Here is a 144,179-nt window from a genome sequence, read left to right on the forward strand (position 1 = left end):
AATTAATATTAATTAAAAGATTATTAAGCCGTTTAAAAGGTTTAATATAAGGTTATATTTATTAATGCTAAGCAACTTATATAATCTTTGCTAATTATGCTTTTTTCGCTATACTTGCATATTATTTTATAATAAAAGATTTAATACTTTTATAATATTTAAGCCATTATAAGTATTTAAAGCTATATTAATTTATTATTTAGCATAAACCTTATATAACTCCCTTATAACTTTTTAAATAACCGCTATTTTCTTAAGAATTAAGGGAGTTAATATAAAGTCTTTTATAAGTCTTAAATATGCATTAAAAATAAGGAATATTAAAATAATGCTATTAAAGCTAACTATATTATTTATTGCTTTAATAGTTATTTATAAAATGGCTTTTTTAATATAAGTCTTTAAGAGTTTAATATAAAGGATATTAAAAGCTTATTAAAGCAAAGTATAATACCTTTTAATTTTATTAATAAATTAATATGCCTTTATTAATACTTACTTATAAGTAATGCTTATAATGCATATAATGCTTTAAAATTTTATTAAGGTAAAGTTAATTTTAGCGTTATAAATGATATAATTAAGAGGTTTTAAATAAGTATTTATTTAGCATTGCTAAATAGCCTTTTATATATCCTTTATAAAAAGAAAAATAAGAAAATGCTTAATTTAAAAAGAGGTTATTAAATTAATAATTTATAAAATGGGTAAATTAAGTAAATATATAATATTTATAATAATCTTATAATTAAAGTTAACATTATTTTAAAGGTTAAACTTAAAACGTTATAATATTATAAAATAAAGTTAATAATAATAATAAAACTTGGAAATTGCTTTTAAAATAAAAGAATTAATATTATTATAATTAATATTAATAAAGAAGCGTAAAAGATAATTAATTAAAGGGTATTTAAACTTATAATAAAGTTATTAAAGCTTTATTTTTATTAAGAATATTACTAGCATATTATTATTACTTATATTAAGGAAAATTTATAAGCATTTTTACTTTTCAGTAATTAAAAAGGTTTTCTTTAAGTATTTATTTTTTTATTAAATTACTTTATTAATAATATTTTAAAGAAAGAAAAAGTTTTTATTTATATCTTAAATATAAAAAAGAAAGGGAATAAGCTTATTTATAATATAAAATATTAATAACTTTATTAAAGTATTAACTTATATTATATTAAGTAACTTAATAAGTAAGCTTAAGTTAAATTATATTTATGCTTTATTAGCTTATATAATATTTAAGTATATAAAAGATACTTAATATTATAAAGCTTAAAATTACTTATATTTAATTATTAAAAATGTTATTATACTTATATTTAACATAATGCCTTAATATTATTAATAAAAATATTAATTTTAAATAATAAATATCTTTATTATTAAGTAATTTTTAAAGTTAGCATAAATATTAAAGCTGCTTATATTATTAAAAAAGTTATAAAGAAAGGCTTAGTTTATTAAAAAGGTATAATAAGTATATTTCTTTTTATTATTATTAATAGCTAAAGTTATTATAATATTAATAGCTTTAAAGTTAAAACCTTTAAAGCTAATAAGGAATATATTAAACTTATTATTATTAACTTATTATTTAATATCCTTATATATATAAATATATATAGCTTTAATATATTATTAATTTTTATGTAAATAATTTGTTAATTAATATCCCTTTTTATAGCATATAAAATACTTCTTCTTTTTGCATTATATATTGCTATTAATGCTTTCGTTAAGCTAATATCCGCCATTATAACTACCTTTATAAAGTTTTCCACCATAGCTACTGCCTTTAAATTAATAAGGCTGGCTTAGGCGGAAGTTTAATTAAAAGCCATTACTTTTAAAAAAAAGTTAAAAATACCTTAAGCGTTAATTATTATTATTATATTGCTTATTAAAATAATATTGCTTTTTAATATTTATGATAATTAAATTATTATTATCTTAATTATTATAATTATTAGCATAGCCTTATTTATAAGCTTATTAATTATTTCTTATAATTATATATTATAATATAAGGTTTTAAGCTTTTAATGCTTTAATATATTATTATAAAATAAAGTAAAGTTGCTTAATATTTATTAATATTATTAAAATAATATAATAAAATTTAAAAATGCCTTATATTACTTATAAAATTATATTTTGCAAAGAGCTATTTTTATAAATAATATACTTAAGTGCTTTATAATAAAGCTATATCTTATTAATAAGTATTTAAAGAATATTTATATAGCTTTTATTTAAGTTTTTTTATTAAAGAATAAAGAAAGTTAAAGTATTTTAATTTATAAAATAATTATAATAATTATTATTTATATTAAAGCAGTTTTTAAGTTTCTTATATACTTAAGTAAATAAATTCTTTTAATTAATAATTTAAATATAATATATCTTTGCTAATTCCTTAAGTATGTAATCGGCTTGGGCTGGAAGCCCAAGCCTTATGTAGTGTGGCTAGATAATTTAAGGGAGCTTGGATTATTACGTACCTTTTAGCTTAATTGGTTGCTACTTTTGCAGGTTATAAAAGAAAGCATTAGCTAGTTTGCAGCCCCTTTAAGGCCAGCCTATAATAAATAATTTAAGCTTTAAAGTTAAGGGTTTAAATTATGTTTGCCGTAAATATAGGCACCCCTTTTATAAAGAAGATCCCTGGCTTAAAAGGCAATATTATGGGTAAGCCTTAAAGGTAATTATATTATTATATAAGCTAGAGAAGGGGGCTATGTAATGGGCTTAGGCTGGAAGCCTAAGCCTTATATAATATAGCTAAATAATCTAAGGGAGCTTAGATTATTACGTACCTTTTGGCTTAATTAATTGCTGCTTTTACAGCTTATAAAAGAAGGCGCTAGCCAGCTTGCAGCCCCTTTAAGGCCAGCCCATAACAAAGTATATATAAAAAAGCTGCCTTAAATTATTAAAGCTAAATTTATAAGTTGCTATAAGCCTTATAAAAAAAGGATTTTATTATTAAGAATATTATATAGTTTTTTAATAAATATTTCATTCTTATAATAATATTTACTTAAGTTAGTTATTATATTTAGGTTAAGTAGAAAGTTCTTTATTTTTATTAAAGGCAAAAGGGTATAATAATTATATATTGCATAAAAGTTATTAATTAAAAGAAGGTTGCTGCTTCTTCTTAATAAATTAAGAAATTCCAAAGGGTTATTATTATTTTTACCGTTATTATTAAGTAAGCTAAGGAGTTTAAATAATTTAAAATTAAGAAAATCATTATTATTAAGAAGTTTCTTAGCTTTTATTAAAGCATAATTAAAGTTAAAGATAATATAAATATTTAAATTATGGCTTTAAATTTAATTAATTTCAAATATAATATAATATTCTTACTTTTAATTTATTAGCTATTTAAAATAGTTTAATACTTTAAAAATATATATAAGTTTCCTTAGGGTATTTACTTTTTAAGTATAAATGCCCTTAATTTAAAAAGTTTTCTTAATAATGCGCAGTAAGTCTTTATTAACTTATATAAATATTAGCTTAATTTAGCCATAAAAGTCCTTAATAAATGCTTTATATACCTTATTACTTAATATATATATTATAGCTTAAATTTAGCCTTAAATATAGGTATTTAAGTATTGTTTGCTATTAAGGAATCCTAAGGGATTTATTTATATTAAAGGATTAAGTATCTTAATAATGCTTTTAAGTATAAGAATATAATTTATTATAGTTAATATTAATAAACTATTTTAGCTAATAATATTGCTTACTATATTTATTATATTATTATTATTTCTTATCGTTTTAATAAAATAATAATAAGAATATATTTAATTTAAAAAAGGTAATAGTAAGAAGGGGAAATAAATAGTATTAAGGGAAAATAAAGAAGTTAAGGATTACTTTTATAATTTAGCTATTAAAAGGTAAATTAATTCCTTTCTTTAAGTTTATTTATATAATAAGATATAAGTAAATATATTATTAATAAGAATAAATATTAATTTAATTCTTTTAATTATAATTATTAAATTTAAAAGTTATTATTAAGGTTATTTAAGGCGTAATAAATATATATATATTAAGGGTAAGGGAGTTTGCCATAGTTTCTTGCCGTAATAATTACCTTTTTATATATTAGGTATTATTATTATTATAAATTACGCTATATAAATTTATAATATTAATAATGCTAATTAGCATAACTAAAAGGTTATTTCTTTAAGCCTTGCTAATTTATAATTACCCTTGCAATTATTAATTAATATTAGCTAGGTTATATATTATAATATAATATTTAGTTGGTATAATGGTTAATTATTATTAATTATAAAAGGGAGGAAGGTAAAAGGCCTAATTATATTAGCTATTTTATATGCAACGTTAAGGCTGCTGCCTACCAGGCATTTTAATGGGTTAAAGCTGCTTAGTCTTAAACAGTCCTGCATATAAACAACACCCATTATTCCCACATTTATATTATTAAATTAATATTAATAAAATTAATATATATATTATTCCTTATAATATAATATTATTATTATAAAAAGTTTTTCTTATTATAATAATAATAATTAATTTTATAATAAATATTTTTAAAACATTATTATATTTTTTTAATTATTTTTTTTAAAGAAAAGTATTATTATTATTTATTTTTATTAATATTTAAATAATAATTAACTTAAGTTAAAAGCTTAATAATAATAATAATTATTTTATTAATAAATTATTTTATAATTATTTAATAATTAATAAAATAATTATTAAATTTAATTCTAATTTTCTTAATATAAATAATTAAATTATATTTAATTAAATAAAAAGTTATTTTAATAATAATTAATAACTTAATTTTAATTTATTTTTAATTTTTTTTTAAAATATTATTTAATAATATAAAAATATTTAAATCTTTATAATTATTATTATTAAACTTAAAGTTATATTATTTAGTAAATAAGGCATAAAAAGCTTATATATTAATAAATTTTATATATAATATTAAATATATTCTTTTTAATAATTTTTTTTATAAAAAATAACTTTTTAACTTTTTAATTATTAATTTAACTTTTATATAATTAATAATAAATAAATAAAATATATAATTAATTTAATTATAATATAAAAAATAAGTTATAATAAAGTTATAACCTTTTTTTATTTAATTATAAGCTAGCTATAATGATTTATACGCAGGGTACGTAACTACTAGCTAGCAATTAATTAGCGCCAGCTAATAATTATTATTAATAAAATTAATTTAAATTTTATACCTTTAAATTTATATATTACTTATAATATATTTATTATATAAATATATTATATATAATATTTATATATTATTGATTGAGTTAACGTATGTTGGTTAATAGCAAACTGGTTGTATTTGAATTGGTTATATAGAAGGAAGGAGGGTTGCAGCCGTAAGTTGCAAAACCTCCCTCTGGCTATAAACTATCTAAAGGTAGTTACGTGCTGCCATATGTAATCCTTGCCTGTTAATGCTTTAATGCTAATTACCCATAGTGCCTATTATACTTAGTGCTGCTATCCCCTTATAATATATTTATAATTATATTAGCAATTTTTAATTAAGTAGTTAATGCATATTTTTAAAAAGTATATAAGAAAAAAAAGTTATATTAAACTTAAAGCCATTAAATTTAAATTTATTAATTAATTAAATTAATTAAAGATATATACTTATTTAATTATATTAAGTATTTATAAAAGGCAAGTATATAAAAAGGCTTAAGTTATTATTAAGGAATTAAAGGTTAATTATTATATTAAAGTATATAATTAATAAATAAAGATTATTTTAATAATTATATATAGTAAATTATCTTAATTATATTAATTAATAAAGCATAAATTATTGCTTTTATTATATAAATATTTTATTTATAATGCATTTTATAAACTTATGCTTTTATTGCTTATAGCGCTTAAGTTAAATAAGGATTAAACTAAACCCTTGAATTAATATTATTATTATTTAATTTCTAGCTTATAATATATCTTAATTTAGTTTAGCTTAAGCTTAATTATGCTTAATCCTTATAATTAAATAAAGATTAATTAATTATAAAGAAAGGATAAGTAGGATAAGTTATAAGGGTTGGTAAATAAGGTATTTAAATAAAGGAGAAAAGTTAAGTATTAAGAGATTATTTAATATTAATTAAGTTAATAAATAAAAACATATATAAAATTAATATATAAGTATTAAACTATGAAATTTAACTAAGGATACTTATTAAATATAAGCTAGCAACTTAAATACTTATGAAATAATAATAACCCTTATTATTTAAACTTTTAATGCATAGGCATTATTATAAAAATCTTAGCTATAAGGTTTGCCCTTAAAAGAAAAGTAATTTTAAATATAGGCTATATTATATTATTCCTTAAGATAATTTATAATTAATTAATAAAAGGAAGATTTAAACTTTTACTAATTTTATATATTTTTATTAAATAAAAGCAAAGATTAAGTTGCTTTAATAATCTTTTCTTTATAACTTTATTTATAATTAATTTAACTTATTAACTTTTATTAACTTTTATTTAAATATATTCCTTAATAATAAGCAATGCATTAAGCTTTAATATATCTTTTCCTCTTGCTTAAATAAATAACTATCCTTAATTAATATATCTTTATACCTTAATTATAATCTTATTAATATTTATAAGTTGCTTAAAAGTTTTATTTAGCATACCCTTTATAAAGATATTTATTAAGTTATAATTATTAACAATTTATTAAATCTTAAAGATTTTACATTTTTTATATAATTATTAAAGTATTATTAAGTTAATTATAAGGCGTTTTTCTTTAATTATGCTAAGCTTAATTAAGTACTTATATAAAGAATATAAATTTATATAAACTATAAAAAGAATAATATTAATGTTAAAATAAATAATAATTTAATATAAAGTAGCTATTAAAATAATACTTATATTAAATCTATAAACTATATTATAAATCTTAAAAGTTAAAACGCTTTTAATAACTTTCTTATATTTAATAAAGAATTAATAAATAATATTATTATAAATATTTAATTTTATAAAACTATTGCTTTAAGTTTTATTAATAAGAGTAATAATAAAGCTTATTTAAAAGCTAAGATCTTAATTATTAATAAAAGAACTATTAATAAAAATAAGTAATTTAGCTATAATTAAATTAAATAGCATATATTATATATTATATTTAAGATAATTAGCTTATTATTAAAGCCTTTTATTAAGCTAGGTATAATTTTCTTTACTTAAATTAATAATTTAAGCAGCTATAAATAAATTAAATATAACTTTTAATTAATAAATAAAAGCTAAGTAAGCATTATAAATTTATTGCTTAGCATATTATTATTCTTAATTAAGAAAGGTAATTTAAATAAGGGTAATCTTTATACCTTAGCCCTTTTAATGCATATTAATAATATTATTCTTTATAATAATAATCTTAATACCATTAAAATTAAGTATTATTTTAAGAGTAAATATTATCTTTAGCTTATATTAAATATTTACTTTCTTAATCTTTTCTTTCTTTATTATTAAAAATATTAAAGTAATAATAAAGAAAGTATTATTTATTTATATAGCTATAATGCTAAAGTTATTTATATTACTATTTAAAATAAGAAAGTATAAATTATAAGCAAAGATAATTATACTTAATTCCTTATAATAATATTTATAATATATTATTTATTAATATATATTAAACTTAATAATATTATATAAACATTTAATAATATATATAATAATATTAAAAAAATACTTATTATAAATTTTTAATAATAACCTTATAAGTATTATATATTTAAGCTTTAACTTTAATTATAAATAAGCTTAAGTAATATCTTAAAGCTTAATATATATTTCTTATTAAAAAAGAAATAATGCTAAAGCAATTAAAAGTTATTAGCTTAACTGCTAAATAATAAGGAATTAAGTAAAAATTTCTTTTTTATTATAATTATTATAATTAGCTATTATAAGGCATAACTTTTTATAAAGCTTTTTAATTTTACTTTTAATTTTATATATTATTTAAAACTTAAAGAATTATATATTGCTATATATTTTCTTATTATAAAGTATAAACTTAAAGATATTATATTTAATTAAGTTTAATACTTTCTTATAATTAAATTCCTTAAATAAGTTTTTAAATATAATAATTATACTATCTTATTAAAGCTTTAATATAAGTTTATAATTATCTTTTTTATATTAAATAATAAATATTTAGCTAAGAAATGCTTAAATAATAAATATTTATATTAAAAATACCTTAGCAAAAATCTTTAGCTTATTCTTTACTTTTAAAGATTATCCTTATTACCTTAATCTTAAAGGATTTAAGTATATATTTAAAGAATTTAGCTTAAAATATATAATATATTATAAATTATTATTTACTTATAAAGTTTAAACCATAGCATTCTTTATTTTATTATAATAATATAGCTATATTACTATAAATTAAAAGATTATTAAGCTATTTAAAAAATTTAAAGTAAGGTTATAATTATTAATAATAAAAAGTTTATATAAGCCTTGCTATTTATTCTTTTCTTATTATACTTTTATATTACTTTATAATAATAAATTAAGAATTTTTATAATATTAAGTTTATTATAAGTATTAAAAGCTATATTTACTTATTATTTAATATTTATTTTCCTTAAAAACTTTATAGCTATTTTAATAGCTTTAGCTTGCTTTTATATTAAAAAAGTTAAAGCTAAATCTTTTATAAGATATAAATAAGCCTTAAAAATAAGCAATATAAGTATAATATTTTAAGGGCTATAAATATTATTAATAGCCTTTACTGCTATTTAAAAAATAACCTTTTTTGCATAAATAATAATTAATTTAATATATAAAATATTAAATGCTTATTAAAAAAAAGTATAATAATATTTAACCTTGCTAATAAATTAATAAGCTTTTATAAAAACTTATTTATAAGCAATTCTTATTACTTATATTATCCTTTAAAACTTAATAAATATAAAGTTTATATTAATATTATAAAAGATTTAATTAAGGAGGCTAAGATAAGTATTGATTAATACTTATATAATGCCTTTTATATATCTTTATTAAAAATAACTTTTAATAAATTAAGCTATTATAACTTATAATTAAATTAAGCTATTTAAATATATTATTTATTAAATTAATAATATAAAGGATAAGGAATTTTTAAGAAAATATATAATATAATATAAATCTTATAATTAAAATTATAATATATTTTAAAATAACTATAAATCTTTATAAAGCAAAACTATAAAAGCTTAAATAATAATAAAACTTTATATAATCTTCAAAATTTTTATCTTTATATTATATTTAGCATTCTTTAGCAAGTAATTAAGATATTTAATTAATAAGTATTTAAAATATTAATATAATTAACGTAAGTAATTCTTTTTTATAAAGAATATAATAAGATATATAAAAAGTATTATAAATATTTTATTTTTAAGTTTTTTAAAATATTTTTTTAAAGCTATTTAATTATTATAAATAATTTATTTATTAAAATTTTTATTAATATATTTTATATTTTATTATATAAACTTATATTATTTTATTAATTATTTATATTATTATAAAAATTAATATATATATAAATAAAAAAGAAGTATAATAATATAAAAGGTAATTAAATTATTATAGCTTTTATTATTATTATTTTTAAAAATAAAGCTTATAATTCTTATTTAATTTAATAAGCGCTTTTTTATTTATAAGGTTAAGTTAAATAAAAAAGTTTTTTATATTAAAAGCAAAGTATTATTATTTATATTTTACTAAAAAAAAATTATAGTACTTATATTAAGAATAATACCTTAAAATTAAATATAAGCATATCTTTAATTAAGGTAAATAAAAAGTAAAAGTAAATATTATATTTTTTCTTATTTTTTATTATATTATTATTCTTAATAATTATATTTTTTTAAAAAGAAATTATAAAAAAAGGCATTATTTATATATAATTAATAATATATTATATCCTTATAATTATTATCTTTTTTATCCTTATTTTTATTTTTTCTTTTTTTATTAAAGATAATTTTTTATTTATAAGTTTTCTATATTTAATAAGAAATATAATATAATTATTATAGCCTTATAGCTAGCATACTTTACTTATATAAGGTATTAATTATAATATTATTAATATTTTATTAATAAGTAATTTAAAGATTAATAACTAATCTTGCCGTAAATATAATACTTCTTATTTCTTAAGGTATTTTATTAATTACTATAATAAAAGTTATATTAAGAATAAAAGCCATTATTATTAAAATTACCTTAATTAAAATTACCTTGATTAAAATTACTTTAATTAAAGTTGCCATAGCTAAAGCCTCCTTAACTATATTTACCATAGCTTAATAGCTTATTATCTTAATATTAGCAGTTAATATAATATACTTTATTTTCCTTATTATTAACATTTTAATTATTTTCATTATAATATTAATTAGCATTATATTAAAGATTAAGTTTAAGAAAAGATTTTAATTTTAAGAATAAGTTTAAGAAAGTACTTAAAATAATTTTAATGCTATAATTTTAATATAATATTAAAATTAAAAAATTTTTAATGCATAAATAACTATAATTTTGCTATAATTTTAATATATTTATATAAGCATAAATAACTATTATTTGTAAAAAGTTATTCCCTTAATAAAGTATGCTAAGTACTTATTAATATAATTATAATTTATTAAATATTATAATAAAAACTTTTTAAAAATGCTTGCTAATATTTTCTAAGTTAATATGCATTTCATTAAATATAATTAAAGTTTAATTATAAAAGTACTATTAATAATTAACCTTTATATTAAAGTAAGCTTTAAGCTTTAAGTATATATTATAAATAAAGAATCTTATATTAATATAATAAATATAGTAAATCTTAATATAGTTTTTAAAAATTAAGAAAAATACTATATAAAATTATTTAAGTTTAATATCTATTATTTAATAAACATTAAGAAAGATTCTTATCTTATTATTTAGTAAATTATATAATTTACTACCCTAGTTTTTATTTTTATCCTATATTTTATTAAATTATATACTACCATTAACACTAAAAAGATTATTTATTATCTCTTAAAAAAGTAAGTCTTAATATAAATTATATGCTTATAAAGGTTTTAATGCTATAATAAATAATAATATTAAGTATAAAGTCTTTATTAACTCCTTAAGAAAAATGCTTATAAATTATTTCCTAAATTATAAAGTTTTTAAATATTTTAATAAACTTAATTTCCATTAAGATAATATCTCTTAATATCCTAAAAAAGCCTTTATATTTAATTAATTAAGAGTTTCCTTTTTATAAGATAATAATTATAATACTTATTATAAAGAAGTTAATTAAATAAAGTTTTATCCTAATTCTATAAATAATTAAGAATAAGAAAGTTATAGCCTTTAAAATTCTTTATTATCTTTAATAAAGGGAATTAATTACTTTAAATTTTAATAAAAAGAAGTAAAAGCTATAAATAACAAAATTATATTAAAAGCTAAGGTCTTTTAAATTTCTTAAATAATAGGTATTTCTTAAATATTTATTATTTTTAGCTTTTAAGATTAAAGCTATTAAATATAAAACTTAAAGAGTTTATATATATTAGCTGCCTTATATAATTTCTTTTCTTATTATAAAGGATACTTATTATATATAAGCAATACTTTTAAGTTAATATATTGCTTATTAGCGCTTTCTTTAATGTTAACTTCTTTCTTTTAAAGGAATTTCTTAAAATTTTAAATAATAATTAACTTTTTAAATATTATTATATTTTAAAAAGCAAAGTCTTTTATAAAGCATTAAAATAAATTATTATTTATATTTTAGCATTTTATTATTTCCTTTATAAACTTAAGAATAATAATATTTATTTAATTACTTATGCTATTTATTTTTATTATTAATTTATCTTAATAGCTAAAATTAACTTATTAACTTTAAAACTTTTCATTAAGGTTAAAGAGTAATTAAAGTTCTTATATAAAAGCATTATTAATATTTAAGGGTATTTCCTTAATATTACTTTTAAATTTAGCTATCTTGCTAAGCTATTAAAATATTTAGGTAATTTATATATAAGGGAAAAGAAAAAGAGTAATTAAGGAGATATAATAAGGTTATTTTAAAGCATAAAAAGAAAGTATTAATTATATAATAAAAGAATGTTTATTAAAGAATGTTTATTAACTTAAGTAAATATAAGTTATTATTTATATTAAAATAAAGTAACTATAAGTACTTTTAGCATTAATTATATAATAAAACGCGTTATATAGTTAATAAATCTAAGGTATTACTAAAAACTTATTAATTAATAAGTTAAATCTTTATAATAGGAAGGTTAAGGCATTATTAATCTCTTTTTATTAATTTTAATTATAACATAATTATTAGCACTTAATTAAGTAAGGTTTTATTATTAATAATTACTTATATTTATAATATTAATATTAATTATTTAGCATAAATATCGCAATTTAATTATAATAATTCCCATTACTAATAATTACTGCTTAATTAATAGCAATATAAATTTATTGCTTATTTACTTTACTATTTATAATTACCTATAAGTAATTATTAATTAATATTAATTAAGTTAATATATATTAGTTAATAGCAAATTAGTTATATTTAAATTAGCTATATAAAAGGAAAAAGGGTTGCAGCCATAAACTATAAAACCTTCCTTTAGCTATAAACTATCTAAGGGTGGTTACATGTTACTATACATAACCCTTGCCTGCCGGTACTTTAATGCTAATTACCCATAATGCCTATTATGCCCAATGCTGCTATCCCCCTATAGCACGTCCATAACTACATATATATTATTTTTATATTAATAATTTTATATATATATATATATATATATAAATATTTTAAACTTATATTTTTCTTTAAATTATTATTTAATTAATATAAATATTTTATTTTTTAAGAAGTTATAATAAGTTAAGTATTTTATAATTATTATTTTAATAAATTAAATATAAATATTTAAATATAAGTATATTTAAGTAATTTAAATATTTAAATAACTTAAATTACTTAATTAAATTATTTAATTATTAATATTTTAAAATATTTAATTATTATTATTATTTTAATAGCTTTTTCTTTTTATTATAAAGTTAATTAAGGCATTTAAGGTATAAATTAAGCTTAAATTAATAATAATTATTATTATTATATTTCTTAGCAAGAAAAAATTATTATTATAAAAAAGGTTATTATTATAAGGCTTATATTAAGGGCATTATTAATTAAAAAGGTTATAATTAATAAAAAAAAAGGTTGTTTTATAATAATTAACTTTATTTTAATTAATTTAAGCTTTTTCTTTTTAAAAAGCTTTTATTAATATTTATATGCTTTTAATTATAAATAAAAAGTTATTTTTATAAATTTCTCTTAAAATTATTTAAATATATATAATTAATTATTTTTATTATTAATTAATAAAATAATTAATGTTTTAATTATTAATATATAATTATACTTTATATAAACTTTATAATAATAAAATATTTATTTAAACTTATAAAAAAGTTATTAATTAATTTTTTAAAAGCATTTCTTTATTTATTTATAAAACTTATATTAAAAGGTTTAAAAAAAATTAATTATAAGCTAAATATTCCTTATAAATATTTAATATATTAATAACTTTTTTTTATTAAAGAAAAAGGTTATTATTTATATAAAAATTATTATTATTAAGGTAAATTTTATAATAATTAATTATAAAATAAATAAAAAAGAAAAAAATATTTTTATATTATATTTATAAATTAATAATTAGCTTTTAAATTATATATATATAAATAATAATGCTTAAATATTATTATTATTTAATAAATTAATTTTTATTAGCTTTAAAATAATTTATATTTAAGATTTTATTTTTAAAAAGCATTAATAAAAAAAATAAGGAAAGTATTATAAAAAGGAAAGTTATGCTTATTAAATAAATAAATTAACTTTTATAAAAAAAATAAATGTTTTAAAAGTTAAATTAAGTTATTTATATAATTAAATTAATAATAACTTTTAATTAATTTCTTTAATAATTTTAAGTTAATTAAGTAAATAAAAAGGTTATATTAATTATTTATTTATTAATACTTTAAAGCCTTTTATTATAAGTTAACCTTAAGTTATTTATTATAAGGTGCTTAAATAAAGTTTATATTTAAAGTATAAAAGAAGAAATCCGCTTTTTATTTATATTTATATTAAAGCTTATTTTTATAAAGCTAAAGCCCGTTAATTAACTATAATAAGCAAAGCTTAAATTATAATATATCCTTTTTTTTAAATCTTTATAATAAGCCTTAAAGGGTAGCTATATAATAAAAAGTAAAGAATATTATAATTTAATTATAAATTAAATATTACTTTTTATTTAGCTATTTAATTATACCTTAGCGCTTTTTAAATATATTAAAAGCTTAACTTATTTTTTATAGTTAATATAATTTTATTCTTTATAATTTAATATATTAATTAAAGCAAGTTAATAAAAGATAATTATTTAAATATAAGTTAATAGCTAAATTAATAATATTCTTATAATCTTTTAATTTAAGCCTTTTATATAAGCTTCCTTACTTAAAACCTTAAAACTATATATTTATTATATAATTCGCAATTAATTAACGCTTAATTATAAGTAATTTACTTTATTAATAAGAAATTTTTAAATTTTAAGCATTTTATAATGCTAAATTAGCTAATATATAGCTAGCTTGTTTTAAGCTTAAGTTAGCATTAAATTAACAAGCTTTAAGCCTTACCTTATAAAAAGATTTTATACCCTTTTAAATAAACTTCTTTCTTTTATTAACCTTAATTAATAAAAGCTATACCCTTATCTTTTTATAATAATTAAGATAATTATGCTTATGATAATTAAGTTAATTATATATAAAATACTTAACTTTACTTATTAAAATTATTATAATATTAATATTTATTATTTTATTATTTTAAGGTTAAGTATTATTCTTTTTTATTATAATATTAAAAATACTTTTATATTATTATAAAGTAAAGTAAAAAGCTTTAAATATATTTAGCTACTTTTTATAATTAAGCTAAGCTTTTATTATAAAGGTTAAGTTATTAATTATTAATAATATTTTATATTTATTTAATTAATTTTAAACCTTTATTATATAAGCTAATTAATTAAATTAAATAAGAAATTTTATTATCTTTTTTTTATAATATTATTATAATGCAATTAATTTAAGCTTAGCATACCTTTATTTAAAAGGGTTTTTAAATATAAAGTAAACTTTTTTTAAAAAGCTTTTTAGCTATCCCTTAAATATTTTTATAAAATTAATATAAGGTAAAAATTAATTATAAAAAGTTTTTAATTAATTAAATATATATAAAAATTAAGCCCATTTAATATTAATTACCTTTTTATTTATTATAAACTTAATTCTTATTTTTATTAATTAAATTGCTAAGTATTCTTAAAATAAAAGGTTTTTAAAATAAAAAAGGGCTTAATAAATTATTATTATTCTTTTTAAATTTCTTTATATTAAGTTTTATATAATTATATTATAAGTTTATAATATAAGAAAACTTTAAATATATATTATAAGCTAACCTTGGGTTATTTATTATAAGGTGCTTAAATAAGGTTTATATTTAAAGTGCAAAGGAAAAGATTCGCTCCCCATTTATACTTGCGCTAAAGCTTATTCTTATAAGGATAAAGCTTATTAATTAATTATTATAAGTATAAGCTTAAACTATAATATAAATAATTTAATATTATAAATAAATATATAATTATAATAAATAAGCTTTTGCTTATTAAAAATTATTAAAATAAGCTTTTTATTAATTTAAGTAAAATATAATTATTTTAAGCTAAGGTTAATAATATATATATTTTTTTATATAATAAGCTTAAATTAACTTTATTATTTTTAATTATTTTAAAAGTATATATAAAATAAAAATATAATAACCTTTCTTTTATTAAATTAAATATATGGTGATATTAATAAGGTTGTCCTTAAGAATTAAGGTGCGTAATCCGCGTTGCCAGCCAAATTTTGGTCCGGGAGGGGAGAGCTAACCTAACCAACAGGGGGGGGGGACCAGCTCGTTTGCCACACACAGGAGCGTCCGTCTACGCAGCAGACTAGCCCCCAACCACGCACAGGGCAAACGGCTCGTGGCTTCCTGGCACACATGCACTGGATGACATGGGTAGAAAGAGACGGGGAAGACCAGCACATCAAAGCAGGCATCAGAATATCAAGTTTCGCTCACTGTCCTGACTCATAAGGAACCATGCCACTGCAGGTGATCCCACCGTAGAATATCTCATCCAAGGCCATGTCATGCATGCTGCTTGAAAAGGGGTGATACCGGCGGCAACTCCAACACACACCAGAGGCCATTTACACGTACTTGCAGGTGCCGACCTCATTGCACGGCACGCACGGGCTGTATACACACCAGCACGCCGGGCTTCGAGTCGGCCCTCTGAATTGGGAGCTGCACAGGTATGCGCAGGGCGGCGGGTGGGCAACGCGCGGCACATTGGGCACCCGGGGTCCCTTTGAAGCAATCATCAAAGCGCCTCTCATCCCACGCCTTGGTTCCAAGACGGCTTGGCTCAGCTGCTGCTCCTCCATCCCGCGTCTAAGCCCCCTCCACCGGCTGGTCTTGATCTCGGTCCACCTGGGCAAGCGGCCAGACCATGAAGTGCTGCCAGTCAGGGCCGAGATATCGCGCAATGGTCCGCACCAGTATCTGGCCTACATTCGCATAGGTCCAGAAATGCCTGTGTTGGTGCATGAGAACGCCGTAGTATGCCAGCATCAACAGCGCCTCGGTGGTCTTGTTGCACAGCAGGTCCAGCACCGCCTCGTGTGCGAGACACGGCCACGCGTGCACCAGTGTCAAGCTGTGCATCCCGCGGCCCTCGTCCTCCCCGGGGCTGTGGCCCTTGCGCGAGTCCGGGCCCGAAGGGCTGAAGATCCACTGCAGCCTGTCGGTGGCCTCGAGACAGAGCTGCTTCTGCTCCCGGTCCAATGCCCGGCTGATGGAGATGACGGATCGCAGCTCCGACGTCTGCGAGCCCCCGCTCGACCTGTGATCCGCAATGCCGGCGCTGGCAGTGAAGATGCTTCTCAGCTTGGACTGGAGGAGGGCCTGCCACGCCTCCTTGGCGATCAACACAACGCCGCGGTAGACTTTGATGTATTCCAGGAAGCGGTTGAGCGGCTCAAACTTGGACTTGTCCTCGTCGCAGTTCAGCGTGGTCTCGTAGAGGACCTGGAGACTTGTGAGCTGGCCGAAGACGAGCAGGCTCACGCAGTTCTCGGGGGTGACCCGGGGCCGCTGCTGGTTGAATATGCTCAGGGCGTGGGTGTGGAAGTGCACGGCCTGGTGATGGTAGTATGCACTCTGCGCCGGGCGGATGTGCGACAGGTGGAGGGCGGCGACGGCCAGCAGGGCGTTCATGAGGCAGGGCGAGGAGAAGGCAGCCTCCAGCACACCCGAGAGGATCTTGCCGTCGTTGCTGGGCAGGGGCAGCGGGAGCTGCTGGCTGCACACGTGGTGGAAGAGCTCCAGCTGCGCCATGTTGGCGCACGGCACGCTGAGCACCGGCGACGCCGGCGAAGGTGACGGGGTGCGCCGCTGTGCCTGTCCCGGCCCCAGCAGGTGTGGCGAGGGCGTGAGTGAAGCCGAGCTCAGCGGCAGCGGCGAGCGTGATGCAGACGCGCGAGCCGAGCCCGTCCTGGAACCGGCACCGGCGCCGGCACCGGACGCGTCGTCATCTCCGGCGGCCCCCAGGTGTCCCGCACGGTCTGCTTGACCAGGTAACGAGGCCGGGCCCAGCGCGTAGACACAGGATAGCTTCTTCACAGAACATCCCGCACACACCGGCCTCGTTTCGTCACACCGAGGGGCCAGGTCAGCACCGCCCCCGAAACTCTCACTCGATCAAATGGCCCGGCCCGAGCACGTGGACAGACATACCTTTATGTGACGGCGCTTACACTCTCGACAGCCACCCCGGGATTTCCTATGAGTCCTTCGTGAAGCCATCAAGCGAGAGTCAGTGGCATGAGTGTGGGTCAACATGGCTCAGTATGAATACCGTAACATGGGGAAGCCCCTGGTCTAGGCACTAATGCATACTTGGTTTAATTCAAAAACAATTTCGCTTAAATAGATAACCGTACAACTAAACAGTTAAATAACTACCTTTTGAGAAACTAATACAGATACACCAAAAGTTAATCAAGGATTAATCTTATTTTGTAATCTTTTTCTTTACATAAAAGAAACCCTTGTTTAATTACATAATTTGGGATGTACAATTTATAATTACTTCTCAAGTACCAGCCCCAGGAACTGTTTTCATGTTGCAATTATGATAAATTAATAACCTATTTACAGGGCTATTCCTTGCGTATGAATGAATCAGATGCGCGGACTCGTTGAGCCCATTCCCTGGCGGAATCATTAGCAGGGCTTGACCAGAGCATTGCGGCAGGAATCAACTTACGTCCAACTGCCATCGTAGACCTTGCGCGTTTCAGGGCTCCCGTAGCCGGCCTCGTCCAGGGCCGTCTCGATTATCACGGCGGTGACACCAGTCCCGCAACTAGAGATGATGGGCTTGCCCGGGTCAACACCCTTGGCGCCGAACAGGTGCTGTAGCTGCTCCTTGGGCAGGAAGGCCTTGGTCTTGGGGTCGAGGACGTCGTTGAAGGGGATGTTGACGGAGCCGGGGATGTGTCCGGACGACAGACCGGGTCTTGGCTCCGGGTCCCTCCCAGTCCAGCGTCCGCTGCTCCTGGCGTCGATGATCTGCACGCCCTCTGCACCCTCCTTGTTGTAGTCCAGGGCCACCTCCCTGACGTCCTCATAGCTGGCAACCTTGTCCGAGTCGACCTCGGGGATGGGGTAGGGGTGACACTCGACATTGTACAGCTCGCCGCTCTCGGTGGGAAGTCCCTCGTCTACCCAGAGGCGGAAGTTGTTCAGGAGGTGGACCTTGGGGTGGCCAAAGACCTTCAGGGTCCAGCCGACCCTTGGGGCGCTGAATATGCCCAGCTCCTTGGTGTCGTAGACGACGACGGTGTCCTCGCGGCGGATGCCCAGCTCGCTCATTGCTGCGGCAAAAGTCTTGGGTGCGGGAAGCATGTGGGGGTACTCGGAGTGCTTGTCGATGACCTTGTCGAGGTCAAAGAAGCGAGCCTTTGGGATGCGCTGCTGGCGGAAGGCCTGGATACCGGTGCGGCGGTCGGGGTCGTTTGGCATGAACCATGCTGCGCAGAGGGGGATGATGCGTGGGTCGGTACTGATCGGGGAGGGAGGGTTCTTCTTGAGGGCCTCGCTGAGCTCGCCGGGGGTCACGAGATACGAGGACAGGGAGCGGCGGGGAGCAAAAGCTGCGGCAATGCTGGTGAAGGCGGACGGTCGGGAAGGCGATCGGGCGGCGGCTCTGGGGAAGGGCCGGAGGACGGCGATGATGGCCATTTTTGGTTTCGCTAGGTGCAAAGCCCCACGGGGAGGATTGAAGCGTCTCGTCGGACCAGGCGAGTTGGGGCAATGAGTGCCGGGGTCAAGGTTGAGGTTGAGGTCAAGGTTGAGAGCAGTTCGGGACCGAGGACGGAAGGCGGAGTTGAGTACGGAGGAAGAGCCGGGTTGATGTCGTGATTTGACACCGGCACCCAGGGACCGTACGTACCAGTTTTTGGCAATAGGGATTGGTTGGTGGGCAAGCCTCAGAGAAGCACGGGGTGTGACGGGGACGGGGACGGAGGAGATGAAAGGAAGAAGAAAAGAGGGCAGCTGCCCGTCGTCTCCACCGGCAGCCACCTCCAACTTCAAGGCGACCCGGCGCTTCCCTTGGCGTTTGCGGAGGAGGACGGGGATGCTACCACGAAACCTACGAGGCAGATGGTGTCATTGGGCTGCGTGCTAGAGCTGTCTTTGTGAAGCTTCCAGGACAGGGCGGATGGAGCTGGGGACTGGGACTGGGGGACAGCCCTCAGACCATCATCACGAGGAACCCGAGGACCAAGGGGAAAAGGAAGCAAGGAGCGAGGTTGACGAGTGATTGTGGTTGGTGGTTGGTGGTAGTCTGGTAGGTAGAAATCTCCCGCCACAGGCCAGCAACAAACAGCACTCACCTACTGGGAGCTTGGGCCATCTTGCAATTTGTATATGCACCCACGGCTGCATCAACAAACAAGAGACCAATTCATGTGATTGTGGATATCACCACTACCAATACCAACCAGCAAACCCTTTGATGCCCACATTACCAGCACCAGCCGGACCCTGATCTGTACTCGGCCGTACACACCTACCAGCTTTGAGTCTAGTCCTTGGCCGTTTCTCTGCTTGTGTCTTTGCAAGCATTGGCTCACCTGTGCCCCCTCATGAGACCGCCGCCATCAACATCATGAAGGTCAAGATCAAGAAGTGGGCAGGTGTGGCAACATGGCGCTGGGACATCCCAGAAGACGATGTTTGTGGCATCTGTCAGATCCATTTTGACGGCTCCTGCCCATCGTGTCGATTTCCTGGGGATGACTGCGAGCTCTGTCAGCCTGCCTGCCTCCAATGCATCTCCCGCCGGACAGCATGCTAAACATCTCTGCAGTATCTGGCAAATGTGGCCACAACTTCCACAAACACTGCATTTCCCAGTGGATCAGGCAGGATTCAGCCAGGGGACAGTGCCCCATGTGCCGTCAAAGTGAGTCTCGCCCGGTCTCGCCTCTCCCTGCCCCAAGAATCGTGCTGCAAGATCCTGCTCTTGTCGGCCCTGCTGACCTACCTCCTCCTTAAGGGTTCGAGATAAAAGAGCCCGCCGAAAGTAGGGGAACCCCAGGGCCATAGGGAAACCATTCCTCTGGTTCACCGTCGCCATACACACCTTGGCCTCGGGCTGCCCGCCAATGACAACGGGTAGACAGATGTTGTCTGACAGTCACGGCAAGGGGCAAGGAGATGCGTCGATTTGTTCACAGAGATGCAACCACTGACATTGCCGCCATGATGCGCCTGCGACACTACATTTACTACAACTAGCCATATCTGTGGGAAGCAGACTGCACCCAGGTGGACGGTTCAAGTCCCAGAAGTTGTCTGATTGGTGGCGCGGCTGCAAGACACAGATGAATTCCATCACTTCTGAGATGTAACAGAGTGCATGCAGCTTTGTTGTGGACAGCCGGGGACAGCAGCACAATTCCTCTCATCACACTCCAGGCCTACTCTCTCTATCCCATCCTGGCAACTGCAAATTGGCTTGTACATAGGGAGCGGGAGAACAGGGCCCAGTCTACCACACTGCCGCCTGTCACATGCCACCCCAACTATACAAAGAATTCGGAGATTCGCCCATAATCCTAACTGACATGCCTTAATTTTATGCCTAGGGCTAATTAGGTGTGTGGGTATTAGGTATGGGTGCTGGGTCTGGGTGCTGGGTGTGGGTGCTGGGTGATGTGCTCTGATGTACCAGTGTACCCTCAGTTTTTGCAGGTGCGAGTCTCCGTAGTCATACATGTAAGATCAATGGTATGATGCCTTTATTACTGATAACCGGGAGCAGCCTGTCAGGCCCCCCCTGGGAGAGAGCCCCCCAGAAACCCCAACCCAGCCCAACCCACACCATCTCCAAAGCCATGCGGGACCACTGTGACGTCGTCTACCTACCTAGCCACGGTTGTGCCTAGGACTGTTCCGTGTCTATACGCTCCAGACAGGCCGCCTGTGGCAGCTTGCTCGTCTACTTCCCGCTGACACACTAACACACAACCCGTAGGGCCGGCCGGCTTCTTAATCTGTCCTGATTTCTTGTCGACATGTTGTAGGGTCGATGCTGCCTATTAGCACGGCTCCAACATGCAAACACACCCTGCTTCAGCAGCCTCTCCTCCGTGCCAGCGCCAGTGCCAGTTCATCAACGAAACCAGCCGCCCCCACTCGTCACCGAAATCGTCACCGTCGCCGTCGCTACATCGGACCGACCTCGACCACGACATCGGCCCATCATGACCGGCCCCGATCCACTACCCGACCAACATCCTCCTCCCAGTTCTATCACCGAACACCACGTCTCTGGCGGCGGACAAGCCCAACAGCTGCCTCCCCTCCGAGAGCAACCACTGCAGCATCAGCTTCCATTCCAACCCCTTTTCACCCTTGTCACCGACAGCACAACCCACGCCACGCATCATCCGCAAGTACACTATGTCTTCTCCGACGATGACCCTGAAATCCTCACTGAGGCCCTCGCGCGGCACGGTCACCAATCTTCCCCCGACGCATCTTCCAATAGGGCTGCGCTGCCTCAGGCCCCCCCCAATGAGCGTGCTATAGTACTGGACCTCGTGCCAAAGTCCGCCGACAACAGCCACTCCACATCATCGACCATGGGCTACGACGTCGCTTGGGCGTCATCTTTGTCGTCCAACTGGGCTGTTGTCACCGCCAAAACCAGCGCCATGACGGAGGAGAACAACAACAACGCCACCAGCCTGGATGACGAGACCGGGGCCGGGCAGCGCCTGGTACTCCGCATCGAAGGTGTCGGCGACAATGCTGTTCCAGCCACATCCACAACATCGCAAATACCCGGCACACGTGCGAGAGGCCCCTCTCTCCACGAGCGAGATCTGCGCATGTCGGCCTCCTCGCCTTCGGTGGCCGCTCAGGACAAGGCCCGGGAGGACTACGGAGCCATTGTCGACGAGTTCGACAAGAGGATGGGCATCCTGCGGAAGGTGGTGGACGCCGGGCTCGAGAGGCAACAGAGTGCGCCGGGACCTCGTGCCCCTGACGACGAGTTGCCTGCTGGTGCGCTACCACCGAATTATGGGCAGGAACAGTGAGCTTCGCAGCAAGGCGACCAGAGGCGATCCGCCAATTGAGACGGGGGGGAATATCTCCCCGAGCTCTTCTCGAGAGCTCCCAGCTCGCATCGGTCGACTTTCACCTGATCTTGAGGATGCGCTTCAGGCGCTCTACGTGTGTACCGGCTGTCCTTAGTGGCAGGTCTGACACGAAAAGCCCCGGTAGAAATACACCACCTTTATGGCATGTATGTGTGAGGGCAGCGGCAACCCGGCCACGAGCCGTGTTGGGAGAGGCGGAGAGGTCGCGTCGCAGCAGTCGGGGCGGGCGCGTGTAATCGGGAGTTGACTTCCACGGGCAGAGCACGACAACCCGATCGCTCCGCAATACCATCTCCAGCGCCACATTTTTGATGCTACTCGAGTGCATTCTCATAAAGGTAGTATCAAGAAAGGTCAATTAAACGCCAGTATTGTAATGCGAAAAAGGTTAAGTCCAGGCCCCAAGAACGGATCTCCATCCCCCACCCCAAGAGTGTATCATCTAATAAGTGCAGCTTGTCCCAGCAGTAATTCGAAGCGACCGACTTTGGTATATAAACAACTCTGTTTTGAGTGCCAACAAACATGCAATTCCCAGGGTCTTCTGCCAGCATCAAGCCATATGGCATCAACCCGTATTCTCGTAAGGCTGGAATAGAACTCGCGCATTCCATGCGGGTGTAGTGTGTATTCACAGGCTTAGGGTCCTCGCAGTCATGGCCCAATTCCATTTCTGCCACCAGTACTACTCCCCAGGTACTGCTTCAATACTGCGTCAGCGTTTTTCCGGCGATGAACGCGCAGACTGTAGCTCCGCACGCGTCTCAGTTGCGACGTAACCTCGGTTGCGAGTCCTCTTCAATGTATCCGATTGGGACTAGTCGACCTCGTTGTAGTTGGTACGCTTGAAGTCCATGCTGCCCATCGAAGGTACGGGAAGCGTCATGTCTGACCGGCGTCGATCGACTCGGCCAACCTTCCAGTTATCTGGCATCGCTATCCTACCAGCAAGGCTCTTGCCGCTCATCACACCAGAAAATTTCTCCAGCGGAGCTGAGGTCTCGTCGTAGTCTTGCCCAACGTTCACAATTTTAGACTGGGCATAGATGGTGGTGACAGGTCTCTCGCCATCGAACTCAACAGCGCTGCGCTTGGCATTGGCGTTGCCATTGTTGTTGTTGTTGTTGTTGTTGGAGAATTTTCCAGTGACCGCCATGTACACGACAACGATGATCACGATTACAACCACAATAAGGACTTGAAGGGGCTGTCAGCAGGGGGTCTTCGGGGAGTCGGGATAGGGGGCTTGGGGCAGCCGGGTATGTATGCGTACCACTGATACCAACACAGTACCACTTCTTCCTGCGCGTCTTCCTCGCCGTGTCGACAGCGACCTCGATCTCCTGGTTGCCCTTGTCAAGGTTCTCAACAACCTCCTCGCCCTTTTGTTCGATCTGTACAACGGCCGCTTCTTGTTGGACGATCAGGGTGTCCATGTCCTGGAAGAGCTGGGCCAGCTCGATCATTTGCTGCTCGATCTTCTGCAGTGCCTTGTGGCGATCCTGCACGGCGTTCAGGACAGCTCTGGCCTGGCCCTGTCGGTTGCTCTGCATCATGGCCTGCTGGAACACCTGTTGGCCGCCGGCAGACATATCCTCCACGGCGGCCCGGACCTCGGTGTCGTCGGCGTCCGGTCGGACGATGCGGTATTGCCGCTCCATCTGAGACTGCATCTTCTTCCGGAAAGCGGCCTCGACCTCCTGGTATTGTTGGATGGCGTTCTTCAGACGACGGTCGATGCGGCCGACCTGGGGGGCGTTCTTCGGGGTCTTGGCGTCTGGCATAGACTTCATCTTGCGGACGCGGTCGGTAAGCTCCCGGTACATGGACATGGTGTCGGCAGAGAGACTATCAAGCTCGCGGGTCGTTCCTGAGCTGCTGGAGTCGGTCTCGTTGAGGGATCGATCTTGAAGCATGCGGAGCTGGTTGAGGTTGGTGTCGATCCCGTCGATGCCCTGACCAATTTCACGGCACTCGTTCAGGATGGCATTGGGGTCGCTGGCGGCAAAGCTTGCCCCATTCTGCGAGAGGGGTGCCATTTCGACGTTGTTCCCTGGCAATTGTCAGACGATCGTGCGCGCAGGGGTGATTCTTCGGCCCTGGGACACTCGCCCCGGGTCTGGCCTGAGCAGCACTCACCATATGCCCCGTCGTAAGCACCATTGTCGTACTGGTTGTAGCCTCCGCCGCCTGGGCGGGGAGACTGACCGAAGCTAGCCTGAGGTGGCGATGTCATCTGTGAAGAGCCATACTGGCCAGCGGGAGAGTCTTGTTGGGCGTAAGGGTTGGCCCTGCCACCGTATCTGGACTGCGGTCAGCTTTGGTTTTGATTCAAACCACGGGAGCAGGTAGCTTCGGCCAATTGGTTTGTCCGTGCTTCGCGGTCAATGGCAAGGAGCCATGAGAGGCATCATCCAGGTGGGTAATGGAAAGCTCACCCGTACTGTGAGGCACAAAGTCAGCAAGTCGGGTCTGGCACTGAGTCTCGAGGATCACACGATTTGCTGGTGAGAATGATGGTGGAGATGGGGTAAATTGGCAGTAGAGGAAATGCGTGGAAGAATCATGATGGAAGGGGACGGCGCATACACTCATGATGAGGATGGATTAGATTGAATTAGTGAGGCGTCGGAACGACCCCTTGATAGGCACAGAGAGCTGGCGATCGGCGACAAGCGGCAGCGAAGTCGTCGGTGCCGAGACGAGAGGTAGACGGGAATGCGATGCGGTGGTTGTGATGCGTGGGTGCGTCGAGGTCGTCAGGATCGATGTTGAGGGCGGAAGGGCAGGCGAAGGCAGGCAGAGGAGGACAGGAGCCCCCGTGTTGTTGCGTTGTGCCGAGATGTGTCGTGCAATCAAAGTGAGGTAGAGTAATGTAATGTAATGGATAGGAAACGGAAAGTAAAACGACTGGGCTGAAAGAAAAGGGGAGTGTGTAGGGAAAAAGGGAAGTCGATGCTTGGTAGGTCGAATTCAGGTGGGCCGGGTGCGAGTTGGGCGACGGGAGAGGCAAGCTGAAGAGAAGAGGCAGGAGGACATGGCCAGGAGGGGCGCAGGGGTCTGGCGCCTGGGAGCGGGTCTGGGTCGGTCTGGCAGGGTGGCAGTCTGGCCCCAGGTTGGGCAAGTCTGGGACTGGCTGCCAGGGTCTGGGGCCTGCGAGATTGGCTGCGACAGGCTTTGGAACAAACACAGACTCGCACCTCGGATTCTAATCACTACCACCAGCATCGCATTACGCGCGCACTAGTCGCCCAACACCACAGGCGACCGGGCTGCAGGCAGTCTGGCGTACGCAGGCAGTCCGGTGGTGGTGGGCGAGGATATAGATACTGCGTGTGTGTATTGTCTGCCTGTCCGCCAGTCTGCCTTTTAGCTGTTAGGCACAGGCACAAATCCAAATACCGAGTTCCATTGCAATCTCCATCGGCTTATTACTACCACCTCCAGTCATCCATCCAACCCACCAATACGAGCCGAGCAAATGACACTTGGGGGCCTGGGTCCTTTTACAGTATTAGTCGTCCCCTTTCCCTCGCACTGCCCGTCCGAAAGATGGCATTTGACGATGATCATCTATACACTGCTGCTGCTGCTGCGGCGGCGGCGGCGGCGGCGGGTGGCGAGGCAGAGGACGAGCAACCCAGCACGAGGAAGCAGGCGGCGGAGTGGCCATGACTGGGTGCGAGTGGCGTACGGAGGCTCAGCGACAATGCAGTCTGGTCTTGCAGTTGCAGTGTTGCAGTCGGAAGCAACCAACCAGTCGATCCAGTCCATGCAGTGCCCTCGACGAAGAAGCAGCGGAGCATTGCGAGACGGGGGTGAGGCAGGCTCGAGGCAGGGACCAGGGCCGTCCACGGTGCCCAGTTTCATCGTGTCGATCGGCGCCAGACTTGTTTGGCCGAAAGATGAACCACACCACGGCGCACCCACTCCCGCTGCCACCGTGCCATTCCATTCCCCACCCTCTCTTCCTGTTCCTGTGAAATGTTCCAGACGAGCAGTGATAATCTGCGGACCGGCTTGTTGATGGACTGAATTACTTGGACTACATAGACTCCTGTCAGTCTCTGTCGTGTGCTCGGAAGCCTGCCAAGTCGATCAGACCTAGGTGGGGACTATGTGGTTTGCCAGTTGCACCGCGGCACCTGTCTCACCGTCGACCGCCGGCCGTCCACCACCACGGCGCCATGAGCGAGTGCATGTGTGCAGGCGACCCAGGCGACAGGCACAGCTGCTTTTCGGCTGGCAACGTCCCAATGCACACAGCCTCGACCCAACATGGTTCTGCCTGCCACTGCCGACCGCCACTGGCACTGTCGAGGCATCACCAAGCGAGCCCACCGCACCCGGCGGTTTTCGACTTGGGACGAAGCAGCGGCCACCAAGCCACATGCGGCTGCAGGCTACCACTACACTACTGCGCACGGCACTGTCCTGCGTGCCTGCATCAGGGACCACGCCGCGCCGCACCCGCCTCCGCGTCCGGGTCGCCTCCTGGCCTCGGTCCCGGTCCCGGTCCTGTTGCAAGTCGCCCTGAGACACTGTCGAATCACTCCGCGCAACACCATGACCCATCTGCCCAGCCAGCTCGGATACTGCCCATTCTGCACTAATCCACTCCTGCACATGCCTACAAGTAGTCTACTTGAAATATGAGCACACTACCTAGGTAAACCTAGGTAAACCATGCTGCGTCGCGCAGTACGTATCCGACTTCCACGTGATCCCATGCGTCCCGTCCCCCCCCCCCCAAAAAAAAACCCCATCCATCACCTTCCTGACAATACCTAACTAGGTAGGTACCTACCAGCACTTTGGGAAAGCCGCCCTCTGCCGGTCCGCATCGGACTCCTTTGTGTGGTAAACCACACTACAATAGCCACGTGTTGCTCACTTTTTCTTTTGAGAACGGATATTCGCACAGAAAGAAACGAATGGTATACAGATACATTATACGCCTAGTGCACGTACACCCAACACACCCACAACCAAGATACCTACACCCAATTTATATATATATTGAGCGTAGGTGTATAAATCAGGTGTGGGTTTGGGACTTGGGTGTGGGTGTTAAGCTCTGATCAGCTGCGGGAATATTATTTAAGAGGTATCCAGTGTACCATCCGTTTTCTTGTGTGCGAGTATCTGTTTTTCTTTCTTTTTGATTGACCTCCCAACACAGGATTCCAAGCGGCCGGTAAAGGACGCATAATGCAGAGCGGCCAAACCTGCACTTCTGTCACCAGCCCCTCCCCTTCAATCAAAAAAAAGGGGGGGGGGGGAGAGACCAACAACAACGTCGGTGTCACCCGTCAGGCTTGTTTCCACAGGTCAATGAGGTCGGGATCGTGGAAGGGCATGAAGGAGCACCCGAAAGCAGTACAATGACATACGTGTAAATTCGATACGATACCATCTCGTGCCAGCCGTATGCTCTGAACCTGGCCACATCTCTTGTCCTGAAGTAGCATGCTTGACAAGGTTCTACACGCGAACTCGGCGGTCAAGTGCCGGGCATTGACTAGAGGACTTCTAAGCCGTTTCTCACTTGCACACGGGAGGTAGGGCATCGGGATGCTCGCTTGATTCCACGGCAGTCGATTACTATGTCTTGAGAGTGCATTCCTCCATGAACACATCTCTCCCCCGGCGGCAGCCGCGGCTGTCTGACAATATCATAAGTTCTGATACCTTCCAGATGGCAGAACGGTCTGCCGATAGGCTTCCCTCAGGCGACGGCGTAGAACGATGCATAACTGACACTGGAGTCATCGAGCCTCTCCACCAGGCTGCTCCTCTCGTATCGCAGGAGCTGGAAAGGCCCTGCGCCAACGGCTTCCATGGCTGCCATTGTCACACCGATAGGATGACGCCCGCATACTGTGTTCCTAGTCACCTTCAGGTTATCAACGAACCTGTCATGGTCCCCCGAAGCAACCGCTTCCATGGCCAGCTCATCCAAGACCCTGATTCCCTCGTGTATGGGCGTCTCCGTATCTGCTGCCCTTCGCGAAAGCATTCTCAGTTGATCTAGCTTGTCCGCGGACGGCACGTAGGCCGTGTACGAGAAGCGCGATCCCCAGTGGCAGAAGTCGGAGGACACCACAAACGCGTTGTCCGGATCCTCGAGGTACTTGGCCAGCAACTGGCCGAATTCCTTCTCCTTTGCACCGTTGTTGTCGCCGACTAGGATTGGCACGATAGGTGGATACGCTGCCGGGCTGCTCTCGGCATGCGTCTGTTCCAACCTCTTCCATACGTACGGCAAATGCATCTCCAGGCTGTGCTCATCCTCGTCACTCGACGCAGGGATGTCGCTGAACTTGCCCGTCTCCCGCAACGCCTCGACCGTCTGGGCGTCCACCGTCAGCTTGCCAAAGGGTGTCTCGTAGCTCGCGAAGGTGCTTAGTGCACATCCCTTCAGGTAGTAGGTGTGGGAAGGCCCCAGGACAAAAATTCGCTTGGCAGCGGACAGGTCGAGAGACTTGTAGGCCCAGGCGGCGCAGGGGCCAGAGTAGGAGTAGCCTGCATGTCTAGACACATATGATCAGCTTGGACGGGGTGGAAGGGGACCACGATAAGACGCCGAGGCGGGCGTGCCTGGGGCGAGCAAGAAGGCACCAACGCATGGAGGGAAGGCACTTACGGGGCTATGATGACTCTGGACTTGGGGACGGGTAGCTGTTTGCCGTCTATCGTCGAGGGCACCTTTTCGAGGAATCCATCAAGTTGGCGTGACAAGATCTCGGGCCTGCTCTCGTACCAGCTGCCGGCATGGGTAGCATTGCGAGAACCCCGTTGCGGCATGATGAGGAGGCGTACTGTCGTGTACTTCTCTCTCTCCCCCTGTGAGTACGCGCGCGTGTATGTGCGTCTGCCTGCGAAAGGATGACAGGCTGTGCTCGAGAAGCGTTGGATCGGCGGTTGGTCCAGCTCAGGGAGGGGGAGATGAAGTTGAACCTGAGTCGCAAGGGTGAAGGGGGGCAGGAACACAAGATGATGGTGCGTCTTTGAGCTGTTTGGTGACCTCTTTCAGAGCCCGGGGAAGCGAGGGGCAGCGTTGGGCCGCCCTGGCAATGACATCAAGCTGTCCCCTCTATTTAGACCCTGGGTGGGTTGCACTAACTGCGCTAGGTATGTAGGTACGTACCGTAGTGCGTCTGACTGCTTTAGATACCTTGGTACCACACATGGTAGGTACCTGGGTAGATGCGTGGAGCATTGAAGTCCATATGCCAGATCCCATAAGTTTAGAGCAGCTTGATTCCGAAGCAGAAGCAGATGCAGTATACCTCTAGTATTCAAATGCTGATGCAATAATCGCTATGCTCGTTCGGCACCCAAACAGCCTTACCGTACGAGGCAGCGTTGGTCTATAGCCCTATGCCGAGCAAACCGATTCACTTCGTTCTACCAAGCAGTCACATCGCATATAGGAAGGGTCGATATTCAGAGAAAGTAACCATCGGGCCGTCAAAGGTTCACGCCATCAACCGACATGTGTGGCGTCAAGTGACATTTGTCCAAGTCACTGGCAAAAGATGCCATTCGTACGCTGCCGTAATGCCCCATAATATACAGGGCCAACACGATCGTAAGCCAAAGCAAATTCCGAGAACGCCGCACTTGTTCCCTTGACTAATTTTGAACTCCCTTCTCCAAATAAACGCCGGGCCCCTTCCGTGGTTGTCCACCACAATGGCTCCCATGGGACGTGTCTGCGCTTGACTAATAAACCGACATAGGCTCCGAGGTCCATCCGGCAGTGCCGACCCACGTCTTCCGCGTGTCTTCCTTGCCGGCGCAGACCAGACACCGTCGCTGTTCGCCGAGGTTACTAACAGAGCACGAGAAGCACACAGCCTTGCAGCACAGGCTGCAGGAACTGATGTATGTCTCAAAGCCGTATCCGTCATCTACTGCTGCGTCTTCGCCGCCCAGCTCAACGCCGCAGTCATCACAGGTCGTGGGGTGATCGACGATGGCGTCGACAGAGGGGCCCGGGGCAGACGACAGGGCCGGAACGGGCGGCGACTGCTGACTGGAAGGGATGTCCCAGAAGCTGTGCAAGGAGCGCTGGCTCTGCGCGGGCGCGGGCGCGGGTGCGGCGGGTGGGCGAGGCTGAACAGACGAGACTGGCGACGGCGCGATAGAGGGGCTGGCGGCGGGCGGCGGGGAGAAGACATGCTGGGGCTGCTGGGGCCGTTGCTGAGCGCGGTACAGCATTTGCAGGGTGTTCTCTGTAGACGCCCGAACGTGACGCAAGAGTGAGTCTGGGAACATACCCCAAGACAGGAATGGGCCCCCGTCGCCTGACTTACGGTGAACCTCGTGGTCCGAGGGGCGTCCGTTGCGCAGGCGCTTGAAGGTTCGGCTGGGCAGGTGGGACGGCGTGCACGAGCGGCTCGGGGAGCGGATGGTCATGGCGGAGAGTGGGCTGTCGATGCCCATGTCGAGATGCGTATCCGAGTTCATGTCCATGTCGACGTCCATGTCCAGCGTGGCGACGTCGCCGGCGGTGGTGACCCTAAGCGGAGACGAGCTGCCAAAGGGCGAGAGCTGGTCGTCGGACCGCTTGCGTTTGAGCAGCATCGTGACGGATTTGTGTGTGACTGGGGTGGATTGGTTGATGGTCGCGATCAGCCGGTCACTCAGTGACTCGGCCACAGGCGTTTGGCGATAGAGACCGATGGATTGTTTGAAGCAGGCGGCACTTGAGATGGATGGCCCCAGCCTTGCTCGTGTGCATTTGCGCAGGTGGGAGCAGACGGGTGGGAGAGGGTGGTGGCTGGGGCTGAGAAGACGCGACCGTGCGGCAGCGAGCAGTTGGAAGGGCAGGTCGCGATTTCAATTTAGGTAGCGCGCCCACGGGCCACCAGCAGCAGCCAGCAGCAGCCAGCAGCAGCCAGGGCAGGGTCGGAGCGCGTCGGGCAGGGGTTTGCGAACGGGACGGGAGCTAGGTACCTATACCCACCTAGGTGGGTAGGTACTTGTTCAAGGTCGGAATACTACCTACAAGCACATGAAGGAAGGTCCAGTACGCAGGCACCCAGAGTCAACACACCACAACCCCACAAACACTCTGCACTTATTAGTCCACTACACCAGCTTGATCACCAGCTTCCCCACCCCGCCCTTCAGAGTCCGGACCTCTTCGCACCTGTTCTTGACGTTGTCCAGGTCGTCCAAGGCCACCACCGTCGTGACGGCCCTGACCTTCCGCGTGGAGATCACCTCCCCGGCCCTCTCCCCGGCCTCTCGCACGCCAGGGTTGCCCGAGAGAAACGTGAGCCTCACCCCGGTCCGCCACAGCTTCCACCAGTACCACACCTGGGCCATGTCCAGTATCCAGCAAATCCACAGCGGCACAAATTCACGTCCCATCGACGCCCTCAGCTCCTGCGACGGCGGGACCGCTAGGATGGCAGCAATCACCCCCTGCCCTGGCTTCATCAGCGGCAGGTAGCCCGCCAGATCCGGCCGCGAGTTATACAGGAGATCTACCCTGCCCTTGCCAACCTCGTCGACGACATGCTGCCTCTGGTAATCCACCACCCTGTCCACCACGCCCGGCATCAGCTCCGCCACAAGCCCCACCTTGGCCGTCGATACCGTTGTGATCACCTCCCCGGCCCCGTAGACATTCTTGAGCACCTGGCACGCTATACTCGTCGCCGCCCCGAGCCCCGCCGTCACCAACGCCGTCTTGCCCTCGAGACTCCGGCGCGGGAACGCGGCTGGGTTGAGCGCCACCGCCGCCCGCGTGATCTGTATTGCCGTCAACGTGCTGCCCAGCAACGAGGCCGCTTCTTCAAACGACAGGTGCGCCGGCTTAGGGAGCAGCAGGTCTTCAGTAGCCACGGCATAGTCGGCACACCACCCGCTCTGCTCAGTCCAAAAGCGCCCCATGGGTCGTTTGAGTGCAATCCCATACACTGCATCGCCCACCCTGACGGATCTGACCTCGGCACCCACCGCGGCCACAACGCCCGCACCCTCGTGCGCGAGGATCATGGGAAACCTGCAAGACGCGTCGGCGGCATCAGTGGCGCTGCCCGCACGCGGTACTTGCGCATGCACATGTGCAAAGCTGTGTGTCTGTAGATAGCGTGGGGACTGACCGGATAGAGAAGAACCTCCTGGCGCTGCTGCTGGCGAACTGGCAGTCGCCTGTCTGCATGGCTGCTGAGTAGATTCGAATAAGGACCTGATTGGGCTCCGTGAGCTCCGGAAGCGGCAGCTGCGCGATCTCGTATCCGTCCGGCCTGCAATATTTCGGCGCCACGAGGGCACGCATTGTTTGAGGCACTTGTTCCATATCTGGCGTATTCCCTTTGTTCGTGAGCACTTGCTGGACTCGAATATGTCTGAGGAGGTACTGGCGCTCTTTTCTTATATACCCTGTGAACGTATGTGTGTGTCAGTGCCACAAGAGCCCATGTGGGCATGCCGTGGACTTCGGCGCCGGCGCCGAACACTTTCGGTGGGGTCGCCGAATCCAGCACCGGACGTGCTGATGCTCGATTAGGACACCGAGTCGGCGCGCTCGCCGCTCGCCACCCACGGCACGGTGTGGGCTGTAGAGCAATACGAGGGACACAAGCCTTGTTATCAAAGGGGTTCTGGGCTTTGTCGCATCTCCACAAATCTGGCCCGTTGATTCACTGCAAACAAATTGTTGTCCCCAATATCTCAGCACGAGCAGGGCCATGTGCTGGGCCTACCCACCTGGTGCGGCGTAGGTAGTTAGCCCCCCCGCCAGGGGAGGGGACGCTCAGAGCCCCTAACCCTGCTGGCTCCACCCCAAGGCGTGCGGCAGGGGCAGATTTCCACTCCGGAGCATTTGAGGTCGGTCCCGATTCCGCTGGCGCAGGTGAACAGCTCCAGAACACAACCACGCTGGGCCTTGCCAACAGTCCCCAGCTTCAAGATGGCCAGTAACGTCTCCATCGCGCGGTGCGTGCGCGACTCCTCCTCCATCTCGCGGCTAGCCAGCAGCCTTCGCGCCCTTTACCTCTCCTCGTCCGCATCGCGCCCGACCATGGCGACCCCGATCCCCATTCGACCACACACAGATGTTTCCCAGGCTCGCAGCCTTTGCTCGAGCATGGCGCCGAAACGCGCCCTCTCCGTTGTGACAAGGCCCGTTGCCAGGCCGTTGGCTGTAGCTGCGCTTCAACAGCAGATCCGTGGGATGAAAGTGCACAGTTCAATCAAGAAGCGTTGCGAGCATTGCAAGGTACGTTTACACGCCGCGGCGCTGCCTTGCGTATGTGGTCGATCTGATGGCTGACTGGTGTTATGCAGATTGTACGGCGGAAGAAGGGCAAGAGAGGAAACGGGTACCGATATGTCATCTGCAGCGCAAATCCTAGGCACAAACAACGTCAGGGGTCGTAGGTGACCACTGGATGGATCTGGCATCTGGCATCAGGCAGTGGCAAAGACGCAAGCAGACGGAAAGGCAGAATGATGGTTCGATATCTGTATGCGCGCCACAGTTACGGCCACACGCGGATGGCGCTCAAAGGCATGGTGCAGTTGGGACATTTGGGACAGGTAGTGAGTTGCTGGGACGGTCAGATGGGCAGTCAAGGAGCATGCACACACAGCACGGGCTCAGCGCGACACACCATGCTCAATGGTCATGGCCACGGCCATGTAGGAAGGAGGAGCGGCAGACATCGATTCAAAGCACACCAATAGGATACACAGACGGCCTCACCAGGCCGGTGCGCCGCGAAGACGGTCACATGCCGTCAATAAACCTTTCCAAGCCCTCCCACTGCGTCTTGCCCGTGGACAGAAGATACCGTATGTGCTGCTGTGGTGTTGGTCTGTCAGTAATAATCCCATACGAGTGAAGCTGTTGCATGGGCGGTGACGGGGGAAGGGGCTGGCAAACCAGGTCTTGGACGTGGCGATGTCTCTCGAACTCTTGCCTTGCGAAGAGTCGCGTCTCGTCACGGGTCTTCTGATCACTTATCCTGCTGGTGCCACGCAACACGGCCCGGTAGAGTGCCAGGACGCGGGCGCGCTGGAGGAACTGCAGGCACGTGGCGCGGTGCATCAGCGTTTTTGTCCGGCCAGCATCAGCCAGCAACAGTAACAGCCACGGCCAGCGTGATGGGCATGCGATGGTCACCCGTACGTACATGTTCTAGGCTAACCGTCTCGCCCAGCCTCGAAGGGCGTCCGCGACCAGAACCATGGGCATAGCAGCGGAGCTGATGCTGCGGAAACAGCTTGAATGCTCTCATTGAGCCGGAACCAGGTGGCGATGTTGTGCGTGATACATGTCCCACTGAGACACCGAAAGCCCAAATCCCATACACACACACACAGCCTCGGAAGTCTTGGATTATTCCCACTGCTTTGGTGGGCTGGCCCTGGCTGTCCAATGTCTACTGGTGGTTTGCAGGCTTGCCAAGGTGGAACCCACCGGAGCAGTTTTCGCAACGTCATAGTCGTGGCCGGGCACGCTGCGCTGCAGGTACTGTACTTGGTTGGTAGCGGCCGCGGCACTCGGACCGGGGTCAGTTGTACTTCACGCGCCGCCTCGTCGTGCCAACGCGTTCTTGCCCGCGTCGCTGCTTTCCACGCCTCACGACCGACAGCACAATGGCAAGTGGTATTCGTCTTCCAGCACTGCTTGCCCTGCCCTGCCTGTCTTTTTTGGTCTCACTCCCGCCTTCTCCCTCCCTCGCCTCCAGCACAGGATGAAACGACGCAGGCGCCTCGAGCGGATGGAACAAGCCCTCCAAACGACCAACCGCAAGACAGACCACGATTTCATCCAGGATTTCCTCCTCGTGTTAGAAATTCTTTAAACACTCGAGCTATGAATTTCAGTGCCTGATGAGCTGAAATGTTGGAACAGACCGTATGCGCCAAGGGCGCCATGGAGCCCTACCTGGGCCAACCCGATCACAGGATGTGCCTACAGCCTCTGCCTCTGCCAGCCTCGCAAAACCATGACCAGCGCTGAGCTCGATGCCTGCTTCTCACTCGTCCGAGCGACGAGCCAGAGAGACTATGAGGGCTCTTCGCGTGGCTGGGATCCACCCGCCAAGAGGGAGGAGATGCGGCACCCCGATCTGCGGTACATTCTGGTCAGAGACGCGCACTCCGTCGTCCAGGGCTTCACCAGCCTTATGCCCACCATCGAGGAGGGCCAGCCAGTGGTCTACTGCTACGAAATTCATCTCGAGCCCGACCTCCGTGGCACCGGCTTGGCGAAGTTATTGATGGATCTGCTGGAGACGGTGGCCTACAATATCGACGTAGTCGACAAGGTCATGTTGACCGTCTTCACCTGCAACAAAAGGGCTCTCGAATTCTACCAAAAGTGTGGCTTTGTGAGGGATGAGATAAGCCCTCAGCCCAGGACGCTCAGGGGCGGAAAGGTCAAAGTGCCGGAATACGAGATCCTGAGCAAGCCCGTTGAGCGACGCGGACACACGACCGCGACCGCAGGCGGCGCTGCACCGAATGTTGGACCGGGCGGGGATGTCTCCTCTACTCAAGACGAGCAAGATCAAGGCGTTGAGGAGTCAACTGTAGAGCCTTCCAGGCCGGCCAAGATCGCGAGGCTCGACCGTGCCGAGACAGCCATGTGAATTGGCTGGGAGACGGACCGTGGCTGGGGCTTCAATATTCGCCTGGTCCGTTCCATGTTCAATCTCATCAAACGCTGCTCGGGCCAGCAGAGGTTGATAATTAAAGCTATCAGATACTCACAGCTTACACACGAATTAAGAACAATTAATCTTTCAAATTGCTTATAACAGCACAGGTATATAAGCTTTATTAGAAAAAAAAAGAGATGGAAAGCTAATTGGGGCTTTGCCACACAGAGTTGATGCTATACACTTGTCTACATCTGGCACTCGCTGACTCAGCTGTGCTGGTCCCGTGAGCCCGCGAGGAACTGCGCGCCAAAGGGGACTATCCAGTGATCCCCCCCCCCCCCCCGGCCCCCACCCGACGCGTCTTCGCTGTGGCAGGAACACTCGTCACCAAACCGCGCAACTTGGCCATGAAAGCGAACATGCTCGTGCTAGCCGCGCGACGAAGCGACAGCCCCAGATGGAACATCATTACCGTTCACCCGGTTCGACGGATGCGGTGACCTCGTGCCCCGAGCCCGAAGACTCCGAAGCCCAGGACAGTCCAGCGGCCCCGCAGCCGATTGCCTCCCAGCATGCCAGCTTGAAATACTCCCTCCTTGGGCCATCACTGACCAAGGCCGGCCAGGACTCCGTTGACCAGAGCAAGGTGGGCCTCCATGTCTTGACGCGCTGTTCTACAAGAAAGCTGCGGCTGTGGCTAACTCTTGTCCCGCGGCCGCCTCCTTTTGCAGGTCTCCGAGATCATATACAACGCCTCTAGGGGCTCCAAGTATTTCAACCGCGAGGAGGAAAGAGACAAGGTCCTTACAGTCAAGATCGACCGCATCCTCGAAAAGAAGCGCAAGCTCGAGAAGCTCGACTTGTCGAGCGAGCTGCGCAGGGCCGACACCCTCATTGCTGAGCTCGAGCTGAGCCGGGACCTCAGCCAGTACATCGTCCATCTTGACTGCGACGCCTTCTACGCGGCCGTCGAACAGCTCGACCGGCCCGAATTAACGGACTTGCCATTCGCCGTTGGCGGCGGGGTACTTACGACATGCAACTACGTAGCACGACAATTCGGATGTCGGTCAGGGATGGCCGGCTTCGTAGCAAAGAGGCTTTGCCCCGATCTCATATTCCTCCCACTCAATTTCGACAAGTATACTGCTAAGGCGAATGAGGTGCGTGAGGTCATAGCCGAGTACGACCCGCGTTTTGAGAGCGCGAGCATCGATGAGGCATACCTGAACATCACAGAATACTGCCAGGACCATAACATGTCTCCCGAAGATGCTGTGGCCCAAATGCGGCGGCAGGTGCATCTGAGGACGAGCATCACGGTCTCTGCAGGCATCGCTGCCAACGCGAAGCTTGCCAAGATCTGTTCCAACATGAACAAACCTAACGGGCAGTTCGTGCTTCCCAACGACCGTGTCGCCATCATGTCATTCATGCGAGACTTGCCCTGCCGCAAAGTCAACGGGATTGGCAGAGTGTGGGAACGAGAACTGAAGGCTATCGGAATACAGACGTGTGGCGATATATATGGCCAGAGACGGTTCCTCAATCCGCTGTTCGGAGAAAAGGCCTTCGAGTTCCTCGTACACTGCAACTTAGGTCTTGGCCGCACCGACGTCCAGCCTGCAGAGGAGTACGAGCGGAAGTCTGTTGGGACGGAAAGCACATTCCACGACATGTCCGACCCAAAGGAGCTGAGAGAGAAGCTTCACTGGACTGCCCAGGAGCTAGAGAAAGAGTAAGCAACTTCCATATGCCGCATGTGCCGTTCCAGGCACATACACACAAAGTGCTTTCAAGTGGGTTAAGCACCAACGGGAGAACCCCCTGTGGGATAGTAGCCCATTGGGTAATCTCACCGTGTTCAATGGTCTTTGTCTCTAAGCTACTTGCCAAGCTTTCGGTTTTCGAAACAGACTATGGGCGACTAATTTTCTCGCTCGACTTGGCTTTTTTCCATGTCTTTATCCCATGTGGTTTGATTGCTAACGCTGAAAACTACAGCATGCGTAGGGCAGGTTGCAGGGCGAGAACGTTGGTCCTGAAAATCAAATTGCACACGTATGAGGTCTATACCCGGCAAACTGTGCTTCCGAGAGCTATCAATCTTGCGGGAGACTTATACAACCATGCTGTACCTGTACTTTCTAAACTGGAACATGAGATGCCAGGCATGAAGATCAGGCTAATGGGCTTGCGCTGTACCCATCTTGTTAGCACGAAGAGGCCAGACACAACGGCATTCTTTGGGCTCAAGCCCGGGAGTGGAGCAACGAGCAACGAGCCTGGCAAGGTATTGCGGGGGACAAATCAGGGCAACGACGACCATGTGCGGGAAATGATGCCTGCTGAGTTGCCCGAACAGGACGCCATCCATGCGATCAATGTGGACGGCGAATTCAGAAGCCCTTATAGAAGACATGGCAAAGAAATTATGCCTTACCCAGACCCCACCAGCAAGGCTCCTCAGGCACCAGACGAGTGGTGGGAATGTCCTATTTGCAGTCGACCACAGCCCGCTGATGAAAGACAATTCAACTCTCACATTGACGCATGCCTGTCGCGCCAGACAATCCGGGATGCTGTCCAACAGGAGCAGCAACTTCCGTCGAGCCGTGGACTGACATCGGAACCAAAGCGGCCGAGAACAGGCTCAGACAAGAAAAGAGGGCGACAAGGGGCGGTTGAAGATCCCAAGCAGAAGAAGCTATGTTTCGGATAAGGGTACCTCTGGAGAGGGATTGTTTACGACTAGCGAGCTGAACGTTTAAAGACATGGCGTGGAAACGTGGCCTCATATGCCTCATCACATGGGTTCATGCTCATGTATCTAGGGAGTCTCAGGCCAGCAACTCTTCTAACATCAAATGACATCCCTTTTTGTTGTCCAGCTGTCGTATTTGGTAGAGACAGTCATCGCCAAACTAGGTCTTCGCTAGGAACCTAGTTGCTTAACTTAGGTGCCTAGGTAATGGGTAGAAAGATTGAAGGCCGCTGGGGTTTTGAAGTGACGCTGTGTCCACATTCCACGAGATGCCTGTTACGGTGCTGCTCGTAAGCCGTGATAATAACTTGTGTTGCGCGAGGAGAGGAGCTAAAAGTCTACGAACCGCAGGCGAAGCTGCGGCGTTTATATAGTGGGCCATTGTAGTGGGTACCGTGACAATGCCAAAGATATATAGGGCCCTTCCTGCCTCCCAACGACTATTTAATAGGAAGTCTCGTTGCCATCGGAGTCACAGTACCAACTGGAGCAGGTCTTTGGAGGGTCAGGGGACATGATGTCTGCAATTGGTTTAAATTGCTGCACAGATGTCAATATTCGAGACCATTCCATTAACGTGGTTTACCACTAAGTAGCGGATATTACTAAGTAGCGGATTTTTCTAACTTTACCTAACTTTTATTAATTATAATAATATATTAAAGTAAATAAATTAATAAAAAGTTAGCATTAATTAATATTAATTATATTTAATTTCTTATTTTTAATTAATTTTATTAATTTAAAAGCATTAATATAAATATAATATTAATTTAAATTAATTAAGTTTTAATAAAAAATGTATATTTAGCATTAATTAATGTTAATTATATTATTAAAAATATAGTTTATTATAAATTAATAAAATAATTATATTTATATTAATTAATGTTAATTAAGCTAAATTTATTATAATATAATTAAAATTTAATTAATTAAACCCTTTTTTATCTTTTTTATAAGTTTTTATATTATGCTTAATCTTATTATAATTGCTATAACATCTTTTAATTAATTTAATATAAATTAACTTTTTTATCTTATTATTTATTTTATTAATTAATCGCTTTACCTTTTATTTTTCTTATATAAAAGCTTAAGATTCCTTAATTATAAATACTCCTTTAAGTTATACTTAAGTTTTTTTAACCCTTTAACATTTAATACATATTATATTAATATCTTAAAGCATATAAATTTATTTATTTATTATAATAAATAAGTGCATTATTATTTATATACTTTTTGCTAATTAATTAATAATCTTTATAATTAATATAAGGAAGCTTTCTTAATAAATAGAAATCTTACTCTTAATAAAACTTAATTATTAAATAGTTTATTAAGCATTTAATAATATTTAAAACTTTTATTTTTAAAAAAAATAAAAAGGGATTATATTAAAGTTTATAAATAAATATTAAGCTTAAAAATTATAAAATTAAAGTTTTAAGGAGAAATTTTAGCTTTTTTAAATGCAAACTTAATATTTTTTATTATAAAAGTTTTATTATAAGCTGCTTTAAACATAAAAAAAGAACTTAAATTTAATAATATAATTAATAAAAGCTTAAATAAAAAAGTTAATTTATTATTATATATATACTTTAAGGTAAATATAATGCAATATTTAATAATTAAAGTAAGTAAAATAATATAATAATATATTAATAATAATAATCTTATTATCTTTATAATATTAATTAAACTTAATTAATATATAGCTTTTATAATTATTTATAATTAATATTTAATAATTAATATTTTTTTTTAACTTAATATACTTATTAAAATATTAAATTTATTTTAAATTAATTTTATTATTTATTTATTTATTAAAAATAAGCTTAATAACTTAATTATTTAAAAAACTTAACTTTATTATTTAATTAATAAAATAATAAACACCTTAAATAATTATAAATAATAAAATTTATAACTTACTTATATTAATATATTTAATAATAATTACTTATTTTTAATTATTAAGTTAAATTAATTTAGCTTTTTTATATTTATTAATATATATAATAATTATTAATAAAGTAATTATATTTATTATAAAGTTAGGCTGCATGGCGCATTAGTTATGCATCTAGCTTCTCTCCATAGAGGGCATAGGTTTAAACCCTGCTGCGGCTGCCAAAACCTTTTTTAAGAATTTTCTCTTTAATTACGTTATAGCGAATCGCGGCCTGCCCACTTATAACCCCCCTAGCTAAAAAAAGGGGCCTATGCTTAAGGCCCTAAAAACCCTATCAAAGCTAATGAAAATAAGCACTTAAAAAAAGCCCTAGGCCTTTAAAACCTTAGGCTAACAGTGCCTTAAAATGCACTTTATAATATAGCCCCCTTATAAGGGGCCTTTAAATTAATTAATAAATAGGCCTTATTATAAGCCTTAATTAGCTTTATTAAAAGCCTTGCATTAATAAAGGCAGCTTTATAACCTTGCATTAAAGCAGCCACGGCTCCTTAATAAGAAAGTAATAACCCCTTATTAAATAACTATAAGGGATTCGCTTATAAAAAGCGGCCCTTATTAAGATTAGGATTAAAAAAGAGAATTACTAGGAGAAAGGAGTAAAGAAGGGCTTTATAAATCTTAAGAGAGGTTAAGGGAGGAGCTCTTAATTAAAGGAATTAAGAAGCGTATTAGTTTTTATTTAGCTTTAGGGCACAGTTTTTTTAGTATGGGTAAATTTGCAAAGGGATTGCATATTAAATTGGCAAGCTTTATATATATATATATATATATATTATAGCTTTATGTAAATAAAATATTATTATTATTATTATTATTATTATTATAAAGTTAATTTTATTAAAGTTATAAAAGTTATTATTAATAATTTAATACTTAGCTATTATATTATAAAAAAGCTTAAATTAATTCTTAATAATCTTTAAATCTTTGCAAAAAGCCCTTTAATAATTATAAAAATAATTAAACTTAATCTTTAAGTTAAGTTATAAATTTATAAAGCATTAAACTTAATGCTTACTTATAAGCTTATTATTTTAAAATATTAGAAAAAGGTTAGCTATATTTTTTATATTAAAAAGTTATAAAGAAAATTTTTAAGCATTTTAATTAATAATATATTAAATAAGCGTTTACTTTTTAATTAAATTAAATTTATATTATTTAATATATAATTCTTTAAAATTATATTATTAATTTATTTTATAATATAAAGTTATTTTAAGAATATTAAAAATCTTAATAACTTAAGCTATAAGTAAAAGTTTAATGTAATTTTTTTTAAAGTATTAAATAGCTTAAATAATTAAAAGTATTTTATCTTCTTTAAATAAAAAATATATATCTTTATTATTAATTTCTTATATATTAAGTATTTAAATAAGTAAATTAATGTAAAATTAATATAAAAATTAAAAACGTAATTAACATTAAAAACAGCTTATTTTATTAAAACCTTAATAATTTTTAATTATATTATATTACTTTTAACCCCTTTAAATTAATAAAATTAATTAAAAATAAGGAATTAAATATAATTAACATTAATTAATATTAACTTTTTATTAATTTATTTACCTTAATATAATATTATAATTAATAAAAGTTAAGTAAAGTTAAAAAAATCTGCTACTTAGTAATATCCATTACTTAGTAGTAAACCACGTTAATGCATTCTTAAAAATTTCAGATCAGGAAGGGAATTATAATTAAGCAAGATGGGTATATATCAATTAAGAATATGAAGATTCACATCTGCAAAAACGGAGGGTATACCACAGCTGCAATAGATTAAAGCGTATAACACCCCTCGTGGACAGGTGGACAGTCCACCAACTCCGATTGCGGACAGCAATCACACACTTCTCAAGGACACTTTTAAATATCTATTCAGCTCTTAACTAAACACCTATTCAGCTTTAAACTAAATATTAAATATCATTTCTTAGGAATTTATTTATATAATATAAAAAGAAAGCTCTTTATAAGGCTTTATTTCTTTATTTCCTTTCCTATTTATTTTTAAGAAATAAGAAATTTAAAGTATTTTGGTTTTTAGTTGAGAACTGAACTCCATAGCTCTTAGGGTTAGGGTAGCCAGAGGTGCGCGCCGGAGCACATATTTGCTCTCGGCTGTCCATATCTGTGTCCACCGGTGTGTCCACAACCGGTGCGGGGGTATGATATCCTCTACATATTACCCAGGCCGGATTTACAGCTACACACCTAACGCCTATATACTAAATCTACACACCAAATTCACACGGCTAATTTATACACCCACTGGCAGAGCTAATTAGGTGTGCTAATTAGATATATAAACCAGGTCTGTGAATTCTCACATGGTTGGGTGCTGCGGATGTACTGGTGTACTCTCCGTTTTTGCAAGAGCAAATCTCTGATTTCTTAGTTAAGAGTCTGCTTAAAAGTTATTATTGTCATACCTTGCTGTAAAGGCATTATTTAGCTTACCCCCTATACCCCCCCTGGGCCATGCGAGTCCTTGGGCGTGCAGACAGGATGCACCAGCCCATGCGTGCCTCTTTTACTATGCTAGGTGGTATTGTCTAAAGACAAGAGCACTTGGAGATCCAGACTTAAAATTTAGATACTTGCGATCATCTTATAATAATTGAGAGACCGAGGATAACAAAAGGTTGCATGAAGCCTCCGCGGAACTGCCGAGGAGGAGACCCCGAGTTGGAGACGGCGGGGATGCACGGATATATATAGCCGCCGGACGGCCTATTCCGGACAGTCACCTGAACCAGTTCAGATAGTCGCCTTCAGATTTCCATCATTCAAGTCATAGTCAGCTCTTCTCAATCATGGTTAGACGGATTCTAGTATTTGGTGCCACTGGCAACCAAGGTATAGTTCCTCTCTGACATGCAATGACTCGCTGCTGACAACGCACTTGATGTTTAGGCGGTGCCGTGGCTCGACTCCTCTTCCAGCACCCGAGAAGCTACAGTGTGCGAGCTGTGACTCGCAATCCCAGTTCACATGCGGCTAGAGCCATCGAAGCGCAGGGTGCCGAGGTCATCAAGGCTGACTTGACCGTCCCATCGAGCCTTCCACCAGCATTCGAAGGATGCTGGGGCGTTTTTGGGGTCACCAACTTTTACGACTCGAACATCAAAGATGACCCCAGCAGTGAGGAGCAGCAGGGCAAGAACCTCGTGGATGCGGCTGCTGCTGCCGGGACGGTCGAGTGTCTTGTTTGGTCGACCCTGCCGAGCTCCAAGCAGATATCGGGCGGCCGTTTTGTCAGCCAGATCTATGAGGGCAAGCACCATGTCGACGACCATATCCGACAGCGCAACTTCCCAGCCTGTTTCCTCTACACGGGAAATTTCTATGAAAGTGCGTACAGCTTGTTCCCGGCCGGCAAGGCGAGCAGGTGGCTGATTAACACTGATGAAGATATGATCCTGCGCTCGCACATGAGATACGACCCCGCCATCTCAGACACTATAGAGTTTCAGCAGCCTATTGTCGAAGCCGACACACAACTTGCCATGCTTTTCGTAGAGAAGGACCTCTCGGCCATTGCAAAGGCGGTTTTTGACCAGTGGGACTCCAAGAAAGACCAGCTCATTCACACGTATCTGTACTGCTGTAATGCTAGGGTTTCCCCGAACGAAATTGTGGCCTGTGTGGAGAGGATCACAGGGAAGCCCACGATTTACAAGAAGCTAGAGTCAACAGGATGGAGAGATAGGGATATAATGTTCCAACTGTACAACGAATGTGGTATGTACAGTGGCAAGGAAATCCCCGACCAGAATGTCTTGGCTCTCGGGGTGGACTTACACGGCGTCGAGCATTTTGTGCGGAGCCGACTACTTCCTCATCTGGGGCTGGCCGCCATCGGAAACTGATGGATACATCCACTTACGTTCACCGATCCTACAAAGCTTATATATAACCCTGAGAGCTATACATAAATGCAATTTAAGGGTGTAAAAATGGAGCTTTATAGACTATTTGTATTCTTCAAGTTCCTCTATTAAGCTGGAACGACAATGATTATCCTAGTGGGACAAGAGACAATGTAGGTTGTGGGCAATTGCAGTCAAATTCGCTATGCAAGGCTTTAGACAGTGACTATTCAATCTTCTGCAAACCAGTGTTGTGCCAGAAGCCGCTAATTCGCACCACAAGTCTTAGTGTCAGGCCGTGCCTAGTCTCCGGTGCCATTCGTGCTGGCGCTGTCAAGCCATCGCAGACGAAGCCATCGCGACTTAGCTTGGCACCGTCAAGCACTATGTAGAATGGAGCTTTGTATGAGAAATCATTCAATGCAGTTCCTTGTGCATCTTTTCCCCTAGTTGCAGAGTAGGCTGTAAGCAACGTGATTTGATTTATACAGCTGTTCAGCATCTTTTGTAGTACTGCTGGTAAGGGTCACACTGTGCCTCAGTCTTTAAGGGAAGCTTACTGTTGCGCCATGGTAATGTTGTAAGCTGATGGTCTGGTGTCCCAACAAGTACATCTCTAATTATAAAATCTCATCTGACCAAATCGACTGTGCCGCAAGGAGGCGATGTACCAGGCGGTGTAACCTCCGAGGCACATGGACCATGTCCGATAGTGTGGGTGAAGCAGGGCTGAAGCTGACGGGTTTCAAGGTAATGCCTCATCTGCCCCGGGTCGCTGGTTGGACTTCCTGGCCTCGCCCTCAGCCCTTGACAGCCAACACACAAATGTGTTTGATCAAATCGAGGATGCACCAATGCCGATCGTACTTCCCCTGGTTGAGGTGGACCAGGCGTAAGGCTTGGGGCAAGGTTTCCATCCCACGGTGTGTGACCTTTACCTTTTTCTCTTCTTCTTTTCTTTTCTTGTTCTTTTCCTTCCTTTTTCTTTTCTTTCTTTCTTTCCTTCCTCTTTATATTATTTTGATCAGAACCCCAACTCGGTCCTTTCTATCAGTTTACTTGTCATTTCCAACCTCCTAAAAGCCTGCTCCACTGAGCCTATATCCGTCAACGAAATGTCACCCGGTTTCCAAGAAAGCCTTCTGGGATGTTGTTCCCCCTTTGGCTTATGTTGCGAGGGGTTTTGGTGTCCGTGTATTGTCGTAGGCCGCACAACACATCGTCTCAAGCATGACGGGGACATGCAAAACTACAAGTGCTGCAACGCTGATTGCGGTGCCCTCTGTGCCCTGCATGCTTTTGGTGGCTGGGGCTGGGTGTAGGTCTTCCATCATCATCTATCTGGTCAACACTCACATATTTGTACAGGCTGCAGTGCATCAGGCGTGGTGAAATTCGCGAGAAGAATCACATGGACAAGAGCCCGTGTGGTGACTGTATGGTCTCACTGTGCTGTCACTGTTGTGCAGTCATCCAACAGGAGAAGGAGGTCAAGGCTCGGACTTCAGGCGTGGTGCTACAACCCTCTTTTGAGCCGTGTGTGATACAGTTGACTAAACCCCCCTGCAGAACAAGACAGGGTATCAACAGCAGCCGGGCATGAGCGTGTAGGATGGGCGGCTACCATAGAGGTCCTCTTTCCTTCTGTTGAGAGTGGGGGGGGGGGGCACCATGTCTGCGAGTATAGCCCAACAGGTCAGCGTATCAAACTTTTGTTAGAATAGTACAGCCTTTTCTTGGTAGGGCGTCCACCAGTCTGAACAACACAACAGAGAGGTCCTTTCTAAACAAACCATCTAGCTACTGATATACTTTTTAATAACCACACTTATAGCCGCGCTTTTGAATGTACCTGGCTTTTCTCTAGTGGGGAGGCTGTGAATACGGCTTGTGTTAGCCGACCAGCCAGCCTCTGCAGAGTCCTTTCCTGAGCCGTGACTGTCTTTAACAGGTGGCGACCCTGGCGTCATGAGCCCTTCATACTCGCAGTTTTGTCTTAAGGAGGCACCCAGGCTCCACCTCCCAGCAGTCTCGAGAACTTCGACCCCCTAGCCAACAATTCCTCGAATCCACCTTCCTCAGCCACAAATCCCTCGTCCATGACCACGATCCGGCTCATGATCCTCATCATCTCCCTCGAGTGCGTAATAGCCACAATCGTAAGCTCCTCCTCCCCTTGACCCTGCCTGCTCTGGTCCATCAGACCTTGTATGGCCTTCCTCACGCCCTCAGCACCGTCGGCATCAAGAGAGCTTGTCGGCTCGTCCAAGACAAGCAACTTTGGCTTACGAACAAGTGCTCGCGCGATGCTCAAACGCTGAGCTTGTCCTCCCGAGAGCCCGAGGCCCCCCTCGCCCACAAGCGTGGAGTACCCTCCGGGCAATGAGACAATGAAGTCGTGTATGTGGGCCAGCCTGGCAGCCGCAACAACGGAACTCAACTCGCGGAAGGGCGAGTCTGCGTGCAGACCATAGGCAATGTTCTCGCGGATCGTCGTCGGGAAGAGGAAGGGGTGTTGAGGGACGTAGGCCGTGTGGGCGCGGAGGATAGATGTTGACACGTCCGAGGCGGGCACCCCCGCGTAAGACAAGGCTGCAGGCTGCAGATCTTGTCCTCTCCTGTGGAGGCGATGCGAGGCGTGGTCCTGCATGTTCCCCCTCAGATTCTGGTCCACTGACGGCTCGTACAGCCCTAAAAGGAGATTCGCAATGGTGCTCTTGCCGCACCCTGAAGCACCCACGATACCGACGCAGTCACCACGGTCAATGCGCAGGTTGACATTCCGGAGCACCTTGTGCGGGCCTTCTCGGCTGCCCCTGGCCGCGGGATATGCGAACTGCAGGGCTGTCATCTCGACCGGAAAGGGCGTCAGCACCCTCACCTCGCCTCGTCCCTCATGACTGCTACTGTAACTCAGGGTGGCGTAGTACAGGACCTGGATGGATGTCGCCTTGGCATGGGCAATTTGCGGGATACTGTCCAACATGGCAGTGGCAGTACCTATGCTGAAAAGAAGCAGGTTGATGACCTGCACTATATTCGAGGCGGAGATGGTCGCCCCCGGCGATGTGAGCAGCACGGTTGCGTACCAAAACACGAGTGCCGTGAGCCAGTCAGGCACGCCCTGGTTGAGGCCATAGAAGAAGCCCGTCCACAGGCCCCTCTTCACGCCAACTCGAAAGGTACTCTCGGCTGACTGGGTGTGCTTGGAGCTGAAATGGTGTTCCAAGGTGAGTGCCCTGACCACTCGGATATTCAGGAACGTCTCGACGGACACTGAGCCTGCGGCCTCCGCCATCGCGTTGCATCTCGCCTCCCATTTTCCCGAAACGGAAGCAATTGCCTGCGTCGCGGCGTATACGGCTGGAGCGGACGCAAGCGTGACCAAGGTCAACCTCCACGAGATGACAAGCGCCCAGATCAGGCCGCTGGTCATCATTGTCACAACGATCAGTATGATTGGGACGAAGCGTCCTACAAGGTTGCGCATCTCCTCTGCATCCCTGTCGAGAACCGAGGCCAGGCGACCAGGCGAATGGGATGGGCTATCAAACCACTGCTTCGGCTGAGAGAGGATCCTCTTCAGCGCCTCAACACGCAGAGAGGTGACCCAGGCCTGGCCAGCGAATTGCATCAGGTAAAACGCAGCAAAGGTAGCGCATCCGTCGACAGCACCGACGATAGCCAGGCGGACAGCCCATGTCTGCCCGGCAGCCCTCATCTCGGCGGGCGGTGCCCAGAGTGCGGCTATCAACTGCGCAAAGAGAAAGGAGAAGACCGGATTACAGGTCGCGGCAACCATGCAGGCAGCAATGCCCAGAACGATGCGAGCTCGGTTTGCCCTGTCGAGCATTGGCCACACGGTTGCAAGAATCTGGGCTACGGAGGTATCCTTGCCCACGCCAACAGCGACGGGCTTCTCCTTGTGCTGTTTGCGTTGCTCGTGCCCACTGGGTATCTCTTTGCAGGGGCTGATCACCCCCGAGGCTGTTAGTTCACTATTCTGCGTGGCTCGTGGTGACTTGACGAGGGGCCGGCGAGATTTAGTCATCTCCCCTTGCAAGAGAGCCATGTCTAAGCTCGACTTCCTTGTTCTGTACGGGCTGTGTCCAAGGCTTTCCAGGACCCTCACGCTGATTCTGGGCTCAAGAGGAACAGGTCGGCTGGGCAGCTCAGCATTGGTGCTGGATTTGGGGTCAGGGTATGATTCCCTGCCATGCCTCGGCTCTGCAAGTTTAATGATCGTAGACCGCTGCACGCTGGGCCCCAGTGACAGTCGGAACAGCCCGCGGTTTCCGGTTGAGCCCGGAGACCGCTGTGGGAGGAAGACCTTGGACAGGCGGGAGGGCTCCGCGGTTGTTGTCTCGGGAAGTGACTCTGAAGACGAGTGCATCGTTGAGTCCTCGGCCGGCTCAAAGTCAGTCGACGACAGCAGCGATGCGAAGATGCCGTCCTCGTCTTTGACTAGATCTCTTCGCATTCCTTGCTGCACCAGGAAGCTCTGGTCGAGGACATAAACATAATCGTTATCGAGTATCTGAGACACGTCGTGCGTGATGATAATCGTTGTCTTTCCGGCTCGCCATACTCTGATTGCCTCAAGGATGAGAACTCTGCTGATAGCGTCAAGACCACTGGTGACCTCGTCGAGAATCAATACGGCCGGGTCCCTTAGGCGGGCTCGAGCCAGGGCGAGTCGCTGTCTCTGCCCTCCACTGAGGTTATGGCCCCCGATCCCGACATTGGTGTCGAGCCCTTCAGGCAGACTCGCGACGGTGGATTGAAGCAACACCGTCTCGCATGCGGCCCTGACCTCTTCCCTGGTGACACGGAACGGATACCGCGAGCCAAAGGCGACGTTCATGAAGAATGTGTCATTGAACAATATGCTCGACTGCTGGATCAAGGTGACATTCTCGCGAAGCCACTTATCATCCAGAGTCCGGATGGACTGTCCGTCGATGAGGATGCTTCCGGTGAGAGGTTCGTAGAATTTGAGAAGCAGGTTGGTGATGGTGCTCTTGCCTGATCCGCTTCTTCCGACCAGGAATGTGAGACCAGGGTTGAAGGAAAACGAGGAGCGATTGAGGACGATCTTTGTCGGATCTAGTACATGTGTCAGCAGCCCTGCTACAGAGCCTAAAGTGATGCGTTCGGAGAAGATTCAAGATACCCATAGCGCGCAGTATAGGTTTAGTGAAGTTGGTGTTTTGTACGGTCCCTTTGGAGAAGGACTAATACCGAATATCAGTTTGAGGGAAGAAGAAAGTTGAGGGGCAAAATCAAAAAAAAAAAAAAAAAAAAAAAAAAGGGGAAAGAAAGGAAAGGAAAAAAAAGGGGGGGGGGGAGAGAAGGAAGAGAGACTGGCAATTAAAAAAGGAAAGCAAGCGGGCAAAGGGAGAAGGGGAAGGGAAAACAACAACAATGAAAAAAAGACTTGCGCCCTTAGGTGGCAAATGTGAATTTCTTCGAGGGAAAGACTTTACGTACTGGACGGATAAGCAAAGCTCACATCGTGAAGCTCGATTTGCCCGGCGCAGCTCTGTGGCCGGTGAGGTGCCGGAACTTTCACCCCACGCGTGTTCCTGTCCTGTGCCACGACGTTCTGAAGCTGGTGGCCGGCCGACATGCCCTTAGCCAAAACAAGCCACTGCGGCGCTACACCCTCGACAGACTGGAAGGCCGTCAGGATGGAGTAAAACGTCGTCAGGGCTGTTCCCGGCGTGACGGTGTTTTTGCTCACGAGGTATCCCGCAAACCAGAACCCAACGACGAAGAGATTGACGACCCACAGCTTCAGAAAGCCCATCTGCATGGCGTTCCGTAGCGCCTGCCGAACATAGTACCGCATAGATTCCCTCGCCGCTTGTAGGTACTGCCAGACTTCATGGTCGAAGCCGTTGTAGATCTTGACCAGGTCTATGGCTGTCACGGCGGCAATGACGACCTTGGATGCCTGAGCGAGCTCATGATTCTGTGAAACAATAGCTGCCTCGAGGCCGCGGCTGATGAAGTGCAGGGCAAGTACGGACACGGGGATGGTCGCCATCAGGACAAGTGTCAGCTGCCAGCTATTGTAGAATGCGACGATGAGGCAGCCAACGGCGACGAAGGTGTCAGCAATCAAAAACCCCAAGACTTGTGAGGTTGCCATCTGGAGCTCTCGGATATGGCTGCCGGCACGTCAGTGGGCGAAGGATCAATTGCGAGAACAAAGCGCTTACGTCTGCATCCCGGACAGGGCACTGCTGAGGCCCTCGTCATGGCCGTCGAACCAACCCATCTCCCTGTACAGCAAGTGCTCAAACACGCACTTCCTTGCAGTATTTGCGACCAGCTCGCCGAAGACAACCCACAGGACCATGAGGGCCGAGTTGAAACCCCACGAGGCCAGACCAAGACCAGCCAGCACAACACACCAGATCGTCACCCCAGCCATGGCTGTGCTTCCATCGATGCTGCCCGCGCCAAGGGGGCTGACAATGTCCATGATCCTGCCGATGAGGACAGCGAATACCGTTTTGACTGCAGCAACAAGCAGGGAAGCGACCATGGCAAGGCCAAGGAGGCGGGCTTGACGGCGCTGAGTGAAGACGAAGAGGTGCTTCCACGTGGCGCCACCAGCAGCATTCCGGGCACTGCCTGGCTCATTGACGTGGGATCTGTCTGGTGAGGCCCCAGACATGGCAGGCTTGACTGTTGCATCCTTCGTCAAGCGTTGAAGTCGGAGTCCTCGTCGCGAGCCCATTTTTGTCCGTGCCGCCTGTGCACGTGAGTTTCATCAAAATGTGCCTGGTCAATGTGGAATTGGTTTTGGCATGTGAAAAGAACTTGCATTGGCCAGATACCACATGGCGCGAGACGGCGGAGTGCAGATTTGTACTCGAACAAGTCGTGAACATTCTTCATGTTAACATTGCAGGAGAATGATCAACCACCCAGGTTACATACAATTTATTGCAAAGAAGGAACAGTACAGAATGGGAATATGATGGTAGATAATGCGAAGCTGACAATGCTGCCTGCTATCTTTGTGCGGTCGTGGCTAGGATTGTGCTCAAATGGACAATACCAAGGTCAACAACAGTTGCACGAATGCGGAACCACACACACACCCCCCCCCCAGAAGTCCACACGGCAGAAAAGCTCCTAGAGGAGTGCTTCCACGAGCTGGGATCGCTCCCATCCCGATCCAAAAGGACACTCATTGGCTCAATCTGGATTGGAAGCGTTCGTTGAGCAGACTTTGCTCGCGAACGCGGGTCTGTGAAGTTTGCATGGCCGATGAGTGTCGGTATCTCACTCCACTTCAGGGATACAAGGTGTAGAAAGTTTCAGGGACAACACACTGAAAGAGGTTATGCCGCAGGAGTATATTCAACAGGAGACTATCCAACAAGAGGCTGTCTCACAGCAGGTCACCCTATTGTGGGCTGTCCCATAGCAGGCTATCCCATGATAGGTTATTTCATAGTAGGTCATCCTATAGTAGGATATTTTATGGCAGGTTACCTACAAGTATCATACCACTGAAGATTGTACTGTGCGAGGCCATCCTGTAGCAGGCCATCTAAGAGGGCGACTGGGAGTCGTACCCCTGCAATCCCCTGCCTGGCCAAGCCCCGGGTAGGGCAGGGGGCACACGGCCTGACTCCATAATGAGAACTACATGCTTGGTGGCACTTGTCCTGATGGGGTTGTGGTTTCCGGGCTAGCTGCGGTCTCGATGAGCGGCTGGGGACCAAACCCCACTGCTACTTGATCATTTCGCGGGGGAACTTGCTCTCTTGCAGTACAAATGCCAGCCAGCAGACCCGGAAAGATGGGGTCGGTAGCGGGAACTTGACTCGGAAAGTCGATCGTCATATCGCGAGGGGGCAACCGTTGCGGGCTTGCGTGTTATAAGATGGGGGGCTTCGGCGCCTCTTGTCCTGTCGGAGGTGGGTGGCGTGGTACCTACCGTCCCTGTCTGATTGTCAAGCAGCGAAGCACCTACGCAAGCCAACATGAGGCCGCCGTTTTACCTCGCAGCCAGCGCTTGCGCCCTCTTGTGGCCAGGCATCGAGGCGGCAGCGACGCCCTGCTCGATCGAGGCTCTGCAGGCTGCCCTGCCTTCGGACGCGAGCGTCCTTGTGGCCGAGCAAGTTGCCAGTGGTGGCTCCTTCGGCGAAGGGGCAGCGGATATCCCGTATCCCAGAGACCCTACCAACCTCCCCGAGACTTGTGCCGTCATCGTCAACGTGACAAGCTCGGCGTCGTCGAGTTTCCGCTTCAGCGTGTTCTTGCCCACGCAGTGGAACGGGCGGTTCCTGCAGGTTGGCAACGGCGGGTTTGCTGGAGGCATCAACTTCCTGGACATGGGCGCCGGCGTGCGTTACGGCTTCGCGGTGGCGTCCACCGACACTGGGCATAATTCGAGCACCTCGGACCTGACGTGGGCACTGCGCCAGCCCGAGAAGCGGTTGGACTTCGGCTACCGCGCAATCCACGGCTCGGTGGTGCTCGGCAAGGCCCTGACAGAGGCCTTCTACGGCCAGGCAATCCGGTTTTCATACTACTCTGGCGCTTCGACCGGGGGTAGGCAGGGGCTACGGGAAGCCCAGTACGACCCCGAGTCCTTCGACGGGTTGCTGATTGGAGCACCCGCCTGGTGGACCAGCCATCTTCAGCCGTGGACAACCAAGATGGGCTCTTACAACCTGCCCACCGACGCAGCCGGGCACATAGCCCCGTCACTATTCAAGACGATCGGCGCCGAGGCGATCCGGCAGTGCGACTCTCTGGACGGGGTCCAAGACGGCATCATCAGCTCGCCAGAGCTGTGTGAGTTCGACGCGGACGCCCTGCTGTGCGGGTCCGCCCGGGCGAATGCCTCGTCGTGTCTGACGGGAGCTCAGCTAGCCACGCTGGACAGCATCTACGCCGACTACCATGCTGAGGGACGGTTCGCGTTCCCGGGCCTGGAGGTCGGCTCGGAGGCGCAGTGGGGTGTTTTGCTCGGAGGATCCTCGCCCAGTCCCCTGGGGGACGGATATTCGCAGTACTTTGTGCTGGACGACCCGGACTGGACGTGGAGGCAGTACAACGACAGCATCGTCTGGCAGGCGGACGCTGAAGACCCGGGCAACTGCACGGCGGACCACTACGAGGCCATGAGGGCAGTCATGGAGAGGGGCAGCAAGATCGTCATGTTCCATGGGTCGTCCGACGCCCTGATCGCAACCAGGTCCTCCAACGTGCTGTACAGCCGCGTGGCAGGAGCCCTGGGAGGGTATGACCAGCTGCAGAGCTGGTTCCGGTATTTTGTTGTGCCTGGTCTGCAGCACGTGACGGGGACGTCAAACGACGCTCCGTGGTACTTTGCAGGGCCGAACTCGGCCGCCTCTCTAGGGACCGATATCTACTCAACCCCGGGATTCACAGACCCGGAGCATGATGCCCTCCTGGCCTTGATGAGGTGGGTTGAGGATGGTGTGTCGGTAGACCAGATTATTGCGACCACGTGGCACAACTCGACGGACCCGGCGTCGGGTGTCTTGAGGCAGCGGCCGTTGTGTCCCTTCCCCAACAAGGCTGTCTATGACGGCAAGGGAGATGTGGACGACGCAAAGAGCTGGACCTGCTCAGGGCGAGGGCATGTGCAGCTTGTGTAAGCTTGGTGGAGGGGGGTTGTTGACTCGCGCCGTGGGGGTGATTTAGATTGGCCTGTCTGTACACATCGGCACATGCCTACACATCTACATAAAACTTTACTCCCTAGGCTGCAATGTACATATAGTCGGACACTACTGAAGTCACGCCCCGTCTCGTGACATCCATCTCAAGGCAGTTTCTGAAGGCCTATGGCAAATGAACTCCTTGCTCTGATCCTGTTGCCAAAGAACACAAGCACCCACGGCACAAAGGTCAGCCCAAGGGCAATACCACCGAGCAGTCCGCCAGCTCTCTCGATCCCTAGGTTTTCGAACAAAGGCAGGGTCACCAAGGGGAAGACACCGCCCAGGAGGTTGCGACAACACGACTGGGCAGCCAAGGCGGACGATGCGTAGCCCTGGTAAAAGTCTGCGAGATAATTGAAGGTTGCGAGATAAACGCTGTAGATGCCCATGCTGGCAAGGCAAAGGGCGACAGCTGGGGAGATCCAATGGATGGTCTCCCTGGAGGTGAAGCCGAAGATGAACAATCCGAGCGGCAGCAGGCTGGCTGTGAGGCAGGTGAAGTAGAGGCGGGACTCGGGCGCCTCGACGGGGAAGTGACGTCTCAGAACAGAGTAGAGCCTGCTTTCCTCGCCGCATGGAGAGTCGTTGGGATCCCAGTTGTCAGCCTTCCACTGCGGGTGCTTCAGCAGATCGTCCTGAAAGACTCCGATGACTGTTGACAACACCCCGCCGATCATGATAGCTGTGAACATGTAGCCGGTGCTTTCGGTGTCCCATCCATACACGGTCTTGAAGACGTAGGGGACCGATGAGAAGGTCAGGTAGAGCACAGCCCACGCGAACGACACCCAGGCTGAGAACCAGAAGACCACTGGTTCGGTCCATAGTAGATGAAAGGGCCGATACAGCGAGACGGATATCATCCGGCCCACGGTGGCGCGATCGCTGTCGGACTTGACGAGCCATCGGAGACGTACGTTGGCCACCATGTCTGCGGTCGAGCCCGTGGTCGAGCCCGTGGTCGAGCCCGTGGTCGAGCCCGCAGGGGCTGTTGCTGTTCTCTTCTCTTCATCTTCAGGCCCTGCCGCTTGACCTGCGTTGTCGCTGTCACTCGCCACGCCTTCGGCGCCTGAGAGGGGCCCCGGCTCAAGCAGCCAGACGCCGTAGTATCCGGCCTCTTCCCTGGCCTCATACCATTTGTTTAGGACCTTTGCTTTGCGGCTGAGAACTATACTGCCCCTGCTTTCCTTGAACAGCGTGACAATGAGAGCCACAAGCACCCCGCCTGCGATAGCTTGGTGCCAGAAGACCCACCTCCATGCGTCCCCATCATCCGCCAGCCGGGAGGTCATTACTGATGCGACCAAGGGACCGAGCCCCGTACCCACTACTGTGTGTTAGTAATGTCCCGCCATGGAGCCTAAAGCGATGCGTGCTGTGGAAAACCCAAAACATGGCGGGCGGGGACCTGCAAAAGGAGAAGGCGTGTGCTTACCAAGGACCGAGCCACTGAACACAGCCATGGGCGTGTTCCTCCCTTCCTTGTCCCACAGGTCAGCAATGATGCCACCAATCATGGTGCTGAAGACACTGCCGCCAACCCCGACCAGGAACCGACAGGCCAGCATCCCAGCCAGGTTGGTGACGAAGCCACACGCCAGTTGGAACACGACAAAAACCACGCCTGAGACGGAAAAGACAGGATACCGGCCATTGATCTCGCTGAACGGCGCGAGAACCATGGGTGCCAAGGCAAATCCCACGCAGAAGGTCGTTATCCCGGCCACGACGGCGGTCCTGGAGGCGTGGAACTCGGCCTCCATAATCACCACCGGGGGCGAGTACGAGCCGGCGCAGTATGCCGTGAGGAGTGTAGCAACACAGCAAAGAACCATGTGGTAGGCCTTGCGATGGGTGGGCCACTTCGTCGGGTCCGTGTACTCGAGCAGGTTCGGTTGGGCGGGAGCGCCTGAGGCCGGCGGTGCGCACGTGTGAACCGTGTTCGGCGGTGGCAGAAGCGTGTCGAACGTCAGGTCTGCCGTCTGTCAATCTTCTGGCTCGGGGTCTGGGCCCGGGCGGGATTTCCCGGGGTATTTCTTATGGGGGGGGGGGGGGGGGAAGGGCACCGCATCACGGTCGAGTGTCTACGTACAGCGATAGGTGATGGGCGACGAGGCGTTGGGAGGCCGGCACTGCGATGAGCCCTCGGGCCCTGCCTCCAACCGTTCCTGGCGTGTCTGAACATTTCTTGATGCTGTCCCGGGCGTCGAGGGGCGATCGCCAGGGAGAGGAGATGCTGATACCGTCAGACTTGGGTCCCGACTGGCTGGGCCGCCAAGACCACACAGTCCTGGTGTCGTCATTGTCTTAAGCTTAAAGGTAAGCTTGATCTCTTCGTCAAGGTTTCACCCGGCGGCCACGTCCACAGCACTCAAGATCCCCAAGCGATGTTGGGCTCGCAGGCGACGGGAAAAACGGAAGCTCGGAGGGGCAATGTCCACTTGACTATTCCGGTGGGCGAAAACGAGCAGGCAGGCTTCACCGTCGCTCTTTTAGGGGGCAGAATGGAAACAAGACGACGAGAGGAACGATGGCGACGGCACACCCGACCTCGAAGCTAGCGTTGCATTTGAAGGGGGAGAGGGAGGGGCACGCTCTCAGATGGAGATTTCCATCCTCATTTGGGACCATGATGTGTCCCCGCGGGACGATTCATGTGTACGTGTGGCTGTTTGTGCCCGGGCAAGCCCGCAGGAGGGATGCCCACACGGCTCGCTCGACGCTTATTACCGGTCCTCTGCCCGGATAGGCTGATTGGTCTTTTGGGCAGCCCCAGAGGAAGCGGAGGTGGCAGCTCAGGGGCTGGGAGACGCGAGGCCTACAGTTCGGGATACAGTACGCAGTTGGGACGATTCGTGATGGCGCCGCTACTGCGAACGAAGCCCGGGGACTGCACGGAAATAGCTGGGAATAACCACACAATGTCACGTCGCGGCGCCCATAGGGGAGCTATTTCCCGAAGGATTTACTCATGGGCACCCACTAAGCCACCAGCCTATCGGGTCCAGTCTGCCCGGTACAACCGGGGAGTGTGGGTTGGCCGGGGACAAGACTGCCGCTCGCAGGGATCCTGGACGTCCAGGGCTTGGCCGGTACACTCTTTCATGTGGGATAGTCCCCAATGGTGTAGCCTCATACAATAACGAACTATGGAATGATGGGATTGTGGGATGACGTCCCAGGGTGCAATCTTCTGCAAGACAGCCTCTCATAGGATAACATATTCTAGGATAGCCTCCTATAAGACAACCTCTCACAATATGATAGGATCAAGATAACCTCCCATAGGAAAACCTCCCATCCATAGAACAACCTCCCATAAGTTAGCCTCTCATAAGATAACCTCCCATAGGATAACCTTGCCTCCTTCAGCTGTCCACATAACTTTCTACATTTTATATCATAGGAATAAGACAACTTGTGGGATGGCATATAGATCAATGTGGTCTGTGTTCTGGGCCAACGATGTATTTACGCATACCCTGGAGTACCTGGGTGAGTTCTAGGGCTTTTAACCATTGAGATTGGTATCATCCTGCTTCACACAACAGTGGAATAATGCATCATTGGGATTCATTATTAATGCTTCTCTCCCTTATTGACTTCCCTGATGCACTTCATTAAAGTAGTAGAGGGTAATCATTCCCGTAGCCCACCGGCCAGAACACAACTCCTGATACTAGTAATCAGCTTGCAAGAAGTGTTTGTTGAGCCTCTTCAAAAGTATCCATGGCTAAGAGTTTCCCTGATCAGCTCCATGCGCCAGGGTCAATGTTGGCCTGGTAGGTTTTCTTGCCGAAACGATGGAGAGATCTCTTCGCCGCCAACTCACGAAGGCTTCATGGTGCCTGTGGTATAGCCGGGCCGGCCAGTCCGGCTGCCAAGCGTGCCCAGGCGGGTATCCTAGGCTGGATCGTGTGCTGGATCATGGCCAGTCTCGGCACGAGTCTTGCGGGTGGTGCGTGGCTTGGTCGGCGTCGCGAGGGGCTCGTCCTCGCCGCTCGTAATCATGGCGCCTGGGAGGCCCAACACTGCAGCTGCCTTGACCGGGGTGCCTTTCCGCATCGTTTGCATCATTGGGCTGATCCTGCCGCGAGAGCTGGGAGTGGGGATCGTGAAGGACGCGGTATGAATGCCAGAGCATCTCGATGGGCCGGTGAGGCGAGGTTCCTGGGGATGGACGCAGACATACGAGATGGAGTTGGTGGGTCTAAGGAACGAAAATGGAACTCGGCGCCATTCTTGGTGACAGACACCACGTTGCCCGAGCCCAGCTCCACGAAGAGACCATTCTCGCGGTCATAGTCTACGCCTGGAAAACTGTCAGTAGACGATACTTGCTCTGCCGTATTGAAACGAAGCCACTTACAAACCATAGGTTCGGAATCTGGCAGTGGGGGGTATCGGTGTACTCCGTGATCAATGCCGTAGTCCAGGAAAATTGCATGACCGGGGGCAGCATACGAGTGTCGCGAAGGAGTTTGGCGGTCAATGTGGTAGTGCTTGACGGCATCCGACACGGCGTTCCGCTCTGCCTCTGGCCACATGTTCAGGTGAGTCGCGTACGTCCACTGCTCGCTGAAGCCTACCATGCGAACGGAATCAACCCGGCCGGTGAGCGCCCGCAATGGACTGGCAACCGAAAGCTGGTCCTCGGTAACGTAAGGGACACGATGCGGCAGATCAGCGTGGTGACGAAGGTGGCCAGAATATGGCTTTGCCGCCGAGGGAGGCAAACTCGGGGCCCGGCGATTGTAATTGCGCGGCTGACCGCCGTTGCGCGCAGAGCCGTCCTGACCGGGAACGATGGAGCGAGGCTCATCCTCCTCTCCTCCGATCAGCGGATGCTTGTAGGCGCCCTGGCGCCCCTGTACAGCGTTTGGCTCCTGGCGATATCCGAAGTATCGGCGGCAATGGATGGTCAAACGGCCCATCGAGTTGGCCGAATCACGGGTGAGCATCTCTGCCGTAAACTTGCGAATGAGCCCACTGATGTTTTCAAGGCTGGCGTCCATGGCGGTTGACTCCCAGCTGTGGCCAAAACCGAGCTTGGTCATGTCTATCTCAAGGCTGACGTCCTGCATCAGGTGCAGGTAGCGGAAGAGCCACGTGGTGGGCAAAGGCTGCGTGCATTCTTTTACCCAGGGACTGAAGATGACGTGAAACTTGCGAGTCAACAACAACACGACCATGACTTCAGCTCGGAGACGTGGGCACGCCCACATGGTTGCCTGCAGAGGTTTGAATACAGAGCCCAGGCTGACGAAGGCGTCAGCTGGCCAAGCTGGGGATGCCTGGCGTTGTCTGTTCAGCAGAATTGGCTTGCCGGTGTCGGTGTCAGCAACAAGGTGCCGCATAACCTCGAAACGAATCTTGTTTGGCAGGTCGAAGTACGGGAATCTCTTCTTCCCATTGTGCTTCTTGAAGGGGCGGCCCTTGGCATACTGTGCAACGAACAGGGTCAAGACGTGCTCGAACCTCCCAGAAGGCCTGGGTATGGAACAAATGATCGTTCCTCTCTCTTTCCTTGCCGTCCTGTACCATGTCAGGTCGACGGTGCGATCGAAAGCTGCAAAGGGGTCAATGTCTTGGTGTGTATCTGCAGTGATTGTGGCCTGTGACTCCTCTTTCACAAGCCTTGCTTTGCTTGCAGTCCCTGTGACGGATAAGGCTGGTGGTCTTGGCAGCCCAGGAACACCGAGGGGGAGGACAGGGATGCTAGGGCTGGGTATGGCAGCGGCATTGGTGTTGATCTGTAGTCCCAATCTGTCTTGTATCTCCAAGTCGTCTTGGATAACTGGGTGGTCAATCAAGGGAGGAGGCTCGACCTTGTATGGTGCCGTAGGTGGAGTTGCGAGGGCACCTTTGGCGTCATGTGTACCATGATGCTCTGTTTGCATTGGAAGTAAAAAGTCACCTGACTGAGCAGAGATGGAGATGCGGTCCGACTTCTGATACGAGCTCCGGCCTGAATTATGAGAGCCTCGACCGGGCTTGAGCGAACTTCGAGCAGCGTTGTAAACATCATCAAAGATGTCAGACAGGGAAAGGCGCTCGGTATCCTGTGAGGCTGTAAGCGAGAGGGGCTGGTAAGTCGTGCTGGCCGTAGCATCTGCCGGTCGTGCTGGCTGGTCGTTGGAGAAAAACCTTGAGATTTTCTTTCGCAGGCCTTTGCCTTTCTTTTGGTCGAAATGCTGCTCTGTGGTCTCCTCTATACTCCTCTTCGTGTCTCCCTTCCCGAACCCCTGCTCGCTGCCATCTACCTGGCCCGCCATGCTGGCAGCTGACTTCTTGATGGGGTCACGTCGCTTCACCGGCGAAGGAAATGGAAGCTGAGGAAGAGGCCGGTTGGGCGGGGGTTGTTGTGGAAGAAGCGGGCCGATGAAAGGCTGAAGTTTCTCTGGGTCTATCTCTTTGGAGGAAATGGTGCTAAGTGGGCCTGAGGGGATGCTTCGCAAAGTTCCCTCTCGAAGGAGAGGTGCAGTCGTGAGTGATGATGAAGGGCTGACAGTCGAAGATGTCAAGGAGATAGGGATCTCTGTCAGCACAGACAGTTCGGGCTTGGGCAGTTTCCTGAGTGCTTCAGGGCTGCCAGCCTTCTCGGCAAGGGCCTGTCCCCGGCGCTCACGGAGAGTAGTGGCAGATTTTCTACAAGTGTCAGTGGTGACATCAAACTCCGGAGTCTGCTAAGATGGTACTCACATGATGTCTGGAAAAGGTTTGTGGGACAAGGACTGAGTGACTTTGTGGGCAAACCTCGAGACCGGAGACTCGGGGCCAGACTTGTCAGACTTGTCATTGAGCACTGTCCTAGGAGCACTGAAGTCACCCAAAGCTTTTGAAGTCCCATGAAGAAAGTCGTGGTAGTCGAGAGAGCCTAGAAAGGCTGGATTGGGCTCCTCTTGACCGTCAGACTCACCCACACCTTCTGAGGGGCCCAATTCAGCCCCCATGGTCCAAGACCTGCAAGAGAGTGACCGCAACAATGCTCTCGAGTCTGCAGAATGGAACCCGAAGGCTGTTGCTGACTGTCGGCTGGAATAGCTTGGTTGGTGCAGCAGCAGCTGGGTCTGCCTGGTGAGAGAGGTATGCCCAGGCGAAGGCAGCGGGGTTGAGGATTCAACCTGGACTTTGTGATACTCGGTATGGCACGCCGTCCCAGACGGCAGGCGAGGTAAGCAACAGTTGGGGTAGAAGTAGTGATGTTGGTGCGAGGCAAAGTGAATTGCTGGGTGCTCAGGTCTCCCCTTCACATCGCCCACACAAACAACCTTGGGTATCGGAGCTATCAGACGCCCGCCCTTTACACTGCCTTGGCCCCTAGTGGTCTTCAAACTGCCTGTCCTCGCGCTCTCGCCCTTGTTCTTGTTCTCTCTGCTCCTATGAGGCCCGCCATGGAAGATCCGGGTCTCATTGGAATGCCATCTCCGGTGTCCTTTCTTCAGCCGAGCCCTCTCTTCTCCTTTAGTGGCCGTCACCCGCGGGGTCACAGAGTGCAGAGAGTGCCTCTGAGGGCCTGGGTTGCTTGCGTCCTGCAGCCTCCTTACACCTGGGTGTGGGAATACCCAGCTCTCGATTTCATACTGGGTTGGTGTGGGTGAGAAGGTGTGCATTGCTTGACCTTGGCCAGAGAAATATCAGAGGAAAGGGCTACCCAGCAAGCAGTGCGGAAAACTCGTGGAGTCCGTTAGGCTGCGAGGGCCTGTGTCCATTGCATAGGTGAAATGGCATTTGGCACAGAAAGGGAGAATGTCCAAGCTGCAGATATGGCAGCAGCACTAATATTGAGGCTCTGTCACTTGAGGGCTTCAAATTTGTTTCTTGAGCTGTCGTCATGGCAAGGACGGGTAGAGGCACAGTCAGTAGCCTGACCAGCTTCTCCTCTTCCCACTAGGGACATGACACCGCTCTTTTCTTCTTGCATGAACCTGATGACAATGATGTGTGCTTGTTCAGCTAGGAGAGGAAGGGGTGACCTTGGCTGGCCTGGTGGTCGTCACTGGGGTTGGGGGGGGGGAGGGACGGTGAGCTAGAGCTCCGAGAACCGAACTGAATTTCAACAGACGGCCACAGCTGCAGCTAATCAGAGCACATCACCCAGGCCTATTTTCACACTCACACACCCCAACACCTACATGCCCAACCCCTACACACCCAACACCTATACACCTATACCCCATGCACCTAAACCCCATACACCTAAACCCCATACACCTAAACCCCATATACTTAAACACTTAAACTTATATACTTATATCTTATATATTTAAACACTTAATATTTATATATCTTTACCTTATATATTTAAAAACTTAATATTTATATATTAATATTTTATATATTTAATATTAATAGCTTTAAATATAAATATTATTCTTTTTAAATTAATAATTTAAAAAATATAATTATTTTAATTTAATAAAAAAACTTAAAAATTATAAATAATTTTATAAATATTAAATATAACTTTAATTTAATTTTAATTTATTTTATTTAAATTAAGTAATATAATTTATTATTAAATAATATATATTATTAAATAATGTATTTTTATAATATTTATTTAATATAAAAAAATTAATTAAATTTTATATTAATTAATATTAATTATATTATTAAAAATATAATTTTATAATAAATTATTAAAATAAATATATTTATATTAATTAATATTAATTAAGTTAAATTTATTATAATATAATTAAAATTTAATTAATTAAACTTTTTTAATTTTTTTTATAAGTTTTTATATTATATTTAATTTTATTATAATTATTATTATATTTATTTAATTAATTTATTATAAATTAACTTTTTAATATTATTATTTATTTTATTAATTAATTATTCTTTCTTTTATTTTTTTATATAAAAGCTTAAAATTTCTTAATTATTAATACTTTTTTAAGTTATATTTAATTTTTTTAACCCTTTTATATTTAATAAATATTATATTAATATTTTTAAATATAAACTTAATTTTTTTAAATTATAATTTTATATATTATTATTTATATATATTTTATTATATAATTAATAACTTTTATAATTAATATAATAAAGTTACCTTAATAAATAAAAATTTTATTTTTAATAAAACTTAATTATTAAATAATTTATTAAGTATTTAATAATATTTATAGCTTTTATTTTTTACAAAAATAAAAAAAGATTATATTAAAGTTTATAAGCAAATTTTAAGCTTAAAAATTATAAATTTAAATTTAATATTTTTATTATAAAGGTTTTATTATAAGCTACCTTAAATATAAGAAAAAACTTAAATTTAATAATATAATTAATTAAAACTTTAATAAAAAAATTAATTTTATTATTATATATATATTTTAAAATTAAATATAATATAATATTTAATAATTAAAGTAAATAAAATAAATATTATAATATATTAATAATAATAATTTTATTATTTTTATAATATTAATTAAGTTATATAACGTATTAATTATATATTTAATATTTCTTTATAAAGGGTATAAGTTTAAATCTTATTATAATTATTAAACTCTTTTTTAAAGATTTTCCCCTTAATTAAGCTATAAATTATAACTTGCTTATTTATAATTCCTTTAATTAAAAAGTTTATAAAAAATATTTAAAAAACTTTATTAAAGTTAATAAATAATAAATTATAAGTTAATATATTTTAATAAAAAAGCATTAAATATTTTATTATAAAAAATAAAAAGAAATAAATTTATAAATAAAGCTTTAATATAACTTAATTTAATTTATAATAAAACTTTATATTAATAAAAATAATTTTATAATATTATATTAAAATTATTATAATCTTTTAAAAAAAATTTTTTATTAAATAATTATATAAAATTTACTTTTAAATAATAACTTTAATTAAAAATAAATTAATAAAAAATAAAAAAAATAAAAAATAAAGTAAAATTAAACTTATATTTATTTTAATTATAATTAAAAAAATAGCTTTTTTAAAAAAATATATTAATTTTTATTTAACTTTAATATAATTTTTTAAATATAAAAAATTAAGAAAAAAGTTATATATTATATAATTACTTAACTTAAAGTTAATATAATAAAAATATTATTATTATTATTATTATAATATTAATTAAATTTAATTAATATATAACTTTTATAAATATTTATAATTAATTTTTAATTTAATATATTTATAAAAATATTAAATTTATTTTATTATTTATTTATTAATTAAAAATAAACTTAATTTTATTATTTAATTAATAAAATAATAAATACTTTAAATAATAATAAATAATAAAATTTATAATTTATTTATATTAATATATTTAATAATAATTATTTATTTTTAATTATTAAATTAAATTAATTTAACTTTTTTATATTTATTAATATATATAATTATTAATATAATTATAATATTTATTATATAATTAATTTTATTAAAATTATAAAAAGTATTATTAATAATTTAATATTTAATTATTATATTATAAAAAAGCTTAAATTAAGTTTAAATAATCTTTAAATCTTTATAAAAAGCTTTTTAATAATTATAAAAATAATTTAATTTAATTTTAAAATTAAATTATATATATATAAAGTATTAAATTTATTATAAGTTAGCTTAAAGTTATTTATAAAACTTATTTAAATAAGGTTTATATTTAAAATATAAAGAAAAAGGTTTATTTCTTATTTATATTTATATTAAAGCTTATTTTTATAAAGTTAAAGCTTATTAATTAATTATAATAAATAAGGCTTAAATTATAATATATTTTCTTTTTTTAATTTTTTATAATAAGCTTAAAAAAGTATTTATTTAAGAAAAAATAAAAGATATTATAATTTAATTATAAATTAAATATTACTTTTTACTTAATTATTTAATTATATTTTAATATTTTTAAATATATTAAAAGCTTAATTTATTTTTTATAATTAATATATTTTTAACTTTTATAATTTAATATATTAAATAATAATAATAATTATTTAAATATAAATTAATTATTAAATTAATAATATTTTTATAATTCTTTAATATAAATTATTTATATATATTTTTTTATTTAAAGCTTTAAAATTATAAAATTATTATATATTTTATAATTAATTAATATTTAATATATTAATAATTTATTTCTTTAATAAAGTTTTTTTAAGATTAAATATACTTTATAATATTATATTAATTAATATATAATTAATATGCTTTAAATTTAAGTTAATATTAAATTAATTATATTTTAAGCCTTACTTTATAAAAAATTTTATATTTCCTTAAATAAACTTTTTTTTATTAACTTTAATTAATAAAACTTATATTTTTATTTACTTATAATAATTAAAATATTTATATTTATAATAATTAAATTAATTATATATAAAATATTTAATTTTATTTATTAAACTTATTATAATATTAATATTTATTATTTTATTATTTTAAAATTAAATATTATTTTTTTTATTATAATATTAAAAATATTTTTATATTATTATAAAATAAAATAAAAAACTTTAAATATTTTTAATTATTTTTTTAAATTAAATTAAGCTTTTATTATTATTATAAATTAAGCTTTATTTATTATAATTAATTAATAAGCTTTAACTTTATAAAAATAAGCTTTAATATAAATATAAATAAAAAGCAAATTTTTTTCTTTATACTTTAAATATAAACCTTATTTAAATACTTTATAATAAATAACTTAAAGCTAACTTATAATATATATTTAAAGTTTTCTTATATTATAAACTTATAATATAATTATATAAAATTTAATATAATAAAATTTAAAAAGAATAATAATAGCTTATTAAGCTTTTTTTTATTTTAAGAAATTTATATCTTAAAAATACTTAATAATTTAATTAATAAAAATAAAAGCTAAGTTTATAATTAATAAAAAGTAATTAATATTAAAAGGGCTTAATTTTTTTATATATTTAATTAATTAAAAACTTTTTATAATTAATATTTCTTTTATATTAATTTTATAAAAATATATTAAAGATAATTAAAAAGATTTTTAAAAAAAATTTACTTTATGCTTAAAAACCTTTTTAAGTAAAGGTATATTAAGCTTAGCTTAATTATATTATAATAATATTATAAAAAGAAAATAATAAAAATTTTTACTTAATTTAATTAATTAACTTATATAATAAAAGCTTAAAATTAATTAAATAAATATAAAATATTATTAATAATTAATAACTTAATTTTTATAATAAAAGTTTAGCTTAATTATAAAAAATAATTAAATATATTTAAAGCTTTTTATTTTACTTTATAATAATATAAAAATATTTTTAATATTATAATAAAAAAAATAATACTTAATTTAAAATAATAATAAAATAATAAATATTAATATTATAATATTTTTTTAAATAAAATTAAATATTTTATATATAATTAATTTAATTATTATAAATATAATTATTTTAATTATTATAAGTAAATAAAAATATAAGTTTTATTAATTAAAGTTAATAAAAAAAAGTTTATTTAAGGAAATATAATTTTTTTTATAAAATAAACCTTAAAAGTAATATTAACTTAATATTAATTTAAGCTTATAATAAGCTAATTATATATTAATTAATTTAATATTATAAAATATTTAAAGTTTAAAAGTTTTTTATTAATAAAGTAAATTATTTATAATTAAATATTAATTAATTATGAATTATATAACGTAGTTTATTAATAAGTAACGTATATTAATAAGTAACGTACTTTTATAACTTTCATTAACTTTAATTAACCTTAATACTTATTTAATATAAATAATTTAATTAAATTTAATATTAATTAATATTAATTATAATTAAATCCTTATTTTTAATTAATTTTATTAATTTAAAGGCATTAATATAATTATAATATTAATTTAAATTAAATAACTTTTAATAAGAAATATATATTTAGCATTAATTAATATTAATTATATTATTAAAAATGTAATTTATTATAAATTAATAAAATAATTATATTTATATTAATTAATATTAATTAAGTTAAATTTATTATAATATAATTAAAATTTAATTAATTAAACCCTTTTTTATCTTTCTTATAAGTTCTTATATTATACTTAATTTTATTATAATTACTATATTATTATTTAATTAATTCGCTATGGATTGCCTCCTTAACACTACTACTTATTTTATTAGCCGGCCGCTTTCTTTTTTATTTCTCTTAAATAAAAACTTAAAATTCCTTAATAATAAGTGCTTTTTAAGCTATATTTAAGTCTTTTTAGCCCTTTAGCATTTAATAAATATTATATTAATATCCTTAAAAATATAAACTTAATCTTTTAAAATAATAAATTTATATATTATTATTTATATATTTTTTATTATTTAATTAATAGCCTTTATAATTAATATAAGGAAGCTTTCTTAATAAATAGAAATCTTGCTCTTAATAAAACTTAATTATTAAATAGTTTATTAAGCATTTAATAATATTTAAAACTTTTATTTTAAAGAAAAAATAAAAAGGGATTATATTAAAGTTTATAAATAAATATTAAGCTTAAAAATTATAAAATTAAAGTTTTAAGAAGAAATTTTAGCTTTTTTAAATGCAAACTTAATATTTTTTATTATAAAAGTTTTATTATAAGCTGCTTTAAATATAAAAAAGAACTTAAATTTAATAATATAATTAATAAAAACTTAAATAAAAAAGTTAATTTTATTATTATATATATACTTTAAAGGTAAATATAATGCAATATTTAATAATTAAAGTAAGTAAAATAAATATAATAATATATTAATAATAATAATCTTATTATCTTTATAATATTAATTAAACTTAATTAATATATAGCTTTTATAATTATTTATAATTAATATTTAATAATTAATATTTTTCTTTAACTTAATATGCTTATTAAAATATTAAATTTATTTTAAATTAATTTTATTATTTATTTATTTATTAAAAATAAGCTTAATAACTTAATTATTTAAAAAACTTAACTTTATTACTTAATTAATAAAATAATAAATACTTTAAATAATTATAAATAATAAAATTTATAACTTATTTATATTAATATATTTAATAATAATTACTTATTTTTAATTATTAAGTTAAATTAATTTAACCTTTTTATGCTTATTAATATATATAATAATTATTAATAAGGTAATTATGTTTATTATAAAGCTAATTTTATTAAAGTTATAAAGGTTATTATTAATAATTTAATATTTAATTATTATATTATAAAGTAATTTAAATTAATTCTTAATAATCTTTAAATCTTTATAAAGGGCCCCTTTAATAATTATAAAGGTAATTAAATTTAGTTTTAAAGTTAAGTTATTAATTTATAAAGCATTAAGCTTAATACTTATTAATAAATTTAACATTTTATAATATTAATAAAAGGTTAATTATATTTTTTATATTAAAAAGTTATAAAGAAAATTCTTAAATATCTTAATTAATAATATATTAAATAAGCGTTTACTTTTTAATTTAATTAAGTTTATATATATTAATATATAATTCTTTATAAAAGCATTATTAATTTATTTTATAGCAAAGTATAATTTTAAAGATATTAAAGATTTATATAATTTTATATAATTTAAAAGATTTAATACGTTTTTTTTAAAAGTTTTTAATTATTTAAATAATTAAAAATATTTTATCTTTTTTAAAAGGTTTTAGCATTATAATTATTAATTTTTAATGCATTATATATTTAAATAAGTAAATAAATAGAAAATTAACATAAAAAGCATTAATGTAATTCTTATTAAAAAATAATCCCCATATTAAAACTTAATTACTTTTATTTAAGTTATAATTATTTATATTACTTTAAATTAAATAAATTAATTAAAAATATGGATTTAATTATAATTAATATTAATTAATATTGAATTTAATTAAATTATTTATATTAAGTAAGTATTAAGGTTAATTAAAGTTAATGAAAGTTATAAAAGTGCGCTACTTATTAATATGCGCTTTTTATTAATAAATTATGTTAATAAATTTATAATTTTAAAATTTTAAATAAAAAGGTTTATATAAAAGGCTTATATTAAAAGATTATAAAAATGCTATTAATTTAATTATTAATTTATATTTAAATAATTATTTTTTATTAACTTATTTTAATTAATATATTAAATTATAAGAATTAAAAATATATTAATTATAAAACATAAGTTAAGCTTTTAATATATTTAAAAATATTAAAGTATAATTAAATAATTAAATAAAAAGTAATATTTAATTTATAATTAAATTATAATATTTTTTATTTTTATTATATAATTACTTTTTAAAGCTTATATAAGAATTTAAAAAAAATATATTATAAATTAAGCTTTATTTACTATAATTAATTAATAAGCTTTAACTTTATTATAAATTAACTTTAAATATTTATTAAAAGGTATTTAAAAGGAGTTATAAATTATAATATTTAAAAAGTAAAATAAGCCTTAAAAAAACTTAACTTTAAATTTATCTTTTAAATATATACTTTATTATATAAAAAGGTTAAGTATAATATAAGCTTAATATAAGCATATATTATGGCTTAAATAATAGCTTAAGCTTATTATATAGCTCCTTTCTTACTTTTATATTACGCGCGGCAAGAATTAAACTCGGGGCTTTTATGGTTTTATATTAATTATATATTTATTATATATATAATTCTTTATTAATATATTATAATTATGCATAAGTTATATATATTAATTATAACGGGGCTTATTTATATTTTATTAAGGAAGTGCAAGCTATATATCCTTACCTTGCTTTATTAGCATTTATGTATTTTGCAGCGTTATAATGCATTAAGTTAACGTTATGTTATAATATGCATTAAGTGCAATATATATTAGCTATATGCTTAGCTTATTATTATTTGCTTATTATAATAATTATGGGTTATTAATTCTTTAATCTTGGTTTATATTATAATATAGTTATTTTATGCTTAAGTTTTTCTTATATTATAATTATAAAATATTGCAACCTTTCCTTAATAACTTTATTATATAATTATAATATTAATTGCTTATTATCATTATATATTTATAGCACCTTGCCTTACCTTAATTATTATTATTAATTAAATAATTTATTTTCATTATTACTTTATTCTTTTTTTAGCTTATGCTTAATGCATAGCCTTAATAATTTTAGTAAAAATATTCTTATTAATTAATAATACTTTTATAATTCCTTATTATTTATATTATAAACTTAACCTTTTAATTAATAACGCTTCCTTATATTATTAATAATAATATTTATATAATTTCTTATTATATTAACTTGCTTGCCTTATAATATACTTAACTTGCATTTAATAATATTTTTATTATGCTTAGCTTATACTTAACTTATGCTTATAATATAAATATATTAACCTTGCTATAATCTTAATATTAATAAGATAATGTTTATTAATAAATTTAATAAAAATTATAATAGTTAAGGTATTATTATTATTAATATTAAAAAAAAATCCGCTTTATTTATTTAATAATAATAATTAAGGCTTAAAAAGCCATTATATTATTAATAATTATCTTATTTTAAGTAATAATAATAATAATAATTAATAGCTTTTTATTATTAAGGAGTTTTTATATAAGGGCTGCATTTAAGTTTTAATTAATATTAATATCCTTTTTAAGTATATTTATAATATTTATAAAGATTTATATATTAATTATTATTATTATTATAACTTTTATTATTAATATAAGCGAAAGTTTGCTAAATTAATTATATTATATAATGCTTTTTATGCCTTTTTAAATATATATTATATTAATTATAAATATATTTTATATATATTTTAATATAAGGGTAAACTTAATATAATTAAGGGTAATATTGTTAAATTTATAGCTTCCTTTAATATTATTATATATATATTTAATTATTTGCTTGCCTTAGCTTAATAAAAACCTTTATTAATTATATTTATTTTTATCTTAATTATTTATATATATAAACCAGCCCTTATTATTAACCTTATTAATAATAATTGCATTATTTTAACTCCTTATACTTTTTAAGGTATATTTAATATAATAAAGCTTTTAATCCTTATTTATAATAATATTATTATATATTATAATCTTAATATACTTATAATAAATAGCTAGCTTTAATAGGTTATTTAAGATATAATTAATACTTTTAATATATTTTAAAGCAATATATAAAAGGTTAAATGCATTATAATAAATCTTAAAGTAAGGTTTACCCCTTTATATAAGTTTAACTTATAATAATAATAAAAATAAAAGCGTTTTAATTGCTTTAATGATTATTATTATTAAAAGTTTATTATAATGCTTAAGGTTATTTAAGTTATTACTTGCTTAATTTTTCATTCCTTGCGCCCTATATTTAACTTAAGCCGCCTTAATCTCTCTATGCATTCTTGCTAAGATGCTTAGCTAAGTTTAAGCAAGTTTTATTATTATAATTATACCTTAAGTCTTAACTTAAATAAGCATAAGCTATTTCTTTTTAAAAAGCATAAATACTATCATTATTGCTATTATTAAATAAGCCTTAATTATATATATAATAAGTTTAAGTAATAAGGAGCGTTATATTTTATTAATAATAATATAAATTTAATTCCCATTATTATATATATAACTTGCCTTTATTTTAACGTTATTTTAAAAGTATTATAATAAGATAATATATATTATACTTACTTAAATAAAGTAATAAGCAAAGGAATTTTAAGGGAATTATAAGTTTTTTATTTATTAAATAACTTAATTAAAGTATTATATTAAGTTTTATATAAGTTATTAATATATAAAAACGTATATTATTATAATTTAAATTATATTAAAAAAGAAAGTTAATTAAATTTAAAATAAGTATATAATAAATTTTAATTAATTAAGAGCGCTTATTTATAAATAAGGTTATAAGTTTAAATTTTATTATTATTACGTTTTATTTAATTTATTTAAAGCTTATATAAATAAAGCTGCTTTTTTAATTAAATAATATAATAAAAATAAACTACTTATCTTTATTTTATTTTTATTTATTACCCTTATTACTTTATACCTTACCTTTAAATAAGCTTATTAAGTTTAATGCAAGTTTACCTTATAATTACCTTAAATAAGCAATCCTTTATAAGTAATAACATCCCTTTATTATACTTTAAATAAGTTAAGGGCTATTAATTTTTATAAGTTTTTAAGGGGTTTTTATATTAATATATTTTAACCTTTTTATTTAATATAAACTTACCTTTTAAAGAAACTATTTTATAAGTACCTTAATATATTTTTAATTATTAAAATTTCCTTTATAAAGTATTTTTTATTTTAACCCTTATTTACTTTATTTAAAATTAATATAATACTTAATTAAATATTTATAAATATTTAAATAAATAGTAAATTCTTTATAATATGCTTAACTTAATTAATATTAAAAGTAAAATAAACCTAGCTTAATATATTTAAGATAATTATTTAAGGTATAAAAATATTTATTATAATATATTTTTAATATAATTAATTAAGCTTTTTTTTAATTAAGTAATTTAAAAATGCCTTAAAAATAGTTATATTTAATTATTAATATAAAACCTTTTTATTATTTAATAATATTTATTAATTACTCGCTCTTATTATTATTAAATAAAAATAATAATAGCTTAAATAATATTTATTTTAATTTAAAAATAGTTTAAAAATATAATTGCTTAGCTTTTAAAATTAATTATAAATATTATTATATTTAAAAAGCTTAAAATTACTTATATATTAAATTTATTTATTAATTAATTTAAGCTTTAATTAATCATTATTAAATCCTTATTATTTAACGTTATTTAATAAGTTAAGAAGTAATTAATTTAATTATTTTATAAAAAGATAATAATATTATATAAATATTTTTATACTTTTTAATTTATTTACTTTATATTATTATTTATTTTAAGGTAATATATTATAAATAAAAAGCATTTTATACTTATTTAAATGCATAAAAAAGCTTAAAACGCCTTTATTTAATTAAAGCCTTAATTATTAATAATAAATATAAGAAATTTATAATAATATTATTATAAAATAATAAAGTATTATATATAATTCTTTATAATTATAAAGTATATTACTTTTAAAAAAAATATTTTAAAAGGTAATTTATAATAATTATTAAGTAATATAAGCTATTTTTATAAGCTAGTAAGTTTATTATAAAGTTAATAAATATTTAAAATTAATAATAATTTAAAAAAGAGATAAGGCAAAGCAAGCCTTATTATAATTATTAATTAAGTTAAGTTTAATAATATATATTATAATTTCTAATAAAATATTAAATAGCTTGCAATATATTATTTTAATAAATATTATATAAAAAAACTTAAAAGGTTTCTTTTTATCTTAAATGCTTTATTATAAAAAAATTATAAGCTTATTATAATATTAATATAATAAATAATTCTTAATTTAAGAATTATAATTAACCTTAAAATTAAAGCATATTATATATATTAAAAATGTAATTAATAATTTAAATTATTATTTTAACTTTTTTAAGGAATTATCATTAATTAAATATAATTACTTTATAATAAATCTTATATTATAAATTTTATTAAACTTCTTTATTTTAAAGTATAATTAATATTAATTTATTAAATAGCTATAACCTTATAAATATAATAATATAAGCATTAAACATTATTATTAAAATTAATTAAAACATTTTAATTATATAATTTCTTTTTAAAATTATTTTATTTTAATTTTATTATAATAATATATTAAAATATTATATTTATATTTTTAAGTAATATTAAAAATTATAATAAAAAAAAGACAAAGTTTTAATTTATTAAGCTTACTTTTTTAAAAAGAGTTAAAGATTAATAAAGTATTTAAGGTTTTTATAATTTATAAATATTATAAATAAACGGGATATGCTTTAAAGCATAAGTAATTATACCTTTAAGGCCTTAAGTATTATTAATAGCTCTTTATTATAAATAATATAATTTTATTATATTAAAAAAAGCTTTATAAAGTAATAAGTAATTAAGTAAAAAGCTTTCCTTTTTTAAATTAATAAATATATATTAAGGGCTATTTTTAAGTAATTTATCTTTATTATTATACTTAAATTTAAATTTTATTCCGTTAAAATTAAAGCTTTTATAAACATTACCTTAAAATAATAAAAAACTTTATTCTTTTTACTTTCTTATTAAAAAAGGATTTCTTTAATAATAAGATAAAAAAAGGAGTTAATAATCTTAAAAAAGTTTTTAATAAAATTATAATAAAAGTTTATAAACCTTATAAACCTTTAAATATTATAAATTATTTATAATACCTTTTATTTTTAAATTATTTTAATCTTTTTTAAATTTACTTAAATACTTACTTTAATTATAATAATAAAGCTTAAGTACTTTACTTTCTTTATTATAAACTTATATTTATTTTAATTTAAGTTTAATTTAGTATTTTATAAGTAATATAATACCTTTTATACCTTTTTTATATAATTCCTTTTTAAGCTTAAAGAAAATATTAATATATTATTTAAGTATATTATTATATAAGTTTTTAAAATATTAATTAAAATTAAGTTAATATATTATTAAAATATAATAAATATATTAAATAAATTAAAAAGATAAATTAATTATTTCAATAACTTAAATTAAGTTTAAAATATTATTAAATGCTTTTATTTCTTTATTATTTATATTTAATAAAAGATTATATAAATATTTAGCTTTATAAATTATTAAGTATTAAAAAGGAAATATAATATCTTTTTAATAAAGAAAAAAGAATAATAATCTTATTAAGTTATTTTATTAACGGCATAATAATTTATATAAAATCATTACCCCTTATTTACTTTAAATATTAAAAGAATTAAGGCTATTATAAAAAAGGAGTTAATCCTTACTTAGCCTTTATTATAAAGTTTTATAACTTATTTTTATAATTTAAATAGTTAATCTTAAGGTATATTATATAATAAGCCTTATAATAATATTAATATAAACTTATCTTTTGCTAATAATAAATAAATATAATAATTAAATTAACCTTAATATAATAAAAAGGCAAAAGCTTATTTTTTATTAAAAAAGCTAATAAAGTTTTATACTTCCTTTAATAAAAGTTTAACCTTATATTACTTTATATTATTTTTTTTAAAGAATTATAGCTTAAAGAATTTATATAACCTTATTTAAGCTTATTTTTATTAAAGTAATATTTATTATTTTATTATAAAATAAATAATTTATTTATACTTTTATAGCTACTTTAAAAATTAATTAAGTTAAATTACTTATATTTTATTAATTCTTTTTTTTATAATTATTCCTTAAATTACGCTAATTATTATATAATTATAAGCTAGGTTTAATAAAACATTATAATAATATAATTAAGGTAAGCTTAATAAAAAGGGATAAGTTATATTTAAAATTATATAAGTTAAGATAAAAGCTTATTTTGCATTAATATTTAAGGAAAGCTATATTATATATATAATATATTAACTTTATAATAAGTTAATAATTATTTTTAAGGTTCTTAAGGTAAATAAAGCTATTAATTTTAATTTTATCTTTTATATTTATTATTTATTTATAATAATATAATAATTATATTTATTATTTACTTAAATAATAATAATATATTTATAATTTATAATGATAAAAATTAAAAAAAAAGGCTTATTTAATTTATTTTATATTTATTAATATTATTTTTATATAAATTAAGCTTATAAAAAAAGCTTATGCTTTTAAGTAAAACTTTACTTAAAAGCTAATTTTTTCCCTTAAGGTTAATAAAGTTTTTTTTATAAAGTATAATTAGCTTTATAATTTAAACTTAAGTTAATATAATTATAAAAAAAAGTTTATAATTTATTATAAAGTATTTTTATTAATTATAATATAAGCATGTTTTATATCCTTGCTAAGCCTTTCTTTTAAACTTAAACATTTAAGGTACCTTAGCTTAATTATTAATTAATTAAAAAAAAAGCACTTTATTATTTTTATAACCCTTTATTTTTAATGCCTTAATCCTTTATTATATTTATTATAATTATATTTATTATTATTATATTTATTATTATTATATTTTAATTTATTATTTATTACTTTTAATTTAAGAACTTTAAAAAGCATAAAAATAAGCTTATATATTATTAATGCTTAAGATTTTATACTTTTAACTTATAAGTAATTTAATAATATATATTTATTATTTTATTATAATTTATATATAAAATTAATGCCTTAATAACTTTATTATAAAATTATAAAGAAAGTTAATTATAAAAGTAATTTAGCTTTACTTTACTTAATTATTTAAAGTTTTTAATTTATATTATTAATTATTAAAAATAAATATAAAATTAAATAAAGTTATTATAATTTTATATTTAAAATATTTTAAGCTTAACTAAAGTAATTACTTATTAATATAAGTTTTTATAATAATGCTTTAAGTATTTAAAGAACTTATTTATATTAAAGCTATTTTAAAGCTTGCTTTACTTATAAAATACTATAATATATAATTATATCTTAGCAAATAACTAATTTTATAAAAAAATTTAATATTTTTAAAAACTTTTAATAAAGCTTATATTAATTTATAGCTTATATTATATTATAATTTTTTAAATTAAAAAGCTATCTTAATTATTATTAAATAAAGGCTTAATTAAAAGCAGCTTGCATTAAATTAAGAATAAATTAAAAGGGTTTATATATATTTTAAGCTTTATAAGTTAATAAAGTATTGCTATAAGGAGAGATATAATAGCATTATTATTAGCATTAATAAATATTATTATAAATAGTTAAGGGGGTTAAGGCGCTTTTTAAGTATTTTTATAGGTTAATATTAAAGTAAACTAAGAAATCCTTAATTATATATTTTATTAAAAAATTAATATTTTAAATATAAAGTTATTTATTATTATAATATAAATATTTTCTTTAATATAATTTAAACGTTATAATTTAATATTATAAATTAACCCTAAATATTTATTAAAAAGTATTTAAAAGGAATTATAAATTATAATATTTAAAAAATAAGTTAAGCTTTAAAAAAGCTTAATTTTAAATTTATTTTTTAAGTATATACCTTATTATATAAAAGGGTTAAATGTAATATAAGCTTAATATAAATATATATTACGGCTTAAGTAATAACTTAAGCTTATTATAAACCTTATAAAAATAATCTTTAATATAAATATAAATAAAAAATAAATTTCTTTCTTTATATTTTAAATATAAACCTTATTTAAGCACTTTATAATAAATAATTTAAGGTTAACTTATAATAATTATAAAAATTAAGTTATTAATTATTAATAATATTTTATATTTATTTAATTAACTTTAAGCTTTTATTATATAAATTAATTAATTAAATTAAATAAAAATTTTTATTATTTATTTTATAATATTATTATAATATAATTAATAATAATAATAATATTTTATTTACGTAAAGCTATTATATATATATATATATATATATATATAAAGCTTGTTAATTAACATGCAGTTCCTTTATAAATTTACTTATATTAAAAAAACTATACTTTAAAGCTAAATAAAAATTAATATACTTCTTAATTCCTTTAATTAAAAGCTTTTCCTTTAATTTTTCTTAAGATTTATAAAGCCCTTCCTTACTCCTTTCTTTTAATAATTCTTTTTTTTAATTTTAATCTTAATAAAAGTTGCTTTTTATAAGTAAATCCCTTATAATTACTTAATAAAAGGTTATTACTTTCTTATTAAGAGTTATAGCTATTTTAATATAGGGTTATAAAGCTATCTTTATTAATATAAGGCTTTTAATAAAGTTAATTAAGGCTTATAATAAGGCTTATTTATTAATTAATTTTTAAAGGCTTTTTATAAAAAGGTTTTATTATAAGGTATATTTTAAGGCGTTATTAGCTTAAAGTTTTAAGGGCCTAGGGCTTTCTTTAAGTACTTATTTTTATTAGCTTTAATAAAGTTTTTAAAGCCCTAGGTATAAGCCCCTTTTTTAATTAGGGGGGTTGTAAATAGGTAGGCTGCGATTTATTATAGCATAGTTAAAGGGAAAATTCTTAAAAAAGGTTTTAGCAGCCATAATAAGGTTTAAACTTATGCTTTTTATAAAGAAAAGCTAAATGCATAACTAGTGCGCCACGCAACCTATAATATAATTAAGTTAAACTTAACATATTTTTATTTAAAAGAATTTTTAAATATAAAATAAATTTTTTTTAAAATTTTTTTTAATTATTTTTTAAATATTTTTATAAAATTAATATAAAACAAAAATTAATTATAAAAAGTTTTTAATTAATTAAATATTTAAAAAAATTAAGCTTTTTTAATATTAATTACTTTTTTATTTATTATAAATTTAACTTTTATTTTTATTAATTAAATTATTAAATATTTTTAAAATAAAAATTTATTAAAATAAAAAAAAGCTTAATAAATTATTATTATTATTTTTAAATCTTATTATATTAAGTTTTATATAATTATATTATAAGTTTATAATATAAAATAAATTAAAATATATATTATAAATTAATAAAAAATTAATATAAAAAATATTAATATAATTTTTATTAAAAATAATTCCTTTATTAAAATTTAATTACTTTTATTAATATAATAATTATTTATATTATTTTAAATTAATTAAATTAAATAAAAATAAAAAATTAAATATAATTAATATTTATTAATATTAAATATAATTAATTGCTTTATATTAAATAAATATTATAAATAATAAAAGTTAATAAATATTATAAAAATATATTATTTAATAATAAATTATATTTTTAATAATTATTATTATAATTTATAATTATAAATTATAATTTTATAATTATAAAAGTTTAATATAATATTATAATATAATTAATAAATATATTAAATAGCTTTTATATAATAATAAATATAAAAAATATAAATTTAATTTTTATTAATACTTTTTTATTTATTTATAAAAAGCTTTATATTTCCTTTAAACTTAAAATAAGCTTAATTAATAATAATTATATTTATTAATTTAATAAAAAGCTTTTCTTTATAAATAATTAAGCTTAAAAAAGCTATATAATATTTTAATTCTTATATTAAGTTTTTTTTAAGTTATAGCTTTTTTAAGTTTTCCTTAATAAATAAATAAATATAAATATTATTAATTATATAAAATTATAAAATAATTTAAAATATTAAAAAGAATTATCTTTTTATATAATAAAAATAATATTTAATATTTTTATAAGTATTTTTTAAAATATATTTTAAAGATTTAAACTTTAAATATTAATTATATTAATAATAAAATTAAATAAATTACTTTTTAAAGGCTTAATAATTTATAATAAATTAAAATATTTCTTTAATTTTTTTATTTATAAATATTTTTTAATAATTAATAAACTTATTATATAATATTAATAAAAATATATATATTTTATATTTTATTATAATTAAATTATATATTTATATTTTATTATAATTAAATTATATATTTATATTTTTTAAAATATATTTATTAAATATTTAAATGCTTTTAATTTTATAATATTTAAATATTTATATTAAAAAATTACTTTATTAATAAATAAACTCTTTTTAAATAAATATAATATTTTTTTATATATTAAAAAAGCTTTAAATTTTATTTTATTAATAATTAAAAAAATATTATTTATAAATATTTATAAAATAATAAAAAGTTAATTTATTTTATTATTTTAAAATATTCTTTTTATAATTATTTAAATAAATTAAATTTTTTAAAATATAAAATAATATTTTTAAAATATATTATAAAGTTATTTACTTAAATAAATATTAATTAATAAATAATAATTAATAACTTTTAATTTTATAATTATATATAATTATTAATAATTAAAATTATATTTATTAAGTTTAATATTATTAAATATTTTAAATAATATTTTTTAAATTTTTAAATTAATAATACAATATTTTTATAATTATTAATTAATTATTTATATTAATTATTTAATTAATTTTAATATTTTTAATATATTATTTAAATTATAAATTTTAAAAAACTTAAATTTATATTTAAAAATTAATTTTATTTTTAATAATAATATTCTTTAATTTTTAAATTTAATTTTTATTTTAAATAAGCTTTTTTTAAAAATATATAAAAATAATTAAAAAAGATATAAAGATAAATATATATAAAATAACTTTTTTACTTTAAAATATTTATTTTAAAAAAACTTAATTATTATACTTTATTTTATATAAATTAATTATATCTTTATATAATATTTTAAAATTTTTAATAATATAAAGTTTTTTATTTTTATTTTTATAATTTTTTATAAATTATAATTTATTAATTTTTAATATTAATTTTATTTAAACTTATAATATTTAAAATTATTATTTATTTTTATTTATTTTTATATTTAATTATAAAATATTAATTATATTAATTTAATTTTTTAAATTATTTATATAAAGTTTAAAAATTATATAATAATATTATAAGCTTGCTTTATATTTTTAAAGCTAAAAATACTTAAATAAAATTTATATTTAAAGTATAAAGAAAGAAGTTTGCTTTTTATTTATATTTATATTAAAGCTTATTTTTATAAGATTAAAGCTTATTAATTAATTATATTAAATATAAGCTTAAATTATAATAAATAATATTTTATATTTTTAAAAATCTTTTTAAAATATTTTTAATTATAATTCTTTTTATTAATTAATTTATATATAAGCCTTTTTAATTAAATATATAATTATAAAGTTTTTTATATTTTTAATAAAATTATATTATTTTATTATTAATATTTTAATTATAAAATTTTTATAAATTATTATATAATTTTTATAATAATTTAATTATTTAATAATATATTAATTTATATATAAAATTTAATATTTATAATAATTATTTAATAAATTATTATATAATTTTTATAATAATTTAATTATTTAATAATATATTAATTTATATATAAAATTTAATATTTATAATAATTATTTAATAAACCTTTTTAATATTTATTATTTTTTATTATATATTATTTTAAATTACTTATATTAAAATAACTATTAAAAGGATTTCACGGTAATGTAATTTCCCTAATGATTTCCCTTGCAACACTAGCAGCAGCCCTTTGCTTTTCCTTTTACCTAAATAATTAGCAGCAAAATTACGAAAGAAATGCAGCAAAGTTGCGAAAACATACCTATAGCTTAAATACAAGGGGTTATAATAAAATAACCGCAATTACCATAGCGCTTAATATAATTATAATAAAAATAAATATTATTTAAAATGCAACCCTAAGTAATAATAATAGTAAAAAAATAACTAAGGGTTATAATGAATTTATTAAAAACTTACTTTAACATTTTAAAGGTTTAAATATAAGTTAAGATATAATTAAGCTTAATTATATTTATAAATATTACCTTAAAGGCCTTAAAAGATTATAGCAAAATTATTAATAATGCTTTTTATAATAATTAAGGTAGTGCCCTTAAAGCTAAATTTCTTAAAGATTATAATATTAACACGGCAATGCTTTTAAGAAAATATTAAAATTACTTGAAAATTATTATTATTATTATTAATTTCATTAAGGAACTTAATAAGGTTATTAAAGATTATAAAATAAAAGCAAAAATATTAATTTAAGGCTTTAATTATATCTTTAATATTATTTAATATAATAAAGATTATAAATAAATTATAAAAATAATAATAAAAATATAAAGCTAAGAAATATTAAGGAAAGGCTATAAAAGGGTTGTAATATTATTATAAAGTACTTAAGTACTTTATAAAATTGCTAATAACTAAGAACTTATTTAAGGAATAATATATTATTAAAGAAAAAAGGAAGAAAAATAAATAAGGGGTTATAGCTATTTATGCTTTTTAGCTTAAATTTTACTACTTATATAAATAATTTTTTATTATCTTTTTATTTAAAAAATAATAAATAAATAAGTTAAAAACTTTATAAGAGAATTATAAAATTTAAAAAAATTTCCCTTTTTAAGGATTTTTAAGTATAGGTATAATGCTTATATTACTTAATATAACGTAAATAGGTAGTTATATTATTATAAAAAGATTGCAACATAAGGGTTTTTTTAACTATTTAACATAGTTTTTCCTTATAAGTAAATTAGCAAAGAAATTATATATTAAATGGTTTTTAGCTAATAATAATTTAAAATAACGTAAATAAATTATTATTATTATTATTATATTAAAATAAGTTTTAATTAAAACTTTTAATATTATAATTAAATAAATTTCTTATTATTTAAAAAAATTGTTTTTTTATTAAATATTATTTAAAGTTAAATATTTATTATAATTTAAATTTATACTTATAATAATTAATTAATAAGCTTTAACTTTATAAAAATAAACTTTAATATAAATATAAATAAAAAATAAATCTTGTTTTTATATTTTAAATATTAACTTTATTTAAATACCTTTATTTTTATAAATTTAAAGTTAATTTATAATATATATTTAAAGTTTTTTTATATTATAAACTTATAATATAATTATATAAAGTTTAATATAATAAAACTTAAAAAAATTAATAATTTATTAACCTTTTTTTTATTTTAAAAAGCTTTTATTTTAAGAAAGTTTAATAACTTAATTAATTAAAAAATAAAAGTTAAGTTTATAATAAATAAAAAAGTAAATTAATATTAAAAGAACTTAATTTTTTTAAATATTTAATTAATTAAAACTTTTTATAATTAATTCTTATTTTATATTAATTTTATAAAACTATTTAAAAAGTAATTAAAAAGCTTTTTAAAAAAGATTTATTTTATATTTAAGAATTTTTTTAATTAAAAATATATTAAACTTAGCTTAATTATATTATAATAATATTATAAAAAATAATAATAATTTTTTTTACTTATTTTAATTAACTTTTTTATATAATTAAGGCTTAAGCTTAATTAAATAATTATAAAATATTACTTATAATTAATAAATTTATTATTTTAATAAAAATAAAACTTAATTATAAGAAATAATTAAAAATATTTAAAGCTTTTTACTTTACCTTATAATAATATAAAGGCATTTTTAATATTATAATAATAAAGAATAATATTTAACCTTAAAATAATAAAGCAATAAATATTAATATTATAATAATTTTAATAAAAAAAGTTAAATATTATATTTATAATTAATTTAATTATTATAAATATAATTATTTAAATTATTATAAAAAAACTTATATATAGCTTTTATTAATTAAGCTTAATAAAAAAAAGCACTTAATTAAGGTTATTTTTAATATATAATTTTTTTTATAAGATAAGGTTTAAAATAATATTAATTTAATATTAACTTAAGCTTAAAGCAAGTTAGTTAATATTAATTAATTTAATATTATAAAATCTTTAAGATTTAAAAACTTTTTATTAATAAAGTAAATTATTTATAATTAAATATTAATTAATTATAAATTATATAATAAATTTATAAACTTAAAGTTTTAAATAAAAAAGCTTATATAAAAGGCATAAATTAAAAGATTTTAAGAATATTATTAATTTAATTATTAGCTTATATTTAAATAATTATTTTTTATTAACTTACTTTAATTAATATATTAAATTATAAAGTATAAAAAAAATAAAATTATAATAATATATAAGCTAGCTTAATAATATAATTAAAGTATTATAAGTTAATTAAATAATTAAGTAAAAGGCAATATTTAATTTATAATTAAAGTAATGCTTTTTTTATTTTTTTATTATATAATTAATCCTTTAAAAAGCCCTTTTACAGCCTTAATTTAAGGAAAGGGGATATATTATGGTTTAAACTTATACTTATAATAATTAATTAATAGGCTTTAGCTTTATAAGAATAAGCTTTAATATAAATATAAACAAAAAATAAACCTTTTCCTTTATACTTTAAATATTAACTTTATTTAAGCACCTTTATTTTTGCGAGTTTAAGGTTAGCTTATAATAATATTTAATTATATAAAGATTTTTTTTTATATTTTTATTAATAAATACTTAATATTTTTAATAAAAAAAGATTTTTTTAATAAATATATAATTTAAGTTTTTATATATTAATTTATAACTTAAATTTATAATTTTAATTATTAAGCTTTAATAAAATATTATAAGTTTTTTTTATATTTAAGTAATTAAATATATTATTTAATAACTTAAAGTAATAAAACTTTTAATTATTAAAGTTTATATTATTTTTATAATAAAATCCTTATATTATATAATTATTTTTAATTATTAATATAATAATTTTTTAATTATTAATTATTTTAATTTTAGCTTATTATAAGGGCTGGTTTTAATTTATAAATCTTAATGCTTAAGGCATTTATTATGATGTTGATTATTCCTTAGTGAATTTAGGTGAATTTACCATCTTCCTAATGAATTTACTGCTTCCATAGTGAATTTACCATGCACCCATCTAATCACGGTACATTTACTGTTGGTTGGATCTGACAGATTGCATAAGAGAGTAATGTACCGGTGCACCATCCGCTTTTGCGGGTGCGAATATTCATCACTGGAAGTGTTTGTACCTGGCTACCCTGCCCTACCAGCCCTGCCAGCCAAAGCTGTGTGAAGCATCCCTGTCGATGACATCCTGTTCCAGGTGCCCCGCCATCAAAGCTTCAAATGCTATCTCTCTCCAGTCACTTGGGCCACTGTTACCAAGAATCGGGGAACTTTAGTGCCCCATCTGAGCCTCAACCTCAACCCCAACTCAGTCTTGCCCTGCTCCTCGTCTCCAACTTGCAATTTGCTCTCTGCAAATCTGCCAACAGCCTGTGGCATTTCGACAACTGCCATCACAAAATGGCTGACGACCTGATCCAGAGCTCTATGGCTGGCGCGCAGCCTGTGCCGGCCAACTTCAATGCCAATGATGCAGATAATCTTGAGGATGTAAGCCCTCCACTACAACCAGGTTTGGCAATCTGGGGAAGACGTGCCGACGACATGCCTAGGGCCTACCTGACTGACCCGTGGCCACTAGATTGAAAAGCAATTTGCTGTCAAGGGTAGGGTGTATATCTGCCTGCCAGACAACGGCCCAGTCCCACGACCTTGACCCAGACAGGATCTGACATGCCTCTCCATAGCTGTCCAACATCTCGAGACATACTGGGCCATCCTAGAAAAGGTGAAGGGCAGTACCCTCCGCCTGACCAAGATTGACGACGAAATCTATGACCACCTCTGCAAAGACTTCCCCGAGTTCGACCCTGCCGAGACGATAGATGAGAACAAGCTCAAGAGCCCCACGGCAAAGAAGCGGTGGCGTGATTTCATGATGGCATACGAGAAAAGGGTCGACGACTACAGCTTTGGCACCATGCTGCGCTCAAGTCCAAAGGAGGAATACACACAGCACGGCACAATCTTTGGTGAGTCGGCTGGACACTGCTCCTGCTCCTGCTCCTGCTCCTGCTCCCTACGCGTCCATCTGCACCCCGACTCAGCGATATCGGCATCTTACAATGCCGCTATCCCCTCCAGCTCAAGTTACCGAGGACAGGAGATCTCTTCCCTGTCGCGGCACAAGCATCTGAGGAAGCCAGGTCATTTGATATGGTCAGGCGGTTAGATGAGCAGATGCTAACCTTCAACAGTGCCTCGCATGCAGTTTTATGCCGTGGAGATTGCAAGAAACCGGAAAGGACTGAACGACTGGATCTATGAAAAGAACCAAGCGGAGAAGAAGACGGAAACGAAGTGAAGGATTATGATTGGTGTCTTAGGAACACTCTCATCTCTGTTCTCAACGGGTTCTGCGGACACATTTGTACCACGCCATCTTGACTCAGATTCACAAGTACAGTGTGTGCATGGTGCTGAACTGTTCTAGCAAACTCGAGCAGACAGATTGCTTGACCAACTCACTACCCAGTCCCTTGCCCGATTACTGCCGCTCTTGAAGCAGCTCTTGTACTCTTCTTGGGCCTATCATTGTCGGAACTGCACCAGACATGCACTGGCGACACAGAAGAGAAAGAACAGATGAAACTTGAACTAGTCTAGCCCGCCCAAACCTTGATTGCATATAAGATGGCACAACTATGGTGTCTTGGCTGCACAACAGAGAGTGTTGTTCTCGAACAATCACCACGATTCTTCCGCTGAACGGCACTCACGGTTGAGGCCGCAACGAAGCGTTCCGCAGAATGATGTGTACTGTGCTCCATCCCGGTCGCCCACTCCTGGGCCCGCCAGTCCACCAAGAAGTATCGGGATGTTGCATCTCCTTGACAACTTCGAAGTGTTGTTAGTGACAATGATACAAAGGGGATAGGCATCCGTGTGGAGAAATGCGTACTGTTCAGCAAGACACTCAAAAACTTGGTCAGACCATTTCCTCGACGACAACTGTAGGGAGGGGTCGCTGGACAGTCGACGTCTTGGGCATGGTCATGGAGCTTTGGGCGACGACAGCGCTGTCCCACTCTGTGACCGGCATGGTAACATCGTCGTCCGTGTCTGGGTTGCAGACGAGCCCGCAAAAATAAGCATTTAGACAGATGCCACATGAAGACAGGGGAGAGAAGGTCCTCTTCGTGTCGCTCCACATATCCTTCCAAAATGTCTTGGTAAAGATGTTGAGGAAAGACATGAAGAGAGCCTTGACACCAGTCCAGGCGAGCCTGACCAGCCTGATCCACAAACTAGTTGTCTTATGGGTGTGCTCCGGATCATTGGGGATGAGCCGTCTAGCACGTGCCGCCATCAGACTTTCGTGGACACCACGCCATATGAGAAGCGTAAACACAATGACCCTGGTCGTCTAAGCGTCAGTGCTGGACAGTACCACAGTGGAAGGTGCAGTAGAGCCTTCAAAACAGAGTGGACAAAATCTTGGAGAATAATACGAAGAATTGGAGGGGCTTACACCGCGACTATTATGATGTATACTGAAACCATAGGATGCTGGACAGGGCGGTCGCCGGGCCCTGGTATCCTGGGGTGTGGTGTGCTGCTATTGACGGCCCCGGGGCCATCTGTCGCGGCTTTGACGACGGCGGAAATCAACCCAGTTGCATTGGACTTCTCCATTTCGAAGGCTTGTGCTCTTCTTGTGGTGGAAATGTGAAAGATGGCTTGGGGAATGGTCTCGCGGTTCGAGGTGTGTTGTTGTCTTGAGGATACCTTGTGTCGTGGACGGTGATGCTCAGTGGAAAAGAAGTACGATTGCTAAGGACCCAGGTGAGCATCAGGAAGTAGAGTAGAAAGCGGAGTCGTGAGAGCCGGGCATCTGCATAGTATTAATATAGAGATAACTGGCAATATTGCTGCAGAATTCGCATAGAAAGAAGTGCTGGTCTCAAATGAATTGGTGATTTCTCTTCTTGGCAAGCCTCGAGCTGGCGCCGTCGACGGCCGCATCCGTTTATCGACCTCGACGCTGGCACATGGTCGCCTACAAGAGCCATAATGACAGACTACATGTTAGGACTTTGCCTAGTGGCCATCCGGGTGTTGTCCGCTAGTTAGCAGCCGGTCTTCAGATTTTGCCAATAAATCGGGCAGCGGCGTGTTTTCCAAGGCTTCTGGTTTCGTTCAGCCGGCCACCAGCTGCAAGTATTGTAGAATAGTCTCCCATTTGACCAACAAGTGCCTTATACAAGCAGTCTAGGTGCAATACTCGATGACCGTCCAGGTCCCCATAGGACCTTCCACCTGTTCGCCTACCTTGTCGGGCCCCCGGCGCCCATCGATCAGAAAGCCAAGGTGGTCATGATTGTCACCAGCCTTGAGAGTCTGCTCCCATCTGGAATGACTCTCGCTCCACACCCATCTTTCAGCGGTGAAGGTGTCTCCAACTCGTAATACGCCCTGGGCGTAGTGACCCAAACAGACGAACTGCCCGCGTTTCGCACCAGGCTCGTCCAGTAGCTGGAAAACGACACATTTGGGGTTCTGGGCGCTGCGAGGGGCTGGTACTTTGTCAAGCCAGAGCTCCTCGTACGCTGTCATGCGGCCGGTGGCCGGATTGACCATGGTTCCAACCTCAAGGGCCAAGCCACCTGGGCAAGGGACCATGTCGCCTTCATCGCGGACAAGCTGTGGCTCGGTGGTGCGGCTATCTATCCAGTGGTTGAAGACAGAGTGCGTGGTTTCGCTGCCGTCGGCGCGGGAAACCTTATCGGAGGACGAAGTGCCGGCAAATGCCCAGTCCAGCCTGTCTCTGGTGAGAGAGCCAAAGCTCTCGTAGCCTGGCTCTGTGTGAGACGCCACTGTGAGGACCCTGATGTCGACAAAGCGGCGACCCGGGGAGGTGAGAACCAGGGTGGACGTGGGTTCAGAGGGAGGCTCCGCGCCCCATCGGATGTGTTTGCGGATTGATATGCTTCCCATTCTGGAGGTAGACTGCGCGTGAACTGAAGTCAGTGAGAAGTCGGAGCAGGGGCCAAGCACGACTAAACCATGCTATCAGTAGTGTGGGTTGTCCAGAGCACATGTCTTATCAGATGGTCAAGATAACAGAAAAGGCCGCTGCGTGCAACGTCATACCTCGGCAGCCGCCTCAAAGAGAGACGCGTCAAACGAGGCAGGCACGCTGGCGGATGCACAGATGGTTGACCCAACGAGTCCAAGTACCATGCCGTACCTGTGGGTACGGTCCCTCCAAATAAAGCGGAGGGAGAAAGAACCCCACGTCCTGGGCTGCTGAGGTGCGAGGCACTTCATGGTAGACACGTCGCCCGGTGCGACCCAGGCACTCGTCGCGCTCGTGTGCTGCGTACCTACCTACCTGGGTACCTACCTACCTGGGTACCTACCTGGGTACCTACCTGGGTATCTAACCTCCAGGCACTCACTCCCCAGGCACTCCCCATGTCAGTGCCGGTCCCGCACAAGGAAATCCAAGCGGACAAGCAACGTGGGTAGGGTAGCCCAGAGACTCGGAAATATTTGGCTGGCCCTCCTGGCCCTTCAACCTCACCGTCACAATCGCCATCGCCGCAGTCACCGCCAAACACCGTCACCATCGAGATCACAATCAACATCCATACTGACACAAATATTCTCTGCCCCCACCCCCACAGGCCAGGCGTCTTAACCCCAGGGGGACCGAGGCTGAGACGGAGACGGCGACGCCGAGAGACCACATGCGCGATGCTCAACCCAACGACCCATGAGTTGGTCTTCATCCGTGTCTGTGTCTTCTTTCTCACATACCTACCGTGCATCATACCGTTTCTGCCTCCTCCGTTCTGGGTGCTCCTTCCGGTTGAGGCGCTCTATTACTTCCTCATCCTCCGACCGTTTGAGCGTCGGCTGTCGTGTCGAGCCAGGCACCCGCCACACAATGTCGACAGACAGGCTCTCTTCCAGCGCTGCCTGGAGAATGTGCCTGATCCCGAACGCTATCTGAGCTTGTGGGCTTTGGGCGCCCGCCCCGACGATATCAAGCGCGACAACGTCAGGGACTTTCTGCTCTGGGCCTTCTTCGATCGCGACAGTGTCGCCCCTGAGATCGAGGACGAGCTCGAGGGATACATCAACGAGACTGAAGAGCTTCTCGGCCGCTCTCTTGCTCCCGGCAGAGGCCGCGCTGTGCCCATGCGCCTGACCTTCGACCACGTGCCCACCAGGTATCGCAGCGTGGTTTGGTACATCATCGTCGGCTTGGTTGACTCGGCCACCCATTGCCACCTTTTATGGCACGGCTTCGACTTCTGGCCCTCGCCCTTGCGCACAAACCTACTGCGTGTCTTCCCGCCTCGCCTGCTGGCCTCGGCGGAATTGGTCAGACGACAGTCACCATCCGATGAGCTCTGCTACTGGTATCGTCGTCCTCGGAGCCCTACCACGGGCATCTCGCCCACTCTTCCGATCGTCTTTCTCCACGGCATTGGCATCGGCCTCCACCCCTATGTTCCATTTCTCGCCTCGCTCCCATCGACCAGCCCCATAATCGCCCTTGAGATCCTCCCTATTAGCATGCGGCTGACCAAGTCCAATATCCTGGCAAGGCCAGACTTCCTACGGCACCTGAAGGAGATCCTCCGCCACCACCACATAGACCAATTCGTCCTCGTCGGGCACTCCTACGGCACCGTAATGGCCACCCACGTCTTGCACGACTCGGAATTGAGCCTGAGAGTTGAGGGTGTCATGTTGGTTGATCCGGTCACCCTGTTACTACACTTACCGGATGTGGCCTACAACTTCACAAGGAGGACACCCCAGACTGCCAACGAATGGCAGCTGTGGTACCTCGCGAGCATGGATCCAGGAATCGCTTTGGTCCTGGGGCGGCACTTCTTTTGGAGAGAAAACATCATTTTCAAGGAGGAGCTGGTCGCGGGCCGCCAAGCAGCCGTCTGCCTTTCGTCGCGCGATCTCATCGTCGACACCATGGCGGTGGCACGATACCTCATCAATGATGATGATGATGAGGCTTGCAAGGTTCTAGAGGCGGCCAAGGGGTCAAGCGTCCTGACAAGCTCAGGAGTCGAGCTCCTCTGGGTCGAGCTGGACCATGCACAGGTGTTCGACAAGAGTCATGACTACAGCAGGGTTATAGAGACGGTTCGACGGTTCGCTACGAAGTAATCACCAGGTGTCGCACCTACCCCTAGATACCCATCAAACAGGATTGGATAGGTGCTTGTTCATGGCCACTCTCCGAGTCTTGTCCAGTCGCGTGTCACTGCCTTTGATGTGACGTTCTAATGCCATGTGTACACAATCCGTCACCTCTCCTCGGTGCCGAATTAAACCACCGTTGAATCACGTCAACGCACGGCCAGACGCCGAAGTGTTGTTATGGCTTGAGGGTTGCGAGGATGCTTCCCGTGTTAATTGGTCCCAAAAAGTCGTTCGGCCGAAGGTATTACATGTGTTCGCCTCCAACTGTAGTTTCCAAACACCCCTATGATTCCAATTAGCCCCCCCCCCTTCTTCACCTCGCATAAATAGAGGAGGGGCGTTAATGAACCCGTGGATGTTCTTTCAGCGATGTTTTTGGGTCCCCATTTCAATGCCATGACATCAGACACAACCACTGTATTACTCTATTTGTACTTTGGTATGCCACAGCATGTGGAGCGAGGACCGCCCTATACGGTTGGACAACTATTCTACTGGAGTCGATTATGACTCGGTGCGTGAGGCATACTCGCGCGCCCCTTGCGCCTAGTCTACGGTGTCCCCCTCGTCCGTTGACACGGTCTTCTGCCCATGTAGGTCGACGTCACTGAGGTGTCGCCTAGCTTGCTCCAGTGCTGCCTCCCCGTCGAAATCAGGCTCGTTGGCGTCCTCCTTGTTCACAGTCACAGCCTGGTCCTCGGCCGTGGCAGGCGCATGTGAGGTGTATGCGCGGCTGGCTTCGGGTTCGAGAGTGCCATCCTCGTTGACATCCTCCTTGAGATAGAGAGTGAATAGAACGGTGAGAAATATCTGACCGGTGCTCCTGTTTCGAAGAACGTATCTGAGTTGATGTGAGCGCTTCTTCCTGAACAAGCAAGCCATACACGTTAACCTAAGCAAGCCCACGACGACAACCCGCAGTACTGCAGGATTTGGAAAGGATACACGCCAGTGTAAGAGAAGAAATACTCACCTCAGCCCCTGGCCGTCCCAGTACTTCATGATTGGTACGGCATACCCAGGAAGCCTCAGCGCAAACTCACTGAAGTCCAGGTAGGCGTTGAAGAAATCCACCGCATATGTCCGCCCGTACTCCCATACCCAGTCCTCCTTGCTGTCCTCCTGCAATGCCCACTTCATCCTCGCCCTGGCATCGTCAGGTGCGCCAACGTCTTCCCTCCACTCCTGGTCACCGCCTTCCTCGACCCACAGCCCACCCTTGGACTCGTCAAGAACAGCCGGGCCGACCTGCAGCGCGCGGGGTTAGTTTCGCAAAGCCAGTGGAAATGGAAGCCAGGGAGGAGCGTTGTAGGAGGGTGCCGATAGAGCGCTGGGGGGTTCACTGACGCGGACATGGTTAAAGGACGAGAGTGCGGGCCCGAAGAGATACGGGCTGTCAGCGTAAGGGTCACCGTCCAGGCCTGGGTCGATCCACCATTTCACGATCTTCATGGCATAGCTAAAGCCAGGTGGGAGGCGGTCGCGGATGGGGTGGTCAAAGTCATTGCCAAACTGGAGGTCTGAGGCAGAGATTCCTCCTGGCTCTCGGTCGTCCGGGTCGACGTGCTCGGCATTTACCGGGGTTTTGGCAGGTCCCGGCGCCTTGGGGGTGAACTGGAATGCAATGCTGTACTGGTCCTTGTTCTTGCTGTGAGGCTCCTGGTCGAAGTAAGGGGAGGTTGCTGGCGAGTTGCGCGGCAGGCCATGGTAATTTTGTATGCGCACGTTGAGCTCGACGTCCATGTGCTCCGTGCTGATCTTGACTGGCGTGGGGCTGTTCACCGGGACCTCGGTGTGGTCTGCCAGGTCATATGATGGGCCTGCTGTGACCCTGAGGATGTACTTGTCCGCCATTGATGCCCGCCTTGCCTTCGGCAGCTGGGAGTCGGAGAGATATGCCTGCTGGCCTGCGGGCCGGGGTGAGTGAAGAGCAGGACGGCAGCGTTCAACACAGTGGGTGTACGCCTGATTGGGTGCTACGGGCTTCAACAGTCAGAGTGGGGGTGGGGCTTCAAGCGGGTTCAAAGGTTGAAAGATTCCGGCCAGCAATTGCCAGCAAAGCTTGTCATGGTTGAGTGAGGCGCGCTATACTCAGGCAGGTTTGCGGTCGAGGTTTGTTTGCATGACGTCGGTCCCGCCGGTGGGTCCCGAGACGACGGACGGCTGGACCAATGCCACAATTACAGACTGCCTACAGACTGCCTACCTAGCTGGCCTAGGTACCCAAGGTAGGTAGACCATGGAGTGTGTGTCTAGTCTGTCTACTACTGTACAAACTACCAGGCTGCTCCATGTCCAAACACGTTCCTAGGTGCCGAAGCACCCACCTGGTTGGCCACTAAGCCAGCACCGAGTCACCTCGAGGGTCTCACTCTCTCGACTGCATCTGTGCGGAGACGAGTGCGCGGCTCGTGACTCTGAACGGTCGTGCTGCGGAAGTGGAACGGCCATGCTGGTATAGGCAGCCCACCGCATATGCTAATGCTCCAAGAAACCGTCTTGTAACACGCAGTATGCTTCCGTGAATCACCAGAATCTCGCGGGTCTGGGTGCCTATCCACGGCCCCCTCTCACTACTTACACATGTAGGCTCTGAGTGGTGGCACGTAGAGCCCGGTCACTTAGTATCTTCACCTGGAAAAATCCACGCCCAGACTTGTATAAATCTGGGGCGCATCCGGTCACCAGTGCGGGTGCAGCAACGGTTCCTAATGCAGCAGTCCAGGCCCTGAGGGTGCACCGTCCGACAGCATCCCGCAGACACAATCAAGACAAATGCAGAGACAGTATCACGTCCCATGTCGCATTGCCGACGGCCCAGAGCCCATCATACCTCATAGCCACTCTCGAATTTGATAGACGGTCGCTAGTCCGGCACGAGGAATTGATCAATGTCGACCTTCTCGAAGAAACTGATGTGACCAAATCCTACCCAGTACTGGGCGAGCCTCTTCTCCGATATCAGGAGCAGCTGCGACCTGATGTACTTGTCTGTTCACATCGGGCCAAATTAGTATTTAGCCTTCAGTGTCGTCATGTAAAGGTTGGCGGACTTGCCATTCACAAATCCTGTCTGGGCCACGTGGCCCTTGCTCCTGACCACCCTGGCGCCCCTGAAGGGCTCCTCCTCGACTGTAGTGATAAGCCCTTGTTCGCCGAGGTCTTCTGCCAAAAACGTGCATTCACCACGCGGTACGTTGGGGTCTCCAGTCAACTTGATAGCCTCGAGACGGCCCCGGTACCTCCTGGCGTCCGTCTTGCGCTTTTCGAAGTCTGCGGCAGACTCATCCTCGGTTCGCGTTGCATCAAAGGCCGCCTCGTCAAACGGGGTCGGGTGATTTTGTGTAATGAGCAGGAACTCGCACCCGTGCGCGCTGTAATCGCCAACCCATATCCCCTTCCAGGGCTGGCTTAGAGTTGGGGTATATAATTCAGGATCTAGCGTTGAGTACGTGGTGATCTGGTCGCCAATGTGCGTGCTCATGGAAGGGTGCATCCCAGGGATATAGTTGGACAGCCAGGCGCGGGAAGCCTGCCCAAAGACTGCGTTGTTGGAAGGCCAGTCGTTTTCTCCAAGAAGAGAGGGCCCGATCCAACCCATCGACACCCCACGCAGTCCTGCAGGCCGCATTTCTATCCACGAGCGGATTCTGAATGATCTCTCGTTAATCTCATGCCTGGCTGTGGGCCTGTCTTCAGGGCCGATCAGGTCCCCCGTGGACACCCTCGTGTCCGCAGGGATAGAAGGGGGCGGCCAGGTGTTGCCGTAGGGAAAAGGTAGGAGCTGACGCTCGCTGGCCAGAGAGTCTGGAAGAGAGCGGGCTAGTATGAGGGTGTTGAACATGTTGTCAGTGAACCTATTGTCCAGCGGCGTTTCGGCGGAGAATCTGTTCACGTGGACGGGCGTGCCGACCCTTGTTGAAGCGTGATCGACAGCTGGCGAGGGCCTGCTGGGCAAGGGGCCTGCGCTGGAGGCGGCCTTGATTGAGGGTGCTGGCGACCGCCCGGTGGTCACGCGGATGGCATTTTCCAGGCTGTTGGCCCTCATCTGCAGCACAGGCTTGTCCAGGTGAAGCTTCAGTTCTGGCTCAAACTCGTGGATGACCAGCTCCTGCTCGCTGAGGCTCTGGTGGCTGGTGCTGGTGGAAGCTACTGGGCGGTTGGCCAACAGCTGGTAGCCCTCGATGACACCGCGGCGCCCATCGTAGCGGACGATAACCAGCTTCCCGGTCAAGTCGCGGTCGCAGAACCAGACCTTGTACTTTGTCAGAAACCAGCGCGGGTCGTGTGCGATGTACAGCTCTCGGAATGAGGCGCACGGGCTGGGAGTTGTGAGCTTGATGCCGGGCACATTTGACTGGACAAGACTCTGCCACAGGTGGTCCGCAAGGGAGTTGGCCCTGAGTACGTGGTTTGTCAGGGAGATGGAAACGAGATCGGAAGGCGACAGGTACGAGAGGACATGACTGATAAGCTCCGAGGGGAGGTCGGGTAGGGATATCGAGCGCGTCGAGGGGGAGGACATGTTGGTGTTGTGTTGGGCCGGTCAGGGGACGGACGATATGACCGTGCGAGCTGCTTGGGGCTGGTGCACCCACTCGAGGCCAGCAGGTCAATTCGTGTCTGAGGCGGTGACCATTGGCGGCTGCTGGATACAGGGCCAGGATGCGGGCCTGCCAGCATTCTAATAACAAGGTCGACGTCGACAGTGAGCATCAGGCCCGCGACCCATGTTCCGCCGCCGTGAGCAGAAGACGACATGCGAGAGCGCCATGGTTTCAGGTCTGGGCCTGGAGCGACATCGGCGGTTCGATGATGCGACCAAGGGTCCCTGCCGTGCATACCTAGGCAGGCTGGTAGGTACCTACATACTCACCCCTCGTGTCAAGCTGCCCCTAAATCAAGAATAGTTATGAGGCCAGAATACGACTGTGCTAAAGTGAGGTGGGGGTGAGTCTAAAGTGAGTTTCACTGGGCTTGCTTGAATTCGGTTAAACTTGCCCTGCGGGGATTACAGCAAGCGTGCCCGGTATTAGGATGTACTCCGTACCAGCAGCCCGGATCCTAGGTCAGGTCAGAGGGCCATCATCTGAGGGAGAATTACAGTGGTTAATATTCTTGATAATGTTTGATCACTCCTCACTGCCTCTACAGACACTTTCTTTGCTGGCCACCCCACGCCCAGGTCACCCGCAAGTTTACGGCCGGCCTCCTCTGTTGGAGACCCACTTGCATCATTCAAGGTAAGCAGCTTCAGGGTCTTGAAGGAATTGCGTTTCTGCTTGCGGCTTGTGGGCATTTTGCGGGTCGGGCCACCGTCGAGGTAGGCATCGGTTTTGTTGGTATGCGCATCCTCCATTACGTCAAAGTCCACAAGGTCGCTTAGGCTGAAAGGTCGGTTGCTTCGGCGAGGGCTCACGGTCCGTAGAAGGTGGGTTTTCCTGCAAAAGGGGTTACAGTCGTGGTCAGCAGGTTTTGGCAATTCAAAAAAAGAATGCTTACCTCGGGAGTTGTAGCCCTGAACCTACGTAGCAAACCCATTGCGGCCAGGAAGTATGGTTGATGGGTGCTGTGTAGGTTATCAGTGGCAAAGTCCTTTTTAGTGGTGTTGCTAATGGGTAAGTCATTGATAAAGGAAACATTGTAATGCTTGCACCTAGGTATTCTAATGAGAACCAGGAGACTTAGCTGAAAGCGTCTAAGACAGGAGATCTTGCGAGACAGGACGTCGCGGACTGCGATTTGAAAAGAAGGCAAGAGGCTCAAAACATCACCCTGGGGAAGGTGATGCGGCAGCCGTTGCAGTGGAACATGGCCAAAATGCATGAGGCAGAGATGTTTGGTGGCCCAAATTCCCCAAGTTCCTAGTCGGCCGTCACATTGCTGTGCATGGGTAGGGACAAGGAGAAGGAGACGGACAGCAGGGCTTCTTCGGCATAGAAAGGGGCCAAGCCGTCGAGCATCATCACCTCGCGCGCCTAGCAAATCGCTTAAAGACCCAGCCTCCAAGCGGCTTCCGGTCCGGCCTGGAGGAGAAGAGAACATGATCATGGGAAGCGCAAGGGGGGACGAGACCTTTTATAGCAGATTGCACAGCGGCAGAATCCGGGTGCAGCCGTTTTTTGACCGCCTTGTGTTCTGCCTATCAGCTGCTCAGGTGGTGTTGACCCCCATGGGCAGTTCGGAGAGGAAGGTGCGCTCTACCCTGGGCACTCCTTGGCAGGTGTGCAGCACACAAAACCAATACCGGGCATGTCATTTGAAGTAGAACGCCAGGTGGTCGTCTTTATTCTTCCGAGATGCATTTCCACGTCGGCTGATAAGAGTCAGCAGCTCATGGCACATCCTGGATGTTGTGTCATCACGGTGGTGAGGCTGTGGGAGGAAGCCCCATCCTGCATGTCATGGAGGCGTTTTGCCGGTAATCGTGGTCTGTACCGGCGATGTGCACAAGCCAACAACGGCCAATCCACTGAAAAGTACAGTTATCATGCCATTGAAAGGGAAGCTACGGTACTAGAGGTTGAAAACCAGACTTCACAGTCGAAGACAGAAGTTCTAGTTGATTATAGCAGCTACGGCAGTGCTCCTTCCAACCATAGCTGCTGTAGTCAACTGTACCTCCAGGTAACCCTGTTGTTGAACCTGAAGAAACTGTTGAACTCCAGTTGACACCTTTCCTTTCTAGTATCTACCGCACTTTGCAGTCAGGCTATCGTTGTCCTGAAATGTACATTCCCAGTACAGGTTTGTCTTTAGATTCATATATGTGGCAGGCTTTGGTTTCTAAACAAGGAATGAGGTCACCAGGCAGCAATGAGGCGAGGTCCTCACCTGGGCAGGACACACACACAACTATATTTGAATAACAATCATTTCGCTCATCAAGGTCGTCAAGCACATATCGCTTGAGGAGAGCCGTTAGAGCCGTTCCGCTATGACCATGCTCAAACGCCTGTTGCATCCTACTCCTTTCCTTTCAGTTCCATCAATTAGGACCCGCGGACGCCGGTCAAGCAAATGCCAGTTGTCTGTTGGTGATTTCGCTCACCCACACACAAATTCTCTCAGAGACCAGGTTGGTGGTAGTTCATCGGAAAGACTCGACCCTCGCGTGCATTCCGGTCGCGCAATGTCACAGAAAGGATTCAAGACATAAGCACCTGCGCAACGGTATCCCAGCTCCCAACCACACGCAAACTGCAGACGAGCACAACAATGAGGTTAGTACACGAGGAACGCTTAGGCGGGATCAAAATTAAACGCTTCATGGAAGCTCGAGCCAAAAGCGTAAAAAAGATTCGAACTCTCGCGCCCGAAGGCATTGACTTATGAGGTAAACGGCTTAGACCACTCGCCCACCGTGACGTCAACTGGTTGTTGAAATGTTTGTTTCCCGAGCACTTCCTACCAGGGGGAGGGGGGGTCTTTGTATGGGTCACGCAACGCAATCATGTTTTGAGATCCAAACAAAATTTTGAAATTACAATGCAATACTAGCAAAATACTATCAAAATACTACCAAAAGTTAATTATATCAAGGCTTTAAATTATATTAATATTAACTTTATATTAAAATTAACTTTATATCAGCCAATATCAGCCAATATTAAAATAAATCTATATTAAAAGCTTTAATTTAAACCTTATCAACTCTAAACCTATTTTTATTTTTAAATATTTCCGTAATTCCATAAACCCTCTCATAATAAATAGTTAAGCTAATAAAAAATAAATAAGTAGTTGGGTTAGGGATGAGAAAAAAAAAGGGCTTTTTTTTTTACCCTATATTAAAAGTTAACATTATGTCATAGTATGTTAAGAACGTTTACATATCAGTAACGTGTAAATAATGCAATGTATACATAAAAAAAGCATATCAAAATCTTAATTACATGTCACTATTATGTCGCTATTCCATTAACATAGTAGTGCAATATTAACAAAAAACCCCCCTCCCCCTGGTAGGTTGTATCACTCCTACGTCGTTGCCCTTCTCAATCCGGGTTCTTTTGGCCCTCGCAACCTGCAGACCTCTGGGGACTAAGATCAGACTGCTTATTCGCCTTGCTTTCCTTCGTTATCTTGCTTTCCTTCATCGTTTTACTTTCCTTCATCGTCTTGCTTTCCTTTATCATCTTGCTTTCCTTTGTCGTTTTGCTTTCTTTTATTATTTTGCTTTTCTTTATTATTTTACTTTCCTTTATTATCTTGCTTTCCTTTATTATTTTGCTTTTCTTTATTATTTTGCTTTCCTTTATTATCTTACTTTCCTTTATTATTTTGCTTTCCTTTATTATCTTGCTTTTCTTTATTATCTTACTTTCCTTTATTATCTTACTTTCCTTTATTATCTTACTTTCCTTTATTATTTTACTTTCCTTTATTATCTTGCTTTTCTTTATTATCTTGCTTTTCTTTATTATTTTGCTTTCCTTTATTATTTTACTTTCTTTTATTATTTTATTTTTTATTATTATCTTGCTTTTTTTTTATTATTTTACTTTCTTTTATTATTTTATTTTTTATTATTATCTTGCTTTTCTTTATTATTTTACTTTCTTTTATTATTTTATTTTTCTTTATTATCTTGCTTTTCTTTATTATTTTACTTTTCTTTATTATTTTGCTTTTTTTTATTATTTTACTTTTCTTTATTATCTTACTTTCCTTTATTATTTTACTTTTCTTTATTATCTTGCTTTCCTTTGTTATCTTGCTTTTCTTTATTATCTTGCTTTCCTTTATTATCTTGCTTTAACTTAATGGCTGCATATAATGTTAGCCTGGTGAATAAGTATGTGGTGGAGGGGAAGGTGTTACGCTTAAGCATTTAGAAAGAAAAAACGTATAGAGAAGGACTGCCTTTTACTTACAATCAGTACATCCCGTGGTTATTATGGCTCCCAGAGGTATAGACGTATCCTTTACCACAAGCCGGCCGTCCTGCATTTACTTGCTATGGAAGTCCTTTACAAGCTGCTCTACCAGCACCTTCGTCGAGACTAAGATCCAGATATAAGCTCCACAACCACCCTTACACTCATTAAACCAATCCACCCAAGTGCTATTGCTATGGCAAATCCTCCTACTCATAGCGTTAGGTTCATACGCGGCAAAGATATCCCAAAGGTCTCTGCATCTTCAATACTCGCGTGGTGTCGGGCAGCCTGTTTCCATTTTGATGTTGGCGATAAACAGAAACAGCTTAGCAGGCTGTGGTTGGCTAATCCATATTTTCCTCCTCATCAGGGTTAACCCAGGCTTTATATGCTCTTGTACTATAAGTTTCTTACCAGCCCTAAGTTTCCTTATAATACCCACTACCATCATAAGAGTACGAGCTGCATTATGTAAAGATTTGTATTTTAAGAGGCGTTAAGAAGTACTACCATAACATAAAGTATTATGCCCAAGAGCCACTAATATCTTACCAAGGGAGGAAGAACCATGCCTGGGAGTATTCCTGCCTATACTTCCAACAATAATAATGATCTTGCTAGCGATAGCCTGGATATCAGTCCACCAAGCAAATAATGGAATGATTTTTGGGAATAACCGTAAAATAGCTTTTAGGTCCCTACCAGCACTAAATAGGATTAAGCCTAGCTTATTTCCTAGTTTATTTAACTCCCTTTTTATTTACTATAATATCTTAATAAGTTTTTCTTTAATCTTATTAGCTGAAAAAATTCCCTTAAATTTAAACCATAAAGGTTTAAAATCTATAACTAGTAATAATCCTTGCGTTGGGGTATAAAAATTATAAATATAGGCTCCATATTTCAAAAGGCTGGTAATACCTTTTAAAGGTATGTCGAGGTAGTTGGGAAAGGTAGGCAGGATAGCAATACCAACATTAATAGCAGTCTCTGATTGATGGTTGCCAATATTAATAGCAACCAAGGTTGATTTACTGACTTGGTTAACAAGATTCTCAGGAGTACAGTCCTGGCTATACCAGAACTTCTTCACTTCGGGTCTTTTATCACAATGAAAGGATTCGACTAGTCTCGTCTGCTTGCCGGAATTGAATCAAACCCTGGCCTTTTTCCCTTCTCCAGTTATAAAGTATGACAGGTCCTGCTCAACTTTCGCATTTTCAAGCCTCTGCTGAAAATCATCCATCGTAGGTATTACCAGTGTTGCCTGGGATTCTGGGCGTATGCTCGAGGGCAACGTAGTTGGTGTTGAATCTGGTTAATTGGTTGTAATTGGTGAGTCTCAAGGTTGTGTGGTACGCAAAGTAGGGTTCAACGCACTGGATTTGTGAGTGGTGTAGAAGGGAAGGCAGAAGGCAACCTAAGTAGGTAGGCCTGCAGCCTTCGAGTAAGCCAGAAGGGGTGATCTGTGCGCTGCCAGCTGGCCACCTTCTGCACCGCTGTCTAGCTGTCTAGCTGTCCAGCAATGCGGCTGCAGGCTGGCCCTTGAGAGTTGCGACCAGTTGGTAGCCAGTGTGGTAGGGGGTTTTCGGTGATTCGCGACAAAAGTCTGCACTGTGGCCCGCGTATAGAGAAATTGGGGCAATCGGGCGTGGAAAATTTGATAGCGTGGTTGGTTCGACGGTCTGTCCTCGGTGCGAGACGGTTTTCCGATGGGTGTGTTGAGCCAGGCCGCCAGACTCAATGCCAGGGTCTGCGTACTCGTCGCTCGGATGGGTTCTACTGTGTCAGTCGGTTCTGATTCTGGTGTCCTTATGCCTGAGGATACGCTCTCTTGTTCCGGGTCCTAGTAGGATTCCATATGATCTTCCGAAACGGTCTGAGGAGTTGTTACTGTACGGAGTGTGTGTGTGTGTGTATGTGTTCAGCTAGATCCCTCGAGAAATTCGCTATTTGAGTAGCAAATGCCCTGGCGCGGGTCGCCCCACAGCGCCAGCCGGCGGCACTATCGATAAGACTAATCTAACACTGCACCTTGCATTTCCAGCATCCAGCAGCCTGGCATGGACCGAGCTCCATAAGCCACCTGCAGCACCCATGTCGCTAAAATTAGAATTGGCTTCCTACGTGTAATAGATGGCTAGCAAGATAAAAAAAAATTAAGTAGTATTATTGATGAAGCAAAAAGTGCTCAAGGGGAAGAGCAAAATACGTGGTCGCGACTGGAATCGAACCAGCTATCCCGGGATGATAATGAGAATCCGGATGTTACCATTACACCACACGATCACACTTCACCCTTGCTCTCAAAGGCTATAAGACCTTCAATTTGTAAGTTTGATAACCACTTTGGTCACAAGCTGTCGTGATATCGCTTTTGTTAATAAAGTCTTCTGCTCTCTTTGGCTACATTTAGCAGTATGTTAATTAACCTACTCATTTCGTAACATTTACATATAATAAAAATAAGCAAGTCCATAAAAAGCATGGTTGGAAGTAAGAGATTAAGGGGAAAGAAAATGGACGGAGCAAAGATACTGGGACACGTATAAGGGCAAGGTGGCAAACTGGACAAATTGTAAAGCCTGCTTCCCCAATCACCCCTTGTCCTAGTTAATATTTCAATGGATTCTATAAGCCTCGTGGCCTCGTAACGCAAGTTCGCCTATTGCCTCGGGGCTTCGGATATAGTAGTCTTATCCTCTCCCTCCCGATTTTCTCGGTTGCCTCACCATCTTCTAAAATCTCCTGATACTCTCTACTGCGCTGCCGCTGGGGCTTTCGTCGGGTTTTGCTACGAAGACTCAGTTTAATTCATAAGGTCAACTTCCCAGGACTCACATATACTGCGCAACGATAAAGGTTGCATATATAATAGTAGCTAGCCGTGTTAAACTCATGCTGCGATCGGGTGAATGCATCTATTAATCTCAGAGCCGGTAGACCATCAGGGTGGGCCGTGGCAAGTGGATGTCCTCTAAATGCACTCTCTTTCGTATCCGGTGTTTACGGAAAGAAGCGTGATCATTGCCAAGTTCCTGGATCCTGACATGGCTGATAACCGGGAGCTAGGGATCAGTCGACCATGTGCCTGGCTAGAGGTCCGTGTAGACCTGGATGATCTCCTTAATGGCGCCGCCAGCCTGACTTATGTAAGTGTTTGCGGTGGTCTTGTTGCACGACAGCATTTTATGGTAGTCCTGGAATGCTATAGCGATGGTGCCTGCAATCTGCCTGAGTATTTCCTTTTGTTAGCTTAAGTCTTATTTGCTTTACTTGTTTATCTGCCTTAGTTTTAAGATAATCTTATTTTTTTTAAGATTTATTCTTTTTTTATTTAATAATTATTGCCTTAATATTTACATTTTTTTTAAAAGCTATTAATTTATATCTTTAATTAACTTAAAGTTTGCTTAATAAGCTTAAATAGCGCTAAATATTATATATTTATTAATAAATAATATTATATTAAAGGCTTTAATAATATTATTAATGGTAAAGAAGTTTTTAATATTAATATATTAACTTATATTTATTATAATAATTTTATAGCTTAAGGTATTTGCCTTATTATAATTTATATAAATTATATTAAATTAAAAAATATTTTAAATAACTTATATAATTAATTATAAAAGCGTTTATATGCTTATATTTTAAGCTTAATACTTATAACGCTTTAAGTTTAATAAAAGTATAAGGATTTTATAACTTAATTATTAATACTTACTTCTATTTTAATTATATATCTTTATTAATATATTTTTTATATAATTAAAACTTATATTAAGCTTATTTATTACTTAAAACTTAATTTATATAAAATATATTTTTTACCTTATTATTAATAAGAAAATCTTTATTATAAAGCTATTTTACTGTTAAGAAATAATTTATTTATTTAACCTCCTTAAAGATAATTAAATAATATTTTTTAAAAAAGCTTACATTATTCTTTAAGCTATTTATTATTTTCTTTTAAGTTTTTAAATTATTTTTATATAATTTATAAAGTGCTTAATATTATTAAGAGTTTTATTTACTTATATATTTATTGCCTTAATCTTAATAAAGCAGGAATATATTAAAATAAAAAGGGTAAATTATTAATTAAATAGCTTCTTTAAAATTATTAAAATATGCTAGCTTACTTTCTTATATTATTATCCTTAATTAAGTTATTTATTAACTAAGGTGCAAAAGCTATATTAAATATTTTAAGAATATTAAATAACGTGCTTAAGGTAATATATAAAAAGCTATATTTTTAAGCTTAATCTTAGCTTTAAAGAAAGGCTTAGTTTTTTAAAAAGTAATTATTTTCTTAGTTTTTAATATTTGTTACCTTATAATTATTTTTTAAAAATAGGCTTTATTTTAAGATTTAAATAAATAATTTAAGTTTTAAATTTTATTTTAAAAACCTTATATGTAAATAAATAATAATTATTTTACTTAAAATTAATATAAATTTATTTAAGGATTATTTAAAAATAAATTATTAATTATATTTTAATAATTTTATATTATATTTATAATAATTATACTTTTAATATTTAATACTTACATTTTTTATACGTTTTTTTCCTTTTATTTTTTAATATTATTATTATTATAATTAATTAATATATTTAATATTTTAATTATATAAGTTAAATTAACTATTTAAATTAATCTTAATTAATAATATTAATTATAAATTTAATATTTGGTATTAATAATAATGCTATACTTTTTATTTATTTATTATTAAAGATTGTTTAATTATTATATTTATTTTTAAATTAAAATATTATATAAATTATAAAAATATTACTTTTTTAATCTTTATTAAAATATTAAATAAAATATATATTTAATTTAATATATATTTTATATTATTTATTTTATTTTATAAATATATATTAATTAATTATAAGGAAAATAACGGTCTTTTCTATATATATATTTTAGCTTTAATTATATAAGGTAAGGAAAATAATAATATATCTTTAAATAAAAATTAATAATATTTATTATAAGTTAATTTACCTGCCTTTAAATATATTAAAATTAATAATAATAATATTGTTTTATTTATATAAAGCTATAATATATATATAGCTTGCTAATTAATATATAGTTCTTTTATAAATTTACTTATATTAAAAAAACCGTGCCTTGGAGCTAAATGAAAATTAGTATGTCTTTTAATTCTTTTAATTAAGAGCTCTTCTCTTAACCTTTCCTAAGATTTATGGAACTTTGCTTTTCTTTCTTAATAATCCTTTTTTTTAATTTTAATCTTAATAAGGGCCGTTTTTTATAAGCAAATCCCTTATAATTACTTAATAAGGGGTTATTATTTTTTTACTAAGGGTTATAATTGCTTTAATATAAGATTGCAAAGCTATTTTTATTAATGCAAGGCTTTTAATAAAGCTAATTAAGGCTTATAATAAAGCTTATTTATTAATTAATTTAAAGGCCTCTTATAAGGGGGCCTTATTATAAAATGTATTTTAAGGCGTTATTAATTTAAGGTTTTAAGGGCTTAGGGCTTTTTTTAAGTACTTATTTTTTTATTAGCTTTAATGGGGTTTTTAGGGCCTTAAATATAAGCCCTTTTCGGCTATGGGGGTTATGGGTAGGCAGGCTGCAATTTACCATAGCATATTTAAGGGGAAAATTCCTAAAAAAGGTCTTAACAGCCGCGGCAGGGTTTAAACCTACGCTCTTCATAGAGAGAAGCCAGATGCATGACCAGTGCGCTACGCGGCCATATTAAAATTAAGTTATATTGCTTTAACTTTATTAATATTACCCGGCCTTGCTTTAAATATTATATTAATATTATTTAATATAAATATGCCTTTTATAATTTTAAAAATAAAGTTTTTAATTATTATTATAAATATATCTTTAATGATATTTAATAAATTCCTATTTTTAAATATAATATAAGCTTTATCCTTTAGCTAAGCAAGCATAATATAATTTATATTTATTAATTAATGCTTTATTAAAGGTTTAAATATAATTATAATAAGTATAATTATAACGTTATTTTAAAATAATATTATTTTATATATTTTAAATATTAAGCTAAATTTAAATAATAATAATAATATTATAAGCTTTTTTAATATAAGCTTTATTATATATTTAATATTAAAACTTAATTTTATAATGTTTATTTTAATGTAAATTATTATTATATTACTTATAATAATTATTATGCTTTTAAAGATATAAGTACTTAAAAGTATAAAGAGGATATTTAAAGGTTTATTTTAATTTACAAGGGCCTTAAATTAAAAGGAAAATAATAATAAAAATAAAATTTAATACTTATATTATATTTTATATATTTTTATAATTATTATTTATTATAATAATCTTATATTAAGCAATAATTATATAAATATATTAAGTTAATCTTAAAATTTTAAATAATTATTAAATAATTTATATTAAAGAAAAATAAATAAATATATTAAACTTAATATATTTTTAATTATATATTTTAATAATTTAAGTTTATTATACTTTATAATAATTAATATAATATAATTAACTTTTATAAAAATAATATTAATTTCTTTATTTTTTTATTTTTAAAAATTTTAATTAAGTAAATTTAATATTATTATCTTTATTAATTTATATTGCTTTTAAATATATTTTTTATAATTATTTTAATAATTCTTATATTTAAAACTTTATAAAAGCATTTATTACTTTAACAATATTATAATAAATAATATATAAGGCCTTTAAAGCTAATTATAAAAAAGCTTAAAATTTAATAAAAACTTATTTAAAAATATATATTTAATAAAATTAAGAATTAAATATATTTAATAATTTAATAAATAAAATAAATAATTAAGTTTAATTTCTTTTTTAATTATATTTTTAAATATTTATCTTTTTTATAAATAATATTATTAAAAACTTTATTCTTTAATTTATTATAATAAGTTTAATATATTATATTTTATTATTTTAAGTTTAAATATTATTTTTAAATATATTTTATATTAATAAAATTTATTTACTTTTTATTATAACTTAATTAATTATAATAACTTAATCTTTTTTTATTAATAATATTATTAATAAAAAATTTATTATTATAAATTTATTTTATTTTACTTTATATTAATAATATTTTATTTTTAATTTTAATTACCTATTTATATATATAATTTTTAAATAAATATATTATTTTTTAATATTTTATTTTTAAATATACTTTTTATTAATTTTTATTTATAAATTTCTTATTTATAAGTTTTCTTTTTATAAATTTTAAATTAAAATAATATAAATATTTAAATACTTTTTATTTTAAATAATAATAAAAATTAAAAAATAAAATATTTATAAAAATAAAAATTAATATTAATAATAATTAAAGTAAATAAAATGTAATATATTATTTATTTTATAAAAAAAAATTTTAATAAAAAAAGTTAAAATTAATATAAATATTTTAAAATAAAATAATTAATTTTTAATAATTTATTTATTTTAAGAAAAGCTTATAAATAGCATTATAATAAAAGAATTAATATTAATATTAATTTATTTAAATAAAAAAATTAAAAAATTAATTTCTTTTTAAATAATAAAGAAATTATTAATAGTTTTTTAATATTTAAGATTAAGTTTAATATTAATAATAATAATTAAAGTAATTAAAATATAATAATTTATTTAATTTAAAACTTTAAAGTAATTATTAATTATTTTTTAAAATTTATTAATATTTATATTAATAAATATATTTAAGTTATATATAATAATATATTTTATATAAATTAATATATAAAGCTTATTTAAATAATAATAAAATATATTATTAATAACTTTTATTATTAAAGCTTTAAATTATATTAATATTATAAATTAAAAATTTATTTTAACTTTTAATTCTATAACTTAAGTTTTTATTTTATATTATTTTAAATAAAAATTAAATCTTTTTCTTTATTTTAAAAAATTTATTATTAAGTTTTTTTAATAATAATTATAATAATTAATCTTAAGTTAATATTAATTTTAAAACTATTTTTATTAATAATAAATACTTTAATATTAAAATAAAAATTAAGAAAGTTATTTTAAATAAAAGAATATTATTTTATTTATTAATATATTTTAAAGTATAAAAATAAATTTAATTAAAAATAAAGAAATAAATATAATAAAGATTTTTATATTTTTATATAAAAAAAAGGATTTAAAATATTAAATATCTTTAAATTTATAATAAAAAGAAAAGATATAAAAATTTATATTTTTTATAAATTTAAGGTAAATATATAAGAAATTTATTTATATATATATATATATATAATAAATTTATTAAATATTTATTAAAATTTATTTTAATTTTATTATATAATATTAATTTCCTTTAATTAAAAATTTATATTTATATAAATTAAAAATAATATATATAATAAGTTATTTATAAAGAATAATAAAAGTATAAATTTAATTTATATAAATAAAAGATAATAATAAATTTATTATAAATTTATTATTAAGTTATTAAATATAAATATAATATATATAATTAGATATTTAAAGTATAAATTAAGTTATTTATATAAATATTATAATTATTAATATATATTATCTTTATAATATTTTATTATATTAAAATAAAATTATTAATTTATAAATTAATTAATATATTAATTATTAAAAAAAGCGTAAATTACTTTTATTTATAATAAATTTATTTAATTAAAGTAAAATAAAATTCTTTTAATTACTTTTATTTTTTATTATAATAAGATTTTTAATATAATTATAAAGCTGCTTATTTTTTAATATTTTATTTTATTTAATTAATATTAATAATATTATTATAAACTAACCTTAAGTTATTTGCTATAAGGTGCTTAAATAAGGTTTATATTTAAAGTATAAAGAAAGAAATTTACTCTTTATTTATATTTATATTAAAGCTTATTTTTATAAAGTTAAAGCTTATTAATTAATTATAATAAGCAAAGCTTAACTTATAATATATCTTCTTTCTTTAAGTTTTTATATAAGTTTTAAAAAGTAGTTATATAATAAAAATAAAGGATATTATAATTTAATTATAAATTAAATATTGCTTTTTACTTAATTAATTAATTATATCTTAATATTCTTTTAAATATATTAAAGGCTTAGCTTACTTTTTATAATTAATATACTTTTAATGCTTATAATTTAATATATTAATTAAAGTAAGCTAATAAAAAATAATTATTTAAATATAAGTTAATAATTAAATTAATAATATTTTTATAATCTTTTAATGCAAGCCTTTTATATAAGCTTTCTTATTTAAAACCTTAAAATTATAAATTTATTATATAATTTATAATTAATTAATACTTAATTATAAGTAATTTATTTTATTAATAAGAAATTTTTAAATTTTAAATATTTTATAATATTAAATTAATTAATATATAATTAATTTAATATTAAATTAATATTATTTTTAAACCTTACTTTATAAAAAAATATTTATATTTTTTTAAATAATTTTTTTTATTAACTTTAATTAATAAAAGTTATATTTTTATTTTTTTATAATAATTAAGGTAATTATATTTATAATAACTAAGTTAATTATATATAAAATATTTAACATTGCTTATTAAAATTATTATAATATTAATATTTATTATTCTATTATTTTAAAATTAAATATTATTTTTTTTATTATAATATTAAAAATACCTTTATATAATTATAAAGTAAAGTAAAAGGCCTTAAATATATTTAATTATTTTTTATAATTAAGCTAAGCTTTTATTATAAAAGTTAAATTATTAATTATTAATAATATTTTATATTTATTTAATTAATTTTAAACTTTTATTATATAAATTAATTAATTAAATTAAGTAAAAAATTTTATTATTTCCTTTTTATAATATTATTATAATATAAGTAAGTTAAACTTAATATATTTTTACTTAAAAAAATCCTTAAGCATAAAGTAAACTTTTTTTAAAAAGCTTTTTAATTATTTCTTAAATATTTTTATAAAATTAATATAAAATAAAAATTAATTATAAAAAGTTTTTAATTAATTAAATATATAAAAGAATTAAACTTTTTTAATATTAATTACTTCCTTATTTATTATAAACTTAACTTTTATTTTTATTAATTAAGTTATTAAGTATTTTTAAAATAAAAGTTTTTTAAAATAAAAAAAGCTTAATAAGCTATTATTATTCTTTTTAAGTTTTATTATATTAAGTTTTATATAATTATATTATAAATTTATAATATAAGAAAATTTTAAATATATATTATAAGCTAGCTTTAAGTTATTTATTATAAAATATTTAAATAAAGTTTATATTTAAAGTATAAAAAAAGAAATTTACTTTTTATTTATATTTATATTAAAGCTTATTTTTATAAAGTTAAAGCTTATTAATTAATTATAATAAGCAAAGCTTAACTTATAATATATATTATTATTAATGTAAATATTATTTATAATATTTTAAATTATATTTATTATATTATTAATAATATTAATAATAATTAAATTAACCTTTTTATTAATTAATATATAATACTTTATTATAATATAAGTTTTAATATAATTTATTAAGTTAATAATATAATTATATATAATATTTTAATTAATAATAATTAAAAATATTATATTTAACCTTATAAATATAAATAATATTTAAATAATTAATTATATTATTATTATTATAATATATTTTAATAATATTAAAGTTATAATTTATATATATAATAAATTATATAAAATATTAATAACTTTATATAAGTTAATAAAAAAATATAAAAAATTAAAGTTATTATAATATATTTGTTATAAATAAAAAATAGTAATATATTAATTATTAATGTTAAATATATTATATTATTACATAAAATAACTTTTAAAAAATTAATTATAATAATATAATATAAATTAAGTTTAAAGTTAATTATTTTATTAAACTTATTTATAAATATAATAATATTAATTTATTTTTTATTAAAAAAGTAAATAAATCATTAAGCTTAAACTTTAAAATAATTAAATATATAAGCTTAAAGTTTTTATTATTAATATTAAAAAAGTTAATAATTACTTTATATTTATAATTAAAGGTAAATAAATTAAGGTTAAAATTAAAATAATAAAGTATTTTAATAAAAAAATTATAACTTTTAAGCTTTATTTAAAAGTTAATTAATTTTAATATTAATAATTTATTTAATTAAATATATATTTATAGTTTTTTATTATATAAATAATTATAATTATAATAAAGATTATAATAATAATTACTTTATTAATAATTATAATTTTCCTATATTAATAAATAAATTAATTACATAAATTATAAGCTTAATTTATAAAAGGTATATTATATTAATAATTTTATAATATATTTTAAAAATAAATATTTAAAAATAAGTTATAAAAATATAAGCTTAATAAGGTTTTATAATAATTAAAGATAAGTAAATTAATTATATAATTTTGCTTTTTTTCCTCATTAATTTTAAATCTTTTAATATTTATTTTCCTTTTTATATATATTATAGCTTAAATAATTCCCTAAGTAAACAGGCCTTTAAAGCTCTTTAAAGCCCTTAAAGGCCCTTTAAAACCTATGTAATATAAGCTTTATTTATTATAAAAATAGCTTTAAGAAATCCTTTTTATAAAAACTTAATAAATGTATTTATTTTCTTATATAATTTATATTAATATAATATTATAAAAAGTTTAATTATAATATAATAAGTTATTATAATTAATTTAATATAAAAAGTAAATATTATTAAATATAAAACTTAATTTATATATTAATAATAAAATATTTAATAAAAACGTTAAATAAAAAATTATAAAAAATAAAGATATTATATTTAATATTATAATTAAAAAGATTTTATAATAATTTTAATAATAAATAAGTAAATTATTATATTAAATTATAATAATATATATTTAAAAAATATATATTTCTTTATTATATAAATAAATTATTTAATAATAATTAATTATTAATAACTTATTAACTTTATAAAGCTTAATTATAAAATAATAATATTTTATAATATAATTTTATTATAAATATATTATATTAAAGTTTTAATTAATAAAGTATAAAATTATATAAAAGTTTAATATAATAACGTAATTTATTAATAAATAATTAATATTAATAAATAATTACTTTTTATAACTTTACTTAATTTTTATTAACTTTAATATTTATTTAATATAATTAATTTAATAAAAGTTAATATTAATTAATATTAATTACTTTAATAACCTTATTTTTAATTAATTTAATTAATTTAATTAATTTAATTAATTTAATTAATTTAAAAGAATTAAAGGAAATATAATATTATTTAAAGTTTTAAGGTTTTAATAAAGCTAGCTTATTTTAATATAAATTATATCTTAATGTTTTATATTAATTTCACTTTAATTTATTTATTTAAATATTTAATGCATTAAAAATTAATAACTTTAAATATATTTATTATTTAAAAGAAATAAAATTATGTTAATTATTTAAATAATAATTTAATTTAAAAAACTTAATAAAAAACTCTTAAAAGTTAAAAAAGCTATATAAATTTTTAATATATTTAAAATTATATTATATTATAAAATAAATTAATAATATTTTTATAAAAAATTATATATTAATATATATAAACTTAATTAAATTAAAAAATAAATATTTATTTAATATATTATTAAATAAGATATTGATGGGAATAATGAGTGTTGTTTATATGGAGGACTATTTAGGACTAGGCAGCTTTGGCCCGTTAAGATGCTTAGCAGGCAGCAGCCTTAGCGCTGTATATAAAATAGCTAGTATAGTTAGGCCTTTTACTTTCTTCCCTTTTATAATTAATAATAATTAATTATTATATTAATTAAATATTATATTGCAATATATAATTTAATTAATATTAATTAATAATTATAAAGGTAATTATAAATTAATAAGGCTTAAAGAAATAACCTTTTAATTATATTAATTAACATTATTAATATTATAAATTTATATAGCGTAATTTATAATAATAATAATACTTAATATATAAAAAGGTAGTTATTATAATAAGAAATTATAATAAATTCCTTTACCCTTAATATATATATATTTATTATATTTTAAATAATCTTAATAATAACTTTTAAATTTAATAATTATAATTAAAAGAATTAAATTAATGTTTATTTTTATTAATAATATATTTACTTATATCTTATTATATAAATAAATATAAAGAAAGAAATTAATTTACCTTTTAATAATTAAATTATAAAAGTAACCTTTAACTTTTTTATTTTTCTCTTAATATTACTTATTTCCCATTTTTATTATTTTCTTTCTTAAATTAAATATACCCTTATTATTACTTTATTAAAATAATAAGAAATAATTATAATATAATAAATATAATAAGCAATATTATTAATTAAAATAATTTATTAATATTAACTATAATAAATTATATTCTCATACTTAAAAGCATTATTAAAATACTTAATTTCTTAATATAAATAAATTCCTTAAGATTCCTTAATAATAAATAATATTTAAATACTTATATTTAAAGTTAAATTTAAACTATAATATATATATTAAATAATAAGGTATATAAAATATTTATTAAGGACTTTTATAATTAAATTAAGCTAATATTTAAGTAAGTTAATAAAAACTTATTATGCATTATTAAGAAAACTTTTTAAATTAAGGGCATTTATATTTAAGGAGTAAATACTTTAAGGGAACTTATATATATTTTTAAAGTATTAAATTATTTTAAATAGCTAATAAATTAAAAATAAAAATATTATATTATATTTAAAATTAATTAAATTTAAGATTATAATTTAAGTATTTATATTATTCTTAACTTTAATTATATTTTAATAAAAGCTAAGGAATTATTTAATAATAATAATTTTCTTAATCCTAAATTACTTAAATTGCCTAGCTTATTTAATAATAATAATAAAGATAATAATAGCTCTTTAAAATTTTTTAATTTATTAAAAGGAAGTAATAACCGTTTTTAAGTTAACAATTTTTATATAATATATAATTATTATATTTTTTTACCTTTAATAAAGATAAAGAATTTCCTATTTAACTTAAATATAATAATTAACTTAAGTAAATATTATTATAAGAATAAAATATTTATTAAAAAATTATATAATATTTTTAATAATAAGATCTTTCTTTTTTATAAGATTTATAATAACTTATAAATTTAATTTTAATAATTTAAGATAGCTCTTTTATATATATTTAAGGGATTAATAAAGATATATTATATTTAAGCTATTAATTAAAAGAATTTATTTATTTAAGCATATAAGAAACTTAAAAACTACTTTAATATAAATAATAATTATTATAATTATTTTATAAATTAAAATACTTTAACCTTTTTTACTTTTTAATAAAAAAACTTAAATAAGAATTATATAAATATTCTTTAAATGCTTATTAATAAGATATAGCTTTATTATAAAGTATTTAAGTATATTATTTATAAAGATAATTCTTTATAAAATATAATTTTATAAGCAATATAAGGCATTTTTAAATTTTATTATATTATTTTAATAATACTAATAAATATTAAGTAGCTTTACTTTATTTTATAATAATATATTAAAATATTAAAGGCTTAAAACCTTATATTATAATATATAATTATAAAGAATAATTAATAAATTTATAAATAAGGTTATATTAATAATTATAATAATTAAAATAATAATAATTTAGTTATTATAAATATTAAAAAATAATATTATTTTAATAAGCAATATAATAATAATAATTAATACTTAAGGTACTTTTAATTTCTTTTTAAGAATAATAGCTTTTAATTAAACTTTTTCTTAAGCTAGCTTTATTAATTTAAAGGCAATAGCTATAATAAAAAACCTTATAAAGGTAATTATAATAGCAAATATTAGCTTAATAAAGGTAATAATAATAATATATAATATAAAAAGAAAAAGTATTTTATATATTATAAAGAGAAATATTAATTAATAAATTATTTACTTAAAGATTAATAATATATTAAAGCTGTATATATTTATATATATAAGGATATTAAATAATAAGTTAATAATAATAAGTTTAATATATTCCTTATTAGCTTTAAAGGTTTTAAGTTTAAAGCTGCTAATATTATAATAACTTTAATTATTAATAATAATAAAAAAAAGCGTATTTATTATACCTTTTTAATAAATTAAGCCTTTCTTTATAACTTCTTTAATAGCATAAGTAACTTTAATATTTACTATAACTTTAAAAATTATTTAATAATAAAGATATTTATTATTTAAAATTAATATTTTTATTAGCAATATTAAGGTATTATATTAAATATAAATACAGTAATATTTTTAATAATTAAGTATAAGCAATTTTAAGCTTTATAATATTAAGTATCTTTTATATATTTAAATATTTTATAAGTTAATAAAGTAAAGATTTAATTTAGCTTAAGCTTATTTATTAAATTATTTAATATAATATAAGTTAATACTTTAATAAGGCTGTTAATATTTTATATTATAAATAAGCTTATTTCTTTTATTCTTTATATTTAAAATATAAATAAAAACTCTTTTTTCCTTTAAAATATTATTAATAAAGTAATTTAATAAAAAGATAAATACTTAAAAAAAACCTTTTTAATTACTTAAAAGTAAGGATACTTATAAATTTTTCTTAATATAAAAAGTAATAATATGCTAATAATATTCTTAATAAAAATAAAACTTTAATAATTTTATTATAAGTTTAAATGCCCTTTAATTAATTATTTTTTATACTTCTTTATTAATATTAATTATAATAATATTAATTCTTTTATTTTAAAAGCAATTTTTAAGTTTTATTATTATTATTAACTTTATTTTATAGCATTATAATGTTTTAAGTTTAACCTTTAAGATAATATTAACTTTAATTATAAAATTATTATAAATATTATATATTTATTTAATTTACTTATTTTATAAGTTATTAATTTAGCAACCTTTTTTTAAGCTAAATATTTTTTTATTTCTTTTTTTATAAAGAATATATAAAAGGTTATTTAATAATGTTAAATAAATACTTATTTAAAATCTTTAAATTATATTATTTATAATATTGAAATTAACTTTATCTTAGCAAAAATTTAAAATATTATATAAATTATAAGCATTACTTATAAATAAATATTAATAAAGGCATATTAATTTATTAATAAGGTTAAAAGGTATTATGCTTTGCTTTAATAAGCTTTTAATATTCTTTATATTATATTTTTAAGAACTTATATTAAGAAAGCTATTTTATAAATAATTATTAAAATAATAAATAATATAATTAGCCTTAACGGCATTATTTTAACATTTCTTATTTTTAGCGCATATTTAAAACTTATAAAAGATTTTATATTAACTCCCTTAACTCTTAAAAAAGCAATAATTATTTAAAAAGTTATAAAGAAATTATATAAGGTTTATATTAAATAATAAATTAATATAGCTTTAAATATTTATAATAGCTTAAATATTATAAACATATTAAGTTTTTTATTATAAAGTAATATATAAGTATAGTAAAAAAAGCATAATTAATAAAAATTATATAAAGTATTTAGCATTAATAAATATAACTTTATATTAAACCTTTTATATAACTTAATAATTTTTTATTTAATATTAATTTAATTATATTATTAAGATAAAAAATATAAAAAATAATATTTAGCTAATTTTTATTTTAAATAATGCTTTTAATAAGTTTATTTTTAATTTAAATTAAACTTAATCTTAATAATATTAAAATTACTATAACTTTAATAATATTAAAATCACTATAACTTTAATAATATAAATAACTTAAAGGTTTAAAAAATAAGTAAAAAGAAATATGTTTTATTTAATAAAAGGTTAAAAATTATGATTTTTCTGTAAAGCTTTAATATAATAATATAATTAATACCTTAAATAACTTATTTAAAGAATTTAATTATAAAGAGATTATAAAGTTAATTAATAATAATATTTTTTACTTTAAATTCTTTAATCTTAAAATATATAAAGGTATTTAATTCTTTAAATTATGCATTATTTATAAGATTAAGGATGAAATTAAAAAGCTATATAAGAAATTATAGCTTATTATTATTAAATATAATAATAAGAATAAGCATAATATTTTTATATAATTTTTAATTATTTAAAGAATTAATTAAAGGCTTTTAATTATTTTAACCTTATTCTTTTTAATATAAAGCTTTTAATTAAAGCTTTAAGATATTACTTAAGTATATTTTTAATTAAAGTTTAAGCTTAAGCAACTTATTTTATATTACTTATTTTTTAAAATTTAAAATAAATATCTTTTTAAAACCATTATATAAGTTATTAAATCATTATATAATATTATTAAATTTAATATATATTAATAAGCAACTTATTATAAGTTTTATTATAATAATTTAAGTATAATTATTTTAATATATAATTTATACTTTTTAATTATAAATTAAAGAAAGAATATTTTTATTATTATTATTATATAAATTAATAATATATTATTCCTTAATACTTTAACATTTTTAAAGTTAAAAAATTAAAAGATTAAAAAAATAAATATTTAATATAAGTTAAAAAATGTATTTATTATAAATAAGTTACTTATTTTTAATAATATAATACTAAGTATTTTTAATAAAGATACTTTATATCTTTATTAAAATAATTAAAGTAAAAAGATTATACTTATTAATAATAAAGTTAATAATTATACTTAATAATATATAAAGTAATATATATAAAAAGTATACCTTGCTTTTATTTATTAACTTAAGGCAGTATTTAACTTATTAATAATAGCTTAAATTTAAAAGCTTTTATATAAAAATTATAATAAACTAAATTATTAATTATAATAATAAATTAATAATTTAAAATATAAACTTTAATATATACCCTTAAATTTATTTTAAGCTAAATTAATAATCTTTATTAATAACTTATTTATTAATAATAAAAACTTTAGCTTATAAATTAGCTTTATTATTATACTTATAAATAAAATATAAACTTAATAAATTTTTAAATAAAATATTAAAGGTAATATTATTTATTAATTCTTAATAAAGTATTAAAAAGTAATTTAAAATATTTTAGCTTTAAAGATTTATAATATAATTAATAACTTTAATATAAATATAATATTAATAGCTACTTTATATTAAATTATTATATATTTAAATATTATAATAATTCCTTTTATAATATATATTAATTTATATTCCTTATATAAATACTTAATTAAGCTTAATATAATAATAAAAAAGCGCTTTATAATTAATATTATAATTCTTTAATAATTATATAAAAAGCATAAAATCTTTAAACTTTATTAAATTGCTAAAAATTATAACTTAATTAATATCTTTATAAAAAGTATTTTTAATAATACTTTTTAATACTTTATAAATATAAATAATAATATAATTAAAATATAAAGCTATATAAATTATAATTAAAAAGATAAGGTAATTATTTAAATATAATAAAAAGATAAGAAAATTATAATGCATTAAAACTTAAACTTAAATTATTAAAGTATAATTTAATAACTTATTAATAAACTATATTAATATAACTTTAAATATTATTATTATATTATATATTATAAAGTTATTATATTAATTTTAATATAATTAACTTAAATATATATATTATATAATTATAAAGATAAAAGATTATTAAAGGTTTTTAATTAAGAATAATAAAATAACTTCTTTAATTAAAATAAACGCTTAATAAAAATGTAAAAGTTTAATTTATATTTATTAATTACTTATAAATTACTTTATAATATAATATAATTAGCTAACTTTAAATTACATTCTTTTTAAAAATAAACCTTATATTTAAAATTTTTATAATAATACTTATATATTAAAAGTTTAAATAATAAGAAATATTATTATCTTATAAGCATTTAAGTTATTAATTTATGTTTAATAAGCGTTTTTAATTAAATTTTATAATTTAATACTTATATATTAAAATTAAAAGTATTGCTATTTATTAACTTAATTAATAATTTTTATTTTATACTTTACTTTTTCTTTTATTTAAATACTTTATTTATTACTTTTTATAATTTATTAACCTTATTTACTTAGCTTTTATTTTAATAACTTATTCTTTAATTATACTTTTTAATTTCTTTATTTAATATATAATATTAAGTATAGTAAAGCTTAAGCTAAGCTAAATTAAGAAACTTTAATTATTTAAAGATTAAATAATTATATTAATAATTTAAGGATTTAATTTAATCCTTATTTAACTTAAGCATTATAAGTAATAAAAATATAAATTTATAACATATATTATAAATAAAATATTTATATAATAATTATAACCTTTTAAGCTTTTTAACTTTATATAATTAAAATATTTTAATATATATATATATTTAATTAACCTTTACTTATTAATTATATATTTTAATAAATTAACTAACCTTTAACTTTTTAATAATAACTTAAGCCTTTTTATATACTTGCCTTTTATAATAATATAATATAATAAAATAATAGCATATTTATAATTTAATTTATATATATAATTAATTAATTATCTTTTAACCTTAAGTTTAATTTAACTTAATACCTTCCTTTTTTTATACTTTTTAAAAGTAATATATATTTATAAAATAAAGATTATTAATATAAAAATAATAAGTATTATTTATATAAAGGATTATTTAAAATTAAGTAGCTTTAACTTATGAAAATGCTTAATAAATAATAACCTTAACGCTATATATAAAATAGCTAATATAATTAAGCCTTTTACCTTCTTCCCTTTTATAATTAATAATAATTAATTATTATATTAATTAAATATTATATTATAATATATAACCTAGCTAATAATATTTAAAAATTTTTATTATAACTTTTTAATTTAAAAAATATAATTAATTTATTATTAAAATTATATAATATTAAACTTATTAATAAATATTAAGCTTAATACTTTATAAATATATAATTAACCTTAAAAATTAAGTTTAATTATTTTTATAATTATTAAAAAGCTTTTTATAAAGATTTAAAAATTATTAATAATAATTTATATAATTTTAATAAAATTAGCTTTATAATAAATATAATAATTATATTAATAATTATTATATATATTAATAAATATAAAAAAGTTAAATTAATTTAACTTAATAATTAAAAATAAATAATAATTATTAAATATATTAATATAAATAAGTTATAAATTTTATTATTTATAATTATTTAAAATATTTATTATTATATTAATTAAGTAATAAAGTTAAGTTTTTTACATAATTAAATTATTAAATTTATTTTTAATAAATAAATAAATAATAAAATTAATTTAAAATAAATTTAATATTTTAATAAATATATTAAATTAAAAAAAATATTAATTATTAAATATTAATTATAAATAATTATAAAAGCTATATATTAATTAAATTTAAGTAATATTATAAAAATAATAAAATTATTATTATTAATATATTATTATATTTATTTTATTTATTTTAATTATTAAATATTATATTATATTTATTTTTAAAATATATATATAATAATAAAATTAATTTCTTTATTTAAGCTTTAATTAATTAATTTATTAAGTTTAAGTTTTTTTATATTTAAAGTAACTTATAATAAAAGTTTTATAAAAAATAATATTAAATTTATATTTAAAAAAGTTAAATATTTTTTAAAATCTTAACTTTATAATTTTTAAGCTTAATATTTATTTATAAACTTTAATATAATTTCTTTTTATTTTTATTTAAAAATAAAAGTTTTAAATATTATTAAATATTTAATAAATTATTTAATAATTAAGTTTTATTAAAAATAAAATTTTTATTTATTAAAAAAGCTTTTTTATATTAATTATAAAGGCTATTAATTAAATAATAAAAATTATATAAATAATAATAAATAAAACTATACTTTTAAAAAATTAAGTTTATATTTTTAAAAATATTAATATAATATTTATTTAATATTAAAAAGTTAAAAAAACTTAAATATAATTTAAAGAAATATTTATTATTAAGAAATTTTAAGTTTTTATTTAAAAAAAATAAAAAAAAGTAATTATTTAATAATATAATAATTATAATAAGTTTAAATATAATATAAAAACTTATAAAAAAAATATAAAAATTTAATTAATTAAATTTTAAATAATTTATATTTTTTTAAAAATTAATTAATATTAATTAATATTAATATATATATTTAATTAATTTATTATAAATTATATTTTTAATAATATAATTAATATTAATTAATATTAAATATATATGTTTTATTAAAAATTACTTATTTTAAATTAATATTATATTTATATTAACCTTATTAAATTAATTAAATAAATTAAAAATAAGTAATTAAAAGTAATTAATATTAATTAATATTAAATTTAATTAATTTCTTTATATTAAATAAATATTAAGGTTAATTAAAGTTAATAAATTTAATAAAAGTTAAATATAAAGTAATATTAAATATAAGGTAATAAATAACGTTATTTATTATTAAGGAAATTTATAAAATAATTTGTTTTACATAAATAATATTTTTTTTATAAAAATATATATATTTAATTCTTTAAATAAAATTATATTTAATAATACTTTTTATTATATTATTATTTATATAAAAATAATACGTATAAGCATTATATATAGCGTGTTTATATAATAAGTGCATTATAAGTAATATATAAATTTAAAAGTATAAGATTTAAATTAATTTTATTAATAATAATTGCTAGTTAATGCTAATTAATTGCTAGTTAATAATTATATGCCCCGTGTATAAACTATTATAGCTAGCTTATAATTAAATAAGAAAAGATTATAGCTTTATTATAACTTACTCTTTATATTATAATTAAATTAATTATATATTTTATTTATTTATTATTAATTATATAAAAATTAAATTAATATTAATTAATGCTTGCTTAATAAGCATAAATAATTAAGTCCTTGGAAATTATTTATAAGCATTTATAAATAATAAAAACTTATAATACCCTTATAAAAAGTTATTTATAAGTATTTATAAGTATAAAACCCTTATAAAAAAGCTATTTATAAGTATTTATAAATATAAAAAACCAACCCTTTTAACCTTTTTATTAAATATAATTAAAAACATTATATTAAAAGCCTTTTTTATAATATTTTTAAGCCCTTGCAACCTTCCTTAATTATTAAAAAATCCCTTGTAATACCCTTAATTATTAACACCCTTATGCTTATAAATAATATACCCTTAAGCCTTCTTTATAATATTATAATACCCTTAAGCCCTTATTTATAATTAATATTCCTTAAGGCACTTATATAATATCCTTAAAGCTTATAACCCTTTAAAAACTCCTTAAATATTTAATGAAATGCAAGGTACTTTAAATGCTTTAAAATATTAATAAATAACATTCCTTTTAATTAATTTATGCATTTAATTAATATATTTAATTAAATATTTTAAAGAGTGTTAATAAAAGCAAGTAATTAATATAATTATCTTATTTACTTAATTAACTTAAATTTATTAAGGAAAATAATTAATATTTATTATTAGTTTAATTATATAAATAACTTAATTAAACCTTTAAAATATTTACTTTTTAATAATAATTAATATTTAATTAATAAGCATAACCTTCCTTCCTTATACCCTTTTCTTTCCTCTTTTTTATACCTTTATTACCTTTTCTTTTTTCCTCCCTTCTTAGCAATAATAATCTTTAGCATTAAATACCTTTAAGAATTAATATAAGTTAGTTTATTAAGTAATAATAATATTTAAGCATTATTACTTATAAGTAAATAGTTTAAGAGTTAATTATTAATTTAAAAGCATAATAAAAAAACATTTTCCCCTTTCTCTTTACCTTATAATTAACTATTATAAGATCTGCCTTAATAATAACAATGCTTATTATTAATTACAAGATTAATACCCATCATTAGCTATAAAAAAGCCCTTGCTCCTTAGCTATTTAACTCTTTCTTAAAAACTCTTTAAAAATAATTATCTTCTCTTAAGCATTATTTATAAGCATTTATAAATTCTTAAGTTATAATAATAAAGTTATTTATAAAAGCTATAAATATATAATATAAAAACATTATTTATTAATAATATAACTTAATATTTAAGTTAAAGCATAAGCTAAAAATATATATCTTTAATATTTATTATAATAAATTAACAAGCAATGCTAATAATATTAATAATTTTAATACTCTTTCTTAATTAACTCCTTTTTAATAGCTTTTTCCTTAATAGCCTTAAAGGTAATTATAGCCTTTTTTATAATTAACTTATCCTTAATAAATTACTTTTTATTAACCTTCTCCTTAGCTAACTCCTCCTTAATAGCTTCCTTCCCTATAAGGCCATTAAGCATATTAATAAAAATACCTCTTTATATTATTTAATTAATTATATTATATATATAAATATTAAAATTATTAAAACTTTAATAATATTAATAATTATTATTATTACTATAGCTTTAAGAAAAGCTAAGTATATAATTAATATTATTACAAGCCTTAATAAATAGTAATTAAGAATTATTAAGAAAATAAAGGGATAATTAAAAAGACATTATTTAAAATAATAATTATTATACTTTTTATAAAAATAATTATAATTTAAAAGAAAAAAATAATTATTTAGCATTAAATAATAACCTTAATAATATTTATGATAATTAAGTTAATAATTATAATTTAAACTTTTAATTAATTAAAGTGCAATATTTAAATACTTTAAAGCTTTAAAATATTAGCAATTAAATAATTTAATTAAGCAATTTAAGCAATTTAAGCACTTAAAATATTTAAGCATACTTATATTTAAATACTTATATTTAAATATTTATACTTAAATACTTATATTTAAATACTTGCATTTAACTTATTAAAGCAATAATTATAAGGCATTTAACCCTTTATAACCCCTTAAAGAACAAGATATTTATATTAATTAAGCAATTTAATTAATTAAGCAATAATTTAAAGAAAAGCATAATTTTAAAGTATTTATATATATATATATAAAAACTATTAATATAAAAATAATATATATAAGCATTATATATAATATGCTTATATAATAAATATATTATAAGCAATATATAAATTTAAAAGTATAAGGTTTAAATTAATCTTATTAATAATAGCTATTAATTAATATTAGCTAGCTATTAATTAATAATTATATGCCTTGTATATAAATTATTATAATTAGCTTATAATTAAATAAAAGCAAGCTATAGCTTTATTATATATAACTTACTTTTTATATTATAATTAAATTAATTACATACTTTATTTATTTATTATTAATTATATAAAAGCTAAGTTAATAATTTAATAATTATTTAAGCTTTAATAATTATAATTTATGCTTTTTTTTAATAAAGTTTATAAAATTAAGTAAATTTTTAATTTATTAATAATAAAAGTAATAATAAATTAAAATTATATAATATTTAATTAATAAAGTATTTTATTAATTTATTATAAATATTATTAAAATTAAATTATAATATTAATATTAAATTTATTTATTTATAAATTAATAATTATTATTATTTATATTATTATTTTAATTATTTAATTCTTAATTTTAAATAAATTATTAATTAATAAATATTATATAATAATAAAAAAGCTTTAAATTTAAGTTTTTTTTTAAAATTTTTATAAAAATTTAAAAAAAAATATTTATAATTTTTATTAAAAATAATATATTTTAAAATTTCTTAATTATTAAAATAATAAATTTTTAATATAATATTAACTTAGTTTTTTTTATTATATATATAATATTATTAAAAATAATAAATATAACTTAAAAATATTTATTTATAATAATATTTATAATATAAAATAAAATTAATAATATAAATATAAATTATTTTTTTTAATTATTTTTAATTATAATTTTAATTTTTAATAAATTGTATTTTTCTTAAAATAATATTTAAAATTATAAATATTAATTATAATAAAGTTAATTATTATTAAAAAAATATATAATTAATATTTCTTATAATATTATTTAAAATAAAAAGAATTATATATATTTAATTTAATTAATAAATTAATATTAATATTTAATTATTAAAGTTAACTTTAAATTTTAATTTATTTTTTATAATTAAAATATATTTATAATATATTATTTTAAATTTTAAGTTAAATTAAAATTTTAAAAAAATATATATAATAAAATTAAAAAGTTTATTTTAAAAACTTTTATTATTAATAATTAATTAATATATTAATAATTTTAATAATATATTTTTAATAATGTTTATTATTTTTAATATATAATATATTTTAAATTAATTTTAATTAAAATGTTTTAAAATTAAAATAAATTTAAAGCTTATTTTAATTTTATTTATTATTTTTATAAATATATAATTAATATTTTTTATAATAATAATATAATTTATTAAAATATAAATTAAATATAAATATTTAAATTTAATAATTATATAAAGCTTTTAATTTAATTAAATACAATATATTATTTTTAATTTAATTAATTAATATTTTATTTTAATTATATTTATATTTTTAATATAAAAGAATATATACTTTTATTTATATATTAATTAAAAATAAATATTTAAAAAACGTTTTTTTTAAAAATATTTAATTAAATAAATAATAATTTATTAAAATTATAATAAAAAAAGTATTTAAAATAAATAAAGTAATTTAAAAGTTAATAAAAATATAAATTTTTTTTAATAATATTAAAGTTAGCTTTTTTTATATATTATTTTTTAAAATTACTTTTTAATAACTTACTTTTAATTTTTATTATAACTTATATTTAAAACTTTTTATATTATAATAAATTAATTATTTAATTAAAATATAAAATTAAATATTATAAATATTTTATAAGCTTAATAAACTTTTTAAATTATTATAAAGTAAATAAGAATTATAGCTTTATAATAATTTATATTTAATTAATTATATTATATATTTTTAAGTTATTAATATAAAATTTAAATAATTATATAAATAAATATTTTAAAAAGAATATTTTTTAAAAAATATAAAGTTTTTATTTTTAAATAAATTAAAAATTATTTTATAATAATATTAAAAAATATAATAATATTATATATAATAATAATAATAATAAAAGAATTATAAAGTTATAATATATAATTTATATATTTTTATATATAAATAAAAGAATTATAAAATTTTATAATTATTATTTTAAGTTTTTTATATTTATAATAATTTATAATAATAAATTAATTTTAATAAAATTTATAAATAATTTATTAAATAATAAAGATAAATAATTTAAAAGAAAAAATTAAAGTTATTTATTTAACTTTTCTTTTAATAAAAGTTATTTATAAGCTTATTTATTATTTTTTAATTTTTTTTATTTAAATAAAGATATTATTTATTAATTTATAAATATAAAAATAAAATTATTATTTTTAAAAAGTTATTAATATTTAAAAATAATTTTTTAAATTCTTTTAATAAATAATTTAAAAAATAAAATAAATATAAATATTATTTTATAATTTAAATTTAAATGTATTTAATTTATTATTAATATAAAGTTATTTTTAAAATTTTAAAAAATCTTTAATTAATAATATATTAAGAAATTATTTTAAAAAGGCATTAATTAAATATTTTAATATTATTTAAAAAAATAATTTAAATTATTAATAAAATTATTAAAAAGCTTTATAAAGTTAAAAAAGGTTAAATATTAAAAAAGATTTATTTTAAGTAATTAATATTATTTAAATAAAAGCTTTACTTTTAATCTTTTAATTAAAAGGTTTTTTATTATTATATATTAAAGGAATAATTATTTTTAATTAAGTATTTTTATAAATATATATAAAATATAATAATTAATTTATTATTATAACTTTTATAAATTTTTAATTTATAAAATAATTAATTTAACTTTTTTATTTAAATTAAAATAAAAAAGTTATAAATTTTTAATTATATAATAAATATTAATATAATTTTATATAATTAATTTAAAATAATAATATTTATATTTATTTTAATAATATATATTTTCTTTAAAGCTTTAATAAAAATTATAACTTTTATAATTATATTATTAAAATATTTATAAAAAATATTTTTTATTAAGTTTAAAATATTAATTTAATAAGGAATTATAAATATTTAACTTATTAATAAAATTAATATTTTAAGGTATAAGAAATATAAGGTTATATTATTTTTTAAAAAATATAAAAATTAATTTATAACTTACTTTAAAAACTTTTAATTTAATAATAATTAACTTTTTTTTTAAAAAAATAATATTTATTTAATCTTTAATTAAAACTTATTTATATTTTTTTAACCTTTTATTTCCTTTTTTTCTTCTTTTTATTAATACTTTTTTATTATTTTTAAAAGAGTTAATAAAATATATTATTATATTTAATTTTAATAGTTTATTTTTAATAATAATTTAATTTAAATTTAAATATAAATATTTAAATTATATATTATTTTTAATTAAAGAAATAAAAAGCTTTTATTATTTTTTAATTTTTTTAACTTTTTTAATAAGTTTTAATTATAAAGTTATTAATTAATTTATTTTTTAAATATTTAATTTAATTATTTTAAATAATTATAATTAAATTTTATTATTATATAATTATCTTAATTAAAAAATATTTAAAGTATAATAAGCTTTAAATTAATATATTAAAAATATAAATATTATTTTTTATTTTTAAACTTTTTAATATTTATTTTATTAATAAATATTAAATATTAATAAATAATAAATATTAATAATATTTATAATAATAATAATAAATAATAATAAATATATTTATTTATAATAAACTTTTTTTAAATAAATTAAAACTTTATAAGCTTTAATTAATATTAAATATTATATTTATAATAAGGAAACTTAATAATAATTATAAATAAAGCTTAATTAAATAATAATAATAAACTTATTTCTTTAAATAAAAATATTTAAAGCTTTTTTTATAATTATTTAATATTATATTTTATTTTTAAAATATTTAATTATAATTTAATTATTTTTTAATTAAAAGTTAAAATAAAAGATTTATTATTTTATATAATATAAATTAAATAAAAGTTTTAATAAATTTAAATATACTTTTTATTTTTAAATAAATAATATATAAATTTAATATATAATATTAATATTTTATTATTATAAGTTAATTTAATATTATTAAAGTTATAAATATTTAAATAAAGTTTATATTTAAAGTATAAAGAAAAAGGTTTACTTTTTATTATTATAAATTTATTATTTATAAGATATTATTTAGCTAAAAAATTAAAATTATAAGTTAAAAACTTGCATTTTAAATAATATATAAGCCTTAATTATTACATTACCCCCTTTAAAGCCCTTATAAAGCATTAAGTATTATTAAAGTAAAGATATAATTTTAAATAACTTTATATTAAATTAATTAACAGCCTTATAAATAGCTTAAAAATTAAATAAAATAAAGCTTTAATAACTTAATAAAGTTACCTTAATAAACAACCCTTTATAATATTATAGCTATTAAATACTTACCCCTTTAAATAATTTTTTAATTAAAGAGCTTAAATCTTAATTATATAACTTATAATTATTATAAATTTATTACTTATAAGATATTACTTAATTAAAAAACTAAAATTATAAGTTAAAAACTTATATTTTAAGTAATATATAAGCCTTAATTATTATATTTATTTATATTTATATTAAAGCTTATTTATATTTATATTAAAGCTTATTTTTATAAGGTTAAAGTTTATTAATTAATTATAATAAATAAAGCTTAAATTATAATAAGTTTAAAAAGGTAATTATTTAATAAAAAATAAAAAATATTATAATTTAATTATTTAATTATTTTTTAATATTTTTTAAATAAATTAAAAACTTAACTTATTTTTTATAATTAATGTATTTTTAATTTTAATAATTTAATATATTAAATAATAAAAAAAAAATTTAAATTAATAATATTTTTATAATTTTTTAATATTTAATATATTAATAATTTACTTTTTTTATAAATTTTTTTAAGTTAAATATATTTTATAATATTATATTAATTAATATATAATTAATATATTTTAAGCTTAAATTAATATGAAATTAATTATATTTTAAGCTTTAGTTTATAAAAAAAGTTTTTTATTAATTTTATTTAATAAAATTTATATTTTTATTTTTTTATAATAATTAAAATAATTATATTTATAATATTTAAATTAATTATATATAAATTATTTAATTTTATTTATTAAAATTATTATAATATTAATATTTATATTATAATTTAAGCTTTATTTATTATAATTAATTAATAAGCTTTAAGCTTATTAAAATAAGCTTTAATATAAATATAAATAAAAAATAAACTTTTTTCTTTATATTTTAAATATAAACTTTATATAAATATTTTATAATAAATAATTTAAAATTAATTTATAATATATATTTAAAGTTTTTTATATTATAAATTTATAATATAATTATATAAAATTTAATATAATAAAACTTAAAAAAAATAATAATAATTTATTAAGCTTTTCTTTATTTTAAAGAATTTTTATTTTAAAGATATTTAATAATTTAATTAATAAAAATAAAAATTAAATTTATAATAAATAAAGAAATAATTAATATTAAAAAAACTTAATTCTTTTATATTTAATTAATTAAAAACTTTTTATAATTAATTTTTATTTTATATTAATTTTATAAAAGTATTTAAAAAATAATTAAAAAGCTTTTTAAAAAAAGATTATTTTATATTTAAGACTTTTTTAAATAAAAGTATATTAAGCTTAGCTTAATTATATTATAATAATGTTATAAAGAAAAAATAATAAAATATTTTATTTAATTTAATTAATTAACTTATATAATAAAAACTTAAAATTAATTAAATAAATATAAAATATTATTAATAATTAATAATTTAACTTTTATAATAAAAGCTTAGCTTAATTATAAAAAATAATTAAATATATTTAAAGCTTTTTATTTTATTTTATAATAATATAAAAATATTTTTAATATTATAATAAAAAAATATTTAACTTTAAAATAATAAAATAATAAATATTAATATTATAATAATTTTAATAAATAAAGTTAAATATTTTATATATAATTATTTTAATTATTATAAAAAAATAATAATATAGCTTTTATTAATTAAAGTTAATAAAAAAGAATTTATTTAAAAAAATATAAAACTTTTTTTATAAAATAAAGCTTAAAATATTATTACTTTAATATTAATTTAAATTTAAAGTAAATTAATTATATATTAATTAATTTAATATTATAAAATACTTAAAATTTAAAAATTCTTTATTAATAAAGTAAATTATTTATAATTAAATATTAATTAATTATAAATTATATAATAAATTTATAATTTTAAAGTTTTAAATAAAAAAGCTTATATAAAAAGCTTAAATTAAAGAATTATAAAAATGCTATTAATTTAATTATTAACTTATATTTATATAATTATTTTTTATTAACTTACTTTAATTAATATATTAAATTATAAAAATTAAAAATATATTAATTATAAAAAATAAGTTAAGCTTTTAATATATTTAAAAGGTATGAAAATATAATTAAATAATTAAGTAAAAAGTAATATTTAATTTATAATTAAATTATAATATTTTTTATTTTTTATTATACAATTATTTTTAAGGCTTATTATAAAAACTTAAAGAAAAAAAATATATTATAATTTAAGCTTTATTTATTATAATTAATTAATAAGCTTTAACTTTATAAAAATAAGCTTTAATATAAATATAAGCTTTAATATAAATATAAATAAAAAGTAAACTTTTTTCTTTATATTTTAAATATAAACTTTATTTAAATACTTTTTAATAAATAATTATAAGTTAATTTATAATATTTAAATTAATTTTCTTTATATATTAACGTTTTTTTTATTATAAAAGCTAGGAAGGTAAAATATTATTTAAGCTTTATAATATAAAAGCTTAAAATATATATTAAATTATATAAATTTAAAGAATATGCCAGCCTAAAAAGGAAAAAAGAGGAAGGAAGGAAGGAAGGCTTTAAAGGAGCCTTTTAGGCTGCAGCTATAAGGCAGGAGGGGCTTATTAATAAGGGGGCCCGTGCAAGGCCTTGCACGGGCCCAACCGCCTTGCCCCAGCCGCCAGCCTTAACTAAGGGGGGGGGAGTAATATAAGTAGGTATATAAGTAAAGAACCTTATTAATTATAAGTAATTATTAAGGCTTTAAGCCTTATATTCTTTAAGCATAAAACCCTTGCCTTATAATTTTTATAAAACTTTTTTTTTATATAAAAAGTAATATTATTTTAATTTAAATTAATATATTAAAAATAATAACCTTATTTTTATATTTTCTTTTATAATATAATATATTTATTAATATAAATAAAAAAATAAACCTTATTTATAAATAAAGCTTAATTAAAAACCTTTATTATTAATATTTTATATTTTATTTAATTATTTATTTATTTTTAATAATTAAAATATATAAAATAAGCTTTTAATATATATTTTCTTTATTATTTAATTTCTTTTATTTTAATATTTACTTATTTAAAAATCTTAAATAATTTATATTAAATAAACCTTACTTAATTTATTAATTTATTTAATAAAAAAAATATTATTTTAATATAAATTATATATATTATTATTATTATAAATATAATATTTTTAAAAATAAGCTTATATTAATATTATTAATTATAAATAAATTATTTTTAATATATATAAAATATGTTTTATATTAAGCTTAATTTTTTATTTAATTTTTTAATTATAAAGTTTTATTTTTTAATTATACTTTAAATATTAAATTTAATATTTTTTATAAAATATTTTAAAAACTTAATATTATATAAACTTAAGTTATATATAATGTTTATTTTAATATAATGAAATAAAATTAAATATCAATATAATTATTTAACTTAAAAATATAAAAAGCAAAAAAAGGTATTAAATTTAAAGGTAAATTATATATTTATATTTATCTTTTATATTTAATATAATTTTAAAAGAGTTAATAAGTTATTTATATTCTTTTTATATTATTTAAAGCTATTAATTTCTACTTTTTAAAAAAGGTTTTAATTATTTAATATAATAATATTTTATATTTAAAAATATAAAGTATAAGTTTAAATAATATAAAATAATTAAATAACGTTAAAGTTAAAATATAAAAAAGAAAAAAAAGAAGTTTAAGCTATTATTTTTATTATATAAGATAAAAATGCAGGGCTAAATTAAAAATTATAAGACTTTATTAAATAAGCTAATAAGGCATTTAGCATTTAAGGGTTAAGTAAGTAGCTGCTAAGAAATGGGCTGCTTACCGCGCTTATGTATATCTTGGTTCCTGGCAGTAATAATTAATTGCTAACGTAAAGTAATATTTGCGTAAAGTTAAACATTTTTCTTTTTAAAAGTGGTAAAAGGAGAATAGTTAACGTAGTTGGAGGGGGATATGATGGAAGGAGGTGGTGTGTATGGTGAGCATTAGTAATTATGGGTGAGGCGTGCATAGATAATTGCGGCCTGGCTGACTAACCAAGTCGGGACGTCAACAGCCCCGCCGTGAGGGTAACTACCTAGGTAGTACAGCGGCTGCGGTAGAGTGGGCAGTCTGGACCAAGCTAGCAGTCTTCCACACGTGCTTGGCAGTGGCAGCAAGTAAACGTCGACGCTGTGAGCCTCAACCAGTCCAAGCATCGGAACTCTACTTGGAGCCCCAATCTCGGGCTGCCACCTTCGCGGATCAATAACACGGCCGCCAACGCTGTTCCTCGCTGCCCACAGCAGATCCCCCACGTCGGAGCCCCTGATTGTCGAACTCACCCCTTTCAGAGTGCTGTCCACAAGCCACAGTGTACGGAGTGATCCTGAGGTCTACAGCCGGGATACCTTGGTCCTCGGTCGCTTTTCAGAACACCTGAGAGAATCGCCCACAAGCAGGGTTGCCATCCGGGAACGCAATACGCCTGCAGGCACCTTGCCTCGGGGCACGGTTTTGTGACTGCAGCGGAGGCGAAGGCTGTCTCAATACCTCTGTTTGGTGTTCTTGGGTCTGCAGGTTGCGATCTTGTTTGGGATTGCATGCCGCCGAAGCCATGGCGTCATTACTCCCTCTGCTCTACGACTTACTGCCTATAATCATGCCCTCAGAGGTCCAAATCTCCCATGAAAAGGATTTGACAGCCATTCCTGAGCGGGCCGAGGGGCCTCCCTATCACCAGACACAGCGAACCGACCGTCAGGTGGATCTGGCGTCATGGGAGAACAAGCGCCAGGCTGTACTAAGCACCTCTGATGACCCAGCGGGCTTCCAAGTAGAGCCAGGCCAGGGAAGGTCTTGTGAGCCGATAAAATTGCTTGATCGCGAAGGGGACTCGGCTGTTCAATCTGTGCCCGAGCCTCGCCATCCAGCCTCGAGGGCACAGGCCAGCGGTCCAAAGGTATTCCGCAGAGACGCATTGACAGGTGTCACAGACAAGATGTGTGCAACAGGTTAGTCCACGCCCTTGATTATCAACTTTGTCTCGGCGACTGGCCAGTATTTCTCCATGTGTGTTTTCCTTCTTCTGTGGCTCTTTCTCTCGACTTGGGCTTTGCATTGAAGCTTGCACTACAGTTGGGACATTATAACCAGATGCTCTTGCAATAGTTCTCACAGTGGAGCCGAGATCTGCTTCCGCAGTGCACCATCACGGTGAGCAAGGTGAGCGTGGAATCGGCTCTCGCTTCATTCCAGGGCTGCAACCTAACAAGTCACTCTCAGACACCATAGTCTATGTCACTAGCGGTCACGGGGTCCTTCTCACTAGTCCTGCTGTGGACCCTGTCAGGGCCATCAGAGCAGATATCAAGGGCGAGGCGCCTACCCGTGAAGAAGAGCAGCCTCGGCGTCACGAACTTTCGCCTGGCGATTTCGCCTTTATCCCCGCATGGACAGAGCATCAAGTTGTGAACGAAGCTGATGAGGGTGATATCGTCTGGGTGTTGGTTCAGAGTGGAGGCGAGCGGGTGCAGGTCGATTTGACGGGCTGGGGTGGAGAGACGGCTCAGCGATAACGTGGACGAGGAAGCTCTCGCGAGCCATGGCAGGGTTTCCCGGTATGGCCCCGAACTCTTTACCTGCGCTTGCTTCTTGGGCAATCTCAAGTTCAACTCAGGCATAAACAGTACGTGTCCGCCGTGTCACTGTTGGATCTACCTTTCAAACAATGCAGGAGTTATGTGACAGATAGTTGGCAATCTAGCAAGGTTGGTGTTCCCCTCGTCTTGTTATTCTGGATCCCCAATGAGCCGTTATCTTATCCCCATCGTGGCTAAACATCTGTGCACTTTGCCTGCACTACCGTACTTTGGTACGCTATGCCATATGATACTGTCTAATGAGAGCGTCTCCGTTGTATCGGCCAATCCCCCCTAGGGCTCTGGGCACTCTGCAGCACATGTAGCGTCGAGTCCTTGGTAGCTAACCGGAAACTCTTCCCATGTGGTACGAAGATTGCGAGGCCCAGGACGGACAGGCCAACTGTGATAGCCATCAAGGACAGCACAGGAGTGACGGCGGGTTTGAACACATAAAAGATTCAGTCTAACATATTCGGTTGTTTGGGACAAGAGATATGGTACCGCAACGTGGAAGAACTGCGTGACTGTTGGTCTTTGATATCACCCATGAGATGAGCAAAGCTGAACCGCGCTGGGAGTCGCGTCAATGAGTCAAGATTGTTCACTGATATGCTAATGAATATGAAGAACCTTGCATAAATTCACATCACCCACTCGATACGGGAGCAGTCCAACCGTCTCATGTAACTGCTGCTGTTTGAAAGCTTCCAATGCAGAGAGGAATGGCAACATTAGCTTTAACTGAGCCCACGCCAGTCGATCCTGACACCTGGCACACCGTATGAGATGCTTCTCATGTCCCAGAGAGTTGACATCCACTCCGCGGGCGGGTCGTCTCATGTGCATATAATCTTAAGACCGTTCCAGCGAGAAACTGGACATCCACAGCGCCGCTGGTCAAGCTTAGGTATCTGCGATCAGCCTCGATCAGAATTTTCCGAATCCCCCTCCCGACACACTCGCCGACAAGACCTACCATACAATCTTTGCCATCTCTCGATCTGGAAGTCCCTTTTCTTCGCAAGCCCACTCACCCCACCCGCCTCAAGCATGGCCTCTCCGGGAGAGCCGTCGCCTGACTCTCCGAGTGAGGCCAACAATGGCAACTTCCCCGCCGAGAAGTCGCACCATGATGACCGAGACCTTCGCGAAGTAGTCACCGAGGGCGACCACGATCGACCGAATTGGTGGCCAAAGGGAAACGAGGAGCTACCCAACCTCAACATCCCCAAGTCTGGAATCGTTGAAACAAAGAGAAAGGAGATTCTCAACAGACACGACCTCACAGAGGGTGACTGGAAACTCCTTCAGTATGGTACTACGACTGTTGGCGTTCATGAGAATAGAAACAGCAAGGCGTGGAGAGCAGCATTTCTGGGGTTCAACAGCCAACCCCTGTGCCGGTATTGGTTGCACACGAGTGGTGAGATCCCCCCCTCCTTAAGAAACCTAACATGCATCGACTTCTTCGAAGATGTCCTGTTTCTTCCATCCCTGACATTTTCGGGTGACTTTTAGTGGCCCAACATTGCCAAATCTACTTCAAATACAGACAGGACGGTACCACCCCAAAGTCAACCCCTGACGTGTCCAGCATGATCGCCAAGGTCCATCGAGAATGCCTGGACGGTTCAGAACTTGCACAGGCTCTGGAGAACGGAGTATTTCCTATCCCACCCGAGGGATTCAACGTTGTCCTCAAGAATGATCAGACCGCCCTTCACACAACGGGTGTGAACACGATCGTAGCGGCATATCGACTTATGACCGCTGACAAACAACGGCTTACACAGTCCATTCGGACTAAGCAGGCCTGGCCAGCTGAGTACAAGGAGGGCGAGTGGACAACTCATCGCCTGGGCTTCTCCATGGATGAGTGGCTGCGTGCCATCATCGCAGTGACAGGATACTACAACGAGAGGGTGGCTGCAGCCAAGAATGGAGGCATCTACCGGTTTGAAGGCAAGAGGATAGCCAAGAACATTGAACCCTGGAAATGGATTGCTCCCGATCTGGCCGCAGCGGGGAAGCCGCAGGACGCGAAGCTGCTTGGTCTTGAGCACTCGGCCAAGCAGCAGCAGATAGGGGCCAAGAAATCACGGGGCCGTCAATCTACTGAACAAGTGCAGCAGTGGAAGATTGAAAGGGAGTTACTGCAGCAGAAACTTGCAGAGGAAGTGGAGGATTACGATTTTGCGAAGCAGGACCAGATTCAATACGAGCTCGACCTCATCGTCGAGGAGATCTTCACGGCAGAAAGCGACGAAACAGCTCCTGTCGAGGAACGGCGCCCTCTCAGTCAAGCGGACCGCGCAGTATTCATGGAAACACTTGAAGGGTCTATTATGCATGGCGTCGTTGTTGGCAAGTGCGACCCGATTGAACTCCCGGATGTCAGTGTGCTGGGCACCATGGATGACACCAAGGCAATGATGTTCGACACCCACAATGATGCTTTGATATCAGTTCCGGAAACTAGCGAAGAATCGGGCACAACTGCACAACAACAAGTTGGCGACGAGGAAGACGTCATCAACAGCGAGGAGACCGAGGCCTTGAACGCCAAGCTCAGAGCCGCCAGACGGAAGGAGGCACATGTCAGCAGCACGGCCATCATGAGCGGTGGCGCGCATGTTGAATACGATTCCCTGGAGAATTTCCTGAGAGAACTCCATCTGTGGCGTCACCGCGAGGGTGACGATGACTTCTATCTCCGGATTCCCACAGATAGGTTGGGCGATCGCTCCAACTCGGATGGGGGGTACTGTTGGTAGGTCTCTCGTACGTATAATAATCGTATGGGAAGCAATCGTGTATTGGTGTTGTTCTATCTAAGTTCTAAGAGGCTACGTGCCTTAGAGGGAATAACTAAAGTAGCCTCCTAAGTAATGAGGGTTATACTTATTAATACTTATAGTTTTTCTCTTCTTTTAATAAGTATATATAATCTTTATTATAAAAAAGCATTATTAAAAAGGCTTAAAATTATAACTTATAAGTTTTAAAGTAAATCTTAATAACTTTTATTATTATATTACTTTTTAAATTTATGATTTTTATTATTATATTATTCTTTAAATATTATACCTATTATCTTTAATATTTAGTTTTTAAGGTTACTTTTTTATAAAGATTATTAATTTTTATATAAAGGCCTTAATTTTAAATCTCTTTTTTATAAGGAAAGTTAATGCTTATAAAGTTAATATTAAACTCTTTAATTTATATTTATTTTTATTATATACCTTTATAATATAAATATTATTATCTTTATTTTTATTCTTATTATTAAAATATACTTAATATTACTTTAAATTATTTTCCTTTAGCTACTTTTTATTTTTTTAAAACTAAGCATTATAAATAGCTTAATTATTTATTAAATCTTTTTTTTTGCTTTTTATTATTCTTTTTAATTTTCTTAATAATTATCTTTTAATTAAATTGCTTAAGTAATAATATATATTTCTTAATAAATTCCTTTATATATAAGCTTTATATATGTTTATTAATAGTTTAATATAAAAAGTTTTAAAGCTAAGTTAGCATAATAATTTAATTCTTTAATAATTAAATCTTTTTAATTTAATATATATAAAAAATATTTAAAATTAAAATTCCTATTAAGTTATTTATTATAGAAATTATAATAATTTAGCATTTAAGATAATAATTACCTTAGTAATTTTTATTATTAAGGATATTATATAATCTTATATTAAGAGTTTTAATGCTTTTAATATAAATATATAGCTTTTTAATTATATTATTAAAAAATATTTACTTATTTTAATATTAAAAGTTATTAATAATTTAAATAATAGCTATTATAATAACATTATTTAAAAAAAGTATTTTAATTTAAGCTATAGCTATAACCTTTAGCTTATTAATTTTAATAATTTTATAAGAATTAATCTTAATAAATAGCTTACTTTTTTTAATATTTAGCATAAAAGTAAAGTTAAAGGTAATCTTTATAATCTTTATTAAGGTTTTATTAGCTTAGTTTTAATTATTTTTATTATTAATAATAATTAAATTACTATTAATATTAAGCAAATAAGAATTATTATTATTAATTTCCTTATTAATATTTATTAAATAAGCAAATAAATAAGAGTTATTATTATTAATATCCTTATTAATATTTATTAAATAAGCATTATTAATAATAACCTTGTTATAGGAATTAATAAAATTAATAAGCTTATCTTTATCCTTATTAATTAAGGTAATTTTAGCCTTTTTTATAATCTTAATAATAATTTTAATCTTTATATTATTGCTTAATAAGAATATAAGTATAATATTTATTTTATTAATTAAGGTTATAATTATAATATTTATCTTATTAATTAGGGTTATAATTATAATATTCATTTTATTAATTAGGGTTATAATTATAATATTTATAAGGAAATCCTAATTTTAGTTAAGAATTGCAATAAGTTTACCTTTAATATTAATTATATTAATGGTAATTATAATAATAATTATATTAAGTATGTTTTTAATGCAAAAAGCAAATATAATATTTATTAAATAATTTTGCTTGCTATTATTATTTTTATAAGGCATATTAATAAAAGTATTAAATAACTTTTATAAATTATTATTAATATTTTTTATTATAATAAAAAGGAAAAAGATTTTATAAAAATTTAGTAATTAAAATAAATATTTATAATGCAAAACTTTATAATTATTATATAATAATTATTAATTTATTCTTTAATTATAAAAAAAGTTAATAAATTATAAATAAATTTAATAAAAGTTAGTTTTAATATTATTATTAATAAATAATAATAAAAAGTAATAATAATAATAAAATTAACTTTAAAATAATAATTATTAATAATATTAATAATTATAAGGTTATCCTTATATATAATAAGGTATTAAAAAGGTTTTAATTAAAGTATAAAAGGTTAAAGTTTATATTAAGGGTTTAAGTTTAAAAGGTATAAGGTTTTATAGCTAATAATAGCAAGGTTAAAAGGAAAAGGTATTAATAATAAGTTGCTTTTTCTTTAATAAGAAGGAGCTACTTTAAATTTCTTAATTAACTTATCTACTTATATATAAAGCTTATTATTATTAATAAGCTTTTATAATATAATATTTAAAGTTAGTTTTATTATTACATTAATAAAGTTATTTTTTCTATTTATTTACCTTATTTTAATAATTTTTTTTATTTTATATAACTTTTATAATAATATAATATTAATTATAAGGCACTTTTTTTTATTATTCCTAGCTTTATAAGGCATTTATATAAGCTATATAAATTTATATAAATAATTAAAAATATATTTAACAATAAGAATTATCTTATAACTATTTTAATTATTATGGCTAAGGAAATTCTAATATTTATTTTATTTATTATATTATAAATTTCGCTTATTAATATGCTTTAAGTAATATATTTATACTTTATTAATAATTAATAAAGAATATTGCTTATTATTATAAATCCCTTAATTTTTTTATAAATCTTATTTATAAGGATAATAATATATTTAAGTTAAAATATTAAGTCTTAGTTATTTATAAATAATTTATTTATAAATATAAAAAGTTTCGCTATTTTAAGATTAAGGGGTATATATTTAATTCCTTACATAACATTATTTATTTATTATAATAATTATATATTTAAGCTCTTATAATCTCTTACCTTTAAATTTTATATTTATGCAGCCATTAAAAGATTATATAAAGCTTTTAATTAATAAATTAAAGCTATATATACTTCTTAAGCTTTTTATTTAAGGTATTTTTAAAAAGCATCTTTAATTATTATATTAATAAGGGTAAGTTTATTAACCTATTCCTTTTATTAAATAATAATTAAGCTAATAGTATTTATAATTATATAAGCTTTATTATAATTCATTAAATTTTTAAGTATTAGCTTTTATTTTAATTTTCCTTGCAATTTCATAGCTTTTATCTTAATTTCCTTCTTATCTTAAAATTTTAATATAAATAAAATTAATATATTATTTATTTATATATTTATTATTTTAAAGGATTATATAGGCTTTATAATTATTAAGCAAGAATTATATATAAAGCAATTCATCTTAAGCTTTTATTAATAATATCTTTAATATATATTAAATTAATAAATATTAAATTCTGCTATATTATATAAAGGTTAAATAATATAAATAATTATGCCTAAAGGGTATTTATTTTTTAATTTCTTTAATAGCTTTATAAGGATTATTTTGCATAGTTTTAACTTTACTTAAAAGTAAGCTTAAATAATATCTTAAAGTATAAAAACCATGCCTTTTTTTTAAATTAATAAAAGAGTAAGTATAAGAATTATTTATTAGCTTATTCTTTAAATAATTAAGCTTTATATTAAAATTAATCTCTTTTTATTATTATTATAACCTTAAATAATAAATTAAGATTTTTTATAAGGTTTTATGATTTTACCTTTTATCTCCTATATTATATAGAACTTAAAGAAATAATATTCACTATATTGCTTTGCTAATTATTTTTTAATTTAAAAAATACCTTTAGCAATAAGATTATTAATTTTCATTTTATTAAACTCTTTAAATAATAAGCCTAATATTATAATAATTCTATCTTATCTTAATTTAATTGCTAAGTTATAGTTTTTATTTTCTTTCTTTAAGATATATAATATAATAATATAGTCTTTTATCTTTAATAATGGTAATTATATAATAAATTGCATTTAAGGTTTTATAACTAAGTCTTTTATTTATAAGGATTGCATTTCTTTATTATTATCTTAATAATATAATTAAATAACTATTAATTTAAATATTATGGCTTTATTTAGCATATTTAAGGTTATATTATAATTATTTATAATAATAATCTTATATAAATTCTTTTATCTTTCTTTCTCTTTATATATATAAACTTTGCATTATAGCAAATATTTTATATTAAAGATAAGTTTAATTTTAATATTTAATGTATTTTATACTTATTATTTAGTTATAATTTTTTATAGCGTCTTTATAGCCTTTAAAATAACTTTTACTTACTTTTATATTAATAATAATAATAATAACTTATATAATACTTATAAATAAACGTTAAAAATTAAAAGCATAAAAACTAATTTATTTAATTTAATAATATTATTAATAGCTTTTATAGCTATTTATAAGATAACATTATTATTTATGTTATTATGCAATTTAATATATAAGATTTTATATATTTATTTAAAAGCTTAATAATATCTTTTAACTTTCTTAATAAATTAATATGCTTTTATAAGAACTTATTTATATTTAATTCCCATTATTTATGCCTTTAAATAAAATTTTAAGAATATAAAGTTTATTCCTATATTATATTTAATAATATTTAATAATTCTTAATATATATTAATTTAAAGCATTTGCAGTATTTACCATGCAGTCTTTGTAAATATAAATTTTAAGAATTTCGCTTCTTAAAAAGCAATAACCTAATTTATAACGTAAAGAACCGAGCGTTTGCTTAAATATATTATATTAATTAAGATTTTATAATTAAATTTATAATTATTATATAACATAAACTTAAAATACTTAAATGCAAGTTTATTTATTTAATAATAATAATATATTTTTTTAATCTTTATTATTACTTATTTATTAATATTTAAATTACCAGCTTTTTTAAGCATTTAGCATAATTAATTTATTAATAAATATTTAAAGTAATGATAAAGTCTCTTTATTTCTATCTTTAAAAGGAAATATATAGCATTAATAATTTAATTTAAGAAAAACTATAAGTAACTTTATTTTTTAAGTATTAATATAATAATTACATTATTAAAGGAAATTATTTCATTTATAATATTATTATAATATACTTAAAGCTTATTTATATTTATTAAGTAAAGCAGAAATAAGGTTTATGCTTAAATAATATAAAAGTTAATATAATTAATTAAGATAAAAACTTTTATTATATTAAGCAAATTAATAATTATCTTATTATTAAATTTAACTTTAGCTTTTTTTATAGCGGTTATATTAATTTAATACTTTAAATGTTCTTATTATAATGTAAGAAATTGCTTATATTTAGCTATAAATATTAATAATGCTTTTATATTTAGCAAAATTCCTTAAAAATAAATTTAATTATATTTATTCTTTAAAATAAATTAGCTAGTTATAATAATTATCTTTATTTAAAAGATATTATCTTTAATAATTTAATATATAAATGCTTTATTAACTAAGGAATTAATATTTATATAATAAACTTTTTTATTAAGTTTTATCTTTATAATATAAGCATTGCTATTATAATTATTATCTTAATTTTATTTATTTTTATATTTATAAAATTTATCTTTATTATTTATCTTATATTTCTTAAACTTACTTAAAAAAATATTAAAATTATTCTTATAACTTTTATATTTATATTATATTAAGTAGCTTTTTTTTACTAAATATTATTTATTAGCTAAATGTTTAATTAATTAATATCCCTTCTTTTTATAAATATAATATCTTTTCTTTTAAAGTTATCTTCTTTCTCCTTTATAAGTATTATTACTTTAAGCTTTATAACTAATACTATAAGATCTTAACTACTTAAAGCTTAAATGACTTGGGTTTAATTAGCTAAATCTTTAATTTCCTTAAAATGCTTAAAATTATAATTATTATTTTCTCCTTAGCTTTTAACCATTATATTTATAATTAATATAATATTAATTTAAGATTTTATTTATAATATAAATTATAATTATATAGCTAAGCTATATTTTTATTATAAATCTTAAATTTAAAAATAATTCTTTATATAATTAAGCTAACTTAAAAAAAGCCATTTTTAGCTTAAGAACTCCTTTATAAGCTTTAATTATTATTATTTTTAAATTATCTTTCTTAACATAATTTTAATTTAATACTTATTAATAAAATTATAGCTTATTAAGCATTAAATATAAAACCTTATATAAGTTTTTATTTAGGTTTTATGCTTTTATCTTTATAAATATTATTATTATTTAATT

General features: G+C 31.6%; 22 protein-coding genes and 3 non-coding genes across 25 annotated transcripts; 10 read left to right on the forward strand and 15 right to left on the reverse strand.

The window, feature by feature from the left end:
* Window positions 1-16,805: 16,805 nt before the first annotated feature.
* Window positions 16,806-19,658, reverse strand: INS49_002049 (uncharacterized protein; the record flags this gene model as incomplete). Its single annotated transcript, XM_043162867.1, has 3 exons — window positions 16,806-18,029; window positions 18,611-18,626; window positions 18,682-19,658. 3 exons carry the CDS (start codon window positions 19,656-19,658, stop codon window positions 16,806-16,808), a joined length of 2,217 nt encoding a protein of 738 aa, XP_043031373.1.
* A 2,531-nt stretch (window positions 19,659-22,189) lies between these two features.
* Window positions 22,190-23,029, forward strand: INS49_002050 (uncharacterized protein; the record flags this gene model as incomplete). Its single annotated transcript, XM_043162868.1, has 1 exon — window positions 22,190-23,029. One exon carries the CDS (start codon window positions 22,190-22,192, stop codon window positions 23,027-23,029), a length of 840 nt encoding a protein of 279 aa, XP_043031374.1.
* An 880-nt stretch (window positions 23,030-23,909) lies between these two features.
* On the reverse strand, window positions 23,910-26,898 carry INS49_002051 (uncharacterized protein; the record flags this gene model as incomplete). Its single annotated transcript, XM_043162869.1, has 4 exons — window positions 23,910-24,289; window positions 24,366-25,145; window positions 25,232-25,395; window positions 26,672-26,898. 4 exons carry the CDS (start codon window positions 26,896-26,898, stop codon window positions 23,910-23,912), a joined length of 1,551 nt encoding a protein of 516 aa, XP_043031375.1.
* A 1,922-nt stretch (window positions 26,899-28,820) lies between these two features.
* On the reverse strand, window positions 28,821-31,684 carry INS49_002052 (uncharacterized protein; the record flags this gene model as incomplete). The annotated part of the gene is made up of 4 exons (XM_043162870.1): window positions 28,821-29,625; window positions 29,739-29,858; window positions 30,834-31,332; window positions 31,414-31,684. 4 exons carry the CDS (start codon window positions 31,682-31,684, stop codon window positions 28,821-28,823), a joined length of 1,695 nt encoding a protein of 564 aa, XP_043031376.1.
* Window positions 31,685-32,191: 507 nt separating this feature from the next.
* INS49_002053 (uncharacterized protein) lies at window positions 32,192-33,389 on the reverse strand (the record flags this gene model as incomplete). Its single annotated transcript, XM_043162871.1, has 2 exons — window positions 32,192-33,143; window positions 33,214-33,389. The coding sequence occupies 2 exons, from the start codon at window positions 33,387-33,389 to the stop codon at window positions 32,192-32,194; spliced, it is 1,128 nt and encodes a 375-aa protein (XP_043031377.1).
* A 633-nt stretch (window positions 33,390-34,022) lies between these two features.
* INS49_002054 (uncharacterized protein) lies at window positions 34,023-34,492 on the forward strand (the record flags this gene model as incomplete). Its single annotated transcript, XM_043162872.1, has 2 exons — window positions 34,023-34,331; window positions 34,400-34,492. The coding sequence occupies 2 exons, from the start codon at window positions 34,023-34,025 to the stop codon at window positions 34,490-34,492; spliced, it is 402 nt and encodes a 133-aa protein (XP_043031378.1).
* Window positions 34,493-36,066: 1,574 nt separating this feature from the next.
* Window positions 36,067-36,711, forward strand: INS49_002055 (uncharacterized protein; the record flags this gene model as incomplete). The annotated part of the gene is made up of 1 exon (XM_043162873.1): window positions 36,067-36,711. The coding sequence occupies one exon, from the start codon at window positions 36,067-36,069 to the stop codon at window positions 36,709-36,711; it is 645 nt and encodes a 214-aa protein (XP_043031379.1).
* A 469-nt stretch (window positions 36,712-37,180) lies between these two features.
* On the forward strand, window positions 37,181-38,465 carry INS49_002056 (uncharacterized protein; the record flags this gene model as incomplete). Its single annotated transcript, XM_043162874.1, has 2 exons — window positions 37,181-37,369; window positions 37,455-38,465. 2 exons carry the CDS (start codon window positions 37,181-37,183, stop codon window positions 38,463-38,465), a joined length of 1,200 nt encoding a protein of 399 aa, XP_043031380.1.
* A 5,834-nt stretch (window positions 38,466-44,299) lies between these two features.
* Window positions 44,300-45,355, forward strand: INS49_002057 (uncharacterized protein; the record flags this gene model as incomplete). Its single annotated transcript, XM_043162875.1, has 2 exons — window positions 44,300-44,342; window positions 44,400-45,355. The coding sequence occupies 2 exons, from the start codon at window positions 44,300-44,302 to the stop codon at window positions 45,353-45,355; spliced, it is 999 nt and encodes a 332-aa protein (XP_043031381.1).
* A 1,996-nt stretch (window positions 45,356-47,351) lies between these two features.
* On the reverse strand, window positions 47,352-52,103 carry INS49_002058 (uncharacterized protein; the record flags this gene model as incomplete). The annotated part of the gene is made up of 4 exons (XM_043162876.1): window positions 47,352-50,461; window positions 50,529-50,589; window positions 50,868-51,528; window positions 51,580-52,103. 4 exons carry the CDS (start codon window positions 52,101-52,103, stop codon window positions 47,352-47,354), a joined length of 4,356 nt encoding a protein of 1,451 aa, XP_043031382.1.
* Window positions 52,104-53,361: 1,258 nt separating this feature from the next.
* INS49_002059 (uncharacterized protein) lies at window positions 53,362-55,008 on the forward strand (the record flags this gene model as incomplete). Its single annotated transcript, XM_043162877.1, has 1 exon — window positions 53,362-55,008. The coding sequence occupies one exon, from the start codon at window positions 53,362-53,364 to the stop codon at window positions 55,006-55,008; it is 1,647 nt and encodes a 548-aa protein (XP_043031383.1).
* Window positions 55,009-55,175: 167 nt separating this feature from the next.
* On the reverse strand, window positions 55,176-57,377 carry INS49_002060 (uncharacterized protein; the record flags this gene model as incomplete). Its single annotated transcript, XM_043162878.1, has 3 exons — window positions 55,176-56,404; window positions 56,510-57,049; window positions 57,167-57,377. 3 exons carry the CDS (start codon window positions 57,375-57,377, stop codon window positions 55,176-55,178), a joined length of 1,980 nt encoding a protein of 659 aa, XP_043031384.1.
* Window positions 57,378-58,977: 1,600 nt separating this feature from the next.
* INS49_002061 (uncharacterized protein) lies at window positions 58,978-62,687 on the reverse strand (the record flags this gene model as incomplete). The annotated part of the gene is made up of 5 exons (XM_043162879.1): window positions 58,978-59,129; window positions 59,267-59,386; window positions 59,444-60,564; window positions 60,616-61,722; window positions 61,777-62,687. The coding sequence occupies 5 exons, from the start codon at window positions 62,685-62,687 to the stop codon at window positions 58,978-58,980; spliced, it is 3,411 nt and encodes a 1,136-aa protein (XP_043031385.1).
* Window positions 62,688-86,063: 23,376 nt separating this feature from the next.
* INS49_002062 (uncharacterized protein) lies at window positions 86,064-86,967 on the forward strand (the record flags this gene model as incomplete). The annotated part of the gene is made up of 4 exons (XM_043162880.1): window positions 86,064-86,153; window positions 86,245-86,269; window positions 86,351-86,635; window positions 86,861-86,967. The coding sequence occupies 4 exons, from the start codon at window positions 86,064-86,066 to the stop codon at window positions 86,965-86,967; spliced, it is 507 nt and encodes a 168-aa protein (XP_043031386.1).
* A 624-nt stretch (window positions 86,968-87,591) lies between these two features.
* On the reverse strand, window positions 87,592-88,298 carry INS49_002063 (uncharacterized protein; the record flags this gene model as incomplete). The annotated part of the gene is made up of 2 exons (XM_043162881.1): window positions 87,592-88,021; window positions 88,135-88,298. The coding sequence occupies 2 exons, from the start codon at window positions 88,296-88,298 to the stop codon at window positions 87,592-87,594; spliced, it is 594 nt and encodes a 197-aa protein (XP_043031387.1).
* A 576-nt stretch (window positions 88,299-88,874) lies between these two features.
* INS49_002064 (uncharacterized protein) lies at window positions 88,875-89,600 on the reverse strand (the record flags this gene model as incomplete). The annotated part of the gene is made up of 1 exon (XM_043162882.1): window positions 88,875-89,600. One exon carries the CDS (start codon window positions 89,598-89,600, stop codon window positions 88,875-88,877), a length of 726 nt encoding a protein of 241 aa, XP_043031388.1.
* Window positions 89,601-90,362: 762 nt separating this feature from the next.
* On the forward strand, window positions 90,363-91,805 carry INS49_002065 (uncharacterized protein; the record flags this gene model as incomplete). The annotated part of the gene is made up of 1 exon (XM_043162883.1): window positions 90,363-91,805. One exon carries the CDS (start codon window positions 90,363-90,365, stop codon window positions 91,803-91,805), a length of 1,443 nt encoding a protein of 480 aa, XP_043031389.1.
* Window positions 91,806-92,387: 582 nt separating this feature from the next.
* INS49_002066 (uncharacterized protein) lies at window positions 92,388-93,695 on the reverse strand (the record flags this gene model as incomplete). The annotated part of the gene is made up of 3 exons (XM_043162884.1): window positions 92,388-92,682; window positions 92,815-93,089; window positions 93,195-93,695. 3 exons carry the CDS (start codon window positions 93,693-93,695, stop codon window positions 92,388-92,390), a joined length of 1,071 nt encoding a protein of 356 aa, XP_043031390.1.
* A 1,012-nt stretch (window positions 93,696-94,707) lies between these two features.
* INS49_002067 (uncharacterized protein) lies at window positions 94,708-96,366 on the reverse strand (the record flags this gene model as incomplete). The annotated part of the gene is made up of 2 exons (XM_043162885.1): window positions 94,708-94,827; window positions 94,906-96,366. The coding sequence occupies 2 exons, from the start codon at window positions 96,364-96,366 to the stop codon at window positions 94,708-94,710; spliced, it is 1,581 nt and encodes a 526-aa protein (XP_043031391.1).
* Window positions 96,367-96,926: 560 nt separating this feature from the next.
* INS49_002068 (uncharacterized protein) lies at window positions 96,927-97,200 on the reverse strand (the record flags this gene model as incomplete). The annotated part of the gene is made up of 2 exons (XM_043162886.1): window positions 96,927-96,930; window positions 96,998-97,200. The coding sequence occupies 2 exons, from the start codon at window positions 97,198-97,200 to the stop codon at window positions 96,927-96,929; spliced, it is 207 nt and encodes a 68-aa protein (XP_043031392.1).
* A 1,921-nt stretch (window positions 97,201-99,121) lies between these two features.
* INS49_002069 lies at window positions 99,122-99,209 on the reverse strand. Its single transcript has one exon. It is a non-coding gene; the product is annotated as a tRNA-Met (tRNA).
* Window positions 99,210-102,936: 3,727 nt separating this feature from the next.
* Window positions 102,937-103,012, reverse strand: INS49_002070. Its single transcript has one exon. It is a non-coding gene; the product is annotated as a tRNA-Glu (tRNA).
* Window positions 103,013-106,410: 3,398 nt separating this feature from the next.
* On the reverse strand, window positions 106,411-106,483 carry INS49_002071. Its single transcript has one exon. It is a non-coding gene; the product is annotated as a tRNA-Arg (tRNA).
* A 27,632-nt stretch (window positions 106,484-134,115) lies between these two features.
* INS49_002072 (uncharacterized protein) lies at window positions 134,116-135,076 on the forward strand (the record flags this gene model as incomplete). Its single annotated transcript, XM_043162887.1, has 2 exons — window positions 134,116-134,359; window positions 134,784-135,076. 2 exons carry the CDS (start codon window positions 134,116-134,118, stop codon window positions 135,074-135,076), a joined length of 537 nt encoding a protein of 178 aa, XP_043031393.1.
* Window positions 135,077-136,192: 1,116 nt separating this feature from the next.
* On the forward strand, window positions 136,193-137,916 carry INS49_002073 (uncharacterized protein; the record flags this gene model as incomplete). Its single annotated transcript, XM_043162888.1, has 3 exons — window positions 136,193-136,452; window positions 136,695-136,875; window positions 136,936-137,916. 3 exons carry the CDS (start codon window positions 136,193-136,195, stop codon window positions 137,914-137,916), a joined length of 1,422 nt encoding a protein of 473 aa, XP_043031394.1.
* Between the last annotated feature and the right edge of the window lie 6,263 nt (window positions 137,917-144,179).

The sequence above is a fragment of the Diaporthe citri genome (genome assembly GCF_014595645.1).
Source record: "Diaporthe citri strain NFHF-8-4 chromosome Unknown scaffold_1, whole genome shotgun sequence".
Taxonomy (NCBI): domain Eukaryota; kingdom Fungi; phylum Ascomycota; class Sordariomycetes; order Diaporthales; family Diaporthaceae; genus Diaporthe; species Diaporthe citri.